At 41.3% G+C, this 142,352-nt stretch overlaps 9 protein-coding genes and 2 long non-coding RNA genes across 12 annotated transcripts; 6 read left to right on the forward strand and 5 right to left on the reverse strand.

The window, feature by feature from the left end:
• Positions 1–793: 793 nt before the first annotated feature.
• LOC112847135 (uncharacterized) lies at positions 794–12,770 on the forward strand. Its single transcript, XR_003220508.1, has 2 exons — positions 794–1,789; positions 10,358–12,770. It is a non-coding gene; the product is annotated as an uncharacterized LOC112847135 (long non-coding RNA).
• cdkn2a/b (cyclin-dependent kinase inhibitor 2A/B (p15, inhibits CDK4)) lies at positions 3,754–6,058 on the forward strand. Its single transcript, XM_003452235.5, has 2 exons — positions 3,754–4,183; positions 5,111–6,058. The coding sequence occupies exons 1-2, from the start codon at positions 4,061–4,063 to the stop codon at positions 5,369–5,371; spliced, it is 384 nt and encodes a 127-aa protein (XP_003452283.1). The 5' UTR covers positions 3,754–4,060; the 3' UTR covers positions 5,372–6,058.
• mtap (methylthioadenosine phosphorylase) lies at positions 6,784–27,237 on the reverse strand. Its single transcript, XM_003452236.5, has 8 exons — positions 27,114–27,237; positions 24,625–24,711; positions 24,390–24,448; positions 23,994–24,161; positions 15,065–15,167; positions 13,219–13,458; positions 8,371–8,493; positions 6,784–7,859 (listed from the first exon to the last, which is right to left on the reverse strand). The coding sequence occupies exons 1-8, from the start codon at positions 27,210–27,212 to the stop codon at positions 7,821–7,823; spliced, it is 918 nt and encodes a 305-aa protein (XP_003452284.2). The 5' UTR covers positions 27,213–27,237; the 3' UTR covers positions 6,784–7,820.
• Positions 27,238–28,879: 1,642 nt separating this feature from the next.
• Positions 28,880–33,933, reverse strand: toporsa (topoisomerase I binding, arginine/serine-rich a). Its single transcript, XM_005457004.3, has 2 exons — positions 33,758–33,933; positions 28,880–32,074 (listed from the first exon to the last, which is right to left on the reverse strand). The coding sequence occupies exon 2, from the start codon at positions 32,069–32,071 to the stop codon at positions 29,663–29,665; it is 2,409 nt and encodes an 802-aa protein (XP_005457061.1). The 5' UTR covers positions 32,072–32,074; positions 33,758–33,933; the 3' UTR covers positions 28,880–29,662.
• A 1,371-nt stretch (positions 33,934–35,304) lies between these two features.
• ndufb6 (NADH:ubiquinone oxidoreductase subunit B) lies at positions 35,305–37,591 on the reverse strand. Its single transcript, XM_003452237.4, has 4 exons — positions 37,311–37,591; positions 35,965–36,057; positions 35,597–35,641; positions 35,305–35,450 (listed from the first exon to the last, which is right to left on the reverse strand). The coding sequence occupies exons 1-4, from the start codon at positions 37,488–37,490 to the stop codon at positions 35,385–35,387; spliced, it is 384 nt and encodes a 127-aa protein (XP_003452285.1). The 5' UTR covers positions 37,491–37,591; the 3' UTR covers positions 35,305–35,384.
• Positions 37,592–39,088: 1,497 nt separating this feature from the next.
• Positions 39,089–49,410, forward strand: LOC100696115 (PRELI domain-containing protein 1, mitochondrial). Its single transcript, XM_005457005.4, has 6 exons — positions 39,089–39,262; positions 40,849–41,055; positions 41,795–42,020; positions 42,848–42,961; positions 43,827–43,905; positions 47,648–49,410. The coding sequence occupies exons 2-6, from the start codon at positions 40,964–40,966 to the stop codon at positions 47,767–47,769; spliced, it is 633 nt and encodes a 210-aa protein (XP_005457062.1). The 5' UTR covers positions 39,089–39,262; positions 40,849–40,963; the 3' UTR covers positions 47,770–49,410.
• Positions 49,411–49,655: 245 nt separating this feature from the next.
• On the reverse strand, positions 49,656–75,220 carry mxd4 (MAX dimerization protein 4). The gene is made up of 6 exons (XM_003452280.4): positions 74,988–75,220; positions 74,228–74,327; positions 70,821–70,850; positions 56,788–56,902; positions 54,505–54,667; positions 49,656–54,085 (listed from the first exon to the last, which is right to left on the reverse strand). Exons 1-6 carry the CDS (start codon positions 75,049–75,051, stop codon positions 53,925–53,927), a joined length of 633 nt encoding a protein of 210 aa, XP_003452328.1. The 5' UTR covers positions 75,052–75,220; the 3' UTR covers positions 49,656–53,924.
• On the reverse strand, positions 58,264–63,248 carry LOC112847044 (uncharacterized). The gene is made up of 2 exons (XR_003220340.1): positions 62,861–63,248; positions 58,264–62,392 (listed from the first exon to the last, which is right to left on the reverse strand). It is a non-coding gene; the product is annotated as an uncharacterized LOC112847044 (long non-coding RNA).
• Positions 75,221–92,904: 17,684 nt separating the features above from the next.
• On the forward strand, positions 92,905–111,411 carry LOC100696643 (proline-, glutamic acid- and leucine-rich protein 1). The gene is made up of 7 exons (XM_025908270.1): positions 92,905–92,977; positions 93,120–93,319; positions 100,578–100,622; positions 100,941–100,979; positions 101,534–101,648; positions 103,179–103,340; positions 105,413–111,411. Exons 2-7 carry the CDS (start codon positions 93,209–93,211, stop codon positions 106,531–106,533), a joined length of 1,593 nt encoding a protein of 530 aa, XP_025764055.1. The 5' UTR covers positions 92,905–92,977; positions 93,120–93,208; the 3' UTR covers positions 106,534–111,411.
• Positions 111,412–113,849: 2,438 nt separating this feature from the next.
• On the forward strand, positions 113,850–131,722 carry pdcd4a (programmed cell death 4a). 2 transcript variants are annotated; one of them, XM_019359966.2, is made up of 12 exons: positions 113,850–114,187; positions 114,257–114,367; positions 119,441–119,743; positions 120,244–120,341; positions 122,648–122,761; positions 123,094–123,315; positions 123,681–123,778; positions 123,869–123,983; positions 127,812–127,919; positions 129,296–129,406; positions 129,519–129,658; positions 130,515–131,722. In XM_019359966.2, the coding sequence occupies exons 2-12, from the start codon at positions 114,331–114,333 to the stop codon at positions 130,564–130,566; spliced, it is 1,398 nt and encodes a 465-aa protein (XP_019215511.1). In that variant the 5' UTR covers positions 113,850–114,187; positions 114,257–114,330; the 3' UTR covers positions 130,567–131,722. The 2 variants fall into 2 exon arrangements, with proteins under 2 accessions (XP_019215511.1, XP_025763457.1); XM_025907672.1 differs by lacking the exons at positions 113,850–114,187; positions 114,257–114,367 and adding an exon at positions 118,278–118,311.
• Positions 131,723–133,136: 1,414 nt separating this feature from the next.
• mogs (mannosyl-oligosaccharide glucosidase) lies at positions 133,137–139,883 on the forward strand. Its single transcript, XM_003452239.5, has 5 exons — positions 133,137–133,294; positions 135,041–135,404; positions 135,862–136,085; positions 136,228–136,421; positions 137,410–139,883. The coding sequence occupies exons 2-5, from the start codon at positions 135,056–135,058 to the stop codon at positions 139,175–139,177; spliced, it is 2,535 nt and encodes an 844-aa protein (XP_003452287.1). The 5' UTR covers positions 133,137–133,294; positions 135,041–135,055; the 3' UTR covers positions 139,178–139,883.
• Positions 139,884–142,352: the final 2,469 nt, after the last annotated feature.

Consider the following 142,352-nt stretch of genomic DNA (forward strand, 5'->3'; position numbering starts at 1 on the left):
CTGGTGCATCAGCCGTTCAGTCACTGTGCCCTTTTCTCAAACCAAACACAGACACATATACACGAGTGCGTGCATACAGGGGACTTCCAGGCCAACACACCGACACCCACACTCAACAGTATTTCAACTAAGCAGTGACACGTTCACTGCAGCCGTATGTCCTTGCTTTTAATCTAAACAGATAACAGACTAAATGATGTGCACTATAATTATTACTGTTTTTTTATAAGAGAGAAGAAAATGCCCTACATACCAAACAGCTGCACAGTCATCCTCGGCAAACTACTACTTTTGAAAAGGAGAAAAAAACCTGCAGCCAACAATTTAAAAAAAGGAAGCTTTTATTCAAATGTTTATGCAAGTTTTTTTTAATTATTATTATTTAAACTAACATGGTAACTGCTAACATGTGCAAAGGTTACAGCTTGGAAAATCCTTGCACATTATTGGAACCTAAGTTAACTTCTTACGCCATTATTGACCTTTCAGGTCTTGTGCAACAGGTCAGCTAGACGTGGCACCTCCGGGTCACAGTCGGTTACACTTCACAGGTTACTGTAATGTGTAAAGTACAGTAAGAAAGATTTGCTGTCATTGGTTGGCTGTATTGCACAAACTAACAACAATTTAAGTCCACTGTGAAGTCAGGCAGGCTCACAAAATGTCAAAACACCCCCAAATTAAAGTGTATGACTTCAGGACTATTATGACTGAATGGTCAGTAGTAACCACGACCATAAAAAAACATGAAACAATTGATTTGACCTTGTCCCTGAGCACAGTTTTGGTAAAGACCCATCAGTTGATTGTCTGTGTGTGTGTGTGAGCTTGATTGAATTCCGACCAATCCTGGAGGAGCAGAAGCCATTGTTGTGAAATGTGGAGGCACGTACAAAGGATGACCTCAGTTCAGCTGACTGAGCTAAAAATTGTCTTTAGGAATTTTTTCATCTATTAGCAGTCTAGTGTTGCCAAAGAATTCCATGTATCTTCACCATGAAATTCCCCATAATCTTAAAGGTCATTAAGAAAAAAATGTGAGGAGAAACTGTGGAAGTCATGACTACATGCATTTAATATTTAAAGAACAGTTCCTTTTTAGAGTGTATCTGGTGCACAGGTTCTACCTACTTTACTCAATGTCACCTCAATTCAGATATCAACCAAATATAGAATTTGCACAGAGAAGGCAAACTTCTGCTTGCAAAGTGTATGAGCCTGTTATAAAAATGAGAACTTTATTTCCTGTAAACCACCCAGCATACAGTGCACAAACATATAGGCAAAACACAACAGCCATGATATCAACAAATATAATAATACTAAAAAAGGCCAGTGTACTACATAAAGAAATCACTTCAATAACTTAATGAAAAAAAAAAGATTTAAAACGGACTCTTGTGGTCAAAAGGTAGGTTACTACTGATACTTTCTTCTCCTGTTCTTGAGAGTGATCCCAGTCTTAGGTGAGAAATTCAAAATTTGGTATTCAATTTAGATGCATTTTATTGCCCTGAGCTCTGCTTTGAAAGACGTCTGGTTTCCTACATGACCACTTCAACTTTCTGTCTTAATTTGAGTATGATGAATCAGCCTGAATGAAGCATTGCTCAACACACTTCATTCAAAGATTGAAACCAGGATCGAGCTGAAACAATCACAACTGTGATACACAATTTGGCAATTCAGTTGCTCTGCACAAGACAAAGACGCCCACACCTCTAATGAGCTCTGTTTTCAGGCTAAAGAAAATATAAACCCGGAAGGGAGACTCTTCAGATGCGATTATGTGAGTATAAAGTCGTGTACACCGCGACAAGGAAGTAAGACATTGGAGCTTAATGGGTTAAGCAGAGGTTTTTCACCCGAAAAGCGAAGTTTAAATCCCGAAAAAAAGCCAAAATACTTGTCTTTACAGATGCCTGAATACTTACGCGCGTTAAATAAAATGCCTTAAAGTAATTCTGTCTTGATTTTTGTCGTTCTATTTCAATCTGAATGCAGCATCGCTCAAAACGATTCATCCAAAGAATGAAATCAGGAACTGCTTACTGCCCACATGTATGCTGACTAGCCATCACCCTAAAACTATTACTAATCATATTACTAATCATACATCAAATCACAAGACTTGCTATGTGTGGCATGCTGCAAAAGCCAGTTTCAAAATGGTTTATTCCTAAGAAACTCAAAATAAGATGATTAATGGCATGACAACAGGCAGCAACACAGACCGCACCTTCCTAGTTCAGACTTCAAAAACCATGGCCATATGCTGTAGGCGTAGAAACTACATTTCAAGTCTAAACCCAGAATTATTTCTGCAAATAATGTGTTTTGGTTTTTTTTCTTTTTACAGAGAGGTGACGCTAACATTTAACATCATTTACAGAGGTCGTTCACATGTTGTTTGTGTTTGCCTCGCCTCCATTATGGCCGTTCATATGCCGATCACAAGGTCAAGATTAAAAGTAAACCTGACCTTGAGGGGCACTGTCGTCTAAGGAAACACCTGCACATTGAGGTTCTCCCCTTTTAAGGAGAAATTTAAGATTATGCAGGTGAGGTGTGTGGTACAGTACCCAGATCTGATTAGAGGTTAGAAAAACGTGGTTAGGTACAATGGACAGTGGCCAGGGGAAGATGTTGGCTGAGGAATACATAATAAAAGATTATAGATTTTGTATTTCTAAGGGGTTAGAGGTTAGACGCCAGAAGGAAGTGGAGAGCAGTGAACAGCAGAGCAGCTTGGTTGAGTGAATGAACGTGACGGAAAGAGGTTATGAAAAAGATTTTGTCATCTGACAGGTAAAACAACCCCAGATGTGGTAAAACTGGTTTAAAAATGAAGAAACACAGCATTGCAGTTTCACTATGACACCAGTTACCATTATGAAAAAAAGAACATTTAAACAATTACTTTTATCTGTTTTAGCTTAGATAATCACATATATCAGACATAAGGAAACCAGTAATGACACAGTTACTGCTGCTAGTCAATTACCATCGAGCTGTGGAGCCTCAAGTCTCCTTTTCTCTGAGTATTATCATCTATTTAATGTTATCTGAACACAGATTTATACCCTAATGAACATAATGTGATATTGAAAACTCTGGCACAGCTATAACATATAGATGGTTAGTCATGTTCTGTTTTTAATGGTCAAATGTGAACTGCACAAAGTAAGTCACAATATTGATTGGATATATTCACAGCCAGCTAGATTGATTTGCTTCTTGACATTACCATATTATAAATAGTCACCCTGAAAAAGCAGTAATTATGCAAAATGTCCCAAATATCTTAAAGTCATTACTACTTTATGTTGTAACTTTACATGTAACTAGCAGCATAGTAGCAGTAATAAATTAACCTGCCCACTCTGTCACTAAATAGAAAATTAAAAAAGTACAATATTTTTACACTGAAATGCTGTGAAAATATAAAGCAGCAGAACACTTACATTTAGCTAACTCGTAGACAAAATTATAAATAGGCCTTCCTCAAGGAGATTCTACAGCACTACTTGATAAAATGCAGCCTATCTAGTTACTTTAATCCGCTGCGTTTTTTAATTAAATCACAAAAAACTCCCCAACAATTCTGTTTAGTCGAGGTTTGTCCCATTTGTCGGTAAAAGCTGATTTCCAGCATCCCCTCACAGTAAAAACATGGTTATGCACCCGGAGCAGGACGTGTTCTTTCAAACGAATTTTCTGAGGCGCATGCGCACAGTCGCACCACTGCAACGGCTCTGCAGTCACCAGCTAGACGGTGACGTCACTCAATTCAATCGCTAGGCAAGCCCGGACACACACCGGCAGGCGATGAGCGGCGTTGCTTGTCCGACCCAGGCAACCGGGGGACCAAAAAAAACTGCTGAGCCGGGGACGGTTGAAGACCACGACGTAGACCACACCAGCGAGGAGCCGGGACTATTCGACGGGGACCGTGTTGCGTTTAAGTGCCGTTTTTTGTTCCTCGTATAAGCATCACCGGGCTACCTGTCAGAGCAGCCTGACACGGAGCTTATCGCAGCAGGTTTTTATAGACGTGACAATGACTCTCCAGGATGAACTGACCACGGCCGCGGCGAAGGGAAACACGGCAGCGGTGAAGGCTCTTCTGGACAGAGGAGCTCAAGTTAACGGGACGAACAGTTTTGGACGAACCGCTCTGCAGGTCAGTGCCGTCAGTAACAGCTCACTTTCTCCCACTTACACGGGTCTCATCAGGCGGGCTAACTCAAAGTTTCCAAATGGCAAACGCAGGCATAAATCCTTATTATTACTATTATTTTTACAACCGAGCTATTAGAGATTTATATTTATACATTTCATTAACAACAACAATAATAATAATAATCTTTAAAAAAGAAAGAAAGAAACGACGGGTCTGAAAGTGACGCGCTTTGTTGTGTTTATGGAAGTCGCGTATTTTTACTGAGAAAAAGCAACAATCCCGGATCCCTTTGGTTTATTGTAAAAGCTGTAACGGCATCAGGCTATAGTGAAATGAAACTATATTATTGTTTCTTGCCTTTGGATTGACCTAAAAAGTTAGGCTGCATTGCAATATATGTGGCACAAAAATACTTTAACAATATAAAGCATCATAGTATATTTTTCCGCTTTCTTTATATATATATACACACACATATATATGTGTATATTTGAATTCATGGCCCACATGTTGCGCTGATCGGTAGTGAAATGCCGCTGTCCTTTCAGTTGTTGCACTACAACAACTACAATAATCCATTCTATCTACATTCTTTGGAGCTTTTTAAAAAACCTGTTGCGTCAGTCACAGCAGGCCTGTTTTGGTTTTGTGTAGAAGACTCGGGTTCAGGTAAAATGAAAGTCAACACTAAAGTCAGCTGCATGATAATAAATACTCGAATAAATAAACACACAGGGTTAAGTGTCTGTGCAAATGGTGCAAAACTAATTAACTGGCGCTGTACTTGTGCTTAATGTGCGCCTATATTAGTGAGTGACGGTGGGCCTACATGAAGTATTTGTGCTTCAGAGTAAAATAATCGGATTCATTTAAATCGGTTAATATGATTCCCGGTCATGTTTTTTGTTTTGGTTTTTTTTTGTGTAGGTAATGATGATGGGGAGCACGTCGGTGGCTCAGCTGTTACTCGAGCATGGAGCGAATCCCAACGTGGGGGACTCAAGCACCGGGGCAAGCCCGCTGCACGACGCTGCTAGGACGGGCTTTGTGGACACCGTGCACCTGTTAGTGCAGCACCACGCAGACCCGCAGGCCAGGGACAAGCTAAACCGTCTGCCTGTCGATTTAGCCAGACAGCACGGCCATGGAGATGTTGTTGATTTCCTGGAGAGTCTGCAAAATCCTTAACGCTGTGATGTCTATTTTTTTTTTTTTTTTTTTTAACTCCTTGCAGCCGGTTCTGAAGGTGGACTTTGCAGAGCAGGGGCCTAAAAAGGCCTTCAGCCGAAATTACACACTTGAAGTTTTGCTGTAAAATGTAATATTACTCTTTATTTATTCACTTTCGGTGTGTATCATTATTTTATTTCTAACGAAATCAGGGTTGTCGATGGGTCTGTGTGTAAAAATGTAGGCCACAAATCGCAACATTTGTTAATTTAAGAATACGTTTTACTTGTTTTGTTTTATTTGTTTGGTTTTTTTTTCCAAGTGTTTATTTTCACTTTTTAAACATTTTTCCTTGTAAATATAATGTACAGTTTTACCCAAATATTATATTGTTTGCATATCAGATATTTAACTAAATAATACAAAAGATATTTTAGAAAGAAATTACAAATTTTGCGAAGTTTGTGAACTTTTTTTTTTTTTTAAATCCAGGATGCACACTACTGAGTCCTAATCTCATTATTACCTGATACTGATATTCTGCACCTTGATGTAAACTGTAACACTGGTTTGTGAAGGCTGGACTGCTGTAGGATGCGTACTGGAGAATTAAAAACAAATGGAAAAATACATGAAAAACGTGACTCTGAACTCAGCAGTTTAATTATCCAAAAGGAGCTTTTGAATAAATTAAACTTTTCTTAAGTTGGGGTAGGATTAGACAAGTTTGTAACCGCTTCGTCCTGCTTCCTTTTCCAGCGTGTAAATTGACGGGTACGGAGTTGTCGGAGGCAACCCGGTGTGCCTGTTCTTTGTTCACCTGCTTTACTTGTGTTGCTTATTTTAATTGCTCTATTTCGAACATGAAAATAAAAAATACAACCATGCGGTTTTTGATAGAGACTGCATACAGCGCATGGTAGGGATTATTATCATGCCAGTATTTATTCAGTGAAGAACTGACACGGTCACTAAGCTCGCCTAAAGGTGCTTTAGTAGTGTTTTGGGTCAGAATTACTTTTATAGTGGTACACTACTAACTCCTCATTAAAAAATTAAAAAAACAAATCTGAAAAGATATTAAAGAAAATAATAAAATGTATAAAGCTGTGTAGGTTCACCTATGATCAAAGGTGTATTCTACAACATACAGAAAGCCACTCCATAGTTCTAGTGTTTGCTTCATTTTTAAATTTTTATAAACGGTAACAATAGTAAACCCTTTCAAATAAGATTTAATTGATCCTGTGTCAGAAAAAAAAGTATCTTTAAGATTAAATCAGTGATTTCCAGCACACTCCTGTTTCAAGAGCAGAAAAAAAAAAAAGACCCTCTAAATTGTTCCCCCTAGGATATGAACACGTGCGGCAAACCAACTGAGAAAATATTCACAGTCCAAGTAACTCAATTAAGCACAAACTCAACTCAGATTAGTCAAAATCTAACTTTTATTGAGACAAGTTATTCATACTACAGAAAACAGGCTGCTGAAGAAGAGGCTACTAAATATGCTGTGCAATGTACGGAGTAAATTCAAGTTAAGAAAATGTAAACAAGAAAAATCTCGAATGACTACAATATGATGCAACATGACAAAATTCCTAGCACATACAAAAATTCCCATTTCAATCCATGCTTGGGGGAAAAACCAAACTTTCAGTATAGCAAATAATTTGGGTGTTTCCCCACCACTATCACCGTTGGTACACGTTTACTGCCGATTTGACAGCTTTTCACTGACTTGGTTAAGTATTTGCAGGTACAGAGCAGCATGCCATTCAAAATGAGATGTTTCTCTAGTCATTAAACAAACAGTCATGAAGTGCACATAAAAATGAAATTATACCGTAAAGATCACAAGAGTGGTCAGAATGAAGTAACATGTAGACGTTCAGTCATTCTCATGCTGACAATAGATTCAAGCTTGAAGAGTAGAAGCCTAAATGCAACTAAGGCAGTAATATAGTATTTATGTGCTAAACTTGCAAAGCTTTAAAAATCATCTTTGTATTACCAGAAACTAAGACACCAGTGGCTTACAACCAGCAAACACATACACAAATGTGTTTCGACCACAAATATAAATCCACAAAATACTGAATACTTAAAACCTTTTATTAGATTTTTTCATTAAATGTTTAGACTCAAACGTGGTAACTGTAACAAACATCCATTTCCTCAACTACAGCTAGAGTGGAAGGGCCCTCCCACCTAACACTGTATGAGAGGAAAACATGCTCCAGACATAAATGAGTGATCTCTGAATCAGAGGGAAGAGTCAACATAAAACACTGAACATCCACCTAAATAAAGACAGAAAAAAAAAAAGTGGATTATTTCATGTGAGGCACTTTGTTGTGATTCACTGATGACGATTGGACGGGCAGGGTTGAGTTTGCGGTCGCTGTTTGACTCCGTGTGGGTGGTTGTCTGGTCTCTTTATCCTTTCTAGTAGTTTCCTCCGCGTTTAGTGCTTCGGTATCATTACAGAAGACTGAGCCATCGACTGGAACAAAGAAAATGTGTTATTACCGAAGTGCGTCACTGACACAGTGCCAAGCAGCCTTTTCTACATTTAGGGAAAGTTGTTATCAACATTGTCTTTAGAAAGTCTTCCTTTTTTATAAAAAGTTAGCACCGTCATTAAAGAAAACCAAGTTTTGAAGAGAAACTAAGAGGAATTTAAGGCACATTCGGTGCAAAAACACTGGAATACCGAGTGTTTTTCAAAATTTTAATTAATACACGTTTATCATGGTGCAAGTACTGCAAGAGATCCAACATAGCACAATGTGTCCTATTGTCTGAGTGAGCCCCCCCTTTTAGAAAATTATCTTGTTAATAGGCTTTTTCCCCAAAAAAAATAGCCATGCACCATCAGGTTTTGTTATTCTTTAAAAATACTGAGAGAAAAAAAAAAGTGAGATCAAAGTTCACGATAACCAGATAGAAGGCAAACAGACCCTCTTTCACAACTTGCGAAATGGAAATGAATCATCATAAAGCTGACAGCTTACTTTCAATGTATTTATTGTCTGAGCCCAGTCCATCTGACTAATCTGGGGTATTGCTGTTAACAGGATACTGCTAGCCTTGTTTGCATTCTCCTTCATTGTCTTCAGTACATTGTCAACACAGACCTAGGACGAGAAGAAGAAAAGAGAAAAATGTACAGCAGCCATTTAAGAGGAATCACTTGCAATGGTGCAAATTTCACTTCCTTTAAAATGTCACAGCCACGCATTTCGAAAATAACCATCTTGGTGTGTATTTTTATTTTGTCTACTCTGAGTGAAGTAAACACTCCTCTGTGAACAATTCATGAAAGCAGACCATGATGTAAAGAGAGGCACCATCTTGTAAAATCAGAGCGGTTATTATGAAAAGATTATGTATACACTTTAAAAGGACAACTGTGTGAACTCAGTTGCCAAGATGTAACGCACATAATGTGGCCTCATCTTTATTCAAGTCACAATTACACAAAAACGGCAATAATTTTACTTTTCATGCCTTTGGTGAACAAACTAGTTCAACATAATGGTGAATAAAATCCACTCAGCTGAAAGATGACACCACCCACTCCTCCCGTAAAAGGCCAGTGCAGTTAATGTAGATGTCTGCTTTTCTCAAGAAAGATACACTTTCATATTCTACATGCAACAACACACAATTTCTTTTGCAGCTATGCATTACAGGTGTAATTTCTAACAATTTGAAAACAAAAACAGATGATCTTTAGTGTGAAAATGCTTTTTGCATTACTAAGGTGGTGTGTGGCTATAATTTACAAGATTATTGTGTGCAGTAGTCAGTCCCCCAATGTGGAACCGGTTTAGTGCATTTCCACAAAGGACTGGAAGTGATGCTAAAAAGCCGGCATCAGTAGGGCAACACAAAATTGCTGAGCTAAGAACCACCAAAACCAGAGCTGTGTGTGTGAGAAATTCACCAATGTCTGGCAAATGGAGCACATGCTTTTCTTCCCTGTAATGTTATCCTTTAAAAATAAATGAATAAAACCCTCAATCTGGCAACAAGGCACAACTGACTGCACCTTCACTGTGCTGGTGGAAAAAAGGTATGTGAATATTATCTTAATAGCACTGGTTTAGTAAAACCATACAAAAATAAATAAATGAATAATATGTGGTGAGGAAAAAAAAGTTCCATTCAAAAAAAAAAAAAAAAAAAAAAAAAAAAAAAAAAAAAAAAAAAACCTTCTAGAGGTAGTAAAAGAAAATCGATTTTCAAATTAGAAAACAGAATTATGTAAAACATTACTTGACATTATTTTAAAAAAAACTGACTCATTTACATGAAATATCACTTCACTTTAAAAAAAAAAAAGAAAAAAAGAATTACAACATATTCATGTGCGAGTGCCACAGAAACATAAAGCTACTGGACAACATAGAGAGCAGATGATTGTGAAAGTATCGGCTTAACCAAATCAGTCACGTCAGGACCTGTGAGTGAGCCACAGCAGTAGGTGGAAAAACAATATTTTGCTCTTTGCACCTGTACTGGGATTGCTGCGTACATTTTACAACAGTCACCTGTGCTCTGAAATTTAGTGACTCATTACATGGTTCAGTTTCGAGCCTACTGAACCATGTATACGACACTAGCAATCACTTTACTCACGTGGCTAATGCAATACAATGGAGGAACTAAAAATCAAAACAGTGCAATAAGCAGTTATACTGCACAAACGTGGAGTTATATTATATATATATATATATATATATATATATATATATATATATATATATATATATATATATATATATATATATATATATATATATATAGTGGATTGATTAGTCCATAATCAATCATTCTGAAATTCACTCAGCCACAACACCAGTGTACATTACAGTAAGTTGCACAACATTACTTCCATCCTGTGTACCTCCTGTAACCTTCATTAACCCTTCCCTTGAGTGCTTGTTTTTATGTCACACTCAATGATTAGGTTCATGTTTTTGTGGTATTTGTCAGGATGAAGACAGTGTAGCTGATGACTCAGTGTGACTCAACCTCCTCTGGCAGGGCTTCCACCGGAGGCTGGCAAACAAGGCGCCTGGTTGGAGAGGGACAAGGAGGGGGGAGGCCAGGAGGTAGTATCAAGCTGCAAGGGAGTGAAGAGGGGGGCGGAAGGATGTGGTGAGCATTCTCTAACAGGAGGGGGAAGAGGTCAGCTGCAGGAACTCGGAAGTGGAGTTGTGAGTTGGGCTGGATCAGTTCTACATAAGCCAGCGCTCGCCCACACGCAGTACATCAACTGCATAATCCAGAGCGCCTGACAGAGGCCAGGTCACTCGGAAGCCATAAGAAGCCACAGATACTTTTGTCTACTTATGGAGCACAGATGTTAAAAACGTCTAACCCATCATTTATAGTGAGAGCGAACAATCTGGTTTAGAAACTCGTTGTGATACAGTAAACTTTAAAACTACAGCCACTACTTAAAATACACTGCTCAAAAAAATGAAAGCAAATTTATCAGATTTCAGTGTGGGGGAAAAAAATAATACTGGACATCTATACTGATATGGACTGGGTAGTGAACGAAAGGATGCCACATAATTTGGAAATGAAAACCATCAACCTACAGAGAGCTGAATTCAAAGGCACCCTGAAGATCAAAGTGAATAAATGAAGCAGCGGACTAGTCCATTTTGCTGACATTTCATTACTGTAATTCACACTGGTACTCAGTTTGTTTGGCCCCCACGTGCTTGTACACATGCCCAGCGATGCTGGACCATGCTCCTAATGGGACAATGGATGGTGACTTGGGGGATCTCCCAGATCAGGACCAGGGCACCACTTGGCTCATGAACAGTCTGAAATGAAACATAATGCCCAAGAGGTGTTCTATTAGATTTTGGTCAGGTGAACGTGGGGGGCCAGTCAATGGTATCAATTCCTACATCCTCCAGGAAGACCGTAGGGTCTGACAGTGGGTCCAAGGATTTCACCCTGATGCCTAATGACAGCAAGGGTGACGTTGTCTAGCTAATCAGAGACATTCACACCAGTGTCCTGCTGGAGGTCACTTTGGAGCTCTGGCAGTGCTCGTCCTGTTCTTCCCTGCACAAATGAGCAGATACTGGTCCTGCTGATGGGTTTGACTTTCTACAGCCCTGTTCAGCTCTCCTCGAGTAACTGCCTGTCTCATCAAATCTCCTCCATACGCTTGAGATTGTGCTCGAAGACACAGCAAACCTTCTAGCAATAGCACGCATCAATGTGCCATCCTGGAGGAGTTGGCCCACCTGTGCAACCTCTTTAGGATCCAGATATCCAGGCCTCATGCTAGCCAAATGCAAAACTAGTGCAAAAACAATCAGAAAAGATGAGGGAAAAAATGTCAGTGGCCTTCACCTGTAAAACCATTCCTGTTTTAGGAGTTGTCTCACTGTTGTCCCTCTAGTGCACCTGTTAATTTCATTAATGCCAAAGCAGCTGAAACCGATAAACAGTGCCCTCTGCTACTTAACTGGCCACATCAATTTTTTTACTTTAATCTTTAATTGAATCGAATGACTAAAATTAAATGGCTTAAAACTAACCCTTTAACTCCAATTAGAAAAAGGCAAGATTAATTTTGTTCCCAGAGGTGAACACAGCAGACGTGGAACATGTTTCTGTAAGAGACGCGTGTTTATTGCTTTGGCATCATAAACATATCAGACTTTGTTATCTCAGAGGTAATCTGGGAGGACTGGATATAATTGCACTACAATTATTTTACTGCGCAATTTGACGCAAGAAGTGGACGTGCGTTTATTGTGTTGCACAAAAGCAACTGAGGAAACCCGTGACCTGGCCAAGACTGCCCTCGCACGGCTTGCCAAGATGGCTTTTGAATGAGATTCTGAAGAGCACCCTAGAGTTAAAAGGTTGTCACTGCTTCTACCTGGTTGGCCAGCCAGCAGGAAAGTTCCCAGAGCTGATGTTGTGGTATAAGGCAGTTTTCTATTTGTTGGCAAATTTTGTCTTCCATTGTAAAGAAACAAAACCATGTCTGCACTGCGTAAAAAGATGCTTTGATAAACAATACTTTGCTTCCTAGTGTCTTCTTTGTTTTGTGTTTTGTTTTTTTAAATGTATCAACATAAGTCATCAGGGCATGTGCTGGATCAGGCTGAATAGGGTGACTGTCGTTTAGGAGGGTTTGAAAGGTAAATTCCTAAACAGTCTACTGCGCTTGTTGACATTTAGTCACAGTATTATGAATCTACATACTTTGAGGTGCGATTTCTGTGTCATTTTTTTAAACTTTGGCATAGGAGAATGAGATCCATATTCCTTAATCCCTAAAAAATAAGTGTATTATTAAGAAATTAATGTTAAAAAGTGAATTTTTTTGTAGGTTTTTAAAAAAAAAAAACAAAAAAAAAAAACAAACAAACTGAGAACTTCACCTGCAAACTCTGCTGATCACAGCTTAGTAAAGATAAAGTAGGGAAGCCAGTTTGAGGATCACAGAACGAACAAATGATGATTAGGCTGCAAATACATTATATGATAAATGCAACCTAATGCCATTAGCTTCATGCTGCCCTTTTCTTTAAAGTTGTGCAATTATCTTCAGGTCTAATATCAAAAAGCTTACACTTATAAAATCAGATATATTCATTCAGCTCTTAAATAACGCTATCTAAATGTCGTATAAAATTAAAATGTTTAGGTTGGTGTTTGTTGTGCAGTGGGCCAGGGAAGCGGCACGATGCGCCGTTAACTGACCCACTTTAACAAGGCATCACCCACTGCCACTGACTCACAAGACAAATAAAAGCTCGAAACATCAAAGTAATAAAAACGACAGTTAGGACCTCTGGCCCGCCACTCACTGCTTCCTCGTGCTCCTTCCAACAGTCGTAGTCTGTTGCCATGGCAATGCTGGCATAGCACAAGCCAGCCTCCTTGGCGAGGACCACCTCTGGCACGGTGGTCATATTGATGACGTCAGCACCCCACTGGCGGAACATCAGGCTCTCTGCCCGCGAAGAAAACCGAGGCCCCTCGATAGTCAGCATGGTCCCTCGCACATGACATTTGACCCCCAGACTCCGCGCCACCTCCACCAAAACCTGCAGGGAATATCACTATCATTCTGGAATAAATCACTACCCGCTAGGCTGGGTTGCAACTGCTTATCTGTATGCCATTTCAGTCTACTGCAGATAAGCAGATATTCATTCTAAACACAGACTCTGAGGGCCCATTATTTTTCTTGACCAGGAGAAGTTTTTCATGTCAATATTGGAAACTTACAGAGAATTATGGTTTTATTCAACCTCGTGCATTCTGTGGCCCGAAAAAAAATAGTAGGTAACCAGCAATCAGACAGTAAAGCCTTTCCATCAGCACACAGCAGCAGATATCCCACGTTAGTCGAGGTTCCCATTTCTGGAAATGATGCGGGGTTAATATTTGTTAGAACGGATACGTTGGTTCAGTCGAGGGTGCTGCCACAGCAGAGCCCGCAGAGGACAGAACACACAACTCACCACCAAATTACCTGTATTACTTTCCCATCCAACAGGACATCGCTTAGACTTGGTGCTAGAGAGCTGGCAGGTTAAAGACCATTTAATGTCCAGTTTGACTGCATCGGATATTTGTGCTCTCATATGCACCTCAGTCATGTAACGTCTAGAAAAGCATCACAAAAAACCTCCTTTATGTTGTCAGACAAAAAGAGCTACAGTGATCTGCATTTAATGCTATCAATACTTACATTGAATAAAAATAATCACTTTAGGAGAATTTAGTATACAGTGGTCCCTCCTTTATCGCGATTCTAAAAATAACCTGCGATAGGTGAAATCCGTGAAGTAGCCAACTTTATTTTTTACAATTATTATAAATATTTTAAGGCTGTAAAACCCCTCACTACACACTTTATACACTTTTCCCCAGACAGGGATGAACATTCTCACATTTTCTCTCTTGTTTAAACACTCAAAGTTCAAACCTTCGTAGAAAAATAAGTCAAGTATTATCAAATGAAACCAAAGATCAGACCCTGTTTTCAGGTCCAGAACATGGGACTAGAGGAGCTGCCAGAGAATTCAACATTAATGAATCAATGGTACGGAAGTGGAGGAAGCAAGAAGAATGAGTTGAGTAAAGTTTGACTTATCTGACTGTTTTGTTTTGCTTAATGCGCCTTATAATCCGGTGTGCCTTAGGGTCTGAAAATTACGGTAACTTCTACCTTCGTTTAGCATGTCCAGAAGACCAACTTTTTGTGCGATGGTTAGCATCTTCCTCTACCACCTGTAGCACCCACAGGTGGTAGCACCTGTGGGTGCTACCACAGGTGCCTTTGACGGTGCAAAACGTTTCGTCGATATTGTTGTGTTTGTTGGGGAGAAAACTTACAAACATACAGTACAGCACTTCAGAGTCTCACTGCTAGTGATTGAAGATTTATGTAAATTTGACAAGCTGAACGCTTTCTGTACTGTACAGGAGACACGGCATGAAGGAGATTGATTGATGGTCGACAGCTGATCAGGACGCAGAACACCATGCACGGTTTAAAATAAATAAATAAAAAAATATCCGCGAAACAGCGAGGCTGCAAAAGGTGAACCGCGTTATAGCAAGGGACCACTGTACAGAGCAAAATTACATGTCAGTTACAAAATAACAAGTTGACATGGGACGCGTTTAGATTTATAGACTTACCTCTCTAGTTTTGTTGCAGAAAGGCTCAGCCATGGGGACGTGACAAACGCCTGGGGGACTGGTGGGCTGACCATCATAGAGTGTTTGAGACCTCTTGGTTGTCCTACCAAACAGAAAAAAAAGCAGATTGGGTTTCCATGACAAAAAAATAAAAACACCTAAATACGTAAGATTAATAACTTTATTTGTTTCTTTTTAATTAGTTTATCTGACCTAAAGTTGAGAAAAAGTGTGAAAAGATATGAGGAGTTACTGCAGAAATACTGGGAATGGCCATCAAAGTCATTCTAGATAACACGTCGACATGAACAAGGTCCTCAAAGATAAATCATTCATTTCATAATCACGACTATTTGGCTGATAGAAATCTGCTCATTTTTGTGGCATGACCAGTTTCACAGCACCCAGGACTATAAACATCAACAGAATGGAAGAAGCCAGGTCTCAAGCTTCGCTATAACAACCGACCTAAAGTTTTCCCTTCTGCTGAGTCAGTGCTGTTGCAAGAGGCAAAGTGCCAGTCTGTGTCCCCATGGTTCTTTATGGCAATAGGTCAGGAGTGCACAAAAGGCTGATTCACTTATCCAAGTGACCTGAAAACATCAGGATTTCTGTGCTCCATGTAGCCTCTTAGCTTCTTTTGTATAAAGTGAATTCTGTGTGGGTGCAGTTTGGACAAAGCCATTTTCTTCACTGTAGAAGAAATTTACTTCATATTACTGATTTACCAAAGTAGCCACTGTTTGCCTTCATGGCCGCTTTGCACTTTTCTTGTACAGCTTGCCAGAAGTGACTTGGTGCACATTCACATGATTTCCTTTTTAACTGTATTCAAAAGCATTAGCTGCATCATGCTGAGGTTCTATACCAAACAGACCCATCTGACTACTTTAGTAATCCAAAAGGTGAAAGATTATGTAAGTGGAAGAAATGTGATGATACATTGATGGTGGCTTCAAGCAGTGGTCCTCCATTATACAGCAATACTCTTGCAATGAAAGATATGGACCAAACAACCAATCAAAAGGTATGCAGCATGAATGACGTGCTCGTCAATGGGACACCAGCACTTGTTTTTAAAATAAGGAGGGGAATTCCAGCCATGCATCAAATCTGATGATTCACGTATCAGCACACACTCCACATTACGCCCTACTCACATTTATCACATCCATGACTCAGTGTGCTTTGCACCTTAAGAGAAATCTCATACTTGAAAAACAGATCATGAAATGGAAGACAGAGTTGCCTCGGCTGCAGATCATTAGTTTTGTTTTCAACATGCATGACTAGAGCTAATGTCAGTGCTTCCCGAGATTTAAGTAGACGCATCAATTGTTTAGAGAAAGCTGTGTGACTGTTTTAACTGTTACACGGAATAATAAGGAAAGACATGTTTGGGACAAGGAACACCAAACCACCATCAGCTTTAAAGAATGAGAAAAAACAAAAAAAAAAAAAACCATTTATGCCTTCTAATACTCATTTTTTTTAAACTCTGTGCATAAATCCAGATGTGTCATTTAATAGTTGTAATGTCTTTTTATATACAGCTGACTCATGGCACAGCTTATTTTTCCTTTTTCTTTTCTTGGGGATTACCAAATCCTAAAATAATTATCTTAGACATCCAAAATATGAATGCCTCTGTCAGAAATCTTTTAAGCTGATGCCCAACCCCATCTCTTACTCATAACCCTGGCAGTGGAAGAATAAAAATCAGTGTTTGAAAAGAGCTCCAGAAATCTGTGTCTCTGCTTAAAGCCATTAAACAATGATGTGCGGGATAAACAAGGAGCTGAGTACAATGCATCAAGTTATCATGGTCTGATCTTTCATTACCATTTTGCACTTCACAATTGCCGTTGTAGAAAATGGCTCACACACCCTGTAATTATCGAACAGTATAATCACTTCAAAACTATACAAAGAATGTTGTTTGATCTCTTTTGTGGGTTCATCACCAGGTTCAAACCAAAGTCCCTACTTGAGTCACAGTTTGAAGAGTGATAACAAAGCAATTTAACCAGTTCCCCTGCACATGAATATTTCCTGTACAAAAAAATCTGAAGTATAAGAATCCGAGAAGATGAAGGGTGTCGGGGCTCCCAATCAAACAGGGTGAGGAGCTCAGTCCTTTGGGATAGTTCTGAGTAATGGGCCCCGAACCCATCAAAAGGAACCAGTTGAGACAGTTCAGGAATATGACTAGGATGTTGCCTGGACACCTCCTAGGTGAGGAGGGTCCAGGGTACAGCCAGGAACAACTGAATAGATTCCATCTCTTTATTAGCTTAGAAATGGCCGAATGTCCGATGGATAGAGATGGATGAGGTGGCCAGACGGAGACAGGTCTGGACATTATTGCTTAGACTGACCCTGCAACCCAGACTCATAAGTGGCCAAAGAACAACAAAAAAATAAATAAAGCAGTAAAGAGTAATTTTAACTTCTTCAGTCATGACACCGATCTTGTGGCCCATTGTTAGGTAATGGTGCTAATTTTGGCCATAATGCAACGGTATTGTTCATGTGGCTGGGAAAACCTGCAGTTAGTTGAAACCAAAAAAAAGTTGCTTGGATGAGTGATGAAACACTTATCCTGCTGAAAACACTGAATCTACATGAACTACATAAACGTTTTTTCCTGGATTATTGAGTGTGCATAAAACAATAAGACGAGCTGCATCCAAAAGCAAAAGAATTTCTTGCAAAGGTTAAACTTAGAACCTGACAGTCTGTCGATGCATTTTAAAAGTACAATTTAGCACAGTGTTAGCCATGATTAGAATCTGACAAAGTAAGCTCTTATGGTGACCATGTGGTTTGCACACAACAAATAAGCAGAGGTGGTGGCATGAAGTAAAGCCTTCAGCAGCTGAGCATGCTGTCACATGCTGTGGGACAAGTCTGTACATGTCCCAACAAGCAACTTCCTCATTTCCGATAAACAGATCTTGTTTGTTCTTGATACTAGTAGTTTATCGACTTCAACAAAACAGGCAAACCCACATGCAAACTCATTCATGTTGAAATTCATAATAGAACACACTGACATAAATTAGGGAAGGCAGACTACAACTTATCTCAATTCAGCCAGATGCATGCCAACTCATGAGTCATAAGGAATCCTTTTTACACCTCTCAATGCACATATTGTGCCATTTAATAAAATCTCTGTCGTCAGCTAACTGAGAGAACAACACTCCCACAAGGTCGTGCTCTTGGTACGCTACAGCAGAAGTATATGCGTGTATGCCTTCAGGTCAGAAACTGCTGACAAGCCATTTTTTCCCTCCATGAAACAGAAAGAAATTATCAAGGATTACCAGCAAGTGTGTTTAAGCAAGAATTCAGTCGCGTGCTACAGTTTTAACCACAGCCATACAATACCAGCGATCACTTGCAAGCCATAACCTTTTATCTACACCCCCCCCAGTTTGTTTTGTCATATATCATCATATCTCAATGCTTGTTTTCCCTCTGCTCTTTCCCTTCACCTTCCAAAAAATATTGTAGAACATGGCAGCCCCTTTCTCCCCACCGTCACTAAGTGCTTCCTAACCAGAGGCTGTTTTCTCTCTCAAGTAGGATTTTTTCCATACAATACAAAATAATGAGCATTAAAGATGAAGCTGTGAATTCTTGTGGATTTTGAGGGATAAAACAAAACTAGACTCAGTTTTTTTGCCATAAGATATCTAGTCTGTTTTAGAAAGTGGTTTGACACTAAATATCAAAGTGCATATATGAGTGTATTCATTTGCATATGTTTACATCTATAAAATCACCAAAATACTGGATCTTTATTAGTTTATTACTTGGAGATTATTTCTTTTAGTCAAGTATTTTCAGTGCAAGGACAGAGACACTTAAAAAGAGTCATCCTTAGGTCAACAAGGTTACTCTTTGAGTCACACTTTGACTCTGTGGACAAGAAGGAAACTGACAGGTTATAAAACCAATTCAACCTGTTCGCCTTGAATATTTACTGCACATACCAGTCTGTCTTTAAAAAGCCAACGATCAGTTTTCAGTCACTTGTCCTGTTACTAATTGTTGAACGGATACTAAACGTTCCTTTCAGTCTGTATATGGAAAAACTACCATCCCAAAACCGGATTGTACACAATTGTACATGATTGTACATTTGCTGCACACAGTGTATTTTTATAGCATTGCGTGTTAAAATATTTTAACAAGCTAACTAATCATACTATATTATCCTTCTCTTACTAAATCTTATCAAACAGATAAGAGGTAATCACTCTGAACCTTGACATATTTTTAAATTGAAAGTATTTATTAGCTGATTAGGACTTCAAAATTTACCAGTCCAGTAGTATTTTTTCCAGCTGTTACCTCTTACAACTAAATGTAAGTTGATCCCTGGTATTCACAGGGGTTAGGGACCACCATAGCTGAAGTCTGAATACTAGTAGTAGTAGTAGTAGTAGTAGTAGAATACATGGCTTACAACTATGTGTGAACACTCATGTGAATAAAATGAAAATAATTAGCAAATATTTTAGATATGCTTTATAAAAAAAGTTTGGATTTTTTGTTTTTTAAAATGGGGAATAGGTGAATATTTTCCACAAATAATTTAGAGTTACATTCCACAAAAACGATCTGCTAACAGGTGAATCGGTGAATACCGAATCAGAAATAGGCGGGGGTCGACTGTATATGGTATGATTCCATCTAAATTCTAGTGCCATCATCACATCAATTATTTCATACTTGTAGTTCCACTAGATGAAAATGGAGACTGCTTTTTATCTGCTCACTGCCAATTTTATGAATCATGCAACTAGAGGACAATGAGGTTTTCTTCCTCCACCTCCCACACGCTTTGTTAACTAAGGATGAATTAACTGAAGAACTATCCCAGAAACCTATTTAGATTTTCTCCATCTCATTGACGAAGTTGGATGCAGATGGAAATCAGCTTATTTTTGTTCTAAACTTGAGTTACAGTTAACATTGAGTCTATGGGGGACTGACTCACTTTTGGAGCCAAGGCCCATTCACACGGCAGGATGCAGCATCTGCTGTGCTAACCGCTAGCTGGAGCAAATTGCCCAAAACTTGTGTTGTACTTGCTGTTGCACTCCGCCAATTTTTTTGCGCCCACTCCACATGTACTAGATGCGCTTCCCTGTCATTTTAAACCCTGCATCTCCCATTCATGAAGAAGAAAGCTTTGGCACTATCCCTACTGAGTCACTCTACAACACTGCTTTCCTCCCAAGCTCCCTATATACATGTAAACTTGTGTCATAAAGTTTGTATCTCTGATACGCTCAGAATGTTTTTTGTTCATTGTGGGTCTGAACTTAGAGCGGTTGTGGATTTAATGCCTAATCCAGCCCTAACTATATTCTTTATCAAAAAACAAAGGTTTTTAGGGCTAATCTTTAAAAGGTAGAGAGGAAATCCATTTCCTGAATCCAAACTAGGAGCTGGTTCCCCAGAAGAGAGGCCTGAAGGAGGATAAGAAAGAAGTTGTAGTTTTTGATAGTCACACCCCGCTGGAACAACTAACTGATGCCTTAGGTCCCCTTGGTAGCCATCTCTCGCTCACTGTTAGGAACCTTGGTGTTTTCCTGGACAGCTCTTTCAAACTCGAGAAACAGATCTCCTCTGTCATAAAAAACAGTTTCTACCAGCTGCGTGAGATATCTAAGGCAAAGCCATACCTCCCTTCGTAGGACCCTGAAAAGCTTATTCACGCTCTTATCACTTCCAAATTAGACTACTGTAATTCCCTGTACTCGGGCCTCCCATCTTCCTCTATTCACCGGCTCCAGTTAGTTTAAAAGGCAGCTGCGCCTCTCTTAACTGGTACTAGAAATTATGCCCACATCACACCAGTTTTAGCCAACCATTGGCTCCCTGTTGAACATCATATCAATTTCAAAATTCTCTTGCTTACCTTTAAAATTTTAAACAATTTGACTTCCAGCTATCTACGCGAACGCCTCCATTTGTATATCCCTAATAAGGCACTTAGATCTTCCAATCAAATGCTCCTGATGCAACCGAGGTCTCGTCTGAAGTCCAGAGGTGATCGGGCCTTTGCTGTTGTAGCTCCCAGACTCTGGAATAACCTCCCTCCTTATATTCGTTCCTCCGAGTCCATCCAGTCTTTTAAATTGCGTCTTAAAACTTATTATTTTAGTCTGGCTTTTGATTCATACTAGTTTAGATTCAAACTAGTATGTTATTTCGTGGCTAGTTATGTTCCCCCCCCCCATATTGTTCATATTGTTTCCTGCCCTCCTTTTAACTGTTACTTTTTATTCTGTCTTATGCTATTGCTCTGACCGACTGTGAGGCACTTTGGTCAACTTTGTTGTATTATTATGTGCTATAGAAATAAATTTTGATTTGAAGCTCTGCCTCCCATTCTACTTTTAGAAACTCTTGGAACCACAAGTAAACCTGCAGTCTGAGAGCAAAGTGCTCTGCTGGGGTAAAACAGTACTACAAGGTCTTTAAGATAAGATGGGGCCTGATTATTCAAGAGTTTGTTTGTGGGGAGAAGGACTTTAAATTTGATTCTGGATTTAACAGGATGCCACTGAAGAAAAGCCAATATGGGAGAAACATGGTCTCCCTTTCTAGTCCCTGTTAATACTCATTCTGCAGCACTTCTGATCAACTGAAGGCTTTACAGAGAGTTTTTAGGACAACATGATAATACTGAGTAATAATAGTAATAGGGCCGAGTACAATTACCTGAGTTTTACCTGTATTTAGATTTAGGAAATTAGAGGTCTTCCAGGGCTCCACATCTCTAAGACATTTCTGCAGTTTAACTAATTGGTGGGTGTCACCTGGCTTCATGGATAGATGAAGCTGGGTTATCATATGCATAAATGAGACTGGTGCCTGAAATATCTGATACTATAAGACTGCGCATTTGTGCTTATCATGAACGTCAGTGAACTCAAACAGGAAATGTCTTTAATGACCGTTATTAGTTTTGTTTAGACAGTGATGGGACAGTCACAAACAGTCCATTTGAGAAGTTCCCCAGGTGCTTGTCACTGTGGTCTGCAGCACTACGAGGACAGCTTCCTATGGTAGACTTTAATGCTCGCTATTGGAAAATTGTAACATTTTGTGCCGTAGGTGGCCACAGCTTAGTGTGGAGACTAGAGACCAAGCCCAAACAGCCAAAGTCATTAATATGTCGTTAGTCATGATTAAACAAATATGAACTCTTTATTTTAATGTAATCAACTGTCTCTTGGTCAGAAGTTTTAAAATTTTACTATCAAAAGAGCGATTTTTGACAAAACAACCCTCAGCATGGAGCTGCAAAACATGTGTGCCTTAGAAGGCTGTATACTCATAAGTATAGGTTATTAATAAGTAAATAATTAAAATCTTTCCAACATGCTTGCTGTAGTTGCATTTTCATTACAGCGATCCAGTGTTTTTGTAGCATCAACGTAATTACAGAACTATTTTTTCTATTTTTTCTTAGTTTTTTAAATTATAAACGGTGTTGTGAGGCAGAAGAAAAATATTTTTAGGGTTAGGCTAATTACCACCATGATGCCTATTTATGTGTGCAAATAAATCAAATTTGAAGTAGTCTACTTTAATTAAAAAAAAAGCAAAGTGGTCCAATTGCTTTAAAAATGGTAAATAAATACATAAAAGATTTTGGAAAAGACCAGTTTTAAAGGCATCAGTACGAGCACTTGTAAATTCATTAGTTTCCTCAGTGACTTACTTTTGAATTTGGAAGCCATAGCAAGCATGAGTCAATTAAAGCAGTGATACATAGAAATAAAAATATTTAAATATGACGATTGTTCATTTCCATCTTCATCCAGTTTTTGCCAAAGCAACAGGGAAATGGGCAAAAGACTCAATAGTTGCTACAGAGCCACAGGCTTGAGAACCCTGAACGGGATACCGTGGATGTGGCTGAAATATAGCATGTTATGTATTTAATTTTGTTTGAGCTGCAAGCTCGAAATTGAAGAAAAACAAATTCAAACACCACTCTCACCATGCTCTAATGTGAACATTATAATGAAGACTTGACTGTAAGACTTGTGACAGACTAGACTAATATTTAACTAGGCTTATCCAGTAACCTGGCAAATGTGTTAATGTGAATAAACATGGTATTCTGCAACAGAATTCAGCAAGCATGAAGTTAATTTAATAATTAGAAAACCTGATCACAGGGATTACCAGTAACAGTAATCCTTGCGATATGTGGGAGAATGCACAACTGACTCACAGGATAACCACTAATAATGACTTCTGACAGAGTCAGTCTAGATATAGGAACAAAAATAAACGTGTAGCAGAAACTGGTCTGTCTATATACTCAAAAAGACAAACCTGTTCTGCTAGTTTAATTCAATCAGTACACAGAAACGATGAATGCGCTGTCACACCATATTAATCCTTTAGACTTCCTTCTTGAGTTATCGCATTCACAAGATTTTCAGAAAACTTCACATCAAACCTGGAGCTGGATGTCGAGGTCATGAGGATTCAAACTCATCTGAGAGTTTTAGTAGATACATCTAGCCACGCAAGAATGCAAGTGTTGGGTTAAGAGTTTAATCTACATGTTTGATCGAATGTCCTGAGTGTGGTGCAGAGCTCCTTTATCATATTTGAATAGTAGAGGTCTTTGTTTATTTTAGAAAAAAACCCAAAAAACAAATATCAAAACTATTTTTTTGGCCATCCCTGTATTGAACTGTTGATCAGCTTCACACTCTTTACAGGAGGTGTTCCTAGGAATTATCACCAAGTTTTTACTCCACCTACAAAAAGACTGACACCGCCTACATTTAATGCTCTACTTTTCCTGAAAGAACACCTAGTTTCATCATGTGTCAGAAAACGTATGTCTGAATCTTAACTTACTAATGGACTCACTACTAACCTGTCAATGAACTGATCTATGATGACGATATCTCCTGGCTGGATCTCTTCCCGGAGAGAGCCACAGGCAGTGGTAACCAGCAGATGTGTACAGCCTTCTTCTCTCAGGGCCCAAATGTTGGCTCGGTAGTTCACATTAGATGGCATTATGGTGTGTTGTCTCCCATGCCTACGAATAGCAAAATTCAACATTTAATGTGTTTAAGAAAGATTAAAAAAAAAAAATGTATATAAATTGTGTGTGTCTGTAAATACATGATTTAATATGCACTTCACTATTACATGAAATAACTAGGACATGCAAATAATACAGTTGTCCACTAGATGGCGCAAATGGAAAGGAAATTTTCACAATTAAAAAAACAAACAAACAAACAAACATAAAAAAAACCATTACCTTGCTAGGAGAACACAGTCCACATTTTTTATTTTCCCCAATATCAGGGCATCTGATGGCTGTTTAAACAAGGACCAGGATAGTTTATATATATATATATATATATATATATACACACACAAACTTCATTGTCAAGACAATACAATATTTCACAATTAAAACAGGGCATAACCCAAATAGAGTCTAATATTTATACTACTTCACCTGGAGAACGAATTCACAAGATACAACTAACCTTCCCATATGGTGTTTCAACATAGCGCTCAGTTCTTCCCTCCAAGATATCTGGATCATCAAGACCTGAACCCCCGATTATTCCAATCTGAAAGATATGAGAAGAGTTCACTATAATTCTGTATTCTATAGAATGAATCTCTTGAAACATGTCTTTTAAGACTTTAAAAAAAAAAAAAAAAAAAAAAAAAATACTACACAAAACGGCCAATTACATATTTACTATCATACATAGAAAGAATGGAAGTACAGATGATATATTGGACAAAGGATGTTGAAAGGAAGACCCCAGAGAAGGTTTATGGATGTAGTAAAAGAATGAAGCAAAAGAAAGAGGGAGCTGCCAACAATAGTGACAAATTTGCCATTTATTAAATGATTTAATTTATACTCAACCTTTCACTATATTTTAATAGGGAAAAAACAACATCCAACAGCTTATTTTGTGGCTCATTTATGATTATTTTGTCTAGAAAATGTTTACATGTAAATAAGTGAAAACATTTTTTTAAAACGCCAGTAACTACATAGTCCAAAACACTCATAGGGTTGAAACAACATCCCTCAAACAGTTTCAACCAAAAACTGAATATACGCTTCATGACTGCTGAGCATGCACCAGTACACTGTCTGAACTAGTGCAGCATCTCCTGCAGCATCAATATTAATGTTGCATATTTGGTGGCTTCACATTTATGATGTGAACCTCCTGTTCCACCTGATCCCAAAGGTACTCTATTGGATTGAGATCAGGTGACTGTGGAGGCTTTTTGAGTTCTCAACGTCATGTTCATGAAACCAGTTTGAGACTATTTGAGCTTCGTGATGTAAGCAGCCATCAGAAGATGGGTACACTCTGGTCATAAAGGGATAGTTTTAGGTCATTGTGGCAGTAAGGACGGACCCGACCACATATTCGCTCTTAAACACACTTTTATTCCGGTTGTCGTTTTCTTTCACACATGGCCGCAGCTTTCCAGCTGTGTCCTACACACAACAACAACAACCAACTCCTCAGGTCCCGGCACGTTTAACAGGGGAGGTGTAATGAGCTGATCGAGCTCAGGTGTGTCTGCCTCCCCCGCAGCCGTGCCATAAACCATGTACGCGATTCACTGCCCTATTGGGCAAAAATTACTTCATTGTGACAACCAATAGTAGGGAGGGGGGGGAGGTGATACATGTTTCGAGTCAAAACTGCTTGGATCATCTATGCATGGATGAAAAAAAACAAAGATATTAAAGAGAAAGTCCATATTTAACAAATCTAGTTAAATCCCTGAAAGTAGTGATGTCTCTTCCAAAGCTCCAGTTCAGTGACATCTACTTGCACCTTGTAGAGAATTTGATTGCCTTACGCTGCTGCCAAGATCAATGCTTTCAAAGTATGGACAGCTACACACATCTCGATGGGTGTGTCTCAGTAGCACTAATTTAACATGAAAACTATAGATACTCATGTAAAAAGTGGTGTTTAAACAATGCTCAGTTAGTACTAAGCAGGCCAAAGTGTGCCAAGAAACTCTCACATTACACCACCAGCAGCAGCCTGAATCCATGCTTTTATGTTGTTTACACCACATTCTCATCCTATCATCTGACTGCTGGAGCAAAAATCAATAGGCAGACCAGGCAACGGTTCTCCAGTTCTCTATGGTTCATTTTGGTGAGCTTGCATTTGAGCAACTGACGCTTTCCCATCAGCTCGAAGTAGATTGGTCTTTCTCCTCTGACCTGTAGCATTAACAAGGCACTTTGTCCCAGAGAAATACTGCTCACTGGATAATTTCTCTTTCTCAGACCACTCTCTATAAACTGTGCAGGAAAATCCCAGTAGACCAATCTGTGTGGCACCAACAACCATGTCACGTTCAAAGTCACTGAAATCCCCTCTCTTCCATATTCTGGTGCTCAAAACATCGATCTGCATCCCTATACGCATGGACTTGCTGCCATGTGATTGCTAACTAGACAGTTGCGTTAATGAGCAGTTGAAAAGCTGCTTGCATAAACACAGCAATCCATTTTATTCCCCACTTCATCTTTCTGATAAGACGTATAGTTATGCAATTTTAACATGTAATTACTTCTGTTATTGAGCTTTTATGACCTGCACAGTTGTCATTTTTTGATAGCCTGCTGACAGCTGTTAACAGTACAGCAGCCGCGTGCACCTACTCTGGCCACGTGCCATGCTAACTGTACCTGATATAATCACTCTTTAGCTTCTTTTAACAGTACGACACTTTAACAGAAATCAGTTCGTTAATTTTAGCTTGTATTATTAAGGCAGGGGGCGTACTTTACAGACTTGTAAAGCTTTGCTAACACGGTGCTAACAGTTAAGGGCTTCTACCTGGCATACTTAACGGCGCCCCAGCTGCCTTTAAGTTACATTTCTCATGGATGTTTTGCCTCTGTCAGCGCGTTCAAACACACAGCATTCAATCACTAAAACTTCTAAAATGATATTAAAGAAAATGTTAATACCTTAATAGGTGCAGCGGACGCCATAACGACAGTTTTTTTGCTGTTAACAGAAGAGCTGGGCAAATTCAGGCTTTTAACATCCGAAAGGAAGCGGGACATCAAATTACTCTTCCTGTTTTGTTTTGTTTTTTCAAAATAAAAGCAAAGCAACGTTTGATTATTTTTATGTATAAAATATCCCTATTATAGTAATGTTTGGTCTGTTCGTGCTGTTTATATATTTAAATGCACAATTAGAAAGAAAACAATTAATGAATTAATCTTGTGATTGTATACAGCAAAACAATTTACATCTTTATATGACCTCGTCAACGGTCCAGTGCAAAATTAAAGGAACAAGTCAGGTATATAATGAAAAATTGGTGTGCAAGATTTTGTTCACTGAGTATACAACCATTTAGTAAAAGTTGATTTCCTCACTTCACTTTCATTTTGGTTTCATGTTTACATATGTTATGGTTTACCTGAATTAGGAAAAATAAGAATTAAGAGAGTGTAGCAGCCAGGTATTGCTAAGCAGACGCAGTTGATTAACTGATCATCAGCAAGTGCGAGTGCCTCAGTTTTTTGATAGTTTGCTGGTCTGGACCATTTAGGTGTATGTTAAAAAAAAATCCCAGTCTTCATAGGAGTGAAGGTCAAAGCCTACCCCCAAGTTCAGAATGTGCAGTGCTCAGAGAGATTATTTAAAAAAATTATCAGCTACATCTCAGACGCTACAGGCCTTAACTGCCATGTTAAAAGTTAAAGTTCGTGACAGTAATATTAGAAAAAGGATGAACAAGTATGGTTTGTTTGGAAGGGTTACCAGGAAAAGGCTTCTTCTCTCTAAAAAAACATTTTAGCATAGTTTAAGTTTGCAATTTTAAAAAACACAACACAACTTCTGGAACAATGTTCTTTGGACAGTTAAGACCAAAGTGGAGATGTCTGACCATAATAATGTACAGCAACCTGTTTAGTGAACTCAAACACGGCATATCAGCACAAACACCTCATACCAAGTGTCAGTGGCGTGGTGTAGGGGGGTAATGATTTGGGCTTGTTCTGCAGCCACAGGACCTGGGCGCCTTGTAGTCATTGAGTTGACCATGAACTCCTCTGCATGCCAAAGTATTCTCAAGTCAAATGTGACCCCATCTGTCCAACAGTTAAAGCCTGAAATTTTGTTGTGAAGCATGCCAGTGAGACCAGCAGCAAATCTACAACAGAACAAAGAGTGGGCTAAAATGATTTGAGAGACTGAGAAAGTCACACAGAAAAAAATTACTCATGGAGTATGCTTAATATTTCCCATGACGGGAGAGTCCTGTGAAACTTTCCTTTTCATACAACTAGTAATATAAATGAATATGAATAACAAGCACCTGACAGAAATGCATAAAATAGTATGCTGGAAAAACTATGATTTTAGAATGCTATTTATCCAACATTAGCTAGTATAGCCACTATATAAAGTAAACTTGACTGCATAATCTTAAGTGTCAAATGATGTAACATCAGCAAGTATATTCAATATTAATTAAATGAGATGTTATCACAAAATCAAATGATTTAATGAAGTGTTGCAGTGTTACTATATATAGCAACTTGGTGATGTCATAACATCTGAACCTTCAGGGGAACAAAGATGTACCTGTGTGCCAGTTCTCATTATCAAACTCCTGATTGTGTGGGAGGAGTTTGGAGGCAAACAAATAGAGATCTCGTCTATTACATAGTAGGACAATTCATTTAACCAACTCCATTTGAAGCTTGAGATGTAATATAGGGATCTTTTGTTTGAATACTTTATTTCTGCTTTGCATTATTTTACAACCCTTTAAAATAACACAAAGCTTAAGTACCTTCATAAAGGTTTTAATTGTTATCATTTTCTGTGGTTTACGGCATGTTTTCAGATTCATTACAAACATTTTACCACAATTTTTTTCTATAAATATAATGTACTTTTAACGTACATTCTCCATTCACATCTTGGACCTGTCATGTTTTACATTGTTTGCTTGAGTTTGAGGCTGTAACATAATACAATAAAAAGGGGAGGAAAATACTGTGACTGTACTTATGTTCATTTTCTCTGACACATAATGAAACTTTACAATTTATTTAGAAATAAAATTCAATACAAATGAAGTTATTTTGAAATCAAAACACTATATTCTTTTGTCTCCAGATTATAGCCGACTGATGGCAGCACAACTTGTAATCAGCATTAACCCTGAGAGACCCTCAGCACATAATACAAGAGTAAGAATTGACTCTTAAAAAACAAAACAACAACAAAAAAAAATCTGACACTCCCAATATTATTCCATTTGTCTTACACATAGTAGCACATATAAAAGCATTGTTTTAAATCAGGCCATGGAGGTCTAAAAAGGTCATCTCTTTTATTATGCATACATCATACCATCATTTTGTCAGTGTCCAATGAAATATCACTGTAGCAAAAATGTGATATGTGCTTTCACAATACTGAACACTGTTGTGATAAAAGAAAAATGGTGGCAGGTGGCAGCAGCTGAGGGTAAAAATCTGAAATAGGATTACAACAGTGCATCTGCAGGGGTAGTGTCTACTGTGTCATCTGTCCTATCGTCTGCGGGCTTATCATTATTAGCATTAGTGGCCTGAGTGATACTGTCATTAGCAAAAGAATCGCTGTCACTATCAATGGTAATGATAGTGGGTGAACGCTTCTCTGTGCGTTCGCTACTCTTGTGCCTTTTGCTTTTCTTCTTGTGTTTCTTTTTCTTTTTATGGTGATGCCTGCCCCGCTCATGTGCCTTTTCCTCATTGAGGAGCTCCACACTGAGACTCCTGCTGGTCTTTCTAGACTTCTCTTTGGATTTTTTACGGTGCTTCTCTTTGCTTTTTTTCTTGTGTTTTCTTAATGCAGAGGAGTCACCATCTGCATAGGAGTTAAATGCTGTGGTACTGGAGGGGTCCTCTAAATGTCTTCTTTTGTACTTCCTCTTCCCACCAGGCTTGTCATGATGAGATTTCCTTCTGGCAGAAGGGGAGCGGCTGCTGGAATAAGTCCTGGATCGAGAGCGCCTCCTGTCCCGTCTCCGCAAGTCCTTGCCGCGGCTACTGGAGCGGGAGCGGAAAACTGAGCATCTGCGGCTGCTGTAATAGTACGAGTGCCTCTGTGTGTAATGGAGCCCGCTATCATTTCTCTCTTGGCTGTAATGGCTATATGACTGGTAGGTGTAATCACTGTCCCTTTTATATCTGTCACACTTGGGGTAGTCTCTGCCATTGGAGTAAGAATAACTTTTTTCAGTGGAATAAGTGCTGACACTGCTGTGGGAGATCACCGGGCTTCTGCTAGAGTGCCTCCGCTCTTTACTTCTTGACCTCCTCTTCCTCCTATAGTGTCTGTCCTTTGATTTGTGCCTCTCCTTAGATCTCTCTTTGCTGTCAAATCTTCTACCCTGACCTTTTCTGTCTGACTTCTTATACGTCTTGCTTGACCTTTCTTTTGAACTTGAGTGGTGACGATCATCTGTGTCTACATTTTCTGATAGTCCAGCCCCACTGCGATCACTGCTATGTAAAGTTGCAGGACTGCAACTGGTGAAGCGAATGTGTTGAGGCTGAAGAGGCACTTCATGAGTATCGTCATCGACAGACCACTCAGAGTCAGAGGAAAGCTGAACCACCTCAGGAGTCCGATCTACTGTTGGTTTAACAAAACCCACGATAACACAGTCATCACTGTCAGAAGATACACACTCTTCATTATTGCGTTTGCCCTGAGTCAGGTCTGTTTGGTTATGAGGACTCATTTGCTCTGGGGAAATCCCAAACTCTTGTGTCTCTTCTTCCAAACTACTGTCAGAGTCTGAGTCCAAGACTGACAGACGCTCTGTCCTGCTCTGCTCTGCTGTTGTAGAATACGATGGCCCAGGTGTCTCATCATCCCACAACGAGAGGCTCAAAGCGGATGTGGAGTCTTCTGGGTGGTTTAACCCTGTAGAGTTGTCTTCATCCTCTGAGATAGCGATTACTGATGAGTTGGAGCTGCTGTCTTCATTTGAGGAAGGCGCCGGACAGTCGTAGACAGCGTGCTGATCATATGCCTCCATGTTGAAGGGGGACTTTGCGAAGCTAATGAACTCGTGCATAAAATGCTCTGTGTGACTGTGGAGGTAGTGCCTGAGCTCTTCCTGAATAGCTCCATCTTCCATGTTATAACGTGTAATGTGTGACATGATAATGTGTTGAACCATGTTGCCCAAAGAGCCATGGGTTCCATATAGCACATTCAGCTCTCTTTTCAACCAGGGGATCAGTCTGTGAAGGCAGGCTGGATTTCTTCGGTAAAACTCAGCTGAGGTGTCTCGGGAGCGGCCACCATCCTGAACATTTCGAACCCTCACCCCCTGTCGATATAGCTCCCGTCTAAAGTTGATCATTTCTTGCTCTCGGACACTGGCCACCGCCCCGCCTTCCCTTGCAGCTCTCCTTTGGGCTGCCAGCCTCATCATCATGCGCCGCATGTAGCGGTCTGGCCGCTGTTGGGAAGAATTTGTTGGGCCTTCAGATATTATACCAATGTCAGGAGCCAGAGACATTCTTCCTCTCATCTGTCGATGGGCTGCGGTGAGAGTTGTGCGGTATCTAAACCGCACTCCCTGAAAATAACCAAAAGAGCCATTGTCCACTGGCTGCAGGTCATACGTCTTGAAGTCTTGCTCTGATTTTATACTGTGGTAAATTGAATTAAACTGCTGTTTACACAGCGGACACTCTGCTTTGTTCTTGGACCACTCGAGAATGCAGCGGAAGCAGAATCTGTGCAGGCAGCGGTCAAGGCGGGAAATGTTGTTGAACGTGTCCAAGCAGATGGGGCACTTGGAGTCGGGTGACACCTCTGCAGATTTTGTTTCGGAGGACCTTTTTCTGCCATTCTTTTGGCTCAGTTGCAGGGCGAGCTTGACTGCTGACATGATCTGACATGATAACAAAAACAAGTTGAAAAATGAAAAATAGTTAAATACATTTAGCCAAAAAAGGCATTCATGGAGTTCTAAACTTTACTATTTTGACTTTATAATTAACACTGTTAGAGCACAAAAGTGTAACTTTTATGCACTTGATTCCACTGTGACTTATACAGATGTTATTGAGTGGCTCACTTTACATTATACATTGATAACATGTTCTGTTGTAGACACTGTGCGACTTCACTTGGTTTCTGTCAGCTTTAACATAGAAAACAATAAAGTTACAAACATATCTTCACACATAGTGTAAACACCTTTTTTCAGCAGCCACAGGAGTTAGCAATGCCACTAATGAAGCTTCTGTTCTAGTTAGGCCAAAGCCTTAATCAGTGTGATCAGTAACATCGTTGTGTACCTGTGGTGCTGGGGTAAAAATCGCTGCACGGAAAAATGTTTATTCAACATACACTTGTTAGCCACTTTTTTTGTTTTTGTTTTTATGTACTGTCTTGTGGAACCCAATACAACTGCCATTCCAGGCAGCCAGCGGTGTCCCTAAACTTCACATTGTCACGATATTGTCAATCACTTACGTGCTTCAGAGATAAAAGAGGTGGTGTTGTAATATTATTTGTTTTCTACTGTTTTATCCTCACATTGGCTAAAACAGGCATTACAAAACACCACATGCATGTCTTCATTAAATGCAGTACATAAACACTTAATTGCGGCCTCAATAACAAGCTAATTAAGTTTTACATCTGTAATTCAGCTTTAATTCACCATAGACCAGAAAACCCGTACTACAAAGCAGGCGTTGAAGATTATCCATGTAACTTCAGAACTAAATCTGGGTTTTCTGTACTACGAAAGCAGTTCACTTCTTTACCAGGGGGAACATCGCCGTAGTAACTTATGCAGCAAACCTAACCAGCTCCAGAGAAAGATCAGAGATCACCTCCTACTGACCAATCCGAAAAATAGTGTCGCTATTTCTGGAAGACTATTCCTCTTGAACTTTGGTGCGTGGAAAGTGGTGGGGTCTACAGTGTTAAAAACATGTAAAGTCTTTGTCTTTCCCTGATGAGCATCAGTAATAAATAACATAAATATAAATATCTCGCTACGGCGAGATACTTCTGTGGGGTCGTGTGAGGGAAGCGATACTGTTAACAGTAATGTTATTACAGTCACCCATTCGGAGCATGTAGCTCACCCATTTATGAGATACATGAGCGATAAAAGACATATTACACCCCCTAAATGTCTTTTTTGGCTATCGCTAATCTCGACAGACATGTCACAGAATAAAATCTATATACTGGAATTACCCTAATAACTGCTGTCTGAAAACTCTTCGTGTTTCTTTCCACGTTTTCCACTTTGTTTCGATTTATCATTTTGTTAGCTTAGCAACTACAACACTTGTGTTTCCTTTTGGAGAAGTTGAACAATATCTAGAAACTGTAACTTAAAAATCATCTTTAGGAGCTGTTACATATATAGTAACAAGCCCTTGGGATATATGGACTGTTACATAAACACTAACGTGACTTAGCAAAACTAGAAGCAGTAGTTTGAGCACACATTAACCAGGTTAGCTCAAGTTAGCAGGCTAGCTACGGACGTTACAAAGCTTGGAACTCTGTGGCTACTCGGGACGTTTGAGAAAAGTTAAGTAATAATTACCTCTGAATCCTTCAGACAGCCACGAATGCGGTGACACCTGATTACTCCTTCCCTTATTGTGGAAATACATTAATTTCTATATGGCCGTCATTCCTGGAGCGGCTGTTGACAGAACTATGAACCCCCTTTTCTTCCATAACAGACCGTGAATTCCATGAGCAACTTCCGCTAACTTCCTTCACAATAAAAGCTACATTTTTATGTTTCGGGCGGGCGGGGATTAGCGCCCTTCATGATAATATCAGGCGCTATCGACATATTAACATTTTTAGGTATATTTTCAGTGTCCTTTGCCTGCAAGCAAAGTTATGTAAAAACATTTCGGAGAGGGGTGACTTTCTTTAAAACTGCAGCAGTGCATGCACTTATGGCATGAATTTAGAAATCCTAGGTTGCTTATTCTTCTTGAGTTATTGCATTCATATGATTTTCAGAAAACTTCACCTGTGATCTTTACCTTGACGTCGAGATTTTTAGTAAATACACTTTTGGTATAAATTTGAAAATCCCAGGTGACATATTTGTCACATTATCATGGTCAAAGGATTTTCAGAAAACTTGACCTCTCACCTTGACCTTTAGAGGAAGGACACAGAGATTCACACTGTTCAAGAATTTTAGGTACCTTGCATCATTTTGAAAATCCTAGGTGATGTCTTCCTCAAATCCTTGTGTTTACAAAGATGAGCGTCCACGCCACCTGCCTGAGCAGTGAAGTGACAACAATAACCTACCAGCCTTTCACAGCAAAGGGATATAACCTCAGTTTCTCCCTTCTGTATTTTACAAAAGGCATTTTTTAAGTGTTCATCTGCACATGGTCATCTTCGCAAAAATGATCTCTAACTCTCATCGAGTTACTGCACAGCCTCCTTTTAAATATATTCTTTACAACTGGCATCGTAAATGGGATTGCTGTTAAGTGTTAAGATCTGGTGACTTTAGCATGTGTTTTAAGTAGTTTTCATACCCAAGCCATTTAGTCACTGCTCTTGCCTTTGGGGGCACATAATCACCCCAAAAGAGACCACTACCATCAGGATACAAACTGTAATGATTTGTGAAGGTCCTTTCTTGTAAGCAGGACCGAAATCCCCCCCGGATAACAGAGGTACATGAAATGAGGAATTTCATCAGCCACATATGTTTTTAATTTTATTGTGATGGTTCCTTCCTGGTCACGTAGTCATCAGTGGTTACCTTGTGATGAATGGAAGCTGGTATAAATCTCAAATTAAAAGCCCACGACCAATCGTGACTATGAACAGATTTTGTCCTCCATAAAAGATATTACTTTTAACATTTTAGGTGCTTCTGTCTGTTGTTGAATGTTGAAGGTGTATACTAGATTGTACTGCTTGAATACTTCACACAGATTAGTCCTCAGGCTCACCTTTCCCAGCCAACAGCATCCCTAAAGCTTTACAATTTTCTTTATGAACTTATGCATCACCTGACAGAAGAGAACAAATCTCTAACTAAAACATTATTTTAAAAACAACTCTACACTATCACTAATTTATTCAGTTAAGTCAAGCTCACACTCATAACTTTTGAGTATTTTAATCACATATACAGAATTTTTGTTACAAGAGAAAGTCAAGGAAAAAGCTGAACTATTTCCTCTTCAATGATGGCCATGGGTCTCTGGGAGATCTGGAACAACTTCGCCCGTCTCCAGGATCGTGTCACCCTAAGCACAAAAAAGTATTAGTTATGGTAAAACAAGCTAACATTCAGTTACATTTATACAAATATATGAAGAATGAATGGGGTATTATGTGAGAAACAAAAAAGTTAACTGTTGGAAGTAATAAATAATAAATGGGTCACACTTACTGGGAACAGCCTGGGTTTCAACTCCACAATGCCATACGGCCTTTGCTGCAGGGAACAATGACACGGAATTTTAATATGCTACCCATTCTGATCGAATCAGTCACATGATCTCCATCTACAAACAAAATCCAAGGTGCAGGGTTCTCTAGTTTGGCCAAGAATAAGTTAATACTGCATGTCTGTAACTTAAAACTGTTTCTTCTTTATGTGCAAGTTACCTTGGTTGCATACTATCAAACAAATTAAATACAATTAAAAAAAAATATATAGCTATCTTCTTGAACTGCGTATTATGGCTCCATCATCCATCTCCTGTTAGTATTTAAAGGCTTAGATGTAAATCAAAATGATCAAATGTGGAAACTTACAGCAACATGGTATTTCACGTAGTAGTGAACAATCCAAGCGGGTATCAGCAGCCGTGTTAATGTGAAAACTCCACCTCTGTACGCTTTGTAGGTCTGCAAGGACACAAACAAATATCAGTAAAAAGAAGAACGTACGGAATCATAACGTTTACAGTGACCGAGTTTTTTCTCTTTCTAAATATGTGTGGAATATGTGATATACGGTTTAGATAAAGGGCCTAAAGATTTTCAGTGTTCTACAGATTATGAAGACTGCAGCCCCACCCCCAACATCCTATCTCCAATATAGCCACTAAGCCATCCTCTGCACACACCCAAACCATCTGAATCTCTCCAAACCGATTAACCTGAGTTGTTTCTATAATGTAATCTGATCTAATCTTGCCCATTCTGGTCACTCTCAACAAATATCTCAGCATCTTCAGCTTGGCCTTCTGTCTTTTTGTCAGTGCCCCCGTCTCCAAACTCTACATCACCTTGTAAACCATCCCTTTTACTCTTTCTGCTATCCCTCTATCACAAACCACCCCTTGCCCCCAGTTATTTAAACTCAATCACCTTCACCATCTTTACTTCTAGCATCTTCACCATTATACCTGCTTTCCTCTCATTCTCACACACACATTTATTCTGTCTTGCTTGATTTTCATTTCTTTTCTTTCCTGTGTAAAGTTCTCTGCAGTGACTACCCTTGTATCAACATTTTCTAAAAGCTAGGGATGCACAGATTTATTCTGCTTTATTCCGCTACGTCTTATGGCCTTCGTCAGGGTCATAACAATGCATAATACAAGCAAGAGTTTTAATAGGATAGGTACGGATTAGTCACTTTTAAAACGTTGTCTGTAAACTTATTGGTGAGTCATTCAAACTATAATTGTTTCCCCCAGCATTAAACTATAGTGCACACTTTAAACTAAGAAGGTATTGTTGAAACAACAGATTTTACAGACACCATGCTTAAAACTTACAATTTGAACATTTATTTTTTTTTTATGTTTGTTTGTTGCTATTCTGTGGCAAGGAAACAAAGAATCCATTACAAAAAATACACTTTAGAGTATTTTCTGCTTAGTTGACGTAGCTTAGTTCTTGTATCTAAGTAAAGATAATCCAAGGAAAACCTTAGATTGTGTCACTGACATAGAAGCTGACAGATGCGATCTGTGTGTGTGTGTGGCATGGAGCCTGCAAAGTAAATGCGGTCAACCACGTTAGCAGTAAACAGCTACCCTGGCCCTTGTCCTTAATGAAACGGTAACAGTAGCAAATAAACCGCTCGGTTTGATTCCAGCTGTAAATGTCATTATTAGCGGTCGTCGGATCAGCTGTGTACGAGAACTCACGTAAACCCTCCACAGGCTCTTGGGCTCCAGAAAACCAGCCCAGAACTTGGCGACAGGGCCAGGCGGTTTAGCTTGTACCACGGGCTCCCTCGGACTGAGCTCCTGGTCCTTTAGCCACTGCCTCCGGAGCTTCGTTATCTGCTCGAAACGGAGCTTTTGGTCTGGTGTGTACCCAGACATCTCTTATTTACTAATATTCAACCTCGAAAGATCTACAATGACACCATGGAGGACACTTCCCTCTGCAGGAAAGTGCACCGACGAAGAAGAAGAGCCGGAAACGGGACACATATCGTTCTGTAGTGTATTATAGCGCGCGCCACCTGCTGCATGAACTGGTTACTGGAGGACCAATGACAGTAGTGAAACAAAACGTTGCACTCAGGTCTAAGTGGAACAATAACGGGATTACACAATAGCAATATATACCGAAATCAGGAATGGATGATAAATTCACAGTATAAATAAAAACATTTTTTTAATGTGTGTGGTGGATACTACAAAGACCCAGGTGTTTTCTCGTGTTTGTTACCTTTGGGTTGGGCCAGCAGAGTCACAGCCTCCAGGAAGAAGTCCCTCAGTCTGGTGGTTCTGCTCTGCAGCCTCTCGCCCAAAGGGAGGGAGACAAACGGTGTGTGTGCTAGGCGAGTAGTGTCTTTTAAGCTTCAGGAGGCTCTTTCCAGCATCTGCTTATGTACATGTCTGTGTTTTTTGGGAGGCTGCTGCCAGGAGTCCTTTGAGGATCTTTCTTAGCTCCATGATCATCTCCTTTGTTTTCCTGACACTGATGCAGAGACTGTAATCCCTGCACCAGCTCTTCTGTCACATTACCTCCTCCTTGCAAATATCTGTGAATAGTTTGATCCAGAAATTGGTTTTGTGGGTGACAAAAGCCTCAAAGTGACCAGAATAGAATGACAACCTGAATTAATGAGATTTTCCATCAACAATTTAAATGTCTGGTACTGTCATGTCTGTAGTTCATCCTGCCCACTAGATGGCAAAATAAAACTCAAGACTGACATGGAGCCTCAGCATTTCAACGGGCCTTTTAAAGGGACAGTGCCGGGTCTTGATTAGGCTACTCCACAGTTCATGTGAGCATTAAAAAAACAATGATTTCTAAAAGTCTGGTTTGCAAACTGGGATGTGAGTTTGAGCAGAGAGAGCTCAACGACACCACAGCCACGTGAAAAAGAAAGTTGTCACAGGACTCTCTGCAGCCGTGTAAATAAAAAACCTAAATGCACTCTTACTGCTTCCATAGGAATTAAGAGAGTAAAGTAGCAGCCAGGTGCTCCTGATGCAATGCATTCACTGATCATCAGCAAGTATAACATCTCCATGAAAGCAGAAGCTTTGGCAGTTTGTTGGTCTAGGACAAATTCAAGGAGTGTGAAATGATATCATGTGCAACCATACATATCCCACTGCAGGGTGGTCTCACAGTGACGTTTAGTCAACAACTGTAAAGACTGTTCACTGGCTTCATCTTCTCACTGTTTTTCTAGAATGAAATAAGTGTCTTTACTACATTGTAATGGATGCAGCTAATGTTTATTTTAGCTGACTGTTTAAATTAGAACACCAGCAGGCACGATGGGAATCTAAATACAAGTATTTCATGAGTACTTTTCTGAAAACTGTAGGTTCCTCGTTAAATATATATTTTTTAACGTTCAAGATTCGGGACTATAGCAATCAGGTCTTTGTATCACACAACAGTCTCCAATGCGTGAAAAGAGAAATGTTTGTGAAAGCTTTTACTTTAAAACGACAACCGGAAGTGGCTTTACAGTCAAACGGGCCGACCTACGACTTGGAGCTGGCTGACCGGGTTCATACGACATTATGAATATAACTAGCTAACGTCAGTTAGTTTGTTGGCTTTAGGCTCAACAAACAGACAACTAATATTTATTAGCTTAGCATTAAAGTAGCAGCAACTACAGGTAAGCTTGCTTATCCTATTTCCGGAATGTTTCACATTTCGGTTAGTGGCCATGTAACGGAACGGGAGGCTACCGAAACTTGAAGTGCGGTATTATTGCTGTGAACCTTCTGTCAAACTCTGAACGCAGTTATCATTAAGCTGTGAAATAACCGGTCTTTTACTTAAGCTCAGTATAACATTTAGAGGTAAATCACTTGAATTATGTGGCTAATTAAGTGGTTTCTGTAAGCTAACTAGGTAGCTCTTAGCTGTCCAGCAAACCAACGGTAACGATAACCAGCCAACCATATGTCAAGGTGACGTGCGTATATTACGTAAGGACTTACGTCATGTTGAGCTATGAAAATGTGAAAAGTCAATAAAAGATAACAAATGGTGGTTTCAAAAATGTTTTATTGGGGCTGTAATTTGACAAAAAGGGATGTTTGGGGGACCCTTCGAAGTCTATACAACCAAATCGAAAAACACGAAGTCACCGGCCACTTTATTAGATACACTTGTTCACATTGTTTTAGCTAATTGACCAATCACATCGCAGCAGCTCGGTGCATTTAGCCCGGCAGGTATGTTCCAGATGACCTGCTGGAGTTTAAGGTGATTTGAATGTGGCGTTGTTGTTGGTACCAGGCAGACTGCTCTAAGCATTCAGAAACTGCTGATCTACTGGGATTCTCCTGCACAGCCATCTGTAGGGTTTATAGAGAATAAGCCAAAAAAAGGGGAAAATATCCAGTGAAGCTGGTTGCAGGTCTGAATGATTGTCAGACAACTTTCAACTGATGGAAAGGCAATAGCAACTCAAATGAACACTGGTTACAATCATGATATGCAAAAGAGCCAACACTACATCAAGCTCTGAAGCAGCAGAACAAGCTGTTACTCCTATCAGCTGAGAACAGGAAACTGAGGCCACAATTCACACATTCTTCCTGAAATTGGACAATAGAAGCTTATAAAAATGCTGCCTGGTCTGATTAGTCTCTATTTCTGAGACATTAGGATCAGAGTTTTTGTGTAAATAACATGAAAGCGTGGATCCATCCTGCTTTGTGTTAATGGTTCAGACTGTTGATGTTGTAATGGTGTTTGAGATACTTTCTTGGCACACTTTGGGCCCCTTATTACCAACTGACCATCGTTTACATGCCACAGCCTACCTGACTATTGGTGCTGACCATGTCCATCCCTTTATGACAACAGTGTACCCATCTTCTGATGGCTGCTTCCAGCAGGATAATGCACCATATCGCAAAGCTCAAATAATCTCAAACTGGTTTCTTAAACATGATGAGTTCCCTGTACTGTAATGGCCTCCACAGGCACCAGCTCACAATCTAAAGGATGATGTGGCGGAAAAGGGATTCACATCAAATCTGCAGCAACTGCGTGATGCTATCATGTTAATATGAACCAAATTCTCTGAGGAATGTTTCCAGCATCTTGTTGAATTAAAGCAGTTCTGAAAGTTAAAGGGGGTGTAGCTAATGAAGTGGCCAGTGAGTGTACGTTATGCAGTAAAATACTCTTTATTCAGCGTTTTTATCTGCGTAACCTTTTTACTCATTGTTCCCTTCACTTTTGCAGGATCACCCCAGACTGTGGATGGAGTCAGCACCAAACTTTTCACTGATTTGTATAATCACAGCGAGGGACCTCAGGGTTTGGGATTCACACCATCCTGCACATCAGCAAGAGAAAAATGGTCAAGTATTTCTGTAGCAGCACCGACATCAGGAGTGCATGGGACCATGTTGTCTCTGCTTTCTGGCAGAGGTACCCAAACCCATTCAGGTACTCCAGCGTTCTCATAATCAGTATTTATCAAAGGTGCTCATTAGAAAACACAAGGGAAGATACCTCTAGTACTTCTTAGGATCGCTAGCAGCATGCGTTCAGATCTCAGTCCTCCTTCAGCTGTCACGTGGAGTGCCATAAAATTTGCTACTAATAATTAAGGTCCCAAAAAGACGAGTCCTTTTTGACTTTGGGGTTACCATTGCTAGCTTTTACTTTTGGTGAACATTCGAATGCTGTGTGATATCTTTTTAATGCTTTCTATTTTCCCGATCTCCTCACTAGTTGGAAAGTAGGAATTACATTAACTTTCCTGAACTGTGGTTTAGAAAATTTAAATAATTATGTAGTGCAATGTTTTAGTGGATTGTTTAATCATTCTCCAAAACTAGGCAGTCCTGCAGGTGATGCGTGTATGTTGTTTCACTTTTGGAGGCTCGCAAGCAAAAATACACCTGTCAGTCTTGAGTGAGATTGAGAACTGAGACAGTGTATCAGAGAAGCAAAACTAAGTTTGGCTGATCGAGGTGAGCAGGTGGTTTATGTGCTTCTTGTTTTTTTGTTTTTTTTTATGCCTGACTTAGACGACATCAGAATATTTTGCTTGCATGTATTTTTTTTCTTTCTTTTGGTGTATATTATGATGGTGCACTGTTTGAATGTACACTAGAAACAGATGAGAAGCCTCACAGTAACCATGTAGGTGATGTGGCTGTGTGTCTTTTGTGTTGCCCAGCACCCATGTTCTCACGGAGGACGTCATGTACCGAGAGGTAACAGCAGACCACCGGCTCCTCTCCAGACGGCTTCTAATGAAGACCAATCGATTGCCTCGCTGGGCGGAGCGGTTCTTCCCCTCCGGCATGTCTCGCTGTGTGTACATCATCGAGGACTCCATCGTGGACCCAGTGAACAAGAGCCTGACCACCTACACCTGGAACCTCAACCACACAACTCTCATGGTGAGGCTTTGTGTTTGTTTTTCCTGCCGTCTACTCGTTGAGCTGTTTCAGAGAGATTCTAATCAACACGCAGCCAGTTTCCTGTGTTTTGCCTTTTTCCAGACAGGTTTTAATCATCATTGCCTTTGTGACCTTGTGTGGTGTAGAGAAATTAAATTTTTCACTTGACTCTGCTTGTTTTTCTGCTGAAGTTGCTGTGAAAGTAGAGATGTGTTGTTTGTTTTTTGTTTTTTTACATGTGAAACTGTGTAGGATTTCTGTCAAAGCTGTCATCTTGCTGCCATGATATAAGGAAAGTAATGTGGTCTGACATCACATCACTGTTGTGGTTACAGGTGTTGTAGAGTACTGTGGGTTGCCAGAGTCTGGCACACACAATAACAGGAATAAAGAAATCAGTTCACACAAGGACAGAGGTCCTTATTTCGCACACGCATTTATATGCACAAATAAATGTTATATTTTTATGATCTTTTCTTAAAACCTTAATTAAAACTGCACTACATTACTGCACAACAGCATGATACTTGATGATGCTTGTGCTTTTAATTTGCTGCAGTCTGAAACATGATGGCTTAATGGGAAAATGTGGAAAACATTTTGAGACATGGTAGCTCTGTGCAGGTGTTGAGACGAAAACAATTCTTCAAATCCTTCAAATGCTTTTGCAGGAAGAAAGATCATCTTTAGTGAAGTTACGTCCCCAGAAATCTTGTTGTCAAGACCACGAGTTACTTAAAATCCCGAAATGATGACTTCCATAGTAAATCTGTTGAGTTGCATCTTAGTCTATTGTAACCTGCTGTCACTTTTCTTTCCCAATCAAGTCTGTTGAGGAGCGTTGTGTTTTCCAAGGCTCAGTGGAGCATCCAGCGACCACACAGCTGAAACGTGAGGCGTGGATATCCTCGAGCATTTATGGCTTCTCCAAACCCATTCAGGTACAGACAGACTCCAGCCAAAACCACTGTATATAAATGTGCCTGAGACCTGCATTCACTCTCATTGCCAGCAGAGGGCAACTCATGTAGCTGCAAGCAGATCTCTATGAGGAAAAAATCAGACTTCTTATTTGATTTAGGAGCTCAGAGTAAGCACTTTCCTCCTACGGTTTTGGACTTGGTTGCTAAATTCAAATCATGATGTTCCTTTTTTAAAAAAGTTATGATCCCGTGTTTAGTAAAATAAACAGTATAAAGATTTATTGTGCAGTTTTCTTAGTTTCTCAGTAAGATCAACTCTTTGCTCAAACCATCCATAAATGTCTAACGTGCTAAATCTGCAAATTCAAAAAAAGAATCCACAAACCACAGAGCGATGTCATGGTTGCTTCTCCCAACTTTTATATACAGACTGTACTCTGGCTGTCCTATGTGTGATATACACGAGACACTAAATGAATTCTTTTCTTTCAGTAAGAGCCCATCTGTCCTTTAGGTAAGTTAGATGTCAATCAGCACAGGAATGGTATGAGTACTCTTAGAAGCATTTATTCGTCTGCTTTTATCTACTCTACAGCGGTTCAGATAGAATAGATGCAATTATTTTCACTCCAGAGGCCGATGTCCTGAATTTTCAGGTCTTTACTTTAGTTTTTGCAGTGCTCATGCTAAAATAAAGTAGTGGGAGAAGTGAAATTGAAGCAAAAAACAAAACAAAAAATAAGTCTGCTTAAAATTGGAATCACTAAATATGAAAGTTGCCGGGCTTGTTTGGATATCCCCAGAGACTTGCAGTGACAAGACGGTGTTGTTTCCCAGACAATCTCCCCTGTGTAAAGCCATTTCCTGTTCTGTCTTCTCACAGGAGTTTGGTTTGGCTCGCTTCAAGAGCAACCAGGTGAAGGCCATGAAGGGGCTGGAATATGCGCTGTCCAACGTGCAGGGTATGTACACTTCATGTGTGTTCCAGCTGAAACGGGGCAGAGAGCAGGAGGAAAAGCAGAGGAAAACAAAACAGCTTATTTTTAACTGTTGCCATTTCTGGAAGGGGGGAAAACTTAAACAGGAAATGGAGCTTTCTTTTTGCCCCAGAAACACAGGAGTGCTGTCATAACAACCTGAAGGGGCTCACCCCTGCCACTCAGGACTCAACACTAAACTTCCCAGGATCCTGAAAACAAATAATGACAAATAGCCTGAAGAAATTTTACTCCTCCACGTGCCATGTGATAAAAGGCGGGGGGATGTGAAACCTTGACAGCTACAGTCACAAATGGCTACAATTTCCTAATTTAGGTTTGGACAGAAATAATTTAGGTAGTCAGTGTTGCATAAAGAGAGTTTAACAGAGTAAATCATAATGAGGGATGTATAAAGAGATGTATTAAAAAAACAACAACAGCTAGAGATGAACCATCTGCATATGAGTCACTTTTTCTAGTGTTGATTTATCAGTTTCTCGTATTGGGTAGGATTTAGTTTAAAATGATAGGACACCAGCTAAACCTGAAAATATTCACATTTGAGTGATTTTCAAAAAGTACTGTAAGTCTGCGCACTGCAAATAACCTCAAATAATTTGCACATTAAGTGTGGAAAGTCAAATTTAACCCCAAAGAATAAGATAATATTTACATTGTTCCAAACTGTGTGTTGTGCTGATGCAGCGTACGCGTGTCTGATTGTTGTGATTCCGTCCTATTGCCCCTTTTGTTGATGCCACTGCAGGAATCGGCATCAGGCTGAGCGTCATGGTAAGTGTGCTAGGACTGAGGCATCCATCTGCCATCCCAGGCGTTGCCCGGGGGTTGTCACATGGTGCTGCACAGAGTAGACAGCTTAGCTGAGGGAGTAACTTTCTACCCTGTCTGAGCAACAGTGATCTAAATAGTAGTTTAGAGTATAGAAGTAGATGTGTTATTTAGTTGATTCTGATGTGATTCTTATTTTAGAACGAATTAAATACGGTTGTGATGTTTTGAGTCATGATCAACCACTGAAGGAATTTCATCAAATTTGGCACAAACCTTCATGTAGAGAACATTATACTCACTGGACTCTTTGTTAGGCAGGCCTGTTCAGATGCTTGTTAATGCAAATATCTAATCAGCCAATCACGTGGAAGCAACTGGGTGCCATTTAGGTATTTAGACCCAGTCAAGATAACCTGCTTAAATTCAAGCTGTGCATCATTATGAGGAGGAATTTAAGTGACTTTATATGTGCCATGGTTGAGGGTGCCAGATGGGCTGGTTTGAGTATTTCAGTAACTGCTGATCTGCTGAGATTTTCTAAACCATTTCTACGTTTACAGAGAATGAAAAGGAGAAAATATCCAGTGAGCTGCAGTTTTGGCTTGTTGGAGCCATAGGATCTGATAGGAAGGCAACAGTAACTCAAATAGTCACTCGTTACAACCAGAGAAGGCATAGGACCATCTCTGAATGCACAACCTTGAAGCAGATAGGTCACAGCAGGTGCAATCTGTCAGCTAAGAACAGGAAACTCAGGCTACAATTTACACAAGCTCACCAAAATTGCACAATAGAATTTGATGTAAACAACACAATGTATCCTTTGGGTCACTTCATACCAACTGTATTAGTTTACACTTCTCCTGCATATTTGGAAGAGAAGTGTAAGAGTGGGGCAGAGGGAAGGTTTTTCAGCCTTATCTTAAGCAAGAGTCGATGTCAGCAAAGCGTTTTTGAGAGCGTTTTTAAGCACTATGGCTCACTCTTCATTTGTACACACACAGCTTCAAAATAACGGTTCAGAGGCATTACCAAAATCACTACAGAGTGGCAAAACTCACTTTTAGAAGGATTTCAGCATATGTTGTATTCTGGTGGTAAACACAATGATCAATCCAATTTTCTAAGTCTAAAAGGTTTGTCCATACCTCGTTCATTTGTGAGGGAAATGTCAGTGTAAATTATGTTTATGTGTTAGTTTGCTATTTAAGAGCACGTGCAGAGAGATGCACTAATGAGGATGTGTTCAGAGGTCGTCGGGTCCTGAGATGTCTAAAGGTAAACAGCTGTATTTGTTTCATAACATAATGAATGAAAATCACCTGAAATGTCGCAGCACAGAAACAGACCGGCGGGTTATTGCCCACCGTGTTTGTAGTCTGCAGGGACTCTTTAGCACTGAGGCAGTGTGGGTAAACCCAGACAATGGGAATGCTGAAATATTTCTGACATTTTGATCACACACAGGGGTGGATTTTTTTTTTTTTTTGTTACATTTTTTTATTAACATGGTTTCAGCAATGCTGGCAGCTAGATAAATAAGTTAAAAATAGATTAATTTTAAAAAATGAAATAATGCAATTAAAATAAATAACTTTAAAAAATTCAAAATAATACAAATAGAATAAAGTCACCTGCACAGCCTGTTCTTGATGTCATCTCTACTCCGCCATCTTGCCTGGCAATGGTGCTTGAGTAGTTTTGGCGTTCAGATGAAAGCAATTGGTTTCCAAGAATTTTTCACAACAACTGTGAACAGAACCAACCCGTTCCTCCGTGTTTCCAGTCTCTCAGTTTCGATCTGTTTCCGCCCTTAGCAAAACTTTCTGGTCGCTCACACTCGATCATCAGAAAAGTGGGTTTGATGGCAGAGGTTAAGATACAATCTTGGAATACAAAACATGTTCTCCTAGACAGTTGGCATGCTTTGGGTGGAGTTTAAGCAGGTATCTGAAAGTACCACACGTCTCCAAAGTTCATATCTTTGCTGATATGAACTTCACTATAGTTTGCTGATTGGATTTTTTTTTCTTTTTAATATTGCTCGCTACATTTAAATCCAATAAGCAATTTTTGCTTTGGTTAAAAAATGCTTCTTTGTAAAAACATGAGAGACTTTAGTTTTTGACCGTAAGAAGTCACTCCCCGCTGTTATTGTCAGCATTCCGACACACAAAGAGCCCTTTCCCTTCGACAGCGCTAACGCACACTCGCAGTTCATATCTGCTTCTCGGTGTAAAAAAATAAAAGTGCAGAATTGAAGGAAACGTTTCTCCTTATCATCTCGTGTTTGAGTGGGGGTGGGGGGGATCACTGTGTCTTGTTGTGACTCAGGTTGTTGTTCTCACACGAGGTTGTGGGGTTCATAGTCAGGGCAGACACAAATAGACTGTGCAGCCCCTGGCGCTGAATCCAGTACGAGGCTGTTCCTAACAGCATACAGATGAGGAGAGTGCACACTGCAGACTTATTCAGTGAAGCCTTTTTATAAAGGTCCTTGTTGATATGTTATTTATTTTTTGTGTGTGTCACCTTACCTTCCTGAAAGACTGTTAGAGAAAAGTCACGATTATGATCTTTAGGTCTGAGTTAGTAACCACACTGAACTGAGTGAGGACTGTCTGGTAAAAGTTAGCAGGTTCACGGAGAGGAGCTCACTTTATCTTCACTGTAGTAAAAGTATCCTCTTTGATTTTTTTGAAGGCGTGTGTTTCTGTGTGCTTGTTTCCTGTGGGTGGCTCCAAAAACAACAACAACTAAAAAAGGCAGCACACTTCTCAAGCTACTAAATCATGAAAGTCACGAGAAAATCTTAGAAGAAATCGGCCACAGAAGTGTCAGTGAGCATCCTGATCTCAGCAAGGAGCCCGCAGTGTTGCTGATGCCTGTCGTCCTCGTTCTCTCCCGCCTCACCCTCGCTCTCTTCCCACAGGAGAGACGCCCCAGCGGCTGCTCAGGGACACAGTGAAGGACGCATCAGAGAAGGCCAAAGAAGCAGCCAAGACGCTGGCTTCAGCTGCTGCCGTCCCACAGAAACCCCGGCAGTTTGTCTGAAAGCACTTTGTGTGTGTGTGTGTGTGTGTGTGTCTGTGTGTGTGTGTGTGTCTGTGTGTGGACTCGGCACGATTGCCTTTGATCATCTCGATCATCTTGAAGTTTTGCTGTATGCTCGCTGTTTACGATTTCTCTTAAAAAGAAACAGCCTGACTCCTCTGTCGGGTTACCTCTGCTGACTGACTTCTACTACTTCTTCTTCTCTTTGCTTTCAGAAAATCTCAGGTGCTCGACCTTCGTGTGAACCCTGCTGCCTTTCAGACCAGCAGCACCTCTCTCTGCTTTAACCGGTCTAGGCCGCTTATTTTCCAAATCTGCTGTCAAAGACGATAATGACGATGTTTTTAATCAGCACGTATGCGTTCTTCTCATTGGCTCTTTCACGTTTATTATATTTATCAACATATCATTTATTATTGAGCTCCAGCTAAAAGCTCAAATTAGACCAAATCACGGTCATGTGACTTTGCAATTTTAATTTAACTTCAGCGGTTAGTTATCAGAGCCGTGTTTGTAGTTGAATGCTTAATTGTACTGAAATGCTTTACGGTTCATTTGTTCAGGTTTGAGACTGCAATAAACTGCAGAGAGTATCTGTTACAGGTGTCGGCACACGGCGTCTGCTGTAATATCGTTCGTATGTTTGGAAAACATATGTTTCTGCCAGCAGGTCTGTACTGATGCACAGATAATCACAAGAAAAAGTTAAGCTAATATTAAAGCTTTAGTAAAGCTTCTTTACTGTTGAAGTTTATTTTATTGTAAACCAGGGGTGTCAAACTCTTTATGTTGTGGCAGCATAGAGAGTAATTTTATCTTAAGTTGGTCGGACCAGTGAAACTACAGCACTGCCTAATAGTCTTAAAAACACACTGCCAATTGTTTCCCCTTTAGATTCAGTGTAAAGAAGTTTAACTACGTGCTTAATCGATGATGTGTTATGAACATGAAGTGCAATTTTAAATATATCTGTTTTTCTGCATTATGAAAAACAAGGACGGCTGTTTGGCTTTCACTTTAAGGAATAATAGCATAAACTGACAGAAAAAGGGTCTTTTTGTTCTGTAATATAACAGAAAATGTTTTTTGTTTTTTTTAAAAAAAAAATTCTGGATTAAAATGAATAAATAAAAGGTCTTTACTGTTAATTTTACAGAATTATTTTATTTATTTTTTGTTTAGGTGTATTATGCTAGGCTGTGCGTGATGTTTTTGTCAGTAATAATAAAATATTAAAACTGACCAAAATTTGTGAAATGTCAAAAATGTACATTTTTCTTCTTTGCAATATTCTAAACCCATCTGCTGGGCCGGATTGGACCCCTTTGGTGGGCCGGTTCTGGCCCCCAGGCTGTATGTTTGACACCCCTGTTGTAAACTGTTTTCAACAACTGCATTCCCTTCAGGATGGAATTGACTGGATTTGTTTTGTTTTTTTGGCTGCAAGATTTTATTTATCATTAAAAATAATTCATGTGATATACGTTTAAGAAGTCTTTAGGATTTCGTGCGACTTTGTAATTCTGTGTTCATGCAGATTTATTTTCACCAGGCTGTAAGGTGTCCATAAATTTCTCTGGCTAAAGATGTTTTGAAGCTCGTCAGTGTTTAAGCTGAGATTTAATAAAAAGTTTGATGAGTTATTTGTTGAGTTATTTCCGCCATCACCCAACGTCTCTTCGCTGTCACACTGACAAAAGATGAACTCTGAACTTTAAACCCCCCGCACAATATTCCAGTTTCACAGCTGCATAAACCAAACAGGAAACCCCGAAACATTTCAACGTCTTTACCTACATTTTCCTTCAGCTTTGTTCAGCTGTAGGTCGTCAGTTTTTATCTGCTACCTTCCCCCAAAAAGCACTGATGACACTGGCACACATGGCTTTATGTATAAAACATTTTAATTATATTACAATGAGAGAATACACAATACCTTAAAGTGTTTGCTAAAGCATAGCCAGCACCAGGTACTCGTGTACGCACGCTCACACGCACAAAAAAAAATGGAACTTATACATCTTCTGAATTACACATCTGCTTAAAAGGAACATATTCACAGGTCTCTGGCACAGAACTCCCCCTCTTCAGCCCAAACAAACCCCCTCATCATCTCCCCCTCAACTAAATCCAAGCCAGTTCAGCCTCTAGCTTCTTTGTGGGCACAAAGAAAAAAAAAGCAACCATAACGTCGTCGTAGGACAAAAAAATTAAGGAGAAGATACAAAATAAATGGCTGAAGTGCAGAAAGCAGGAAGCTGACCTAAAGCCTACAGGTAGTTAAAGCTATCGTATTAATCATGAAAAAGATTAAAAAGTGACTCTTTATTTGGCAGGAATAAGATTTCATGGAAGTCATTCTGTGGGTTTATAGAAGCACCTTTAAAGCAGCAGCAGGCTAAGGGACAGAAAGACGTGTTTCTCACTTCATCTGTGTGCACGTGAGCTGCAGACGCCCCCATACTCCGTCACGCCCACCACCCTCTTTCTTCTCCGCCTGCTGACACCCACCCAAAAAACAAACTTTTGTGCTCTTAGAAATCTCTGTGCAACAGCAGCATGAAAGCAAAAACATCGAATCTTTTCTTGTGTACTTGTTATGACTTTGTTTTGTTTTTTTAAAAAAAATCCCACTTTGATGTTGATGAACATCCCCACCCCAGCACCACCCCACCCTCCTCTGTGTCTTGCCGTTAACCGTTTGCTTCTTCTGTCATGAGAAGGGAAGCGGAACAAGACGGGGAACTTCTTTTTTTTTTTTTAAGTAAGGGCAACTGATTCAACAGTCTTCATTAAGTGGTACAATCTCTTTAAAGAACACCCCACCCCCCCCCAAGGCACATCATTTTAAAATTTTCCCATAAACACGATCCATCCAACATTCAAGCAAAATGTCTGCATGTCCAATCATACACTGCACTGAGTAAACTCTCATATCTATCCCCCCTCTCACCACCTCATCGTCCCGCTCCCTCCCTCTTTTGTTTCTTCTTCTGCTTCTTTTTATGTCAATTATCGCTCTGGGAGGTTCTGTGCAAGAGAATATGCCATTTAGTAATGGTTTACTCAGTTGTTCTTTTGACCGACAAACTGAAAAAAGGACATTTTTGCTACAAACAGTCATGTACAGAGTCTTTGACATGAATGTAAACTCGATGATTAAAAAAAACCCCAAAACAAACAGCTGTTTTTTCTATAGTTACTTTTTTTCCCCTCCTGCAGAGTATGGAGAGAGTGCAGATAGGAGGTAAAAATTAAAAAATATATATAAGAGTTGGTCACCAAAAAAACAAAAACAAAAAACAATGCACCACAGAGTCAAGAGCAAAAACCACCTGCTTGTCTTTAAAAACCCTGGCCCCCGCCCGCCCCACCCTCCCTCAGAAAGCACAAGATGGTAATATTGCTGTGTCTCAAGAGGTCCCCTGATCGATGGGTAACACTTTGTTTGGGACGCACCACCGGGAGCTCGGAGGATAACACCGTTAAGCTGCCATTGATTGGATTATTCTGTTTTTTTATCGCTCCTCTCCCAGTGACTCCCACCGAACAAACACAAAGTCAACATACAACAATAGTAAAATGACAAAAAATCAAAATCAAGATAAACACGCTTCAAGCCCAGAAGTTTTTAACCCCGTCGGTGACCATTCGGGGCGACTGGAAGCTGCCATGGGAGTTCACCAGTGTGTGTGTGTGTGTCTGTGTTTGTTTTTTATCTCCATGACAGAGGCGGCACTGGCAGACAGGCGGGCATCGAGAGGGTGGAGGAGTGCCTGGACAGGGTGTAGTACAACAGAGGCTTCAGTAGGAACTAAGATTAAGGGGGGAGGTGGGGGGATAGTTTTTACTCATTTATGAGGTCTTCTCTCTTCACGCAGCCCTCACGCATGGAAGTGTCTCACGTCGAAATTAAAAAAGGCCCCGCCAGAGGAGGAGGAGGGAGGGATGCAAGCGAGAGGGGGAGAGGACGGGGGAGTGTGACCTGAGTAAGGGCCAAAGAGGAGGAGGAGGATGAGGGAGGTCGAAGGCTTACCAAGGCACAGAATGACAGCAGGAGAGTCACCCAAAGGGAGAGGGGCCAGTGTATCAGCTCCCCTGCTCCCACTCTCCCTTCATCAAGCCTGGCCTCCTGTCTGTCTGGCTGTCACTCATATTTTTATATATATTTATATATATATTTATATATAGATAAGATAGATATACTCACTCTTTTTTGTCTTTTCATTACAAGAGAACATTTAGGAAAATATAATACAAAATTTAATACAAGAAATATAGACTACACTGGCTAAACTCACTTTCAGTGACGAGTAGATTCTTTTGTATGCAAGTATTTCTTTTTCGTTCGAGTCTTTTGTAGTTTTTTTTTTATTTTTTTGGTTGGGGTCAGACCCGTCTTGGTGGCCTGCCCCTTTTTGTGTCTGTGTGTGTGTGTTTTTTTTTTCTTTTTCTTTTTAAAGTGCCAAGCTCTAAAGGACTGCCAGAGACCGGGGCTAAGGATTATTAAACTGTCAGAGAGCGACAGAAGCGCCTCGTTCGTCAACAGTGACTAATGTGCATAAGTTACAGACGGGTTAGAGAACAAGGTTCACCTACATCGGTGTTCAGCTGTGCCCGAAGCTTCGGAAATAAGCGACAGATCAGCCGAGGGGATAAGATTATGAAAGTGATTAGTTTGCTAGGTTAGCTGAAAACGAGTGCCTCTAACGTGAACAAATCACTACAAGCTTGCCCTCCCTCCCCTCCCGGGTGTTTACAGCTTTGACTTGTTTATTGATTTAAAAAGGTTATTTAAAATACCACCGACTTCCGATGGAGAAGGCGACAAGAGCTGCAGAGAAACGCGAGATATGGGTAGATGGCGACGCGCTCACAGAGAAGCATCTGTTAGTGAATGAGATGCAGGTCCGTTAACGGTGAGCGACCAATCCCCATCTAGAAATTAAAAAAAGACAAATAGAAAAAAAAAAGTCTCCCATAAAACCTCATGGTCCGCCAGAATCGATTAAACACTCAGAGGAAGCACCCGCCTCACGTATTTATTGCTACATCAATTAGCTACTGAGAAGGAAACACAAGATTTGAGTCAAATGTAAGGAGTAGCGTTTTAGTTGTGAGGAAACTCCTTTTTTTTCTCATTGTTTGACATAGTAGTCCATCCACACCATAGGGTGGTATAGTGTAGTGGTCAGTAGTGTGGAGTAGTGGTTAGGCGACCCAACCAGAGGGGAGACACGAGGGTTTCTACAGTATCTGTACATCTATTTACATTCTTCCTGCTCTGCTGCAGCTCTCGAACCTTCTCAGGTGGTCTGTGGACACATTTTCAGCCCCGTGTGCAGAGTTGAGTCAGTAAGAAGTTTGGAAATTTAAGGGCTACCTTAATTCACCATTTTGTGGAGAGTTTGATGCGGTGGATAGCCTTCTCGCATGTGCACAGCGACTGTGAAGTCACAGCTATCATAGTCGAGCTTTGTTTGTTCGATGCGCACAAAAGTGAAGCAGATGGTTTCCATACTGCGTGAGCTCGGGCGGTGGCAGCGGATTGAGCACATCCTGCCACCGCCTCCAAATGAGAAACTCTAAGGTTTCGTCATTTTTCACCAATCAGATGTTTCAAGGAACGGACAGGATACCTCCTGCACAATCCTGTTGTGTAAAAGGGAAGAATCTGTATGATGAAAATGACTACTGAAGTTCCCAATGTTGCAAACCGAACTGCTTCATCTGTTATATCACAAACTGTGTGTGCTATTATTGCCACCTAATAATAACTCTCTCCTTTTTACTTTTCTTGAACCAATTAACAGGACAAAGCTGTGCACCTGACCACAGAACTCCCAGATTAAAAACTGCAAACTCTGCTCTGCGCTGTTTGGGCATTAAAAGGGCAGGTGTTTAAGGAGGGGGCGGGGTCAGGCAGGATACAGTAAGGTGAGGTAGGGTCAGTGGTCAGAGAAGGGAGGAAAAGTCAAGAAGTCTTAAGTATGGACAGAACAGGCTCGGGGGTACCGCCATCGTGGTCTTGTGTGGTGTAGGTAGTGGGCGGCGTAGGCGAACACAAAAGGGGGAGATTGGGAGGGAGGGGGATGAGGCGAGGGAAGCGTGGATGGGTGAGGAAGCTGGTTGACAGATGGATGTCCGCCATGGGTCTAACAGTGGTGCGGCTGCAGTCTGTGGGAATGTGTGCCCGTGTAGCTGTTGTCACTGGAGCTGCTCTGGAGGCTGTACTGGTCCTCCTCCTCGCCGTCGCTGATGCTGTCCACGCTGTCTGCCTCGACGGGCGTGAATTCCATCCCCTCGATGTCCACCTCTGCACGCAAGAAGAAGGAAAAAAATCAGCAAGGTTGCTTTTTTAGCGTCGCTCGAAACAGATCAAGAGAGAAGAAACTGTTTATTTCCACACAACCAATACATGGGCATAATTATTAGGGAGCCCGCTGTGCCTGCGGATTAAACCTGGATTTAGGCAGCCATTACCTCTGCGCAAACAGCCAGATCTTTGTGCCTCAGCAGATAATCCCCATCCATTGACAAACAACTGCATGTGTGTTACCTCGTCCAGGATTACCAAATAGACCTCAACAGTTCAAACTAAGCCCCACAGAGACATCTGAGACACAAAGAACCGGCTCATGGAGAGCGTTTACAGTGCACTCTAATAATACGGCACGCAATCCATGTCTAAATGCAATCCAGAAAGGTGTGATTGGCTCTTTAAGGACAGCCTACCTTGCTCTGAGTCGGTGGAGATGGTGGAGCCCATGCTATCGGTGCGAATGCGCTCCACGGATCCGGACACGGAGAGCTGCTCCAGGCGGCGTTTGAGGTAGCGGTGCTCTCTCTGAAGCTGCTCCTTCACATTTAAAGCCTTCCTGTCCTGCTCTTCCAGCTTCTGCACACAAAGCACACACAAAAATGCAGAAAAATTAACGACCATGATCACCAGATCGGACCACCTGCCCGTTTTTGCTGTGCCTTTAAAGTACGCTACTGAAGTGAAGACCTCTAGTATACATATTTTTTTCCTTAGCATACTTAAGACTGTTTTGAAGGTGTCTGTTCTGCAGACATGGATTTTTTTTCATCTGCAACCTCAGTCCATGCCTGTGCAGGGTTCTAGTAATTGTCTTCTCTTTACAGCACACCACATAATACACATGGTTAAACCCACAATCCAGACCAAAAAAGCTTCCTCTGCAGTAAAAGACAACACTTCTTCCTACTGTGACGACCACGGTATTTTCCTATTGTGTCATTGCTGCAGGGTGAAGTATTACTTTTGCTGAAATAGGAATATTAGTTCTTGTTTTTGATCTCATCAAATTAACAGAAAAAATGAAACCAGATTTATCTTCTATCTGCTTTAAATCAGATCTCTGTCAAAGTTACAACACGACATCGAATTTCAACATTTAATTGGGGAAGTAGCCAAATGACTGTGTGAGGTTCACGGGTTTGAAACTAAAAATAAACTTGAACTCAAAGTCAAATTTTGACTCAGAGTGGGGTTCGATTTTTTTTTTTTTGTGCCCTTATTTGTATATGAAAGTTTTCGGTGGTGAATCAAAGCGAACTCGCACATGCGGCCGTTTGTGACACAAGAAGAAACGGGCGCAATGCCGAGAATTAGCGCAGGTCGTCTGAGCAGAGAGGACATGCTTAGTAAACAGGAAACGAAGGGTTAAAACTCGCTACGTCTGGATTTTCCACCAACCACACTGTTGCTGCTTGTAAACAGCAAGATCAGTGCGGCGTGTCCTAAAGTCTACTTATAGCTGGTCTTCTACAGCACGGGTAGAAGCACTGCTGCTACTGTTTTTAAGCTCCGCTCACTGGTTGCTGCTGCAGAGCATTTTTTTAACACGTCACTTGGTGTCTGTGAACTGAAACAGTTTAATGAACCATGGAGGAAAAGTTGGCCAAGCCAAATATTATATACACTATCTAAAGATCAGCAACAAAATCTCCCACATATTTCACTTTGAAGGCTCTGTATTATAGTTTTTTTTCTTCTTTTTTGTTTGATTTTTATTTTCATTGAGCACCGATCCATCCTGATTGAAAGATTAGAAAACAACGACACACTTAAAGTGCAGAAAAAAATTACTTAGAGGAAACAGGAGAAGTGGAGCATGAAGCTGGTACAGAGAAGATTTTTAGATTACTCTGTTTGCTTAGTCTAGAGGTTGTCATGCTTCTTCTGGTATGACCCCATTTCCAAAAGCAAAAAAAAAAGAAGAAAAGTTAAGTCCTCTCACTTGGATCTAATTTTTAATTTTTCTTCTCCTGGGTGTTCACACCCACGCACAGTGGCTCGGTGCCCCTCCAGGGGGGCCCTCCCCACAGTGTGAGCATCAATAGTTTATTCAGAAAATAAAATATAAAGAAAAAAATGCTGTCATCATACTGCGAAAGAGTATTAGGGCCACATTGTGTTATTCATTTTAAGAGTGCCCTCTACGAAATGCCTTGTGAGTTAATGAAATCACACTTGAGTCAGTTTTAGTAACAAGGAAATGATTTCTCTTTTGGCACATAGTGTGGTGACAAATTTAAGAATATTGAAGAGATGGTGCAGAAAGCTGCTTCTAGTCAGAAAGAGAAAAAAAATTTGAAAGAGCTGTTCGGATTCATGCAAAATGAAATAACTGACAATGTACAGATGAGAGGATACCGATGGTTACACCCTCGTGGGGTACAGAGGGGATATGCTGTGTCACAACACACAATAAGACAGCTGATGTTTGATGTTGTTTCACTAACTCATCTACACAAAGCATTTTACAGAGCAGCCCTGGCAGTTTGTTTGACTTGAAACGACAACTTCAATCTCCACTTTTTGACTTTAATCTTAAAAGGAACAATATTTTTTTCTTAAGTGGCCCTAACACTCCATCAGATAAATGCTCGGTGAAAACATTAAACATTAAAACTGTATGCATTACTTAAATCCAACATGCGATGTGCCGTGTGAACACTTGAATGATTCATAAGGTTTGTGCATTTTAGTACCTTGATGTGCATCTTGGCCCTTTTTAGCAAGCTCAGAGTGGTGTGTCTCGTGCTGTCTGGACCCAAAGGCACCAGCTTCTTCAACTGCTCCAAGTAGAGCCGTAGTTTGGCACGTCTGAAAGAACACAAGCACACACAGAAGTGAGTCAGCACACATCCACCGGCAGAAAGTGAGAAAGAACCTCCACAAACAGGGCTTATCTGCATGAGAAACACACACCGATTTTTCTTTTTTACATGTCCTGCTCTCGTGCTCGATAACGAGTGAGCGAATGCTGCGCGATCGTGGCCTGACGCTCTTTTGCACGCTTGGTTTCACTTTGACTTTGGGCTTGACCGTGAGACATTTTCAAAGGGTTGAGGGGTTCAGAGGATCTGTGGTTAGTCATGTTCAAAGCTCCTCATCCACAACAAAGCGCAGGCTGTGCTGTAGTTGCGCAAAATTGACACAGAGAGTCTACATTTACTGTCACTGCTGTGTGTAATGATCTGAGACGAGCTACGTCAAACAGTGATTAGTGAACTAATCAAGAGTTCACGAGCAACTGCAAATATTATAATAAAAATAGTGAGATATACTACGTTAATGATTAGATTGTTAGAAAGCCAGCCACGGTTTATGCATCTTCTTCTTGTAAGCTAACATGTGACACACACACACTTTTGGGATTTTCATGTATTACACAGTGCCCGGCCCTTTTCATTTATGAGGTGATTATTCATTCCCCAAACCTGCTCACAATTTTCTGAACACATGTGCACACGCTCACTAGCGTATGGGCAGAGTGCCACAGTGCTACACGCTGACCTAAATATCACTGCGCATAGTATAGTAGTCCCCATACTTTTCAGCACAGCTGTCTGACCGACATTTTCAAAACCTCGTGTGCGCAAAATGGCAAACCCGCCGTACGCTAAAACCGAGAAAACGTGCAAAAGAAGAGAAAAAAATTAGTCACCAATCAAAACGGCAGCTGTGATAAGCTCGCAGAGTGAAACTGTGAACCCTGCGTCCCTGCCAAAGCCCTGCAGGCCAACAACCCTGCCCTGGACCCTCGAGTAAACAGCGTGGTTTGGATGTTTATATGAGAGACAGTGAAGACAGAGTTAAATTTTTTTATGGATACTGTATGTTATTTAAAGGAAGACCCTATCAGCAAGATCCCCTCTCTGACTTTGCTCCATTCAGATTTGTTCAAAACGGTCTTTGAATCCTCCATTAGTCAAGCTGGTCCATGAACTGTTTCATTCTTCTGAGCTAGCCTTCCCTCCACCACCACCACCACTACTGCCTTTCTCCTGTTCCGTTGAGGAACTCTGAGTATATGGTAAACAAACTCCAACAACACAAGGTCTCCACCAGCCATTGCCGCAGCTTAGATAAACCTAATCAGAGAAATGGGCTCTCTTTGAGTCCACGGTTAGTGCGCAATCATACACAATCTTTACACACGCTGTGTTTTTTTCCCCCGGCTCTTTTTCAGGAAGGGCGTCACCTTCATTTTTCACGCAAAATGAGACCATCTCAGTAGCCACGTCTGTTTCACTTAGACCTCGACCAGAGACATCTTGTTGGCAATAAATCTCACCAGTCTCACTTCATGCACAGGATCGATTTTTAGGGATTTGATTGCACAATTATTAATAAAATAATCTTAAAAACAGTAAGATATGCCTTTAACAAACAATGTGTCATCTCTCTACAGGTGCACATAGGTGTGTGAAAGGGTCATGTGAAAGTGCTCTCAGTCTTTTATTGCCTCCTCTCCCAGGAGGCAAGTCAGCCTAACCCCCCATCCGCTGAACCCCTCCAACTCTCTGCTCCACCCTGCCAACACTAACACACCCTCATCCCACTGGAAAACAAGTGTCTTCTGAGGACAGGGGTGGGGGCCACCTCCAGCTTACCCCATTCGAGCCACATGAAGCACTTGGTCTGCAGCCAGGGGAAGCAGGCAGGGAGGAACAGGGGTTCTGCAGCGAGGGAGGGGGGGTTCGGGGGGGGGGGGGGGGTCCGAGCATGTGGATGACTTTCTCTCTGGTTTGAAAAAAGGACCCTTTGAGTGCAGTGTGCTCAGCTGCACTAGGCAGCGCTCCATAAGCATCATCCAAAGGGTAACTTGAGCCAATGGGCAACCATCTTGCACCTCACCCTACCCCCACCGCTCTCTCGTAGCGAAAAAAAAACAAAAACAAGGCGTTTCCCTGAATACTCTGCCCGACTACCCACCTCAAGAAAACTCTGTTTTTCCGTGTTTTTTCACCAATGTTATTCACCTCGGGCCCTTCATGTATCCTGGCCTCATATTTTACCTGCCACGCAGAAGAGAGAAGAGTGCCCTGGTGCCCTTTGACCACATAAGAAACAAATGAGCAAAGAGTTAAACGCACAAACTCGCCACCAAAGAGAGAAGACCACACCCATGTTTTCTGCAGCTGCAAAAAAGATAAAAAAATAAAGTGAAACGCTGCCAGGACCAAAATGAAAATATTATTTTTTTAAACAGACGTTTTGCTAGGGTTGGCCGATTCGCCAAATATGTGGGCTAACAGCTTCTTAGAAAGGGATTTACGTGTAACATTTTTTCACTTTGCTTTGCTGGTTTAGTCGCCTTCATCCTTTAGAGCAGGGGTGTCAAACATAAGGCCAGGGGGGCAGAATCGGCTCGGGAAAGACTCCAATATGGCCCACTGGACAGGTTTAGAAAACCTGAAGGAGGCCCCTCCCCCTTTTGCCATCCAAGTGTCAGAACACTTTTAATATATGCCCAACTTTAATAGCTAAAAATGAGTAAGAAGAATTTATAGGCCAGAGACAAAATATTTGTTTCCAGAAGCTCTGGCTTACAAAGGTTGTGCTTTCATAATTTGAGCCGATCACATCTGCTATCAAGCAATAATGAGTCAGTCTTTAAGAAGCTTTAGTTTTTATTTGTTCTGCATTCATATGCAATGACTGGTGGAGACAGGTGTCTGTCGGCTGCACCTGAAAAGTTAGTCGTCGCCCCCCTGTGAAAAAGTCAGCCTGTGACAAATTCTTCTAAAATCTGATCTCTGTGGTTAAAAAAAATACTTATCTTAGCAGATCTTCAGTTCATGAAACTGGTGAACAAAAACCCACTTGTTCACTATTTCAGATGAGAAGACTGATACTGCTCTGATATCTGAATACTAACTATGAAGGTGAAACCAGCATATGGTTAGCCTAGCATTACACAAAGGTTAAAATGAGGGGAAACACCTAGCTTTTCCCACACCATCCCCACTAGTTAACCTTACAGTAACAAAAGTGTGCGCTCCGCCCCGGCCAAGAAGAATCAGGCTCTTCCCCCGTGTAAAAACAACATCTCTGTCAACACACGATTAGCTGCATACAATTAAGAGAATTAAACCTGGCACGTGTGTCCCTGACAGCTCCCTCGCATTAGCAGCAGCAGCATGGGTTCTCCCGCCACGAGAAAGTTTTCTTCAGGAGCACACAGCCGATTCGGAGTGGGGCTTAGGACCCCCTCTCACTGTTATTACTTAAACAAGCCCCGGTCACGCGGTGTTTATCAGATTGCCTAAAACCGCTGTGCAAAACATTGCACGAGATGAACGCATATGCTATGTTAATGATGGGAAGCAGACTGCCCCCACCACCGTGCCACATGGTTGTGAATCACTTCAAATTTTCCAATTTGTCTGGTTTGAAAATAGGATAGTCTTTGATTTGGGTTGAGCCAGATTTTGTTTGAAAGGATTGGGGCTTCATTATACAACAATATCAATATTTGCAAGATGTCTCTTTTTGTTTGTTTGTTTTTATAAAAGTTTGCAAATAGAAACTGCTAAAAATGCTAAATCAGACTGCCCCATACTCTTGCCTGCAGTTGAGGATTTAATAGTGAATCTGCTTGATCAACTTGTTTTCTGCCCAGAAATCACCACCTGACTGTTCTCATGTGCTGCCACCACGGGATGATTGTGTCTGATCTCTGGCCTTCCCTCCCCCTCCATCTTTTTTCTCCATCAGCAGCTCAGTGCCAAAACAAAGCACAGACTAAGCCGGGGAGGTGAAAAAAAAAGGAACTTTTGCTCAGAAAGCTGCACGCTGCTGAAACTGGAACAAGCCAAACCGCTGACTTGCGCTCCAAGGTTGTCGGGTACAGATCAGGCCATTCTCACAGACCTCCTCACACTCTGGGCCTTGGAAGGAAAACAATATATCTTGTTTTCCAGCTCGAGTGCATCTGCGGCAGGCTGGGTGTGCACGTTAGGGGTATTGATGTATTGTGCACCAGAGGAAAAAGGTTGCAGTGACCATTTGTGCAGTGTTTTCGCACACACACACTTTCCTGGTGGACACAGTGTCCCTCAGGAGGCTCCATCGGCACACAAAGGGCCTGAGAAGGCGAGCTAGTGCAAACAACAGACCTTCACCCCTCGCTCACTGTACTGTTTAATGAGCTCACTGCAGCCCAGCACATTCCTCCACCCATATGCACAGGACTGAGTGGATTGTCTGGCACGGGGCCAGTCCTACTAAACAGAGGTCAAAGGTCATCAGAAGCGGTGATACAATGCTAGCTCTCACTGCTAGAGCTGCCCCAGTACCCAGAAGCAGAAAATGCAACAACCATGCCTGTTTGTTTATTTTCCTTTTGAGCTGAGCCCACAAGACATCAAGATGAAGAAGAGTTTCTGATCAGCTCAGCTTTAAGCAGGCACAGAATTACAATTATTCAATCTCAAGATGCATCTGAGAGGATCTAAAAACTGTGTTCTTGAGGAATTGTTATTCTTATCGTTTTATTCATTACTCTTACAGCAAAGCTTAAAAAACAAGGCTAAGACCATGTTTTTTACCATAGCTGTGCATGCACACGCTTGTGGCTTTATTACTGATATTTTGTACATGTCCACCTCGGGTTTTTGTTATGGTCCCTGGTCGGTGACCCAGTGTTTTTGGTTTTTGTACTTTTTACTTTTGATTTCATCATGGATTGTGACTGTGGTTTGGTTTCTGTCCTAGTGTTTCTAGCTCCCTAGTTTCGTGGTGCTTCCCGAGTTCTGATTTTTAGGTTTTGTTATTTGACTTCCCAGTGTTAATTCTGTGCTCCCTCTGTTCTGTGCCATCCCTGCCTGTGTATCCCCCCTAGTGTAGTCAGGTCTCTGTGTAAAGCCCGCGTCTCTGAGTCTGTGCCTTCGCTTGTGTTTTGAGTTTCCTGTTTTATTGTGAAAGTCTGTGTCTTATGCCAGTGTGTTCAGTTTGCGTTTCCCCTGTCTCGTCTTGTCGATCACAATCAGCTGTGCCTCCCTGCTGTGTGTAGTCTCCTCGTTCCCTTCTGAGTATTTATAGTGTGTGTTTGCTCATGTTCATCGCTAGTCCATCTGTGTTTCTTCCCTGCGTTTTCTCCCAGAGTCGCCCGTTCAGGTTCGTTTGTTAGTCATTTCCAGTTTAGGTCACCTTTAGGTTTTGTTTTGCTCACTGTGTTTCTGTTTGCACCACCGGTGTGTGTAAATAAAGCTCGCTCCCATCCAAGCCAGTGCCAGCATCTGGGTCCTCTTTCACACCCTCCACACGTCTGCCGCCGCTGCCGTGACAGTTTTACTTCCAAATAACCTGCAGTAGTTAGTTTGGGTTATCATGTGATTACATTTGTTTTTAAATGTGTTTCTTTAACCTGAAGGTTTGCTTAAAACCCATGTGACTCTCTGACTGCTTGTTTGATTATATGACATAACCACAGACTGCATATAAAAGATGGACATAGGCACCGTAATGTCATATATTCAAGTCACATTTTAAAGCCACTTTTAACCTTTTGGCTGCTTGTGTTTTTTTGTTTTTTTTTTCCCCCAGATCCAGAAGTGCTAAGTATCACACAGACTCTGAAACCCAGTAGTAAGTACAATTAACCACAGCAGAGCTTGTTATTAGTCAGAAAACAGCACCATAAACACGGTCGACAGGTTGCAGCTCAGAGAATTTGCAGCGAAGCACGAGCAGTCTAGTCGCCATAAACTTGACATTCAAAGTGACCACGCCCCCTTTTATTGCATGACTTTAAAGTTATAAAAAATGTACTACCTGTACAGTTCCCATCCATGCAGCCATAGAAACCAAAACTATTTTTTGTTGTTAGCTATAAACATGGCAATTTCTGCTATAGGTTTATATCAGGCTGAATATATCTTCAGGAGTGAGAGAGCAGGGAAGTTTGAGTTGGTGAGAGACCCTGCCCAGTGGCCTGCCGACAGAAACAAAAAACACACCCAGCCTTTCAGCGGCCCTTTATTAGTCTCACTGTCACCCTGCAGGCCTGCCCCGTAAGTGTTCCCATTTAACAGCGATCGCACGAAAAACAAGACGGCAGAAAAATAAGACGCGCTCATGTGAAACTGACAGAGTGGTTCACCACGCTGCCCACGCCAGTGAGAAGAAAGGCGCGCACCGAGGCGCCAGGAGACACAAGAAGTCTTTACCTCGCACATATGAAATGTCAGTCGTCTGGGACGAGTTGTTTGTTTTCTGTCATCGGGGACGCCACACCCACACGCCCACTGTGTGCAGTGACAACTCTGTAAGGTGAGACAGACGGATACAAGTCCCCCATAAACACATTCTCCTGACGGCAGGAACATGGAGCTCGCTCTCACATGACTCTGCTCTCACACGCGAGGAGCAAACAGAAACCTGAACACACACACGATTGCAGCAAAGCAGGCAGAGGGAGGTTACTTCACTTATCGGTGAATTACTCTAAAGGAAAAGCTCAGCATGCTTTTCTGGTGATTAAACAACAGGAAAGAGTAGAAGCAGTGTGTTGCTCACTCACTGTAGTACAATTTCCACAAAACAAACTGGAATTTCCACGGGGCATGCTTGGGAATGCCAAGTAATTAGATTCATTTGATTGTTTTCGTGTACTCAAACAATCCCCCCTGTGCGAGCGAGGATCATTACAAAATCCCTTTCTCAGCACAGCCAGCTTACTGCGGTGTTAACAGAGAAACAGATGTCAAACAGATTTTAAAGGGGAGAGCGTGCGAGCGAAACAGAGATGGCGGGGGCTTAAAAATAGAGGAAGGTTTTTTTCTCTGCACATCCCATTTCAATGCCAACGTCAGATGACAGACCTGGACATTAATTGCCTGTCGCTGCGTGCCATGAAAAGTACATCTCGCAAATCTTGGGACAGACTAGCAGAGACAAGTTCAGCAAGCACCATAAACACGTTCCCCTGACATGGGGCGCTCTGGTTTTATAATGATCCTTGTCAATGATTAACATGCAGGAATCTAGTGGCATGAGAGAGGATTCCTGGCTCCACGTTGACTGTAAAAGTTGGACTTGTTTACATCTGAAGGAGGGTTTTAGAGCAGTGGGGTGGGGTCCTGTATGAAGGTCTGGGCCTGCCTACGAAAAAATCCTGAGGGGTCAGGAAAAGAGGAAAGAAGAGATTTCCACTACTTTCCACGGCTACGTTGCTTCTCCAAGGAGCTGCTTTAGAGCTCGCTTACCAACAGGTTTAAAACTACTGCTGGACAAAAGTGCAAAACCAGAATGCCTGCAGCTGTAATCTTATCTATCAGTGCATAATCATACAAACATTCACTTGGGGCTCACTTGTGCCAAAAAAGCAGACAGCGCCGAATGTGAAGCATTCTACTAATACTCGGCCTGCTAGTTCTGTGACCCCAACCTGCCATCCATCTTCAAACTTTCCCCCTAAGCCGCCTCTCTTATTTAACTCTGCATTCCAGTGTATGTGTGTATGCTCCGCTGACCTGAATTTCAGGGTGCCTGGCTGACACACATAACAGCCACGTCCTACACTGCCTCAAGTTCCTCCCTTCAGCAACACTCAAGAATGTCTTTGTCTCCTCCTCCTCCACCTCCTCCTCCTCAGCCGTGGCCGAACCATGAATGGTTCAGTCATCGCACTTCTGTCTCTAGTTGCGTCTTTCTTTAATTGCTCTCTTTTTCCTATCCTGGAAACCCCAAAGCTATTCACACACCTTGTTAAAGTGCATCCTACACTGCTGTTTTTTTATGAGCACCGACTGTTTTGTGCCAACGAGCCGAGTTTACTGCGGAGAACGCAGCAGCAGTAACACCTGAGCTGGAACGAGAACATTCTTGTGTAAATGTAGGTCTGCGGCGGCCTGAAATATTTGCATTATGTGTAAAAATACCCCCCACCCCCCACCCACCCGCCAGAGCAGATCGTCCATGGGCTTTACACAAATCGGGTTTGACCCGAGAGAAATGATGAACTTCTTAAAGCTGGGTGACCTCAGGGTGGAGAAATTCCACATGGGAGCACTGCTGCTGACGTCCAGCTGTGGCCTGTTTGTTACCCTTTAGTCACACACAGCTCAGCTACAAACCCAGACTGTCCTGTGCCTAGATAAGTAAACACACACACACACACACACACACACACACACACACACACACACACACACACACACACACCCCCGTTTGGACAAACCTTTTCTTTTACACGCCAACATGGCCACATGTATTAGGAGAAAGCATCAGCTAAGCCAAACTTTACTCTCTTTAGCTATGTTTTTCCAGGTAACGACGCAAACTAATAAGGACTAGGTTTGTTACATTTTCATTGTAGGTTGACAGATATATAGGATGTTTTTAATTAGAGTTATCCAACATGATTTTAGTGCCATTAGACAAAAATCCATTATGGAATTTTTAATCCAAGACAGAACTAGACCTTGTTTAGGCTCTAAAAAGTCAAATGTTACCACTGACTTATTTTTAGCGTACACACATACGTCTGAGGAGTATTCCCCAGCAGTTGTGTATTCCTTTACCTCTAAGCTCACTGTTGAAGCTGGGAGTGGCGTCACTCCCAAGTTGATTGCGTTCCAGCATTCATAGTAGTGGTCGGAAAAGCGAGGAAAAACTGGATTTGTTTTTGCTCATACATAAAGTAGAGCCATTCATGCATCTCTAGCGACATAATGCAATCCCTGTTTTTTTAAAAACACCTCTGTAGCACGTTCGTGGACAGAGCCCCGTCCCTGCTCAGTGCATGCTTTTTTGAGCGTGTCACAAACACTCAACAGTGTGTTTGTGACATTTGCAGACTGCAAGTTTTACAGTTTTACTACTGTTTACATGCTCTGTCACCATCTTGGATTGTGATGTCATTGGTGGGGCTTTTCTGACTTTCCCAGTTGAAAATTCCAACTTGGAAGTCGTGATTTCTGATTTCCCACTTCAAATGGAACGCAGCATTAGATCAGAGAGAGGAGAACTGCACGATGAGGCCTGTCAAAGTTCAAAATAAGCGTCTTTTCCCCCTCCAGTCTTTGCTTGTCTAGATTTTATTTTTATTCCCACTGCATCTTTAACTCAACCCAGATTGTTCTCTTTTGTCTGCAAACATTTTTGTGTGTGTGTGTGGGGTTTTTTTTTTTTTTTACACTTTTCAGTTTTATGTCACTTTAAAAATGTCACCTTGAATTTTTTCTGCAATTTTAAAATCAAAACTATCAACTACAATAATGTAAAAATAATTTCCGGCCTTTAAACTATTACAGATAATAAAAGAAAAACTTAGTTATCCATATAGTCGACTATATGTAGTTGACTCTATCTGCACTGGCTGATTCAACCTCATGAGAAATTACAACAGGCTTGCTCTACAAGTTCTGTAATTAGACTGCGTACAGGACATCATTAACTACAATGCTGTGAGCTGAAAGCCAAATGCCTCCACGATGCCAACAAAGAGGGGAATTTAACTGGCATTGTGACAGCAGGGAACTAAAGTGCACATGCAGTCACATGTGAGGACGTCACACCAAAACCAAAACTGGAAGGAAAAAAAGAAAACTTTTCAAACTTTAATTACGTAGCAGCCCCTGAGATGCAAACATGACATTTAACTTAAAAAGATAAAAATAAAAAATAAGCAGAACAAGCAGGATATACAGCAGCCCTTAAAGGCAGCTTTGCACATTTAAAGGATAAACTTAGGTATAAAATCGAAGTGACGACAAAGATTTATACCTCAAAACAGGAGAAATGGGAACAGATGAGTTTTATCACTAAGAAAAAAAGAGTGCAAAGGAAGAGAGCCCTGCCCCTCCTTCTCTTCCTCGCTGCCTCAAGTTTCTGCTGACTCAGGGGCTTTTAGTAGGGCCGAAAAGGAGAGCGAGAATAAGGAGAAGGAAGAGAAAAAAAAGATAACAGAAAAGACAGATGTGGACTCTGGAAAGTGGGGGTGGGGCAAAGAAAAGATGTCAAGGAGGTGAAGTAACAGGGTCGTGGATGGGCATCCCTCCCACCAACACGCTGCCATAACTCAAAGAAGTGCTCAAAGAGGTGCTGCCCGGCCGGCATAGACACACATAGGTGCGCTTCACTCGAGGAAAAAAGGAGCTGCTCACTGCCAAAAAAAAGTGATTCATTCACAGCTGGGAGTAGAAGACACATGGAGAATAAGTTTAATTAGAGAGAAGACTAGACCATGACAAATGGAGCGCTTGCTCCCGTGTCCATGAAGTGCATGTAAATTTAAAGCTGAGTGCAATGGGTGCTCCACAGTTGCTGCACATTGTCTGCAGTGTGATACAGAGCGTAGTGTAAGAGGATACTGTTTGTCGAAATCAGCCTGCAAACTCGTAAGCTTCGCTGCGATCTCGAAAAACTGAAACTGAGAGCACCTGAGAGCCAAAATGGGTGGGGATAAAAATAGAACTCTAAATATTTCTTTTTCAATCGAGGCGAGCATGGCAAACATACCAGACGGCCTAGATTACGCAGACTGGACTTGGGTTTCCTGTAAACAGGTGATATGTGGGAAAGTAAAACATCTAGTTTCGTAATTTCTTGGCGTTGCTCGAAAAGGAAACTTGAGCTGTCATAAGTGTGATCAAAAGCGGTTAAAGTCAGAAATGGGAAGGAAGCAATGCTCGTGGAGAACAAACACACTGCACTTAAGTTTCACATAGACTACGAGCTGATGCTCTGCAGGTCCGGGCTGAGCCGAAGCACTGACGAGGGAAGGGAAAAAAAATAACAAAAAGCAGCACAGTCATTCAGGAGACGGTCTAGAGAGAGCTGTCACAGCTAAAAATCAGGCTGCAGCAGATAAGTGTCAGGACAGCCAACTCTGTGGGACTCCACACCCACCTGGCAGCTGACTGTCTCTGATAATGGGACACAAATATATGCAGGGTGTCTCCGGAGTGGCTGCCAAAGACACCTAGCACGCAAGAAGTCAGCGAACGGTATCCAGAGAGCCAAAAAGTTCCAACTTAATCAGCTTCATATAACAGTAGCAATGAATAGTTGATTAATCATTTAGCTGCTTATTCAGCAAATGTATCGATTAGCCACACCGTTTCTGTCTTGGTCGCATGTGGAAAGTTTGGTATCTTTGTTGACAAACAGTTCTAAAAAAAATTTCTTTTTTAAAGTAATCAATCAATAAATAAAAAAAACAAAACAAATAATAACCAAACAAAAAAAATATCTTAAAAGACGATGAAAACAACCTTCCAAACACACAGTACACTGCACACCAGTTTATGGGCTGCAATGAAATAAGAAAGCATGAAAACTGGTGCAATTCACCAGTTTGTTTGACATCAGGTCTTTCCCAATTTCAATCAACATTTTCCAAAGTTTTATCTCCTTTATTTTAACATCTTTTGTTAATGAAACAAAATAATTTCATAGTTTTTTGTCAATTGCTCAAAGTTAAAAACTGCATACTAAAGTGTTCCCTTATTTAATAAAATCTGGTTAGAGGACATTCTCATGCAAGAAAACGTGATTTTGGTACTATTACATGCAATGCCTTTCGGCCTCTAAAGCAGACGTTCATCCGCCACCTTATCTACCTCGTGAATGTATAGTACAAGGATTGCTCTGTGCAGCAGCGGGGGGAAACAAAAAAACAACACACGAAGAAACAAAGACAGTGAGTCAGGGCTCAAACAGCAGCCACCTCCCTGGAGTAGCGTCCAAGGGCGTGTGGGAGGTACAGATTTCTGAGGCGATACTGCAGATCAAACAGGGCTGATGCTTTAAGCAGATGCCCCTGAACTGGTCATACATTCATTAAACTGGTTGAACAGGACACCTAAAGACTTTTGGTTTTCTTATGAATCAGAAGTTAAAAATTCCTTTGTTGAGCGTGTCCGTTAAAGCTCTTCTCTTTATCTTTTTAAGCTACAAATCAAATGCGAGAAGTTCGTCAAAAAGGTTCATTGCAAGTTTCATATTCTAGGTAATCTGACTCTGAGGCCAGCGGCTGAATATTCAAGGCTTCAGATATCTAGGATAAGGCGTCTCGGTCCATCTGTCGGTGTGGAAGAGGAAGTCTTAAAAATTCAAAAGTAAATTTGCACATGAATAATGTAAAAAGCTAAATCTTCATTGGATGATAGCTACTGGTTATCAGATATAGACTTTCCGTGTGACTGCAACAAAAGCCTGATCACGATCGTTAACGTGGTCAAATGGCATGCCAGATTCTTGATAGTCATATGCAAATGCCCGTTTACAAGTTTGAGGAAAACAAGTTGCTCATTTTGTGCCGCCATTAGCTTTAAAAAGACAATCAAAAGGTACTTGAGCAAAAATTGCCTCATTTGAGAAACTCAGAAGTCTCTTTTTTTTGTCAGTTATAAAAAACTATTAGTAGTTTCAATGCTACGTATTAGTCACACGACGGTCACTAGTACAACAGGCATGGCTGTGCCAAGAGGCAGAGTCTGAGCCTTGTTAACACCTGTATAGTGGCTGACCATGTAATTTGTGGCCACGCTTTCAGACGGGGGTTTGACTCAGGGTGGACCGCGTGGCGAAACCTCGTGACCGTGCAGCCCTGTCATTTCAAATAAGAGGGTGGAGATGTTTCCACACAAACGGGCATGGTGAACGCAAAAACAGGAAAAAACATAAGGCATGAAATTATACAGAATAACTCCTTGCTTGTCACAGGTGATGACGCAATGTGACGGCGTGTTTGAACGCAACTTTATTCTTCAAAGGGCTTCATCTTCTTTTCCTTCCATCATGGAATCAGTGACATGTCTGTCATGAAAACTCCACTTTTTCAGAAACTCGTGGCTGCGGTGATGAGAAAGGAAGTGAGTAAACTCTTTACTGGCACCCACTTTTGTCAGTTTGACTGGACGTCACAGGCGCTTGGTAACCAGCCACACCCATCGTCGGACATGAGGTAACTGCTGTGTCTCAACACCTGCAGTGTAATCAGCCGGAGCCTTCCTGTGCCTCGCAGGTCAGGGAGGAATATGTCCCGGCTTGTTTTTCCCTCTGCCACGCACATCCATTACTCACTCCCGGCCATGTGACTGGCCTTCATCGTGGGTGACAGCATGTGTCATGCTCGCTCACACACGCAAACACTCACACACCCTTTTCAGCCACTGCTCACATGCTGATAGTCACATCAGCTGTTTCCTTATTCCTGTCTGCAAGGCAATTTTTAAGGAATCTACTCTGAAGCAGCAAGGCCTTTTTGATATCAAAGAGACGTTTGCTTCCTGACAAGATACTCTTAAGGCTGTGAAGTAAAAAAAAAAACCCACACGCACAAGCAAACCATGAGCTGTGACTCTGTGCCTCCAGAAAGGAGAAAAAGCTCGATTTCAGTGCTGAATGATAGGTGAAGTCCAGATTTACCACTCTTCTTTTCAGAGTGTCAGTCTGGGCAGGATTATCACCCAGGATTCCCTTTCCTTACAAGGACACGAGTTTCATCCATGAAACGGAGACAGATCTAATCAGCGTGAAGGTGCTCTTTGAAATCAGCTTATTATCCGTTTTTCAGGCACAAGGAATTAATTGATTAAATCTTTGGCTCTTTGAAAACGACCCTTGATCCGATCTGTCATACCAGTATTTCTGATTCGGAGGAAAATATCTGACAGCCCCCCCATGAAACTCTTCAATTACCACCTATGTCAGGAACTAAAAGACACACACACTCAACATACAATCAAACATGGGGAAGGTCGAAGAAGGTCAGATGTCATCTTACCTGTGTTTCTCCAGCTCATTGTGCGACGATCTGAAACGACAAAGATGAGTGTCAGGGCAGGAAGAGCCAAAATACTACAAAAAAAAATCATCTGACATGAGATCAGATTCAGTGTAATAGCGAGAGGCTTAGTTAGTACACGTTTTGATCAGAGAGCAAGGCAGATGAAAGCAATTTTGGCAAATATGTTAAGTAACAGATCTGAGAAACAATCAGAGAAGCGTGCGTCAAGAGATCAAAGAGAAGCCTAGATTCGTCTCTATTTTCTTGCTCTTCTGCCTTCCGGTGGCTGTAGACCTTTTGAATGTGAATGCTGCTGTACAATAAGAAATAAATGCAGTATTTTAATGCTTAAAACAGGACAAATTTGTTGTCTATGGATACCGGTCTGGTGGATTAAGGGCACAGACATGCAAAGGCTGGGCAATGTGTGATAAACAACTTCTAAAATCTTTTCCCATTTCTGTGGGACATCTGTCAGAGAGCATGCACACGAGGGCAAAAATGGCCCAGAGAGAGTTAGAGAGAGAGCTGTATCTGTGACACCGCCTGCCTGCCCCCCCTCTACACATATACAAACAGTATGCACGCACCACCACCGCTGCCGCTGCTGCTCAGCGTGGACACGGGATGAAAACACTCTCAGACGTCTGGAGGCCCGGACGCCACAGAATTCATCAGTGTGTGGGCTATTCCGAGGAGAGCCCCTATTATGACACACAGCCGGGAGCAGCGAGGGCACTGTGGTCCATCTGAAACAGGCCCTCTGTTCATGAGACCGTCATGGATACCACGGCAATAAAAACAAAAACAGCAACAACAAAAGGGACAGACTGACAACAAGCCTTTTCAGATTTTCCACTGTTTGAGGAGCCCTTGTGCTCACGAAGCACTGGTTCCCACAGCTGTGCACCACGACGCCGTCCTCTACACCAAAACGGGTTACAGCTGACCGTGCGACTGCTGTAATGTGGCGTCTGCACAAAATCATCCCGAAAGACAACACAGGATGTCGGGCGGACGATCTGAGAGGCCGACAAAGAGCCATCGTGGAGGAAGTTGTGCTATTCAAACCTGCACAAATCAGGGAAATGTCCCAGTCAAAGCACAAGGCACGACCAGGAAATCATTCCGAGGAAGGGAATGTTCACAGACCTGTAACTACAGCAGGTTAACCCACACCTTTACATGTTATGTAAAACCACAGGGTGGCATGAGGAGGACTTTTACATGTCATAAAATCATCCCCTAACGATCAGAGGCATTTAAAATAAGCTTTTTATCACCTTTTTATGAGATACAAATGGCCTAAAGGCAAGCTGGGAGGACTCAAAAAGTTTTCTTACATTCAAATCAAGGAATTAGAGGAGGAAAACAAAGTCAGCTGACCTAAATTTTCACATATGGTGTGACAGAGAGATGAAGCAGGGTAATAACAGCCTTCAAGTAAACACTTTAAAATGCATTATCCGTGTTAGGTTGCAGATGTGACATTAAACATTACTGCTTTGTTCTGATTTTATAACTAGCAGCCTGCATCAGCTCCTGTCCACACTTGAGGAAAAAAACAGAAGAAGCTGAGGGCGAGTATAAAAAGCGAAATGGGGAGACGGGGGTGGGGGATGTGCCCCAAGCTCTGTCACGAGAAAAAGTATGGAAACGCAGGCCTGGTTGCATGAAGCCCAGCGAGTGGTCTGGTGTTTGTCACAGGGCGTAGATGCCCGCCTTATTCAGGCACCGCACCCACCTGCCACATCCACACCACACCCCTTCACTCACTCACACGGGTGCATACAAAATATAATGCACGTTAACTTAACTGGATTAGAGGAATGTGGAAGGTGCTGCTTTCACATTTCTGCCAAACGACTGCAAGTATCACTTTCATATCAGAACACCCACACATTGTAAACAGGAGTGGAAGTTAACAGAGACAATGGGAATGCAGCCACACTAAAAGTCTGATACTGATGTCAAGAATGCATTCAATACACCTTTCTTATTTTGTTTATTTGATTTGATGATTGTTTATTTTCCTATGTTTTACTCATTTCTGTGCCAGTTAAATGAAAATATTATGAAGTATCATCTGCAATGATCTGAAGCCTTTTCGCTTTTTATCTTAAGAGGTTTATCTAAAGAGATGTCTTTTCAACAGTCAGCTGACGCAAAACTGGCGTGACACGGGAGACAAAAACCGGCAACTGGCGTCAGCAATTGCCACCTTATTTGCTGATTCCGATGCTCTGTGTCACCCTTCGTAATGACACTACTTTCTAGCATGCATCTATGCGCACTGTCGTAACCATCAGACTCACTGCCGAGCCATTTCCACACTTTGTTTCCCTAAACTATTATTAGTCAATGCTTTTTTTTCTTTTTTTATCTTTCACTTTATTAAATCAGATCGTAATGCGTTAGTCTTCTCAGGAACAGAACTAGATTGATACACACGCAAATTCCCAGAGAGTTTCAACAATAGTCTGTTTACTGTAAATGAAACAGAAGGGCAACCAAATTTGCATGTAGCCTAGAAAGTAAGCTTCTCCATGCCTGGTGGGGATAAAAAAAACAAAGCCAAACACTAAATGGATCCAGCCTCTGAAATGTGAGGATTTCCTGCTTTTCTTTGTCACATGGCCTACTGTTAGTTAAAAGTTTGGGAGGTTTTTTTTGTTTGTTTGTTTGTTTTGCTTTTAGGAATCAAACATAAGCCTGAACAGGTGTTTTAACTTCATAGGTTACACATTCCACAGCTACACATTAATAGCCGTGATTGTTTTTAAATGACCTTTATTCAGCCAATGGCACTGGTCTGAGAAGAAGAGCACAGACAAACCGAAACTGAAAGCTACGCCGTGCACTTATGTAATATATTTCGCTTTATCTTCTTACACAGCTGCACAATAACGGGGTTAAACTCGGTGGGAGCAACTCAATCCTTCAGACAACACCAGTAATGAACTCTGGGTGTGCTGGGCTGAGGTTCCCCTTCCTTTCCAAATTGCAATTTACTTCCATCAGAAGCACGAAAGCTTAAACGCAACAACCACATAAAAACACACACACACATTTCTTTAAAAGTTTCACACAATTCCAGAGGTTGGATGCAATCGTGTGAGACAAGATGCAGAAACGAAAGGTTATAGGCGTATGCGGTGCTTTCTCTCCTCTCAGCGTTAGGTGTGAGTGAAACAGAGAACAGTGCGAGCAGCAGGATTGACAGTGTACGCGTGGCACTGTTTACTGGAGAGCCCAAAACAGAAAGCCCAGCCCAGGCAGCAGACAGAAGAGTGAGACAGCGTGTGTGTGTGTGTGTGTGAGAGAGAGAGAGTGTGTGTGTTTTTATAAGCTGGCATGGAGTCAGAAATAAAGCTGGGGGGGAAAGGAGCAAGGATTATATTTACCTATTATTCTGAGTTTTTTTGGAAATTGGCGAGGCTTTCGTTTTCTTTCGGGAAAACTCGGCGCTGTACGGTAAAACCGAGGCATACCCGTGCTCTGCTTCTGTAAACACAGAAAGCAAAATGAGTGTTACATTTAAGCTTGGTCTGCAAGGATGGCAAAGCAAATAAACAAAAAACAATTACAATCATAATAATAATAGATGACAGTGAGTCATTTTGGAGAAATGTTTGAGGCGTGAAATATCAACCGGGGACTCAATTCAAGAGGAACAACACGTAATAAATCATTAATAAGATCGATTCAAGTGCATCCTTTTTTTTTCTTTCTTTCTTTTTTTTTTTTAGCACCGAGGTCTATATTTAGGATATAGACACCGCTGCATAACGATTTCTGTCCTATATTTTCAATGTCAGGCTTGTTTACTCATTTTCTTACATCCAAACCCAAAGGAAAAACACTCGATTGTGACTACACACAGGCGGAAATAATGCTAACATATTTTATAAAAACGACACACTATAAATTAAGCATTTACACCTATCACTGTCTAGCATACAGGCTCCCTGGGTCCAGCTTGCACCCATCGCCTGGTCTATGTCCCATTGTCTGTAAAGTGACATCATACCTGCACTATGGCAGTGCACGTCAAAACGTAACAAATGATTAAAAAAATGAAGTTAGCTGCCGTCCCAATCCACCATTCACGACATAATTAGTGGCGTAGAAATGCTGACAACTTGTCAGTTTAGCTTGAAATACCTCTGTCTCTTCTTTCCAAGTACTCTGCAGCCTCCAGCAGAATTAACAACGAGTTCAGCTCCATCTTGTTGTTGTCTCGTTATTTTAAAAAAATAGAAACTATTTACAGAAATGTACAAGTCATAAAATGAATGGAATGAAAACGTTAAAAAAAAATGTTTCAGAGCGGTATGTCTGCGCGGCTACGTTCACTTCTGAGTCTTTGGTGACTCCAAACTACATATCAACAGCAGCTAACTAAAACTCACTGAAATGACTGATGGAACAGCTGGCCAATAGGAAAACCGTATAGGCAAACGTGTGGCATTCGTCTCAACCAATAATTCGGCGGAAAACTATAAGGTGCGACGCTATTGGATGAGCGGAGTTAAAGCGAGCAGAGACATGCCCTAGCAACAAGCCTGAGCCGTCCGCCTTCTCCGTCCTTGATTGGGTTGACGCGGAAAAAGAGCCCTCTGATTGGCTGAAAGGAAATCTTGGGCGTGTGCTACCCTTGAACTTGGGATGTTGTTTTGGTTGCCAAATTTAATAACTTCTCAAAAGTATGCGTTTGGGCTTGGACCTTAGCGTAAACTGCCCCCATCGGTCTGTCAGTCAACAGGTCTATTTTTTTTGTCTTCCTTTAAATATACGTCAGCAATTTCACGTATGCGTGTGTGACATGAGAAATTTTTTCAGTATTTGTGTTCATTTCCTGGCCAAGTCATTGTGAAAGTCTTTTATGAGTCTGCAGAAAGTATGCAGGCTTAGTGGTGCAAAAGATATAAGATGAACTACTTTTCTTGTCTGGTATTTTGAGGAAAATAAAGATAGTTCCTTTGAAATTCTCTCAACTCGTTTTTAGAAAGCAGTTTAACCCCCCCCCCAAAACATCCACCTTGAGGTTTAAAAAAAAAGTCTCTGGTTTTGTCCAGTCCAAGTCCTAATCAACCCTGAGTCCTCAAACTAAAATAAAATAAAAATCAGCTAATATAACGCTGTTAAAATACATTTTCCCCTTTTTTTCCCTAAAGGTTTAAGGTCATGACTCATCACTCAGCATAGTCCAAATCGTGTGACTCCAGTTTTTCAGGTCTTACCTCTGATAGCAGCTATTTCTGTCTGCAGCACCTTTAATTTAATTTCATCTGCAAAATCATATCAGAAGCAAAGCCCAGTGTATATTAATTTTCAGCTGTGTAGGCTTGCAGCTGAACCTTGCGTGTTGCAATTGCTGGAGTAATAGGGGGGATGCCTGCAGATGCTTCGCATGGCTGGCAGTTTATGTTTCTAGCAGTCAGATACTAGAATGTTGGGAGTGCTTTCTGAAGAAATACCATTGAGGGGGAAGTGACTTTCGGTGTGGATGATGAGGAAAAGGCACTTGAGAACCACAAACATTGTTCTTGTTGTACTTTATTGGTACTATGTGTTTCACAGGGTCCTTGTGGGGCTTAAACTGCAGGCAGTATATCATGAATTGCAAGGTTTAATACAGTACACATTAAGTCTGTGACAGTCAGCAAGTTTACAAGTGCGATGTGCAAAGAAAAAAAAGAAAACAGCTAAAATGTGTGAAGCTGTGTACAGTTGCCACAAGCAGCCAAACCAACTCAAATGGAAATACATTACCATCTTTATAAAAGCACACCGCAAACAGGCTAAATTTTGAATGTCATCTTTATAAGCATTATGTTATATTAACTGTAATGTCACTGCTATCAGCTGGAGAATTTTCAGTCCACTTAAAACTGTACAAGTTGTTCAGGATGCGGGTGAGTTTAGATCGTTTGACATTTTGAAAAAAAAAATGGTTTCAGAATTTGGTTCAGTCAGCTCAAGCCATGCAGAAACCACAGTCAGGTGCGAATCAAGCTGTATATGAATTTATGGACATCCAAAGCTTTTATTTCCTGTGTTTTGCATGACTTAATATTGAGTGTCAGCTTGAACTCTTGTTTTTGCGTAATAATGCAAGTTTTTGGCCCCTAAAATAAATAAATGCATTGAGAAATGTAACAGGCAGGATTGCATGAATGCTTTCCATGCTTTGTTTTTCCTTTTAATACACATTTATGAGGCATGCCTGCTTGTCAGCAAGCAGATTTCTCCTCCCGTGCAATTATTTACATACAGATCAGAAAAAAGGAAGAATTTGCTTTTTTCTGTCTGTGTTTCCTTTGAATTTAGACAATACCAAGGAGGCCTGAGAATATCCGTGCTCGAAGAGCACAGTAAACAGAGACGAAATTAGCCTCGCGGCGTTTGGGTACAGTCATAGTGAGAATATAACCCATCACACATAGAATGCAAGTGTTTCACAACAGCTCAGTTGCTGCATTTTCTCCGGCCGGGCCTGATGCTGCATTTGGACTACATCTCATGACTATTTCTTGGGTAATTACAGAGACGTTAGGCAACTTGAACACTTCTTATCATAGGCCCACATGTGCATTTGATGCACTGTGCCACTGAAACCTGCATAATCTTGTTGCTGGTTTCTGATCGCAGAAGGCCACAAGCTTACGGAGACACAGTGGGTGTGTTTGCCTCCTCTGGGTTTTGTTGTATGAGCATTTGTTTGACCTCAAGGGGAGGTCAGCACTATAAAACAAATGCCTACAAGTAAACTGACCTTGATCCTGCAAAGATCCTTTATGCAAGCATGCATTCATCATCTTGTGCATGTTATCACTTCTGTTTCCTCTCTTAGTCGAGTGCACTTAAGTAGAAAGATGTGGCTTTTGGGCTGCTGTAATTATTCAGTGGCATAGTTTGACAACCCATTCGGTTGCAGTGGAAAATTCAGCCAAAACATGTTTCACAAAGAAGTTTGCATGGTTGGTAAGTCCTACTGAGTAGATGCAAAGGGAAAGACAGCAAATTTCTTGTGCAGAATAAAAAATGTGTGCTTAGAATTTTAAATTATTTTAGTTTAAAATAAAACCGGAAAGACTTTGTCATGTAGGCATCTCCAGAGTATTTTTACAGACATAAACTAGACATTAAAAAGAAATACAGCGTGGCCAAATCAGACACCAGGCTCACACATTTTATATACCTGAACTTAAATTTCAAAGTGATGACTGGTCAACCTCTCAAGCGTTCATTACAGTGCAGAAGTCCAACAATCCCTTTGCATCATATGAGTAGAAATAGCCTTTGTCCCTCCTGCTGCATACGCCTATTTATAGACTTATCATCTGCATGCTCTATGATCACAGCAGCCCAGGCCTTGCATTGCTCATTGCTTCAGGCCTGTCGTACAAATGACAATTCTCTCCACTTGCTCTTTCTTTCCACACCCCCTCATCCATCATTCCATCATAGTCAAATGCCTCAACGCTATAGCCCCATCTGGCCTCAGACCAATGGCATTTGTGCTGCAAATTAATAGCACTGAACTGTGAATAAGAGCATTATGACTATTTGTGAAATTTAGGTCATAAAGTCAACTGAGGAAGAGACTTTATTTTTGGCTTTTTTAATAGTGGTTGCATTAAACTAATGTTAGGGGGGTTTATTTACTGTATGTTAATGTAAGAATATGATCAGAAACTGTATATGCCAGTATTTTTTGCATTTGTTTGTGATTTTAATGTTGTTGTTTTTTTTAAAAATTGTGTTTATTTAATATATAAATATCTTTGAATAAAATGAAACTACGTGCTTCTTCATTTTGGGCTTTGAAGTTGTTTCTCTTCTCCTTGTTTGGAATATTATTTTTACTAGTACAGAACTGCTTGGCTTGGTTGTGCTGTTGTGAAACTGATATACTTACTTTTCTCAGTGTGAATAAGACAAACAAATAAACAAATGAAAACTGGGGAAAACAGGGGTGCTAAAAATCGCCCATTTAGCCTGTTGTTAGGTAGTTGCTAGGCCTGCACAATTAAACTTTAGTGGATATAAATGAGACGCTATTGTCATGAACTGAAAACTGACATAATGCTTTTATAAGGTGTCACAGGTGCATAAATGCTAAAAACAGGTATTTTTGCCGGTTGCTAGGTTTTTTTCTAGGTAACATTGTCACAACATAATGTCTGATATAGATAAGAACCCTCAGAAGCCTAAGGATATATCTGTGTGCCTAGTTTGGTTGCTCAACTCCCGATGATCTAGGAGGAGTTCATGGACAAAGAAACAAACACAGGCATTTCGTGTACTTCGTGTAAGATAATCATGCTACACCAAGACCCAAATCTGCAGAAACCTTCCACATACAGTTATTGAAAACCAAAAGCAAAGGCTTAACTGTGATGACAAGAAATCAAAGAAGGTGAAGATTCAGTGAAATGAAAATGCAAGGTTTCAATTTTAATCAACGTTTTCCATTTTTAGTCACCACTGACAAAGAAAATATCGAAAACACTTTTTTAGGCAACCAGCTTCAAAGTGATAATCCCCTAATCACAGAGATGTTCACAGGAAACAGCCTAAAACGCCTCCATTAAGTGACTGAATTTGGGGTTACTTCTTTTTTTCTTTTACATGAGACTTCTACGCTAGTCTCACAACACTTACAGTTGTTCCCATGAGTCATAAAGATGTTTTCAGTAATTAATAATCTGAAGCAGCCGAGGCAGCAAACAGCAAAGACGTGGCAAGAAATGACAAGACATTTCAATTTCATTTACTTGGTTATCATTTGATCTTTAACTATAACCATGTTCCAGGACGGTGTTATTTCAGTAAATATATATTCGTCTAATTTAATGCCCAAAAAGTTTGAGCTCAAATAAGGTGGTGGGTTGGTAATAAAACACCTCTATCTGGGCTTTACCAGCCCTGCAGCCAGGCTGCAGTGTACTCGTGGGGCTTCAGTGTGATTGTAAATCAGGAACGCTAATGAGCGACAAGGGGAGAGGGATTTGCAGACTTAGGGAGTTGTTTATCTTGTTGACACTGATTGTTTACGGGCTACCTTCCTTCCGTCTCATCCCTCCTCCCATCCTCTGGGCCAAAGTTCCTCAGCATGGTCTGCGTTCTGCCATTTTTGCACCACGAAGTAAAAATCAAGCCGTAAAGACGAATCCAAGAGCGCACAGAGTTAAAGCTGAGATCTAAAAATTCAGTGTTCATGCTCATGCATGTAGGTAAATTTCTTTTTTCACTATGAGCAAGCTCTGATTGGTCTCGAGCAACACCTCATATTCACATGAGTGAAAAAGTACCAACGCCTCATGTGACTTCACACATGCTATTGAAAATTAACCACTCAGTATTAGCGTGATACAGCGCACCACATGTTTTGTGTAGTAGACGCTGACACAAACAGTCTTAGTCATTGAAATTGCACGTTCCTTCGTCTATCCTGATGTGTTTTCCAAAGAGTCCTGTGTGTCATAGGTGTTGATGCAGTAAAGAAATACCAATGAATTAACTGTCTGGAAATGTTCCTGAGGGCGAGGTGGGGTGTGTCCACAACAGGTAATAAGTCTGCCCAACTACTGTGCTGCAAGCCACACATCAGATTGCATCATGTAATATTATTTACTTATTTACTGTACTTATCAGTGTTTAATTAGAACTGTTAAAGAGTGCTAAAAAAAACCCAGGTGAAAACGAGTTTTCTATTTTAACATTTTACCGTAAAGGACAACAAAGAAGGTGTGCTGAGAACTGTTGCGTCACATCGTTGTGCTTTTAAAAGGCAGGACGCTGTCATGGTGAAGCTTGTAGTTCGTCGCACAACAAAACCTCTGAGCTCAAGTCTCATCTCGGGCCCGACTCGAAGCCTTTGATGTTGGCAGGCTTCCAACCATCAGAGGTCTTTCTTTCTGTCAGATGTGTTGGGCAGTCCCAGACACAAAATGCCACTCCTCGTCGCTCCCTTTATTTCTGTTCAAAGTGGTGTGTTGGTTTTGCCTTTTGTCTCTCGGCCCTGTCTCCAGGTCGAGACAATGTCACGTGACTCAGATCCTATCACCATGAAGTTGTTTGACGTCCTCCCAGGTCATAATCTGTGTGTAGGTACAATCTACATGCTCTATACTATTAATCAGCCACGCCTCTCTTCTGTAGATGGTATCTACCGTCCATCCATTCTTTTTGTTATCTAATTGGGTTTTTTAAAGACATTTCCCTTCCACAATCATCACTTTTAATCTTTTTGTCTTGCAACATTTCTGATGACTTAAGAAGGCCATCATTTTTTTTTTTCTGTTTTGTAAGGTCAGTATTCGCCTTGTCAGCGTCACAGTCCGAGCGCACAGTCAATGTGCTGGGTGTCACGTCTCTTTGAATAACGTCTGTGCTAATCTCAGGATGACACTGATATGATATGATGTACACATGCTCACAGATTGGATGAATTCAGGGCCTATATAGTTTAAAAACATGTTCTTAACAGATGATGAAACAGCTTTGGAACTTCTGATGTGATGTGAGCCTTGTTTTTTTTGTTTTTGTTTTTTTAAATAGGGGGTTTTATTATTTTGGAGGCCACTGCTCTTTAGGTCTTCTGTTAGTGACTTTGTCGGGTTTATTCGTGCACACCGAGGCCACAAAAAAACCAAACATTTTTTCCCCTCCTCTCCAGTCCCATGTCCCTCCATACAGTATGCCCAGCTTTCTCCATCTGTGCAGCTCCTCCCACGGAGCTGACTTCTGTCAACACAACGAGAGGCTGAAAGGTGACAAACTGTTCAGCTATCCTTTGCCGTTCCAAATCTTCTGGTCCGACCTCTTTTCTTGTGGAACTAGCGGTGGACTCTGGACCATTTTCTGTGTCTGGCTCTTCTCACTTGGACTCCCTCCCAGTTCCTGGGTTCCTCTGCCTACCTGGCATGTGGTAGAGCGACTGTCACATCCTCCTTCCCCTCCTGGGCACTGTGCTGTCCTGACAGCACCATGTTGCTGTGGCATATGTCCTCCATGCGTCCTCCACGATCTCATGCAGTGTTAAAACCTGAGTGCGTGGCACTGCTGCATCCATAATGTGCCATGTAGGATGTGTAAATCATGATAGATTTTCTGCTTGATTCACTTTTATTAAATATTTATGTTCATGCTGGAGTGGTTTAGTAGTGAGGGGGGAAAAAGTCCCACCAGGCGGAAACACAGACAACAGCATGACCCATACAGCTACAGAAAGTCAAGGAAGCCTGGAGGGGGGCAGGCTCAAATAAAACAACCATATCGGTGACCATGGCAACTGGCGAACTTAAGCTAATTCATACACTCAAACAGCTCCAACAGCAAACATCCTTCCTATAAATATGCAAACCAGGCCAATCTTCTCCTGTGGGTGGGCAACACAGACATATGGTGACAGACCACCCACCAGTGGATGTGATTTTCTCCTCATAATGGCTGAATATCAGCAAATGAAAGCGCTCTGTTTCTGAAACAAAAAGAAAAACCGAGGCTCCTGTCTTACAGTTCAGAAGCGAGTTTGATATCCTGCCGAGGTTCCCTGTCAGGATGTCTGGATTTGCAGATCCCTGCTGTGCCATTGCGTCTAACCTCTGGACTTGTTGTGACTTGTGACTGTGCACTTCCGTGTATTCACTGGAAGTGAGACACCCAGCCCCTGTCGGCTTGAAAGGCAGCTTTGAAGATTTGTAGTTTTTGATTGTAGAAAACATCAACATCAATCAGCCTGAGAGTGAAATACTCGAGTACTTAGACATTCTTAACTATTACGGTTAATTTTTTCCTGCATGTGTAGCAGCTAACCTATGAAACCATCAATCAGGAAAAACTTGCTTTGTCAGAAATGAAAAAAAAAATATTAATAAACCCACCAACAACTGTGTCTGGTAACTGTCAAACAGACAGTACATCTCATTTATTTTAGCTGAACACAGGCCAGAAGTAAAACCACACACAAATTTGTAGTTTAATGGGAAGCACCTATTTATGTTTTCGAATTTTATGCTAATTGCACATTCATGCAGAGCTGGAAAAGGTAAAAATAAATTTCCCAACTGGGAAAACACCCTTGCAAGCCAGGACAACTATTCAGAAACTATGGAAATTTCAGACTTTTAGGCACCTGATTTGCAAAGTAATATTTTACTGGAAACACCTGCCGATGTGTTCTTTAAAAAGCGACCCATCTTCATGTTGTTTCCACAATCCAATTCAAGGTCAGATGAACACACAGAAGTCTGCAGAACAACTTCCCAATGCGGAAATTAGGACCATCCCAGAGCATGTGACGACAGCGTCAGGGCTCCATATCTCACGCACTTACCCGAGAGTTTCCAATCTAATATTCAGCAGAAACATTTTTAACCACTTCTGCACTTTAATTTACTTTTTACTACTCCTGCTAAATGATGGCGTGACCCAGAACAAATATCACATAGTGCACAAATGAGGGACACCATATATTTTGGTTGGAGGATCAGTTTCTCAGCTGGGCTCTGCCAATCTTTAAAAAATGCACACGTGCCGTACCAGTGATAAGTTGTGTGTGTGTGTCAGTGTGCGTCTGTACTGTTGTTACTGACATGCCCATCTTAAGCTTTTCATTAGCTAGCTCACAAGTGTTCAAAAGGGCGCGGCAGGGACAATTGTCAGAGACAGCACGCCGCTATGATGACTACATCACTCGAGGTCATACATACCGTACAATTTGAGCTTCTGTGACTGATTGCATCTGAGCCTTTGTATATGCTCTTTGTTTGCTTGCACGCACATTTGCTTTGAGTGTGCTACATGTAAATCTATGTTTGGGTGTCTGCATGCATTTGTTTTTTTCCCCATCTGACATGTTGGGCACGCAGCTGCAAGGTACAGGGTTTGGCTCGTATCCGGTGCTCAGACAGCACTAGAAGGAGGGCTGTTTGATAGTTTGGATGTGCAAGGAGTGATCACATGCTGTAGTTTTTCCCTGCGCTCCTCCCACACAACAACACTAGTGTATTTAGGGGTTTTACACATGGCTTTGTGACAGGAGAAAGATAATTATTGTATATATAGACTGGCACTGGCAATAAGGGCTGTTCTGGAGGGGCATCCAGGGCTGATCTAGACATGCCAGTACTGGTGTCATTTTCAGACCCCCCCCAATTCCCAGTTAATTCATGCTACACATTAGTTACAGCACAAGGAGGGAAACATTCTGCAGTTGAGCAATGGTTTCATTCGAACACAATAGACAGAACCACAGACATGCCAGACTATTTTTAAGGGCTCAGAGGAAAGAGGAAAAAAAGGGGGGGGCAAGGAACCACCATGGGTGCTTTATGAACAAAAGAGCAGCAAATTAAACATGCTAACAGATTTTTATTGTTTTTGCATGCATAGAGACCGATAGGACAGCACTAACCGGCTAGATTTGTTTACATGTCATTGTAGAGGAGCTGACCAAAGCCAAAGTGGCTGATTCATCTTTTTTTCTCTCTCTGTCTAGGGGGGTGAAAGTAGAACGAAGTGTAGGAGTTTCAGAGCAGAGGGTGTTCAAAAACAGCAAAGCTTTTCTCTGCACCGTTTCTCTGCAATGGCCTCAGTGGAGAAAATGGCCCACAAACACACAGCTGTTTCTAATCGGTAACTCAGCACCGATGGCTGACCTACATTCTGGTGCTTGCACATCTTTGAACCCGTGGCCCTGCCAGACTCAGCCATGGGGGGAAGGTAGAGGGAGAAAAACAAGAGGGAGGAGACACTGGAATCAAGAGGGGTAAAAGAAACAGTAAGGGGGGGGGGCATGAGTGTGTGAGAGAGAGAGAGAGAGACAGAAAAGCAGAATTCAGCTATAGGTTTGACAGGTTGCATGGCATGTCAGACAACAGACTTGTGTGAGCACTTGCAAATTTTTCCATTGCTGCTCCAAGCATATGTGCACATCTTTGGACAACCTTGCTACTGGAAAAAGAAAACTTTTTAAAATCGCCATTCTTACAGTGGACCGCCAGGGATCCCCTGGTAATCACCCCTGGCAAAGTTCATAGAAACTGAGTTTCTCTGAGTCACAGAAAGAGAGAGAGAGTGTCAGTGGAGTTGGGTTTGTTGTATGGGAGAAAAAAAAAGACAGGAAAGAAGGGAGTGGGGAGGGGGGGCTTGTGCAGCAAAAAAGCTGCAAAAACAAAAACCGTTAACTTTAACATTTACACACACTCTGCTTTGGAGAGAGGAAGGAACTGGAAGTGGGTCACTGTGTCTCAGGACTCCAGAAGAGAGGAAAAAAGAAAAATAGAGAGCAGGGGAGAAGGGAAAACTGAGAGACAGAGAGAGTCAGTTGAGGCCAGCCAAGAATCCAAAGGACTCAAATGTGCAGCAACAAATCCACACAAGGAGCAGAAAGAGGGCAAAACCAGATACCACATTGCTTGAGTCTTGTTTTAAGAAAACAACAACACAAAAGCTAAAAATTAAAAGGTGTTTGCAAAAGTATTTCTCACAAGCATTTCTTTCACATTGTGGCACTTAAAGCAGGTGTGGCATAAAAAAAAGAGTGCAAGTGGAAAAGAGGCTTCATGTTTCAGTATCAGACAGTTCTTTTTTTATGCATACCATATTGACAGTTTCTCACCAGAAAACAGTTTGTTTTTGTCCCCAGAAACTGCAGCGATGCGGGCTGCAGAACAGAAAAAGAAAAAAGAAAAAAAAGGATGTTTGTGTGCTGCAGCAGCGTGGTGCCTATCAAAGTGTGGCTGCAGTAGTTGGACTGTAATTAGTCAGCCCTCCACTGTCAGCAAAAAAAAAAAAAAAAAAAAGCATTCACACGGGGAAAGCAGACACATTGCAGACATGCACTAGGAACTGGCTTTTCTACTTTTGTGAAGAGTTTCCTCTGCTAACTGGGTTACAGGAGTCAGTAGGGTGACCGAGTTTGGTTCACTTGTTGTGCTCCTGTTGTGCTCGTATGGTCCTCTGGGTTCCTCTTGTTTTGGAGCCAAGCTGAAACAAAAGCCTTGTGTCAGCAGCAGAAGCGGCACTAAACACTGAAAGTCACCACGGTCCTGCAGAAGGAGGGGCGGCGGGGGAACTGCGTTAATATGGGGGAACCTTGTTTGTTGTTTTTTAAAAAACTCAACCATTTCACTTTGTGGTTTTCTCTAATTATCTGACCCCAATGTTTTATTCCCCCTCAGATTTTGCAGAATAATCTATATAAATCTATTTCTAGTCCTGTTGCAGGCCAAAGATGAACTTTCTGTGGATGTGATTCTCATTTCACTTTGATCTGTTTTTCTCTTGCTCGACTGAACAGACCAGTGTTGTTTGCATCACTGCTGTGCACACAATTACAAGTAAACTCAAATAAAAAAGTGTTAATGCCAAATGAAGTATAAACTGAAACCCATATTACTGCTCACACTGTACGTATGTACATTTGTTGTTGTCGTATTAACATGATCAAAACCTCCGTGGCCGAGGTACAGAATCAAAACGCCATGAGCTTATTTCACGATGTACCTGGCTCAGCAGGTTATCTTTTTAAGCCTGCAGCAAACAAAAATAATTCAGTGGATTATGATACGCTGCTCTGCTATGCAGCTGCACGCTTCAGACTGCAGAGCGAGGTAACCCGATCAAGTCTTCTCATATGATGTTTTGGTTGTCTCACTCAACACCACGATAATCATGTTTGATAGCATGCCCCTTGCATGTGTATGTGTCAAGGTCTCTACTACCCTCATTAAGTTAACTATGGTTGAATTGCCAGGACTTGTCATGGAGCTCCGTTTGGCCTGTGGTTCCACTGTGTATGCGTGCATGCGCGCGTGTGTGTATGTGTGCGCATGCGCTCGAGGAGGTGGGGTCTGTCAGTTCAATCTGCTGTCAACGAGAGGAACAGAGTACGAGTATGGGTGCTAAACAGCCTGTCAGTCACATGTGTTTTTCCCCCTCCTCTTTGTGTTTGTTCCAGCATTAGAGAGCCATGAATCATGTTTGCCCTCAGACTGCCCGCAATGAAACAATACTTTCATCACAAAATACAAAGAAACAGTGCTGTGGAGAAAAATCTAATGTTTCAGTGAAGCATTTGCCCCAAAGAGCTCCTCAATTCACAGCGCCAAGGTGTGGCCTTTTCCAAGAAACAGTAATTTCAACTCTCAAATCTCAAAGAAATACAATACTGCAAACCGAATGTCAGTCTCATAAGAGAGATAACACAAAAAGAAACAATGAGAGTGTAAAAGCACTAAATCCAATTGTGTGTGTGCGTGTGTGTATATTGACAAGTATTGAGTTTTTGTATGTTGGTGAAGGGTTGTGCTGCCGCAGAACATAATGACAAATGTTTGCTCCCGGATTAGAGTTGTGATCCTTCTACAAACATCAGAGGAACACTATTCTGCGTGCGTCTCTGTGTAGTTGTTTGACAGCTGTAGTATATTAGCACAGGCACAGCTGATTTACAATGGCTCTGACAACACACTGCCATCATACTTCAAACAAAGAGCCCAAAGACGCAGATCCAGTGACTCTTGTGTTTCTTAACCAGGGACAGCTGGAGGAGGATCTTCCAAAGGCCTCATGCTAAATGTCATGTATGGCCACCAACTGACTGATGAGACAAGAAATTAGAAATTGCCCAAGAGCTGCTTGTACAAACGGCCAATAAATCTTAAAGCGCCTTAATGTATCGAGTCTTGCAGTTGATATAACATGAGTTAAGCATTGAAAAATTCTTCAATCTTAAAATCAACGCAGGTAACAAAACAAAACTGTCAAATCTGGATCTCCAAAATCCCTTCCTGTTTAATCCACACTGATAAACTACATCATTAAAACCACCTGCCTATTGTTGTCTTGGTCCTCCTCATGCTGCCATCCACGCAACGGTCTCTGGCACTATGACATCAGCCTTTCATCTTTTGGGTGTTGTGGGTCTGTGTTACATGGACTTTAGCTCACTTACAAAAACCCCTAACATTTGTTCCAAAAGAGTGTTTTATATAAACAAATTCATTGACTAACACGTTTAGGAGTGCTTAGGGAAGAGACAGCTATACACTATGATCACTACAGTAAGAAGATAGTTGAGTGTCCAACGTGCAGCTCAGTGGTTTGGTGATTAACAAGAAGGTCCTGGGGTTGAATCCACTGGCCAGCTGAGGCATTGCTGTGTGGAGTTTGCAAGCTCTCCCCATGTCTCTCTCAGTTCTCTCTAGGTACTCTGGCTTCCTCCCACAGTCCAAAGAAATGCATGTTTGGTTAATTTTGTTATTCTAAATTGGCCGTGGGTGTAACTGTGAGCATGAATGGTTGTATATAGGTTCTTTTTAGACAAATTTTTAAGGGGCATGAACACATCGTTTGTGCACGGGACTGAGCTTCGACCTTTGCAAGTGACAACTCCACCGAGCCGAATGAAGTTTTAAACTGAGCGCAGTGGGCTGACAGTTCTGTCTGCTATCAGGCAAACACTGGATTAGTTATATTCTCTACTATATTTACTTATGCGTTTCTATATTCTTAAACTCTGATTGGTCCTTTAAAATATACCATACAAGAGAATAGATTAAATAAAAAAAATCTCAATGTCAATAAATCCCCTTCAGATCAGCTGATTTGAAAGATATCAGTCTAGGACTATGCTGCAATTTATTCATGGGGTATTTAAAATCACAACAAAAGAGGCTGTTGACTCAAACAGAAACAATCAATTTGATGTTACAGTACGGAATTTTATCAATTATTTTAATCTGCAGACCACTCATTAGACGTCTGAGTGAATTAAGAACCTGTGGTTTTTGTATGCTTTAAAATAGCAGGTCAAACGCAGTGCAACAACAGGGCCTTTAGAAACCAGTAAAGCATTGCAAGGAGATCTGCAGGTTAGCAGCTTTCTCAAAATTCAAGCATTAACATCTGATATGTACATGATCAAAGGCGCACAAAGAGAAAAGGTTATAAAGTTATAAGTTATATGTCATGCAGTGCTCCTTCACTGCTTGGAAATATGGCTGATACTAATGCTAAGCGTATGGAATTTCGCTCTCCCCTTCAGGGGCCCATCAGGGACCCACTGTGCACTGTGCTGTCATTTACAGTGGCATTTTTAAATGTCACATGACCACGAGGCACAGGATGTGAATTGACAGTGTGGTGTGTGCAGACAGATGCATGCTGTTTTTCCAGTGCCAGACCACTTTGCATTTCCTGGCATTAGCAAATTATTAAGCTTTGGTGACATCTTCCTTTGGGCTTTCTGTTGGAGATTTATAGAGAAAGGGGAAGTTACAAGTTGCATGACTTGTGCATTTTCCTGGTCTGCTGTCCGGAGTGACACCAGTGTCAAGCCCTACGAGCACCTATCGTTTGATAGGTTTAAAAATGACAGCATGCATAGATACAGGAAACAGTCTTCACAGTAATATAATCGTTTTATTGATAACTGTGTCAAAGTCTGCAATATGAACTCTCAAGTTTAGTCCGTGTCTGCACTTAATCACACACTTAAGTTGTCCTTTTATTGCATTACTATCCTGTTTGCTTCACACGACTGTGGAACTACAATTTAATCAGATATAAGATGGGTGAAATTCAATATTTATTTTTTTATATTTCATATCTGAATCATTAAAAAGGATAGGAATTAAGAGTCAAAGGAGCAGCCAGGTGCTGCAAATCAAATGCACTTGATTAACTTGATTACAATCAGCAAGTGTGACTGCCTTTGTAAAAGCAAAGGTTTTGACAGTCTGCTGGTCTGAACCATTCAGGTGCCAAAATCTTCTCAGGAGTGGACGTCCAAGCAAAGGTTAGACCGTGCAATGCTCAGAGAAACTCCAGAAACCCCAAAGTGACATCTCAGACTCTACAGGCCTCAGCTAGCATGGTAAATTTTAAAGTTCATGACAGCACAATCAGAAAAAGACTGAACAGATGGGTTTCTAGAAGAAAGTCATTTCTCTCTACAAAAGAACATGGTAGCATGTCTTAGGTTTACAAAGTTGATTCATCTAGAAATCTTGATCAGTGTCCTTTGGACATAATGCACAACTCCATGTTTGATGAAAAAGCAAACAAAGCATATGAGCACAAACACATCATGTCATCTATTAAGCATGGCGGTGGAAGGGTGATGATTTGGGCTTCCTGGAAAGCAGAAAACAAGTCACTCTTAAATCATGCCTGTAGAAAAATGATTTGCTGGAACTTTGCTGAGTACCTATTGGCTCAGGAATCAGAGGCCAAACAGCCTCTGATAAAAATCTGCCCTAAACTGAAGCTAAATGCAAAATTACTATTTTTAAATGCATATATGTCAAAATAAGGCTGGCATGTATGTTGTTTGTGCAGTACCTACTTCCCCTCTCTGGATTTAAAAAGAAAACACTCTGACGTGAGACTGCGAGGAAGAAGAGGAAGACGTGTGCTGCATGGTCACGTCTCAGACAGTTAGCGTGAAATTTATGTAACCTGGAAATTTCATGAGCTACAGAGAAGTTACAAAGCAATTAGTCGGAGTAATTATTACATAAAACACTAACCTCACTGTGGAAAAACACAAAACGTGAAATGAGTTTCATTTTGAGTTTCCTCCAAATTATATTGCACAGTTTGACTCACAAATCAGTCGAGGGATATAAAAGTTCATGATGAAATGTGCAAATTCTAAACAGAAACTGGACCGTTTCTTATATGCAAAAGCATATTGTTTTTTTGTGACGTGTGCATGTGTGTGTATGTGTGTGTATGGGCATTCATGTGCATAAAATGGATTGGAGGAAGTGTATTTTTGTCACAAACAAGTTGACCAATCGTATTCTCTTTAGTGCTCTGTAAATTACAGTAAACCTGGGTACAGTGCCACAGTTGAGCTGGTATGAGGTGACAGTAAAAAAAAGAAGGAAGGAAAGAAATTATTTGTCTTGGCTCGCGTGTGTGGAGCTGCAAACAATTTCAAACTTTGCATACTCACCGAAACCGAGAAATGTTAAAGTTCATTTGTGACACCGTCTCGCTAAAAGACAATTAACACGTGTGCCTTTACAAATAAAGTAGATAACACACCCTTATAATGAGTGCCATCCATAATCCAGGCTAATTTACTGGGCTTACCCTAAACAGATGAATCAAAACCAGTGTGTAAGCGCTAAAACATGTATTACACAGTGAGGGATTTCAACCACAGATATGAAACGTGGAAAAAACTATAGGTGTGGCAACAAAAGCAGCTTAGAGAGTCCTTTTTTTTCCCTTTTGTTTGAAGTGGCTTAAACACACCTACAGAAGAGAACATAAAGCAGAGGCTGTGCGTCACAATGAATAAAAGACAAAAACGACTAAATGACTTCCTTAACTACAAATGTATACATCTGTAACCACCCTCGTTTTGCTCACTTTGAGCTTAAGTGTTGCTTTCCACAACAGGTCATTGAACCCAGGAGGAAAAAAAAAAAGCCTCCAAAAGCAAAAGCATGTTGTCTGCTGCCCTCTTGTGGTGGACTGCTGGATATGTCTCTACCCAGGTTGTTTTTTGGCAGCACAATTGAGAAAAGGATTTGGTATTTGGGTTTTAGGACAGAATATGCATTAAGTCATACAAACCAATAGAAACAAAACAAAACAAATGCTGACAAATGCGAAAAAATATAGATGATTTCTATTTAACAATTTTTAGAATTTTGCTCACTTAAAAAAAATCCCACATTTCCCTGGCATATATGTTTTTTCAAAGCTCAGATGTGCTCAGATGTTGGCCTACTTCACTAAAATGTATTTCCCACTGCAATTGGACTGCAAGATTTGAGGTTCCATACAACCACATCCACTGGCACCATAAACGGGTAGATGCAACAACAAAATAACTGAAACATTGCCCAAGCAGTGCAAATAGTAACAACTTGGACAAAGTTACCATGTAACAAAGGCATAACGACTGATGGAGGAGCCAAAGTGTAGTTAAGCTAAAGTGAACACGTCTAATCCCCTGACCTCTGACTTTGGTTCTCAGTGAAGACATTACAGTTAGAAAAAGGCCTAAATTAGATATCTGAAATTCATTTTCAAAAGCCAGCATATAACAATTTCAGTATCGAGCCTTGCAGCACTTCAAATAAAGTAAACTTCAACAATATTTGATTCAAAATGTAATTTTTCTCCAATTATTCTGGCCTTTTGTATTCAGCTAATTTCAAGCTTTCCATGTTCATTCTTCTTCTATCCATTGTTGGTACAGTTTCCATTCTGCTCCACTTCAAGGCTAAAGCTGTACGCAGAAAAGTTTTGCGTGTATGACAATCCACTGAGTTCTTCTCTCACGTGCATATTAGTACACACAAATGTTCACACTGCTTTTTCTTCAGGAAACGCATTCTCTATTCTATAAGGTGGCAGTAAAGCCCGCCCCCCCCAAAAAAAATAAATCTGCCCCGGGGCCTAGACCTGACTTGTTACGCCCATGTAACAAACACAGCATAAACGGCGAGGTCAGCTAACATCAATTCTTCAATTTACTTACTTTACGTGGTTGCCTGCGCGCGCCCACACCTGAAAAAAGACATTAAAATTAATAAATAAATCGATCTATCAATCAATCAATGTCACAGTCCTTCAGCAGCGGTCCTTTCCGCTCGTGCTGCACACCAGCAGCCTCCTCGTGGCAACAGGGGGCATTCTGATTGGCTGGGACTTAGCAAGCAATTTAGCCCTAGGAGGCCGTCACAGTTGTTTGTGGCTAACAATTACAGCATCAAAGTAGTTCTATAGTAAATAAATGTTCTGAAATGTTGCGATGCATGCAGTTTATTTGGAAGTTACATTATTGAATAATGTTAAATATAACTGAAGACTTAACTCGCATCTGATACAAGCAGGTGTGCTGCAAAAGTTTTACAAAAGTTGAGCTCTTTAGAAAATTATTTTCATAATTTCAATACTAATTTGTTAATATTAATATAAACTAACTAGATTCAGACATTTATTTTTGCCTCAGAAAAAATCATAGCGGGGCAAAGCTCTTATATTTTTGCCACTCTTTATTTCGCTGTGATTATATTTGTGTTTAATAGAGCAACACCGTGTGGACCCTGACAGCAGCCTCTCTGAGGCTGTTGCTGGGAGCTCCGGCCAATCAAAGCATACAGCGCTCCCGTGTAAGTACTGTGGTGGCTGGGGGTGAAAAAAAAAGCATGACATCACGCTCGGCTCCGTCCGTCTCTACGAGTGAAACATCTTTCTTCTACTACAGCAAACAACAGGAGCCGACTGAGCCGTCTGTGTTGTGAATTTGCGCAGGTCCAGCCGTAAAATACACCGAGAGTGCGGCCCCGGTACACCGGAGCGTGCAGCGGAGACGGGGAGGGGCATCAGCCCGTTTGGGGGGAATGGCGGATGGGGAGGCTGTCTTGTCTGTGGAGTGGGACAGTGGTGATGAGGGTTTAGCCATGGATCCAGAGAAAACGCTGACTTTCTGCCACGGGCTGCAGACTATGGAGGTAATGCACTGCACAGCTTTACCTTTGATGCGCACGCAGCTGTCAGCAGCTGTTCTGCAGAGCAACATGCTTCCCTCGGCCTGTGTGGTTGTTGACAAACAGCAGTGACCTCGACATATTATTATTATTTTTTATTTTATTTTATTTTTTTTACCTTTTTGTCATTACATCTGTGACATACACGAGACAGCACGTGTATTTGTGCACCACTGCAGTCAGTGAGTTTAGGTCTCTGTTATATTTTATAATTAATTATTTTTAACATTGGGAAGGCTGTGTGTTAGTCTGTGGTCAATGCAAAATATTTTTAAGTTTGAGTTGTAGACGTGATCGTGTACAACAGAATATCTTAGACATAACAGGATTGGTTTGCAAATCCTTTAAAAATAAAGCAAAGATTCTCGGTTTATATTAATTCAAGCTCGGAGACACTAAATTAATGAATCGTTGGTTATGAGTTGCTGTATTTCAGTTTGAGATTGTAGTTTTCAAGTCTTGTGGACAAGTGAATTCCTTGTTTATCAATGTGGCTTAAAAACCTTGTGCAATTGTCAAACAAGAGCTATTTAATGGACGTCACCTTGTGAATCTTGGCTGTTAAGAAGAAGAACATTATTCTACTGAACTGGGGAAGTGGTTTGTTCAATGACTGTGTTGTTCCCTGCTTTGAGTGTGTTATCTAAAAGTATTCAGTGAATACAACTCCAATTCTTAAAGAATTGGGACACTGTAAAATGCAGATCTCATAATCCTATATTTTATTTGCAGCAGAACATATAAAACATATGAATTGTTTAAACTGAGACATTTTACTTTATCACGAAAATTTTTTAGCTCATTCTGAATTTAAGGCAGCAGCACATCTCAAAGCGGAAAAGTGAGTAACAAAAAGCTGTGGTATGTATGTGGTGCTAAAAAAGAAAGAGCTGGAAGAATATTTTCCAAATAATTTGGTTAACTGGAAACAGGTCAGTAACATAATTGGGTATAAAAAGAGCATCTTAGGGAGGCAGGGAGAGGTTCACCAGTATGCGGAAAACTGTCTACAAGTTGCAGAACTATTTCAGAATAATGTTCTTCAATGTAAAATTGAAAAGACTTTGATTATCTCATCATATACAATCCATAGTATCATCAAGACTCTGAAAATCTGGAGAAATCTCTGTGTGCAGTGAACAAGGCCAAAAAGCTCACGATCTTCCAGTCCTCAAGTGGCACTGCATTTAAAAACAGGAATGATTCTGTCATTGAAATCACAGCAGGGGCTCATGAACGCTTCCAGAAATTCTGGTGAACACAATTCACCATGAGATCCACAAAGGCACGTTAAAACTCTATCAAGCACAAACAAAGCCAGACGTGAACATGAGCCAGAACGTCCGTCTTTCTCTGGGCCAAAGCTTTTTGACTGCGGCGAATTAAAAAAAAAACTGTTCTGTGGTCAGAGAAATTAAAGTTTTAGACTAATTTTTGGAAAATAAGGACACCACGTCCTCCGGACTAAAGATGAAAAGGAGCATCCAGCTTGTTATCAATGCTCAGTTCAAAAGTCAGCATCTCTGATGGCATGCACCTGTAGACTTGGCAGCTTTCAAATCTGGAAAGACTCAATCAGTGCTGAAAGATTTTAGCATTAATGGTGGAGCAACATGTGCTCCCATCCAGAAGATGCATTTTTCAGGGAAGGCCTTCCATATTTCAGCAAGACAATGCTAAACTGCATCTATGATGTAGCATGGCTTCATAATTGAAGAGCCCAGGTGCTGAACTGGCCTGCCTACAGTGCAATTTTATGAGATTTGCAATCATTGATTTTATTTTTATGTAAATTTTACTCAATATCCCAACTTTTTTTTTTTTTTTACAATTAGGGCGTTACATAGCTTAATCCACTGTAATAAAAGCACTCACAAGAACTTATTGTCAATTACTCATCATAATATGTAAGCTGAAATGCAAACTGTTGATGTTGAAAAGTTTGTGTAAGATTACAATTTAAATAGAAGTTCATAGAAAACAAAATTAAGGAAACCTTAAAGCAATCATTTAGATTGAGTTTATTTTTAACTTAACTCATGTTAATGTTCAATGTTAAATGATAAGAGTAGTTGGAAAATTTTATTAAGACAACCTTTCAAATGTTAAACTGAAATTTGTTCTGGAAATGTTGCTTAATGTAAAAAAAAATAAAAAAATCCATCCGTTGCAGTGACCCTAGGGAAACAAGAGAAAGTACCTGCTATGCCGTTGAGAGTGACTTGCAACTTGCTGGAAACATAAAAGTTTGTCTTTGACCTCTGGCTGGATATTATTTTAAATGTCACCCACACATTGCGGTTTCATGATATGGATACGTTTCCCCCTCTTCACCAGCTGTTGAGTTTCTCGCAGGCAGGTCATAATGTTGTTTTGTTTGCTAGAGTCTTCTGATTAATTGCTGATTGCTGTTGTTACTGTGTGGTTTATTTCAGATGCAGATTGATTGGGTGTCTCTGTTCAGTTGCTAAACAGGGCTCCATTTAGGTTGTTTGCATTTGTGATGGTTGACAGTGTCAGAAATTATTCACAGAGTATTTGCTGTAGCAATGCAGTGACTCTCAAACTGCTGAGGCATGAATAACTAAGGGAAATGAAAGTGAACGAAAATGACTTTTTGAGGGTAAAATAAAGAAGATTTGCTGATGCTACTGCATTGACCTTTAAACTAAAATTCAGCTTGGTCTGTTTTTACTGTTCATGAGAAAATATAAGGTGTGGAGCATTTTAAGGCTCTGAAGTGGAATGTGCTAGAGAAATAGTAGAGTGTTTTACACAGTGGTTATTTTGGGCTTCCAGTTGCTGATAATTATTTCCTTAGGTGGGGTCACAAGAGGTCACTCTGAGGAGGGGTCTCTCAGAGGTCATTTACCGGAGTCACTCAGTGGTGGTGTATAGTGTAGCGACTCAGACACATAATCTTTTTTCTGTATTTGTGGATAATGGGTCTCACTGTGACTCACTGGAGTCCCAACGCTTTAGAACTGGCTTTTGTACCCTTTCCAGACTGATAGATGTCACTGACTTTGTTTCTCAGCTGTTCTCGAGTTTTTTTTGGATTGTGGCGTGATGTGTTGCTTTTTGAGATCTTTTAACCTGCTTCACTTTATCAGACAGGCTCTGTTTAAGGGATTTCTTGATTCAACAGGTCCACCAGTAATCAGGCCAGAGTGTGGCAAATAAAACTGAGCTCATGTGGTCAGTGTGGTTCATTCATGATTTAACAAGGGGGGCAATTACTTTTTCACATAGGGCCAGGTAGGTTTGGACAAATCATCATTTAAAAACATCTGAAACATGCAAGTGTAACAAATATGGAAGAAAAAAAAAGAAATAAGAAATCACAGCACTTTACCTGCCCTATTTTCAGAGAGGGAAAAACTTAGAGTGCAGTGCACATGAATGGGTTGTGTTTGTATAAATGTGTCCTGTTGTCATATTGGACGGTGGTTTCGCGTGTTGACCTGTTTTGTTGCACTCTGTTCTCCTTGGTTGGGCTTGTTGCAGTAAATATTTCTATATAACACTTGAGCCTCCTCAATGTTCTTCCTGCTCAAGGAACTTGGTCTGTTTACATTTTAAACATTGGGGAACTGGTTGACTTTGCTAAAAAAGAAAACTTTGAAAGTAAAATGATGCCATTGCATATTAATTTTGTTTTTGTTTTTTTATTGTTAGTTTTTTACTATTCTTTTGTTTTTTGTAAGCAAAGTTATGGAGACTTGTCAGGACCCTTGGGTGGAAATCATTTGTGGTTAGTCTGCGGTATCTGAGGAAGCCTGAATGACTTCTCGTCACACTTGTATGCATATCCTGTGCCGTGTGGTGGGCTTACCTCTCAGGAAGTACATAGGAACTCAACCTGATGGTATTTATGACAGAACATTTCCTGTCGTGACTCTCATGTTTTCCATCAGTATAGGCCCAGTCCCCAGATGTTGTTATATTTGCAACAGTAGGTAATATATCCCAATATTTGTCAATTTACAGAAGGATCTTTACTGTATTTGTCCAGAATTCATTTTAAAATCTTTCTTTTTAAAAACAAAATCTGGTCAGGCCCTATTATATCTTTAAAACTCCATAGTTTCATATTATCCTAACAGAGTACTTTGTTCTCAAACTGTAGGCTTACTTTTGGTTTCTACAGTTTCTAAAAGCAGAATGGGAGGCAGAGCCTTCAGCTATCAGTTTGTGGAACCAGCTCCCAGTTTGGATTTGGTGATGAGATGTCCCTCAACAATCTCATAGTTAAGCTCCAAAGGTGTAAGCCTAAATTATAAAAGGGAGCAAAGAGAGACGGGACACACGACATATGCCACTACTGCATGTCAGAAACTATTGTCTGCTGTCTCCCATAGTTTATTGCCATGTTTTTAATTTGTGGTTCCCCTATACTTCCCTTCATTTTCCTTTGTGCTTCCTCTTACTTCCACGTGGTAGATGGCTGCCCCTCATTGAGGCTGCTTCTGCTGGAGAATTCATCCTGTTAAAACAGCAGTTCTTCCTTCCCACTGTCACCAAATGCTTGCTTACAAGGGATTGTGTGATTGGGGTTCTCTTACTAACAATGTAGGGTCTTTAACTTATAATATAACGCATCCTGAGACAACTGTTACTGTAAACTGGTGCTGCATAGATAAAACTGAAATTAAAAATGGAATTGATATTGAAGTTTGGAGGGAAAGATTTTGCCTGGTTGCTACATCAAGATTTGATTCCAGGAAGTGCTTTTATGGAAATTTTAACATTTCGTCTCTGTCTAATAGACTTTAATTTGTTCACGTAAATGAGGAGTCCTCTCCACACATCAGGGTTAATTATGGAGTTCCACTTGGTTCTGTGCAAGGTCCAATTCTCTTTACATTATGCATGCTTCCCTTAGGCAGTATCATTTGAGGGCATAGCATACACTTTCATTGTTATGTAGATGACATCCAGCTTTATCTATCCATGAAGCTTGATAACAAACGCCAATTAGTCAAACTGCAGTATTGTTTCAAAGACACTGAGGCCACTGGCTGACCCCTAATTTCCTGCTTCTAAAGTCAGTCATTGTACTCGGTTCTAGAAATCTTAGAAACATGGTGTCTAACCAGATGCTTACTCTGGATGGCCTCCAGGAACACTAAGGAATCTTAGAGTTTATTCATTTATTTTTGCATTTCCATTGCATTTCCACATTATCTCTAAAATGAGAAACATCCTGTCTCAGAGTGACACTGAAACACTAGATCATGCATTTAATACTTCTAGGCTGGACTAATGTAATTCATTATTATTATCAGGTTGCCCTAAACTCACTGAAAAGCCTTCAGTTTATCCAAAATGCTGCAGCAAGACTACTGACAGAGACTAGAAAGAGGAAGCATATTAGTTTCTCTTCAGTGGCTTCCTTTTGACTGCAGGCTTACTTGTAGTTCATAGTATATTTAAAAGTATAATGGGAGGCAGAGCCTTCAGTCTTCAGCCTTCTCTTCTGTGGAACCAGCTCCCAATTTGGATTCAGGAGACAGACACCCTCTCTAATTTTAAGATTAGGCTTAAACCTTCCCTGTTTGATAAAGTATATAGTTAGGGCTGGATCAGGTGACCCTGAATCCTCCTTTAGTTATGCTGCAACAAGCCTAGGCTGCTGGGGTGCTTCCCATGATTCCCATCTGCACTGTTTCTTTTTTACTTACCTTTTTTCACTCACTCACACTCACACTGTTTATACAGCACTCTGCATTTACTTTAGATTATTAATTAGTTATTATTAATCTCTGGCTCTCTTCCACAGTGTGTCTTTTCTCCTCTATCCCTCCCGTCACCCCCAGGAAGAAACCTTGTTTCAGGAAGAAACCTTATTTCTTCCTGCTAAAAAGGCAGTTTTCCTTTCCACTGTCACTGAGTTCTTGCTTATAGAGGGTTTTCTAATTGTTGGGAGTATTCTCTCTATTCTCTCTATTGTAGGGTCTATACTTAACAACATAATACAACATAGGGTCTTTAAGGTGACTGCTGTTGTGATTTGGTACTATATGAATAAAACTGAATTGAAAAGCAATTTTCCATAAAAGCATCTCGAGGAAAGCGGTTGTAATCATAGACACATATTTCTACCTATAACTGCACCAGTTTCTGATGAGAAAAATGTGAGTTATGCATCCTTTCCTGTGTCTACTACAATGGCAGGTACTTATCTGGAGCCTGTCTGTCCTTGTCAGGTTGATACTCTTCCACTAATGTCACATAATGTTTTGTGATGCAATGTTAAATGCCCTGTGAATGCATCAGGTGTTACAAGTGTATACTATACAGTACTGCAGAGTTGTGTGGGATATATTATACTGAAAAACAGTAAATATAAGTGTCTCTTGGCTAAATGCGCTTCACTGTCAGAGCAGCATGTGGAGTTGGATCATTTATGAAAGTTTGGGTCACTGACATAAATAGAGAGCAGAGGTGATTCTCATACTCAGAATAGTTGTACAGACATGTGCACATTGTACACACACAAAGTATGCAGACTATGACCAGCATTGTTTCTTATGCTAAACACGTAACCAGCAGATATTTAACAAAATGGGTCTCGTTTACCAGGCTGGAGGTTTGGGTGTGCAACAAAGCCTCAGCTGTGCCACCACATTGTTTCTACAGTGGCCTCACATCCAGAACACACACTGACACGCATGTACACACACACACACACACACACACACACACACACAGGCGTTTTGTCCTTTTACTCTCAGCAGGCCTGCATGACATTTACAGAAGCATAAGTGTACATTTAGTATCACACTGTTAGGGTTTTGGGGCAGTGGGACATTTTTTTTCTGTAATTTTGTGTCTGTACACCCTCGCAGTGAATTTTAAGTCAAACAATCAAAATGTGAGTGAAGTTGAGCTTTGAGAATACACGTGAGGTGCTTTTCTGATGTTTTATGACTCTAACAGTTAACTAACAGATTAATGAGTAATGAAAATAATTGGTAGTTACAGGCATGTGTTTGAAAGAGGGAGCACACAGGGAACAGTTGTATGAACGACCTTCCCTTCTTTCTTCTCGAAAGGTCAGTAGTAGCCACCAGCTTAATACTGGAAAATGGGTCTTTAGTGGCCAATTTTATATGCTTGAATTACTGTAATAACAACACATGATATCTTTTGTTGCTTTTTTTCCCTTTACTTTTTTTAAGCTTCATTTTAACTGTTTTCTCTTTCTGCCTTTTGCTAGATGACTATGTCCCTGCAAGGGCTGGATGTAACCGAAGAAGCTACGGTAGGGAGTTCAACCTTTAACCACAACTAAATATTGTCCACACGGGTAAAAAGGCCTCAGAGCCTTTTCCTCAGTGGTTGCTATAGTAATGCATAATTATTTGTTAGCACTTGGGTCTTGTGTGGTAACTATGCACATGACAGATTTAGCAACCTCTCCTCAGTGCTTTATTAGTATGGTTTATGGCTTTGCTCAAGTGCCTGAGCTCATTGAGGTTGTTATACTGTAAAAGCTTTGAAATTTGCTGGCTTTTTATGATGTGTACATTTTTAATGTTTTGGTTTTCACTTGCTTTAGTTTCTTCCCTTTTCACTATAGGTGCCTGTGAAAGAGATCGAAATGAGCACAATCAATAAGGTGGGAGGCTTTTTAAAACATTTTTTAAATACTTTTTTACCCGCAGCTGCCATTAAATATGCACTCATATAAAAAATAAGATTACAGATGCAATAACTGTTTATTTCATTGTTAACAGAAAAGTATCAGAGATTTAATATGAAACTACTATGATAATTTTCACCCGATGATGCTTTTAATAACTCTGTTTTATTTCTAGGGTTTCAGGTACACATACAAATCTGTGTGTATCAGTAGTTTAAAGTTTGGTTAAACTTACTGTGTGCTTCATTAGAAAACAACAGAAAGACAAAGACAGTGGGGGAAGAAATTGATAGAGCATAGGAATACCATATTATGTGTGGAGATGTGTTATTTATACAGGGAAACTAAATAGATTTATTGTAATTTTACTATTTTGTCAGTGAAGTTGCTTTTTTTTGCTGGTCAGAGTTTCCACAGTCTGTGGATTTTGGATTTTGGGCATCTTGGTGGTGCAGCGATTAGCACTGGGCTCCACCTTCCTACAATATTTCCACTGTGGTTACACTGCGATGTGGTGTTTTATCTATTAGATGGCGAGGCATCCAAAGTACTGTCCTGGAGTGAACAACAGTCCAGGTTACCTGTGTGAAACGGGACATTGCTGCGGGGAGACGGGCTGCTGCACCTACTACTATGAACTCTGGTGTGAGTCAACTGACCGCTTCTTCTCTGCTGTGCTACTGAGGAAAGGGTTCTGATTTAATGGCGGTGTTTATCGTTCATTACTTAGCCCTGCTGGGAAACAGTCAAGGTGTCCTGTTATGCTCACCTGCAGCTCTAAAGTTCTGGTCTCATAATCCACTAATGTTGTTGCCTCCGCCAAGGAGCGTTTGGTAGCTGTCATTCTTTCTGTCTGCAAACGTTAAAAAGCTTTGAATGAATTCTGATAAAACATCGTAGGCGTGTAGAGCGGGGTCATGTTAACGATCCATTAAAATTTGGCTCACATTCAACTCAGTTTTATTTATGTAACGCCAAATCACAACATGACCCTATAATAATAATAATAAACACTCAGACAACCCCAGATGACCAAGTACTTGGTGACAGTTCAGAGGAAAAACTACCTTTTAACAGGAAGAACCAGGAAGAAATCTCTGGTTTCTTTTATTAGACCCATTAAAACACCACCAAGGCTTTCAATGTCAACTTAATGATTTAATGGTCGAAAACTGACAAAAAACATTCTAACCTAGAAACTATGATGCTTACAAATTAGATGTGTACTGTGAAAATATAGAAAATACCATATAAAGACTTAAACTGCCATGTCACATTTGACCTCTACTTTAAATTCAGTGGATTGATCTGAAGGCCAAAGTGTTTTTATTGACAGCATATGGACGTATAGGGAATGATATATGGAGATTCTAAATATTACGTTACTTTGGACCTCTGACCTCTCCTTTAAGTTCAAACAAGGTCAAATTTCATAAAATGGTTTTTAGCTTTAAATTTTGTTAATATTGGCTACCTGTAGGAGATGATACTGGCATATTCAGATTCAAAATATCACATTATAGTTTGCATCCAGATTTTATGTCATATTTGACCTCTGACCTCACTTTGATGTTACGCATCTTCCTTTCTTGGTGGAGGTTTGCGCTCTTGGAGTTTTTCTAGTTCTTACATGGTTTAGTTTAAAATAATCCTTAATGTTTAAGTTCAGTAAGGAAGCTCTGTAATCTATCATCTGTTGTCTCGGGGGTTCGGCTGCTCTCTGGTCTTTACATCGCTCCCACTTTCCCAACCCTCAGTCTTCATCTTCACAACCACCAGCATCTAGACTCTGGGTGTTCCTGTCCTAAATCCTATCTGATGGGTCATCAGTCACCAAATACATTAATTCCTCCATAAATCGTGTTCAGTTCTTCCAAATGATCTTTCCTTATTGAAATGTGCCTTGCTGCGGTGCTTTTATGTGTCCTTCCCCCGTCTTTAAGACAGCTGTTTTATGATTGGCTTGCTTGCACAAACAGAAAATTTAAATAGTGTGTGTGCTGGGCTGTTGGTTACCTGATGCGCCTGAACGCTCAATGAGTCCTTTGAAAAAAAGCAAAACTTGTGTGTAAGCAGAGTAGATCTGAGATGAAATTCAGATAACAGACCTGAAGGTTACATTTTGTTTGGGTTTTTTCTTTATCACGATGGCCACTCATTTCCTGTTTTCTACAGGGTTCTGGCTCTTGTGGACGGTGCTGATTCTCTTCAGCTGTTTCTGTGCTTACCGCCACCGCCGGGCCAAGCTGAGAATTCAACAGCAGCAGAGGCAGAGAGAAATCAATCTGATCGCTTACAACGGCGCTTGCAACTATCCTTCATCAATGCTGGACCTCAGTATGTTCGCTTCATTTTAAATCACACATGCTGTAGCTTTTGAATACTAAATGAAATCAATTCCACAGACTTTGCATGCGTTATGATTTCCTTGCACTGCGTTTTCTGAGGAAACAGAAATATGCCTACATTTAGATACTTCTAAATACGTCTGTTAACAGGCATCATATGGAAGTAATAAAGCAGTAAATGTGAAGCGTGTTTTGTTAAATGAACTGAGTTTTTGTTTTTAATTGAGGAAAGAGGCTCGTGCTTTTAATGTAACAGCGAGTAAAAATCCTCATATAGAAGCTTTTGGTGTGCACATCAGTCTGCAAATCACCAGTGTGTGATGCAGCGCAAAAGCCAGCCAAAGGCACAGACTGAGACTCAGAGCAAAGATGCATTTGAGGACAACCAGATTTTCCAATATTTTCAATGTTTGTTATCTAAATTCTATTATCGGCAAATATCTCTTAAGTCTACCGCAGATTTACTCCATTAGGGATGCTTTCTGTCTTTTTGCCTGTGGTGAAAAACTCTGTGTGGACTGTGATCGACTGGCAGCTTCTTGTAAACCTAGTGAAACGTATTTGCGTTGTTATTAAACCGTGATCACTCAAAGAATGCACACAGTTAAAAATCCACAAAAATAAGTTTTTTGCATGTTAATCTAGAAGTTTTGAAATTTTAGGAAACAAATAAGGTGGTTTTTGCACATCTAGTTTTATTTAACTACAATAAAAATAAAAACTAGACTTTTGGAAGGAAAAAAATGAAACAATTTTGTGAACTAAAATAAAAAAAAATGGAGAGCAAACATCCTTAGTTTTAGTATCTGTTAAAAGATATTATTACAGCTTGCCTGAGGAGGCTTTGATGGACATGTATTAGAAAATACAAAACTTTGATAACTCTGATATAGCAACAGAAATGAAATACCAACCAAATAAGAAACACAGGAGCTAGAAAACTTTCAAGGGAAACCGTGAGGTACAGCAGCAGACAATAAGGAAGACTGAACTATTTATAAACTGTGAGTTAATTAGGGAAGTGAAAGACGGGTGGAGAACGAGCACTACTGAAAGTAATAGGGGAAAAAAATCACATCAAGACTCAAGAAACAACTAACTATGGAAGGAAAATGGAAATACATGGTCCCTCGCTATAACGCGGTTCACCTTTCGCGACCTCGCTGTTTTGCAGATTTTTTTGTGTGCAATTTTGCATGCTTTTTTTGTGTGTTCTGCGTCCTGATTGGCTGTAGACCATTGTCAGTTAATCTCCTCCGTGCCGTGTCTCCTGTACAGTACAGGATGCGTTCAGCTTGTCAAATTTGCATAAATCTTCGATTGCTACCAGTTAGACTCTGAAGTGCTGCACTGTATGTTTGTAAGTTTTCTCTCCAACAAACAGCAATGTCAACGAAACCTTTTGCGCCATCAAAGGGAACCGCGGGTGCCTTTGGTTTCATTCTGTAATAGTGCATTTATTTTTCTACGAAGGTTTGAACTTTGAGTGTTTAAACAAGAGAGAAAAATGTGGAAAAAAAACATCTATAATAATTGTAGAAAAATAAAGTTGGCTACTCCCGCGATAAACGAGGGACCACTGTAACCCAAAAGAAAATTACTTAAAACAGAGACAAGAAGATTCAAACCCAAGCCGTTAATCTAAAACACAAAAACTAAAAGGCTTCACGAGAACAAGAATTAAGTAAAACCAGAGTAATCAGTAATATCACTCTATAGAATAATAAAGAATTCAAGCAGGAACCCAAAACTTGAAAAAATACAGACATCACATGCTAGAATAGCAGAAACACCTTCAGACGGAAATTGGGAAGCAAAAATTCACAGATTCCAAAAATAACACAAAACCAAAGGAGCGTGACGCCAGCAGGTTCACACCCATAACCGTCTCACCGTGAAGCTCCCTCACCGCCCTGACATGTGGGAGGAGTAAGCTTCGACTACAAATGAGCTCGCCACACCACACCAATGAGGCATAACCCCATGAGAAAGCTAACTGACATGTAACACTAGTCTGCGTACCCGGAGCTGAAGCCTAAAAGTGTGTTTCTTTCGTCACAGGTTTTCTGGCTTCCTTCAAGTTGCCCTCTTACGAGGAGGTTGTTGCGCAGCCCAGCACCCCTCCTCCGCCTTACAGCTCCATCTTTGCGCTGCAGGGAGGTGCCGCAGCAGGTCCTAGCTCCTCTTACCCCCATCATCACCACCACCGTCACCCCTGCCCTCCCTACTTGGGCCCCGGCCCCAGCGGTCTGACCTCCTCACAGAGCTCTGATAACTACACCAGCTGCTCCTGTGAGTCTTGCTCCCTCACCTCCCCATCCAGCACCTCCTTCTCTGTCCAGGTGACGGATGAGACATACGACAGCAGCCACATGTCCACACCCAGTGAAGCAGGAGGAGATTTGGCCGTGGTGCCAAGGGTCGGGGTCCCCTTCACGCTGATGCCATCGCCACCCTTGCAGGTTCCACCTGATGTTATACCTGCGGTCACTCCGGATGTCATTCCGGTGCAGAGATGTTCCTCTAACGGCAGTGAAGGAGTCTCGCCTCCCTCTCATCCACTTTCTCTCACTTTGCACTCCCGTCCTTCGCACTCCTCTCGCCTCCCGCTCTCTCCCCTCTCGCTGTTATCTTCCATTCCCGCTGGTCAAGTCCACCCTCTCGTCCCATCGGACCCGCTCGGAGCCATGGCTCTTCAGAGAGCAAAAGAAGAGACGTCACCTCATGATCCAAACGCTAGGCCCCTGTACTCAGCTCCTAAGCAGGCTCTCCTCTTATCAAACGTGGCTGTTTCTGTGCACTGCGGCGGCAAGGAGGAGCAAAAAAGGGAAAAAGAAGAAGAGGAGGAGGACGACGAAGACGAGGATGAGGAGGACCACTTCCGGCATCGACGGCTGACGGGTGACTCGGGCATTGAGGTGTGCCGCTGCCACGTGAAAAGAGGGCAACAAGAGGATGAGGAACCAAAGAAGGGGGGCTTCGATAAGGGAGGGAAAGATGTCGTGAAGGAAGGGGAGAAGGCAGATGTGCTGCAGGACGCCGTGGACTGTTCCCAGCAAAAGAAGGTCGCCGCGCAGTCGTCCAGCACGGGCGACTGCGCGGAGCAGCGCGGCCATGTCTCTTCCCCTTCTAGCATCATCATTAACAGAAGTGAGGCTATCATCACTGTGGAGTCCTTGTAAGTAAACAGCCATGGAAAGAAGGAAAAGTGGGATAGCATTCGTAACCGGATGAGTGACGAATTAAAGGAAAAAAAGAAAGCGATCGGTCTTAGGAAAGATTTGGGCTATCAGAACAGATTCACTGCATCTTAGTGTTGGTTCTACAAATCTCTGTAAATCTACTGAAGGGATGGCACACTATTTTTTGTCCTTTTTTTCTTCTTTTTTTTCTGTAAAAAAAAAAAGAAAAGACATTTGGATGATGGTTGTAGAAAGTCTCCAAAATCTTCCATTAGTGTCTAACTGAGCTGAGATCAGGTGACTGCAAAGGCATTAGCAAAATTATTGACATGATTTTCATACTCATCCTACCGCCCAGTGACCTCTGATGGACCGCTCTGTGGACGGGGACAACCCTGGAAGAGACTACTACGTTAATAAGACAAGTGAACTATACCAACAGCTTCTGGGTTTTCCTTTAATTTGTCATCCGCCTGTCGATGAAGACTTAAGAAGTGAAAAATGTGATCACTGAAGAAAAGTCTTGGAGAGCTTACAGAAATGTCTGCAAGCCATCAGATGGGATGAGTAACATTTTTAGGAGGGGGTCTCTGTATTTTATTTTGGGAACCCCAGACCTCAAAGTTCTCATGATTTATAAGAGATGATTTGGGTTTGTTGTGGAGGACGAGGTGTTGTTTTCTTAAAATGCAAATGGCTCAAAATCCTTAAAAAAAAATTCCCCTTTCTGCATCGTTTTCTTGCTAGAGCCACTATGATAAAATGTTTTCCCTGCAGATGAGGGGAAAAATACCTGACATCCTAGACTTTTTTTTTTTTTTCCGTGTTGCTCCGTACGAAGCATCGAAGCAGCATTTTGAAATGGAGCTCGTATCACCGGCTGCCAGCCTGTGGATATAAAATATTCTGACTTTTGTCAAATCCACACATTTTAAACTAAAAAATTGGTCATCTTTTTAGGCATTTAAACATTGAAGGACCTTTTCTTTTTTATTGGAGCCCACTTCCCTTATCATAGATTGATTGATTCAGTGGGTCAGTGTTTTATACCTTGTGTCTTATGTTGCCTCCTTCTTAAAGATTTTTAAAAAAGGGGGGCGGGTACAAACTTTAATTAAATGTGCAGGTGGCAAAGCTTTACTATGATATTGTAGTTATACATTATAGTTTCAGACTGTTACATCAGTATACTGTATACTTAGCCAGCTGTTTGTCTTTGGGTTCAGTGCAGTTTTAACGTACTCCTGCCTTTTGCAAGGCAATATCACTCTGAATCCTCGTGTTGAGTTTTTTACTAGGCGCACACTTTAAGCCTAAACTGATAATGAATGTAAAAGGTTATGCATTGCAACAAAAAAACGCACTCAAAGCTGTTTTTTGAGGATTTTTTATAGCATGATGCTCGACTGAAAGCTTTTTTTTTGTTTTTTGTTTTTTTTTTTTAACAAAAAGAAAAAAATAACAGAGTTTTGCCAGCGTGGCAATCCAGTCTGTAGGCGTGTGCTTCGAGAAGTCACTTTGGGAAGAAGTGCCCATTGTGATGACTGTTTGTGTCGAGTGATGCTTGTTAAATATCAAAGGCGTAAATGTACGAAGTGAGCATCTGAAGTCACAGAACAGAATCTCCTTTATTTTAAATACCGCTGTGGCGAAACGCGACTTCGCAGAGTCAGACTGTTTTTCTCTAAATGCCTCCTGGTTGATGACTAGTTGACATCCAGAGCAAGGCCAGGGATTACGTTAGCCTGCCATGCTCACCTGGCGGGGGATAGCACACACGTTCTCTCTCGTAGTAAACTGTCAGTACAACAATGTGCTCAAAAAGAAACAGAGAGTGTCTCACAACACAATTTGTACATGTTTGTCTTGGCGTAGTTGTTATTATGAGACAAGGGTCTCGGTAGTTCACTGACTGGAGGCCACTTTTTCCGTGTCCCTAGTTGTTTAATGCCTAAGGGCAAAGCTTTTAACTCTTAGTAGTGTGGAGAGAAATCTAATTTAGCACAGTTCACTCTTAAAAAGAACAAGTCACATTTGCTATTTTGAACATTAAGATGTGAGTTTGCATGGAAGTTTAAGTGGCAGTTTGCTTTCTGATGATCTTGTGATGAACATCTTCAAAGCACCTGTGCAGCGATTCACTGATGGCCTGACAAAGATGGTTCATCCTCTGGACATATTGGCAAAAAAGCCTTTTTGGAGCCTTGCGTTTCTTGTCATTTTCATTAGTTTTAAGTAACGTGTGTTGTTGATCAGTGGTGCCTAGTTGAAAAAGGATTTTTCTGTTAGGAATCCGTAGTTTCCCAGCTAATATCTGAGCGTGTGTGTGTGTGTGTGTGTGTGTGGATTATGAATAGCTGTAAATCAAATGGCGAAAATATTTTCTAAGAGTACTTAGCAGTCTCTTTTTAAAATTCTCATATTACATGTGAGACTTGCAAAAATAGTATTTAGCAATAGTATTCACACTTTTTTTTTTCCTTATTCTGGTTTATGCTGGCTGACAGGAAATGAGATGAACTGAAATGACATTTACCTCTTTATGACTCATCTGCTAGCTGTGCTGGGCAAAGGCCCTCGATTGTACAAACACAGCAGTTTAAAAAAAAATGCCTTTGGCGTAAGTGCAAACTTAGATCATCGGGTTGTATTTTAAAGCCCCAGTGTGTGTCTTGCATGTTACTGACCTTAAACTTTAGTGTTTCGTATTGATTTTTTTTTTTAAGCTCATCTGGCTAAAGGTTCAGTGCGCTTACGCCATGGCGAGGCGTCCGTCGTCCGTTTGTCCCACCGCAATTCACAAGAATCCGTACTCCTCCCTGAGTACTGGTCGGATTTTAATGACTAATCACTACCTGATGTGTCTGCACCCACACTGCTCAAGGTCAAGGCTATACAAGTCATTTTTACAAGAATGGCTACTCCTCCTGGAGTATTGGTCTGACTTTAGTGAAGCAAGGCTAGATAATCCTGGATACGACTGTTTGCGAGCCTCCTTGACTTCTCCCTCGACTTTAATTCTCATTCTTTTGTGCACAGCTTTCTTTCTGTACTTCACACATTACAACAACCTTTGAACTGTGATGGATCATGAAGCAAATGAGCTGTAATGTCACTGACGCTCTGGTTAGTGAGTGTTTAGTTTTTTACATTTTATTGTAGATTTTAATTAGGATAATCGTCTTAAGGGGCATCATTCTGTTTTAGATTTTACACTTAGAAAAGAGGCCAAAAAACACAATTTTTACATGGCATCCTCTTGATATTAGTTTAGCAAGTATCCATCCACTTTCTTCCGCTTATCCAGCTAAGCCTCCTCCACGGAGGCTTAGCTGGAGCCTATGCCAGTTGCCATAGAGCAGGAGGTGGGGTACACTCTGGACAGGTTGCCAGTCTCATATTCATATGAATGGGCAATTTAGGATGTTTGGAGTCTGGGAGTAAGTCAGAAAGACCAGGGAAAACATGCAAACTCCCAGAAACACTTCATGGATTTGAACCCAAAACCTTCTTGCTGTGAGGCAACAGGTTCAACCACTGCACTACCAGCATAGAAGCTGTTAACAAAAACACAAAGTTAGCATCTGGATCTATCGGATACTAGCTGAGGTGGTTCAGGCATCCAATTAGAATGCCTCCTGGGGGAGATTTTCTGGGCATGCCCTATCAGAAAGAGGCCCCAGGGTAGGCCCAGGTCACGCCGGAGACATTAGGTCCCTCAGCACTGCCTGGGAATGCCTCGGTGCTTTCCCCGAATGAGCTGAAGGAGGTGGCTGGGGAGAGGGAGGTTTGGGATTCCCTTTTGATCCAGCCCCAGATGAGCTGGTGGAAAGCGGATGGATGGATGTTTAATTTCTATGACTGAAACTGAACAAGATGGTGAAACATAGGAGTCACACACTGGGGCTTATTGTATCCCGACTCCTGCTTTCGTTTGACGTCAGTGTAAATAGAACCAGTTTGATTTGTCTTGCCTTGTCAGAAGCCAATTTGTGTGGAGAAAAAGCCCCAGATTTTACCTTTGTTACCACTCTTTGGCCAAGGCCTGATATAAGACTGTTACCTCGCTCGAGTTTTGACTGTAAAGGACTGTTCACTTCTCCTTCTGAAGATAGTATTTACTCTATATTTGTACTGATTTTATTTTGTAATGCCAAAAGTTAAAGAATTGAATAAAAAAACAAAAAAAAACTCACATTGGTACAGCCGTTGAACCACTTTGCCAGGAAAACAAAAAACAAAACATCCAATCCTTTTGATTCAGGATAACTCAAGACTGTCTCCTTCTACTCCTGCAGCTACGAGACAGCAGCATATATAGCAGTGTGTATATGTGACTGTACATGGAATAGTTCAGATTAATATTACTACAACATGTGGTGTACTTTGAAGGTATCTTTGTGCAATTCTACCTGCGGCTCTTCAGCGTGTCGTACGTATGTGTGAGAGAGTAACCGTGCCGTTTTCTTGTTAAAAATCACTGTCGCTTATTGTGAGGATAATGTTGAGTATAATGTTAACATAATAACTGTCGATTTAAAAAAAAAAAAGCCAAAACTTTTTCGTGTCATCATGGATATCAAGTTGATTTTGTATCTTGGTGTAAAGCAGATTCAGAGATTTCCGATGCATACTGAGTGAGATGCTCTCACGTTTGTTGTGTCTGTTTGGTTGCACACATTATGTTTTCTTTGCTCTGTTTGTTTGGGGGTTTTTTTGCTTTGGTTTTTTTTTTTTTTTTTAGAAGGTGGGGTTGTTTTTAGATTTCTTCCATCTCACCGATCATCACTGAGATTCTGCCATATTGGACGCAGACATCTGCTTAACTCTGAACAGAAAACTGTGGATTTTGTGTCAAAATAAATGTGCTACCAAATACATGTGTGTACTTCTGCTTCACATTATACGCGCCTTTAGTTCTCACATATTCTGCTGTGAAACACACCCGATCTGACGCCTGACTAAACTCCTACTCGTGAGTATCTGTCGCCGTGAATGACTAAGAATAAATCAGGCTGTCGGCTCCGACTCGGAGAAGTTTTTGACTTTTCCGAAGTTTGATATCTGTGTCCTCGCCTCGCTGACAATGCGACGGTGATGATCACAGCACAAAGTATGAGAGGCTGAGAAGTGACTTTTGTACTCATCCTCTATACTCTAATCAGCCACTTTATTAGGTACACCTTGCTAGTACTGAGTTAGACCTATTTCAAACTTCACAGCTGCTTTAATTCTTTATGGCATAGATTTAATGAGGTTTGGTGTATTATGCATTCAGAAACGAGTGGTTGTTTTAGTTACCAAAGCCGTCCACTCTCGGCCACTCTCCTCTAACAACTGTAATCAACGATGCATTTTCATGCAGAGAACTGCCTCTCACTGGACATTTTCTCTTTTTCAGACAATTCTCTGTAAACCCTAGAGATGGTTGTATGTGAAAATCCCAGCAGATTAGCAGTTTCTGATTTACTCAGCTGTCTGACACCAACAATAATACCACATTAAAATACACTTAAATCACATTTCTTCCTCATTCTGATGCTCAGTTTGAATTCCACCAGGTCAACTTGACCATATTATTTCAACCTATTTTCTTGCTGGAGAAAGAGAGGCTATCGACCTGTCATAGAATCAAAGACAGGGTATACCCTGGCCAGGTCGTCAGTCTGTCACAGGGCTAAAACATCTCTATGTTTGTGCTCACCTTCACACCTGTGGCCAGTTTAGAATCTGTAGTTAACCTAATCTCAACCTAATCTTTCTTCCTCCCACAGTCCAAGTAGCTGGAGAGAATCCACATAGAAAGGCCCCTATTAACAAGCAAGCAGCTGTACCCAATGAAGTGGCCAATGAGTGTATTTTCTAGCTTATACAAGTTTTGAGCCTCATGTTACCTTTGAAAAGGGACACGTCTCCAGTACTGAGCTTCACTTCAGTGCCCTGACTCAAAACAACAATAATACTCTTATTTCACAAACTCACACACACGCTCAGAGTAACCGAATCGCTCAAATCTGCAGTCACAATCTATAGTCATACATTCCGAAGTTAATATGCATTTAACAAAATGCCTACAGCATTAACTGAAGAAAACATGGATAAACCGGTTTATTAATGGCCTGATGGTATCAGTGTGTACCACCCACATTCAACGACACGTGAAGGAGGACCCACTATCACCGTGGGGAGAAAGAAAATGAAGAAAATGTGCACCGTGATCCAACATTTGGCTAAGCCAGTGAGTAAACAGGCAGGCCATTATAGTGAAAGAATAGTGTGACAGTGACAAATACTACGGGCCCATGTAATCAAACATGCTTTAACGCCACCTAGCGGTGAGATTTCAGATGACATAAATAGGTGCTTAAATGTGGATTATCACGTTTTATCTATTTATAGCAAGTTAATCAATAGAGTAAGGAGTCACAGAGCAACTTGCATGTAATCAGATACAGACCAGGGGTGCATAAAGCCTCAAAATCAACAAATATAAATAAACATATTAATTGTAACAGTAGTAAAATTCACAAGGATTGTGACAGTAAATGCAAAAGAAGCTAGAACAAGGCTGATCCAAACATTTGCACCACTAACATCTGTTCTTCAATCAGTCAGTGGCCCCTGCAGTAATGTGACTGAAGATTCTGCATTTCAAAGAAAACCACTTTAAGTACTCATATCAGGGACAAACAGACACTGTGTGATGGACGGTTTCATAAATCTTTATTGGTCTTAAATAATTAAATATATGTGTAACAACAAAAAGATGAGCAGGCCTATATATAAAAGGATATAGCGCATCAAAAGGCAAGTAAACACACACAAACTACCCCATAGCCCTACTTTAAAAGTATAATAATTAAAACAAAACCGATCGTTCATGCATCGAAAAAAACAAAAACATGACAAAACATGATGAAACTCTGCTGGGTGGTAATCGTGTTGAGTAGAAGTGGGTGGAACAATACAAATATGTTAGTATTGATACCAACACTGGAATTGATATCAGAGCTACCACTTTGTTTCTATCCTCTGAGTTCAGCATGTAGAGTTCATCGTAGTGATTTAGTTGTCATTAAAATGTGTGAATTTTCAGAGTGACACACTGCTCTCACGCTGCCTTTACGGGTTAAAAATATCGCTATCAGTATCGGTATCAGCAGTTCTGGCCCTGTAGTTACTTGGTATCGGATCGATATCAAAAAGCAGTACTGTTTGGGTATTTTCCGTCGGAGACGTGCAGACGTTTGCTGCTCTGTGATTGGTCGCTAGGGATTAGCACCCACCCCCTGCGCTGACCACTCCCCGTCCGCGCTTTCGACACGTGACTCCTCTCGCGTCGCTCCTGCAAAGTTAAAAACAGACTTTGTTTATCTTGCAGGCTGTTTGATGAAATGCTCTTCAACTAGTTCAGCAGCTTCCTTCCCCCCCTCACAGCTTGATTGTTTTTTTTTTTTTTAATTTTACACCCCAGCTGTGCACGCGGACAAGAGGACTGAACTCCATCTCGCGCCTTCACTCATTTTTACAGCTTCTTTGACATTCATCTTTTTTTTACCCCTCTCTCTAAGCTAAGCACGAAAAAGACACTCCAGCTTTGCCCACCATCTCTCGTGTCCGTAAAACTCGCAGTAAACGAGGCTGCTGTGCAGAGGTTTGACCTGCAGGACTGTTATTTAATTTTTTTTTAAATTATTTTATTTTAGTGGGGGCTCTCTTGCAGCTAACGGCAGCTCGACGGGAGGAGGAGTGCACCGCCAGGGGTTTTTAATCGAGCATTTGAAGAGAGAGAGCGCCATGGCGACCGACATGGACACCGCTCCTCAGGCCGACGGTGAGTGGATGAATCCAGCCTCGCTGCGAAGCCTTGGAGAAGCAGCCACACAGACGGGGCCTCCTCGCCCGATCCATTGTCCCTCCTCGCATGGGACTGTCTGCAGCGCCAGCCATGCTCCCACCACCATGTGCTCCGTTTAAAAAACCAGACACGCACACACAGAGAGGCGGTGGTGGGTGCAAAATATTTAAAAAAAAAAAATCTGTGCACGGTAGCGCAGATTTGCGCTTTCGACACGTTTTCGACTCGCACCAAACCCCATTTGTATTTTTACTGTTTTTTTTTTCTTTTCTAAGCTTGCTGTTGGTCTGCTTTTACATTTAACCCTTTCGCGCTTTTGATTGGACGAGATCGTGCTTACTTCCGCTTTTGCGAGTCGTCGTTGAGACTTTTCCTTATAGTCCATTTTCGATGCCAAGGAAGCGCGCACACACAAAAACGAACAAAGAAAGGAGTTTGTGTTTAAGCTGACGTTGTTTGAAAGACACGATTCCTCCGTCTGTGCGTGCGCGTGGCACCATGTCACCCTGCGTGTGTTAAAAGCTGTGCAGATGGCATTAAACCTCAATATCCTGCACCGAGTCATATGTTAAGATCCGGGCTTGCGGAAGATATCACCGTGTTTGATCATAGATAGACATCAAACCGAGGTTGCTTGTTTGTTTTTTGCGTTCTTGGGTTATATGAGCGATGGTTTTGATGATTATTGCGCTCTATTTGTTGTTGTTGTTGTTGTTTTATGGTACCATGACCCACATGGTTTCGACGGTGATGTGGAAATGTGCAGCCCACTCCTGAATACGAGCCAACAGGGAAGCCTTATATAAGCTCTGCGTTGCAGTGCATTTAAATGTTACATAAGAAATGTATTGTTAGCGTCACGGTTGTATGGATCACACTTACCATAATCTCCCATTGGTTTGTGTTTGCCTGAAAACGCCCTGCAGCTGCCTGTCCCGAGGTTATATCTGTGCAGACTACATATATATATCTGTGACACCCCACATGGTGCATTATTGGTATGTCATAGTAGTGAGAGCATGTGTGCACGGATGGGCTTTTCTGCATGAACTCCCTTGAAGGTCAAGCCTCCATTGATGAGGTTGCGACAGACACCGTCAAAGACTCTATTGTCTGGCCTGGAAAACAAGAAGGAGAACGGCTCCTCGTTAGATCGTGGATCAGTCTGAGCTCACACAGGAGTGGGTGTAAAGTCTTATTAATCCGCCCAGATGATCAGACCTTTAGGCCGTTTCTGTCAGTTCTGCAACAAGTTGCTGCTGTTAGGTGTTAATTAAGGTGTAGTAAAATGAATTATTAGTGGCTGAAGTGATTGCTTCGCACTGCCAGAACATCCCATTTACAGAGTTTAAATGGGAACTTCTGCAACAGAACAAACCTCTCCTCGCTTTCAAAACAGTGCCAAGTGCAAAAGTATTTGACCCTGGAAATCGTTTTGGAGCTTCTTGCAGCTTTTATTCTTATTACACCAACACAATCAACTAATGACAGCACAGCGTTTGTATTTATCCTCCTCTTTATGGTCATCTGGCGTGGATTTAAAAAGGCTTCTGTAAAAAAAAAAAACTTGGTCTAAAAATTAGACCCTGCCCTTGTGAGCAGGATGTTTCCCCACAGTGTGGGAGCAGGTCTGTGATCTCTTCAGAGAGGGAACATGTGTATAAATGTGCATTAAGGGCATCATGGCCATAAACATCACGTTGGGCCTCTTCGTGGCCGCTCTTCTTTTGTTACCTCTTGTCTCACATTTGTGAAAAACATGTTTGCACACACCGTCCGCTGGCATTCAGGCCCTTTAGTTCGTAAGCAGAGCAAACCGCCCGTGCTTAACAACACACGAGTGATTGGCTGATGATAACAAAACGAGCCATCAGCCTCTTGACTGTTTATCAGAGTAGCTCTAATCTTTTGTGAGCACTTTATCATTGTCGTTGTTGTTCTGCAACCAGCAAACGTTTCGAGCATAAAAAATAAAAACAAGGACTGTGCACTTTTTTTCTTCCCTTTTTTTTTTTGTTGTTGCAGATTATATGGCCTGCTTCTGAGCCCGCTGTAGTTGTATATTTAAGCGCAAATCACCGGCCAAGTGCCTGGAACATGTTTTTAAGGAAAAATTCAGTCGGGGTTTCCTTTCATTAAACTGAAATGACAGTTAAACCTCAAAGACATCCACACCCTACCCCCTCTTTTATCATGGTGCAGATGCTTGTTTGGCCCCAAAGGACATCCCACTCACATTTGCTTGAGTTAATGGAGAAAGATGTCTTTAAATATTTACAGCTACTCTTGATTTTAACCCTCTGAAACTGAGAGTAGTAGTTTGTGCTGTACATATTTACCTTTTGTGAAGCCCTCATATGTGCAGACTACACCTGAGTGTGAGTATTTGTTAGAGGGTAGGGTGTGTCAGCTAAAGCTTTTTTTGAGAGTGAACATGTTAAATATATCCGTCATCTACACATCACTGGCTTTGAATACGTCATAAGACGTGCAGACATTGTGCTTTGACTAAAAAGAACTTGCTGTACTTGCTGCATACTTGCATACATCTAACTTCATACTTGGGCAGCACATGTGCTATATTTACAGCTTTGATAAACTAGGTGCGTCCCTTTGGAGGAATGTGAAAACTCTGCTCCAGTGACCTTCTTCTCATTCATGCACGCCTCGGTCGTGCAGATACTTAAAACTGAACTGGGCCGATCATGTTCTCTGCCAGTGAATAGCTCCCATACGTGATGCAGGGCAGAGGTCCTGTGCTGGCCTGCGTCTGCCTGTATCTGTATGTGTGTTAAGTGGGTGGGAGGGGGAGGTTTCCATTGGGTGCTCTAGTAGGTGTGCAGTCTTGGTGTTAAAGACTAGAGTGCAATTTGTTGCTGCAGTTTTACAGGACTGCAACGGTGACACGCAGGCCTGTTTTAAGAAGACAGCCACGTGGTCTTTGTAGAGTCTAAAAGTTAGCAGGCTTGGTTGGATTTGCTTACACTTGCTTATGCAACTCTTGTCTTGGCAAACGGCTTTTTTTCTTTTTTTCCTCTGTGCCTTCTCATTTTTCTGCTCCTTTCCAGTTGGTCAGTTGTGTGTTTGGCACTTTGCGATTGGGTAGTTCCTAATTTACTGCCCCGACAGGCCCTTGTAGCCTGTGCTGGGGAGGGAGGAGGAGGAACCAAAGGAGGAGGTGACACATGGTCGGTTGTTTACAGATTTTGGAAGGCCAGGGTGTGGTGCTACTTTTACTTCAACAGGTTAAATCAGGATGGTGTCCTCCTTCCTTTTCTTTGTTACTGACTTTACTGTGAACTCTGCAGATGTGTTGTTTTGTAGTAATATCATTTAAAAAGAAAAAAGAAAGGCAGGAAACCACAAGTTACAGTTGGTTCTCCTTTTTTTCCCTTTTTTTTGGATACTTATCTGTTACTGCGACTCCCTGTGTGTGTTTTCAGCTTGTCCTTATAATCTATATGGCCGTAACTCCACAAACTTCCTTTTGGAGCCATGCATTGGGGTGCTGAGTATTAATTTCACCCTCAGGCATTCCTCCTGCTGCTTTCCTTCACTCCTACAGTGCTGTCATGTGATCACTCATGGACCCAGCCATGCCATATGTAGTCAAGTCCACTCTAGCTACACCCCACAGATCGCGAGAAGATAGAGGAGTTAAAAAACCAAAAAAAACTGGTGTCAGCATTTCTACAGCATGTGTTCTCCTTTGCCCGCTCCCTCCTCCCTCCCCCCTCCCATGCCTGCATCGCAGCTCCAGTCACACTTGCTGGTTTGTTGTTTGTTTCACCATGCTTGCAAGAAGCTAACTTTAGGTTAATTTTTCGAAACGTTCCCTTTTTTTTTTCCTCCACACACCCATAGAAGAGAAGCGTATTAAAATACCGACTCAATCCACCTTATGTCTTCTGATATTGCTGGTGAGTGTCACAAAACCATGCGTGTGAGTAAGTTTGCACTGCAGACTTCCTGAATAATGTTTTGTCTGTTTTGTGACCTTTGGTTTGCTGTGCAAAACGCTGCCCTCACACATGCAGGTGGACAGAAAGCCAGTGTATTAGCTGAAGGGTTAAAGGAGTTTGCTTGTGCAGTTTGCAGAGGGCGCACTTGATTGTTTGCAAATGCAAGCAGAATTAAGACTGCAAGTTGGCCCGTAAACCTTCGATATGTAATGTTTCGCTATAGTCATGCAGCTGTTTTTATGCAGAAAAAGTCACAGAGCGAGATGTCTTGCACAACACCGATAGGTTAAATGTTGCCATGTCCTCTTGCCAGAGTGAGTCTTGGCTTTGTAAACATCCCCGGGAAATACAGTCACCATTAACTGCTCAGGCTTGCAGCCAAACTTGGCTTTAGTAACAGAGCTGCACCTTTTAAACTCACTTTTTAAATTGTATTTATGTTTTTTTGCGTGTTTCACTCAGACTTTAGCAGTTTTTCTGAAAGTTACTTACCCCAGAAATCAGTCCACTGCTGTAGGTGATTTGAGTCGTCTGTGTTATTGTATAGAAAACTAGTGCTGGGTTTTTTTTTTAGACTCATGTGTTGTTACTAAATAGTAGGTTAATGTTTACCTTTTACTGTGGCTTCCGTTCTTGTCAGTGTGTCCTTCGTTTTTTTGCAGTCATCACACACCCCTTATGGTCTACACTGGTGAACACACTGAGTGTTGATGTTTTTTTTTAAAAAAGAAAAAAGGTCAACAAGAAAGGGATTCATTTTTTTTAAAGTCGCTCAAATAATATTTAAAGTTCACAGAAATTCACTGTGAGAAACCATTTTTAAAGGCGACGTTGATAGACGATGTAGCCACCAATCAGAAAACTCCCTTTGAACAGGAAGAAACCTCCAGCAGAACCAGCCTCAGGGAAGGGCAGCCATCTGCTGCGACCGGTTGGGGTTAGGGGAGGGAGACGGGACAAAGGCATACTATGAAAAACTATATATTTATTGTCTGCATACTTGTGGCCATTCTGTGTACTTTTATAAGGCTGTCGGTCACAGTGTAGACCAGTTCATTAACAAACAAATCCACTCTTCTCACTACAGGGATCTTTGGTCCTGGTGGCACCATGGCAGAGGCTAACCATCCATACAGCGATGACGACGACGTGCTGAATGAGGTCGAGGTGAACGGCAACTGGACGCCCCAAGAAAAGGCGCTCCATGAGGCTCGTCTGAAAGCTAAAGCCAAACGTCGCCTGCGCAAATCCTCGTCTCGCAACTCCACCAGCGAGTCTTTCTCAGAGTCGGGAGAAGTGGTGGGTGGTGACCCGCACAGCCCGAAAGGCAAAGTCAACACCAATGACCGGAAATCCAGGACCGGCAAAGGCAGAGGCCTGCCCAAAAAAGGTATAATTTGCAGTCTGCTGCGATTTTCAGCCCTTTTTCCATTAGTTTCTACTTGGATCGGCTCAACGCAACTCAAGGGGCTGTTATAGCAACACAACAGAACGTCCAGTGACATCATTTGCTTGCGACACGAATGCTACAACAAAGGTGGACATTGAGGTGATTGCATACCTGCTCCTCACTCTGTGGCATTTTGTCAGACTCGAGGACCACAGTGTTGTTTCTGTGCAGCCATTTCCCCTCGATGCTGGGTTTCAAAAATGACATCACTTTTTCAGGTCGCCTCAGATTGCTTGGAATCTCACCCGAGTAGGTACTTAAAAAGTACTCGGTACCAGGTAAAACCCTAAAAACCATGTTGAGTCGTGCCGAGTAGATACTAATGGAAAAGGGTTATTAGGGATGTACCTTCTTTTAGGGGTGTCCGATATAACGATATATATCGGATGACGATATGAAAACGTCTATAGTTTCATATTATGCTGACTCTCTGTGTTCAGGTGGGGCAGGTGGTAAAGGAGTTTGGGGAGCTGCTGGGATGGTTTACGAAGATGAGGAGCCCGACATACACGACCCCAACTATGATGAATCTTCTCAGGTGAGGCTGCTGGGGGGGTGGGGTTGTTTTGTCTTTTAACACTTCAGATTATCTGCTAGCAGGTTTGTTTTATATCTAAGTCCTTTGCTTTCAAATACTGGCATCCAGCAGTCAGTGCATTGGATGGCACCCTTTATCTCTTTATGTCCACGTTCTGATACTGAACTGCTGATGAAATGCGTTGTAATCCATCTTCCATGCTACGCAGAAACACTGGAAATGTTGACAGTAGGATTTCCCGGGAAATACAAGACTGTTTTCATATCAAAAATATTAACAAGCTTTGTTTGAAACCCGTTAAAAAAATTGGTCTGCTAGCACGATTCTTAAATCCAGATGGCTCCGTCCCATTGCAGTCAACACTATTTGCAATCTTTAACCCCGTTATCATCCATGTGACGCCGAAAGCCGAGTTTGTTTGTCTCCTGCTGCACTTGCGACTGAATGCGGACTGGGAACGGCGCTTCTGTCTGTTAAATGCTGATAACAGTTTGGAAATGGCTCAGAAAAGCCGGTGTGATTTCGGCCTTGACTGGAACACGAAGGTGGTGTAAAGATATCGACTGTTAAAAGGGAACTGGGACAGAGTGGTAGAGAAAAATAGACGAGACATGTGCAGACTGTGGCCTTTGAATCAGGCTGCACGGATCACCTGATAAAGGAGTTGCCCAGAAATGGGAACTGTAACACGCTGGAATGCCTCTTTCCTCTTCTTTGACTAATTCTTTTTAGGAGATGGTTTTTCCTTGAAGTAACTCAAATAATTAAGAGGACTTGTAGAAATGAATACGTTACCCCGCACTGAGATTATAATTTATGCTCCAGGTTGTGCAAAACCTCAGCTGAACGTTAGTTTACTCATATCCTTGGAATTCGTAAATATAAGTGTTGAGACAGAAGTTTAGGTTACACTAAAGCTCACTGGTAGCCCGTTTTCAGTCAGTGTTATGTTTACACCTCTTCTGTGGAATTTTTGGTATGCCCAAAAAGGAAAAGTTTTCAATAGAAGAACTGAAAGGTCAAAATGGTTGAGAGACTTTCAAAGGTAACAACTTCTGGTTTCTTTGGGCAGAAACACAAACTCAGTATGAGTCTTGCACAGCTCTCTGGGGATCTGGTGGATGTTCAGAGCTTTAATAAAGGAAAGAAAAGCACCTCAAGAATGAATATGGATGCTCTTGTGAAAACTCCAGTGAAAAATATCTTGTATATCACGCAGTTATACTAACTTGGCTCATACAGTACAGTGCAAAAGCCTCGAGTCACCCCTCATTTCTTCGTATTTTAGAAGAATTTTCTTTAAGCTACTTAACACTGACCTACGACTCATTCAAGCATAAAAAAGCCACCTAATTCAAGGATGAACCAGTGTTGTCTACACATAACAAAAACAATTCAAGCATTTTGTTGAGTCCACACAGTGTGTTCCCTTTTCTTGAGTTCAATCTATAAGAACACTAAAGATAACAGGCTGACTGTCATAAAGATGAATTTTTGGACCAATAAGGTAATTTCCTAAGAGCTATTAGGCTTAAAACTTAAACTTAAAACTTAAAATATCTACAGCAGATGAAAGTATATTAAAGCCTGACACCTTGGACATCAGAAATGGTCTCAGTGGAAGGGTAACTCTCAAGAAGGCTGAGGAATACCAAGTTACACAAGAAATGGGCTGAAAATCAGTTTTAACGGGTCTTATGGAGTGATGAATCCAAACTTAAAACTTTTAGTTCAAATCAATGCCACTATGTACAGAGGAGGTCAGGAGAGAGGCACAACAGTGAGTGTATACAGCCATCAGTAAAACATGGGAGATTCAATAACATCTGGAAAGCATCCAAGAGAACGGGGTTTAAAAAAAAAAAAAAAAAGGCAGCCAGCATCCAAAGAAGAGCTTTGAATGTCCTTCCAGGATCTTGGGAACTGTTCCTGAAGACTACTTAAAGAAATTACAGCGAAGCTTGCCTCAGAAGAATAAAGGTGTCCGTTCTGAATTTTGACTCTTAAGCTCATTAGAATTATACAAACTCTGTTATTGACTGTTTTACCGTGTACAGAATGTTTGCACGTTTCAGTAAACCACTGCACCTATTTCCCCATTTTCCTAGCAAAGTATAAAGAAATGAGGGGTGGCTCAAGACTTTTGCACAGTACTGTAAGTTGAACTGACTGTGTATTTTAGAATTGTTGAAAATACTTCATATAATCCTGAAACAAAGCTGATGAGAAATTCAATAATGAACGTGCATCCGCTCTGCTGTGCGTGCTTGTTTCTGACTGACGCCGTGTGTGTTTTTTTTACACAGGGGGACACGGTCTACGAGACGGTCGTGCCCGAGATAGACGAGAAGGAACTTGAGAAAATGGTGAACCCGATTGTACAGGAGTACTTTGAGCACGGGGACACAAAAGAGGTTCAGGTAAATAATTATAATAAAGCTTTTGAACTCTGTGCATGCTGACCAAGAGTGAGCAGGTTTAAAGAAAAAAGCTGGATGACTGAAGTAATGTGGAGCTTTTAACCTCAGGTTTATTGGGCTGTATTCACTCTAAGCACGGGTGCCAAGCACACGAAGGCTCTCCCTCTCTCAGTGGCCTCCACTCGCACTGTGCTTTGATTGTCTGGGCCTGATTAGGCTTCGGTTTGTGTCTCTCGCTTTTGAAAAGCACAATGTGTTTGTGTTTTGGGGTCATTTTTGAAAATGCTTAAACTGTAGAAACTAAATGCAGTTCTCCCTCCGAACCCTATCAGATGCTGTTAAAGGAGCTCAATTTGGGCCAGCACAAGTACGAGTTCTCCTCTCTGGCTGTGTCCCTGTCCCTCGAAGGCAAGGCGAGCCACAGAGAACTGACCTCCCGCCTGCTGTCTGATCTGTCGGGGAAGATGCTGTCGCAAAGTGAGATGGGGCGAGCTTTTGACAAGATGCTTAAAGAGCTCCCGGACCTCATCCTGGACACACCGGATGCCCCGCAGGTAGAGCTGATGCATGATGGGAAGAAGCAGTCACAGATATGCTACCAAATCTAACTGTGTGCTTCAGAGGGTGGAGAGGCACTGCAGGGTTTAACAGGCTTAAAAGATCAACCGTGGTTAAGTGTAAACCACTCCTTTTTATCCCAAAGGTGCACACAAATCCTCTTCAAATATTACACATGCTCTTTGTATCTTTCCTCTATTACTAGGCAGCAAAATGTTGCATACTAGATCGCCACCTTCAGCAGTGAAGAGGCCTAATAAATTTAAGAGCTAAAACTAAATAATAAAACAAATGTTAGTCGGGCATGTTTGTTACGCTGGCTTCACTTGGTTTGCTTAATCTTTTCTCCTGTTTCTTGCAGATGTTAGGCCAGTTTATAGCCAGAGCCATCGCAGACCACGTCCTCCCCATGTCATTCCTGGACTGCTACAAGGGCAAGGTGGACTGTGAGCATGCCAGGTGAAAGCCGCAGTTCAACGCGTTGTAAGAAAGGCTGTATTGTGCCCCTGCCACCCTTCCCCTCCACCTAACTGTGATCCTTTTCTTTAGAGTGGCTTTAGACCGCGCTGCAGTGCTGCTGTCCATGAAGAGGGAGATGGTTCGCCTGGACAACGTGTGGGGTGTAGGTGGAGGTCTGAGACCTGTCAAACATCTCATCAAAGAGGTAAGCCCCACCCCATTCAGAAACCGATAAGTCGCTCGCTTGTGATATCATAGTGAATCTCTCACAAGTGTGTACCCACATTATGTAATGTAAACAGGGCGAAAATGGTGCATGCTGGGTAGAGAGCCACAGTCTAGCTGCTGTGTCAGCAAAGATTTTTCTCCCCTGAGAAGTGAGAATTTCCCCAAAAAAAAGAAAATAAAAAAAAAAAGAGGGCATGGGAGGGGCAGACATAAACAAACACACACTCACAGGCGAGTCTCTTTCTGCCAAATCAATACAATAAACAGTGTGTGAGAATATAAACATGATTTAATTTAAATCACCTTATAAGCGTCATCATATTTTAAAAAACCCAATGTGTCCTGCAATAACATAATAAATAAATGATTAAAATTAAGGCAGTCTCAATTGATTCCTCTCCTTGTGTCTTGATCCCTCCCACTAAAGGTGTGAGGAGAGGAGGCGAGGGAAAGACACAAGGAGACAGGATTTGACGCAACAGGCAAGCCTTCTCTCTCCTCTGCTTGTGTGATGCCCATTATGAACTGAGACACGCTTTAACGTGGCGTACTGAAATTGGTTTCTAGGTCGCAGGCCGGAGGATGGAGGACAGGATTAGTGCAAAGTGTACTGTGCAACTTCATGTACTTAGGTCCATATGTTTCTGGACAGTGATGACATTTTTGCGTCCGTACAAGCAAACATATTGATTAATTTTTTAATTATTATTTTTTTTAAATAAAAAGTTGTGACTGAAATTTTCTCCTTTTTAAATTATGGGGTTTAAAAAACTGTATTAATTGCTTAAAAATTGGGTTTTGTTGTCACCCTGCCAGGTGGGCAGGGGCAATGGACACGTACGTTTGTGAATGCAATAACGCGAGAGCGATGCGATGTAGGAGTTTTGAAATGATACCATAGGTTCATCTACTTCAAATCTCGGGACAAGTTTGAATCTTACTGACCTGGACCTAAGGATCAGGGGTCAGAGGTAAAGTTTTATGAAAATCTACTGAATTTGATAACTTGACAACAAGGCGACATAGGATTTTGAAATTGATACCATAGCTGTGTCTGCTGGGAGGCTGAGGGCCAGCACTTGTGGTCGCCAGTATTTTTATGCACAATGACCTGCTTTTTTCCAGAAGCTCCAAATCAATTCAGCTGACTGATGAGCAATTTCATGGCCAGGTGAGGCCTATTCTCTTATTTAATGGCAGCTGATCCATCTGGAGATCATCACATAAGAGGTTAATTGAAAATGTTAGATTTCTGTTTTATAGCTTGGCACTTTAATTTTAAATATGAGGCTTGAGGAGATCTCAGTGCAGTAGAGGCAGTGTATCATTAGGCTGAAAAACTAAAATAAACCAGTTGGAGAGAACAAAAACTTCAGGAGTGACCAGATCAGCAATCTGCTGCATTCTCAACAACACCAAAAAAAGACCACAGACAGTTTCTGTGAGTTTCACTCAAGAACAAGAAGTGCAGATTAAGACTTTGGGGGGGAAATGATTTGGACTGATGATTAACTAAAGTGCGCTTAGAGAAGAGAAACGACTCATAATCCAAAACATACATGATGATCATCGTGGAGGCAGCATTACAACACAGGTGCGTATGCAGCCGGCCCACTAGTGTTTATTGATGATGTGGCTGCTGATAGAAGTAGCAGGATGGACTGAAGTCGACGGGGCTATGCTCTCTGTTCAGATTCGGCCAAATTCTGCAAAACCAATTGGACAACGCTTCACAGTGCAAGTAGATAATGAGTCAAAGCCCTGCAAAAGCAACTCTAGATTTTCTCGAGGCAGAGAAATTAGATACTCAGGGGCCAAGTCAGTCACCTGATCTCAACCCAGTAGAGCGTGATTTTTAGTTGGTAAAGACAAAACTGAAGGCAGAAAAACCCACAAACACGCAGCGACTGAAGGCAGAGCATCTCAAGGGAGGAGACGCAGCATTTGGCTTCCAGACTTTAGGCAGTCAAATGCACTGCAAAGGATTTTTCATCCAAATATGAAAACAGTCTTTATGTTTAAAATTGTTAGTTTGTCCAATTATGTTTAAGCCTCTGAAAATGGAGGGCTGTGTATAAAAATGGCTGTAATTGTTAGACAGTTAACACAATACTCTTGTTAAACCCCTTGAATTAAAGCTGAAAGTCTGCACTTCAGTCACAATTTACTTTTTTTTTTTTTTAAACTTATTTTTTATTGAAAATGGCTTAATAAGTAATCATTTGTGTGTGCGCTTGTGTTGATGGGCTCTGCGACTCGTTCTTTTGTTTCTCTGGTTTGTTTTTGTTTACAATCACTCTTCAGTAATCTGGGATTTTGTTGCCGTGTGAATGTGGGTGTGGACAATGTGGGAGTTCCACTTAAGGAAAACAAACCCAAACTGTAAGTTGTGCAACATTCAAAGAGTGTGAGTGAGAGCGGTGTGTCAGCCTCGGTAGCTTTCAGACCCATCGCTGAATTGGATCCAAAGTTGACTCAGAAGCGTTGGTCATGCTCAGTGTTTTGAGCATCTTGGATCAATCACGCGCTGCAATCGAATGACTAATTGTTCCATAAATAGGTTGAAGTAAAACCATGCTTGCTGATGTACGTGCAGATCTGCAGTGAGAGTGACATAACCAAGCCTGCTATAAAAACGGAGACTGAAAATTCAAGCAGAAGTCCAAACAAAGAAATGTTTTTCTTTCTGTCGGGAACGTTAAACATTTCATGATAGGTTTTATTTCCCAGATGGAGGTTGGGTTATTCCTGGAGTAATGGCTAGATGAAAATATTTCATAGGCAGGTGCTTTAAATGTTGTCTGGTTATGTGCAGATTCTTTAATTTTGCAGTAAAAAAAGGAGAAAAAAGAAAATGAACAATTTGATAGCAAGCCTTCCTCATGCAGCTCTTTCTCTCCTCTCTTCTGATCTCCTCCCACCATCATGTGCCTTGATGTGCTTCACATGTGTGATTTCTGGCTCCACATTGCATTTGAACATTTTTTGTTGTTGTTCTTTATACTCAAATCGCTCACCTGAGCTGGTCTAAAAGGATCTGTGATTGGCCAGAGTCTCCCATCATGAGTGGATGTTTTTTAAATCAGCAAGCCTAAAAGAAATGGTAAATGGCCTGTATTTATATAGCGCCTTTCTGGTCCCTAAGGACCCCAAAGCGCTTTACATATCCAGTCATTCACCCATTCACACACACATTCACACACTGGTGATGGCAAGCTACGTTGTAACCACAGCCACCCTGGGGCGCACTGACAGAGGCGAGGCTGCCGGACACTGGCGCCACCGGGCCCTCTGACCACCACCAGTAGGCAACGGGTGAAGTGTCTTGCCCAAGGACACAACGACCGAGACTGTCCAAGCCGGGGCTCGAACCGGTAACCTTCCGATTACAAGGCGAACTCCCAACTCTTGAGCCACAATCGCCCTAAAAGAAGGTACAGGGCTCCAGTTAGCCGTTTCCCTGCTTATGAATTTTCTGTGCATTGATGCCAGAAGACATGTTTTCATACTGCAGCTTCTAATAGAAAAGGTTTTCTTACATTTCTGTATACTCTCACCCATGTTTATTATACATAAACATGGGTGAGAGTAAGCACTGGGATAATTCAGTGTAGAACACTGTATGGATGGCTCTTTACCCTTTATGCCTACTCTGAATTAAATGTGTTAAATGTGGGTTAGTTAATCTTGATGGGTGTTTGACCTGCAGCTCAACTGATGCGGCAGCAATGCATCAGTTCAGTCTTCAGCTGTGTTTGATACCCTTGCCACACACTGCTAACGCGGCTGTTTGTGTTTGTTTCAGATGAATCTTCTGCTCAAGGAGTATCTGATATCAGGAGACGTGTCGGAGGCGGAGCACTGTCTGCGGGACCTGGAAGTGCCTCATTTCCACCATGAGCTGGTCTACGAGGTATCCACGGCTTTTTATTTGTACAAGTCAAGTGAGGTCAAACAAAGTAGAAGGTTTATTTTTTTTCTACTTGTTCTTCACACATAACAGGATAGGAATTAAAATCTGTAAACTGAGCTTTTTTTTTTTTTTTTTAAGTGTTTTCTCTCTCTGGTGTCTAGTCAAGTAAACTGAAGAGCAACACTGGGAAGAAAAAAAAATAAAAAACTGATTGGTGACAGTCATTTCTGCTTTCTGCCAAGGACACTGTGTGTTTGGCAGTGATTGTCTCTTATTTGCAGTACATGTATTTGCTAAGCTCACTTCAAATCAGTCAAACCAAAATGTGTCCTTGTGTAAGTATAAACAGATTACTGGTTACCAAATTTCAAACGTGCACACAGTTGACAAGCTCAGTCTTGGATGGCAAGTTTTTCTGTTCCATATTAGACCGAGTGCAAACAGATGCACGCTTAGTGCACGTATGGCAGCGGTGATAATTCTGCTTCCTTGTGTGACCTTGTGGGTTCCTGCTAAGATTTGCACAATGTTATGCAGCTAATTGCAGTACAGCCAGTTTTACTTTTCGGGCACGCAGACTTCAAAAACGTATTTTTCACACAGTCCACACAGGCAAATACAACTGACAAGAGCACTGCCGTGGTAGTTTTACCTCCCCTTGTCCTGTCTCATGTTAGTCTGACAGTGGCCTCAGCTGTAGGCTGAAACACTTCCAAAATGCTGTAAAATGTTCAGCTCAGAACACTCTTCAACAATATGGAGAAACTCCAACAAGTAGATGACCCTGTATAAGCATGCATGTGGTGAAAGTGGGAAGAAAAAAACTCCCTTTTAAAAGGAAAGAACCTTTGGCAAGACTAGTAGGGGGTGAAGGAGGGAGACGGGCCCAAAGACACACTGTGGAAGAGAGCCAGAGATTAATTATAATTCATGATTAAAGGTGGAGTAGTGTATAAACACAGAGAGAATGAAAAGGTGAGTGGAAAAAGAAACACCAAGAGCATCATGGGAAGCCTTCAGCAGCCTAGACCTGTTGAAGCATAACTAAGGGAGGATTCAGGGTCACCTGCTACAGCCCTAACTATATTCTTTATACTCTTTATCAAAAAGAAAAGCTTTAAGCTTAATCTTAAAAGTAAACAGGGTGTCTGTCTCCCATTTCCAAACTGGGAGCTGGTTCCTGAAAGCTGAAGGCTCTTTCTCCCATTCTACTACTAAAAATCCTGGGAACCACAAGCAAGGCAGCAGTCTGAGAGTGAACTGCTGTATTGAAGTGATACGGTACTGTGAGGTCTTTAAGATAAGATGGGATCTGGTTATTCAAGACCTTGTTTGTGAGGATTTTAAGTTCCATTTCTGAATTCATTTTTTTCCAGGCTGTAGTGATGGTGCTGGAGTCTAAAGGTGACACTGCCACTCATATGATGATGAAGCTCCTGCAGTCCTTCTGGAAAACGGGCCTCATCACTGTTGATCAGATGAACAGGGTTAGTCTCCTTTTTTTCCTTTTTCTTTTTTTTTTCCTACCATTTTATGCACTGTATCACTTTAGTATTGTTACTTATACGTTTTTTTTGTTTTGTTTTTTTTCTCCTGCAGGGTTTCCAGCGCGTCTATGATGAGCTCCCTGAAATCAGCCTAGATGTGCCACATGCCCACTCTATCATGGAGACTTTTGTGGACCTCTGCTATCAGGAGTCTGTCATCACCAAACAGCTGAGGGATGCCTGTCCCTCCAGGTGAATTGGGGTTTATTGTCTAATGATTTCAGGTCTGTTCCACTGAAAGTTTCAGAAAGAATCAGGAAAATAATACGTCTTGTCCCCGTTGACAATAAAGGCGTCACAAGTGAAGGTGTAATTCCACATTTATCCATACCAAAACAAAATGATCAAACATAAGTCCCTTTAAATGAGCTGGTACTTGTATAGTGCTTTTCTACTCTTATTTAAGCACTCAAAGTGCTCTCTCACTACAAGCCTCATTTACACCAGTGCCTTTTTCTACTTTAAAGTGCTTTTAACTCATAGAGTGATGTCACTCACAGTTCCAACAGCAGACTCGTGTGCTCATGCAATGTCTTTCATGTGTTAAGGATAGACTAGAACATGCCTTTAAACCCGTCAAACAGTGCTGGCTGTCAGTTGGTGGACCAACTACAACTTCCAAAGAACACATATCGCACATTTTCATGCTCTGATGTTACAGGTTGTCCACACTGGATGGGATGACCTCCTTCTCATTTTCTAAACATGGCTATTATTTCGCATGACAAGTGATGCAATCAGGGGGAGTAGGACACTAGTCTTACTTAAACACAAATCTGTCAGTATTTTCTGGCTTCCTGATCTTGCTCCAGGTTAAGATGCAAATCTTTAAAAATGAGTCACACATGCACTGTTACATTTTCAGTAAAGGCCTGGTGATTTCTTGACTTCACTGCACTTTTTGGACAGCGGTGTTTTACTCCTGAGACGATTTGCTGTTGTTTTGTTCTCAGTGAGAAAATGTGAAACATGCCATGTCTTTTATCTGTGATTCTGTGAGCTGCGTACCAACACTAAAACATTTCTCTATCTTGACTTTCTCCACTAGAGGGCGGAAGCGTTTTGTCAGCGAAGGAGATGGAGGGATGATCAAGAACTAATCTGCAGGAGGAAGAGGGGGCATCAGCAGCAGCAGCAGCAGGAAGAGGAGGGGGTGTCTACTGGTTCTTACACCCTGTTTCTGCTCCAGCATGTTTCCCTGAAACCGGACATGCCTGCGGTCTAATGTTTCCTTGTTCCTCTCCTGGTAATGTTTATGTCATCAGTCAAAACCAGCGTTTTTTGACGTTTGGTGGAAGTAAACCGAAAAGTGCGGCCTGGGTTCAGTTCCCATCATCTTGTTCATCACTGCTTTTTTTTTTCTTTCTTTCTTTTTTTTTTTTTCTTTTGACCTGTTTGTGAAGAATATTCTCTGAGGGTTCATGTGACACTTTTGCCTCAGTCTTTGTACCTGTTTGTCAAGAATAACACAAGTCAGAGCTGCAGAGGGACAGGGGGACAGGCTGGGTTACGTGGGAGATTAATTGGTTTTATTTGTCTCTTGCTTAATTTCACCTGTTACCGTGTCTTTATTTTTTATTTTGTTTTCGGTCACATAATGTGCTATAAATGGAAACGCGCACTCAGAGGGACAGAGCATACCGTATTCAGCGAGCACTTAGTAATTTAGCTGAGCAGCAAGGATCTAAAACTCTTCGGCTTCTGTCCTTATTTCGAGGATGCCATTTTTCGTACCTCTTGTTTAAGTTGTTCATTAATGTTTTATGAACGGTGATGATTTTTTTTTTCTCCTCCTTGAATTTTGGGCTTTGAAGCCAAATGTTTACTTTTGTAAAGCACCAGTGAAAGCAAAAGGTGTTTTGGGCACTATTTGGGTGTTTATCTGAAACTTGCATCAGGGCAAATACACTTCAGAAGCCATTTCTGAAAATGAAGATTAATTGGGGTTAATGTGATTTCAAAATAAATAAATGAGCAATATTTTGAGCACTCTGCTTGCAGTTAACTCATGTATTTACAGCCACGTGGTCAGCAGTTGATTCTGGACAGGGTAGCCTTCGGTGTGGAGAGCCGCTCTAGACGGCGTCTTCTGGTAATTGTCTTTAATGGATTATGTTTAATGCATGTGTAAAGACAACCCCAGCTTTTCTTGGAAAACGGTCATTGAGACTTTTTCTGCCCCTGTCTTACAGTTTTACATGTTGACCAAAGTTATAATAAATATATTTCATTCATTAAAAAAAGTAACAAATTGAAGTTTCTGTGTTTTGTTGTTCACGCGAGCAGCGCGGGTGGATAAGTAAGGTTGGAAAACCAGAAATATACAGTCACGTGAAAAGGAAATGACACCATCTTTTACTTAAATTACTTAAAGCTCAGATGAACAACATAATGCGTCTTCTAATTATTTTACAAAAACTATGCCAAAGTGCAGAAGTAGTTTGTTTAAAACTTAAACACGATTAAGGATGTACTTATTTTTGTGGAATAAACTGATAATCAGCAATTGTGATTTGGTACATTCAGGTGAGTTTACAGGATTAAAAACATCAAAAATCATAGAAAAGTGCCTGTTGCTGCCCATCAGTCTGGGAAGATTTATAATGCCATTTCTAAACAATTTGAATCCATAATTCTGAAGTCTGAGGAAAAAAAATATTTACCAGTGGAAAACATTTAAGACAGTTACTGATCTTCCCAAGAGTAGACGTTCCAGGAAATTCACCACCAGATCACACAAGTCTCTTTCTTAAAAAGAACATGGCAGCACAGGATAAACTTTATCTGAAGAAACCACAGGACTTCTGGAACAATGTCCTTTCCACAGAGGAGATCAGAGTGGAGATGTCCTGCCATGAAGCACAGCACCACATTTGGTGAAAACCTAAGATGGCAACTTGGTAGAAAAATCTCATGCCAACTGCCAAGCATGTTGGTGGGAGAGTCATGTGTGCTTGTTTTGCAGCCATGGAGCCGTGGCACCTTTCAGTCACTGAGTTGATCATGAACTCCTCTGTATACCAAAATATTCTGTCCCAAAACTACAGCTTGGTTCAAATTAACTTCATGGAACAGGACAATAATCTCAAACACAGCAAATCTACAACCGGCCAAGAATCCAGTCTGACCCGGTCAGAGTCCAGACCTCAACCTGACTGAAAAAATGTGACAAGACCTTAAGGGAGCTGTGCATAAAGAAATGCCTGCAAACCTTAATGAAGTAAAGCAGAGTGAGAAAAACCCTCCAAAATGATGTGCTGCTAAAGTTAAGCTGAAAACAATTCAAGTTACTGCTGCTAGAAGGTTGTTCTACAAGCTACTGAATCACGGGGTCCACTCATTTAACACACACTGATTTAATCAGCGTTTATTAAAATCTTTGATTAAAACCTGTAACCAAGAGGCTGGGCCCTGAGGTTTGGACTGGTTTCCTTTCAAGACTCTGGCCTTTTAAGGACATTTGTAGCTCTGGTTTAACCTAGCATAGCTTTACTATTCCTACAGTATACATAAATTGGTTGAGATAAATGTGGGTTAAATTAATTCGCGGTATATAAAATATACCAAAATATACCATATACAGTTCATGTAGAAACGGCCTTCTAAGCGTTAGTTTTACATTTATCCTAATTATAAATATTATTATTTATCATTATTATTATTATTTGATCGTTTTTGAGGGGCAAGCGGTAAATCAGTGGATGACATCATCGGCGTGCGGTAGGGAGCGCATAGACACGTCAGTGGAAGCGAGCAGTAACCAGGAAGTGGCTAGCAAGCTTAGCCAAGTACGGATAATGATCGGCTGAGACTCTGGTGTTTGGACAGGTCGGTAACGGTTTGCTCAATGAACATGTAGCTAGAAGTGATAAGTGAATCCGTATTTAATCGCCTGCAGGCTAACTAAGGCCGAAATATACCGCGACAGACAGCTGTTAGTCCTACCAACTCACGTTAGCATTGAGGCAACTAGCGAGTAGCGTGCAGCCTGCAGGCGACGTTGCATTGCTGGGGTGTAGGGGCGAGGAACTAGTTCACCGTGTTAAACAGGTGTCGGGAAATGGCTGCTGAAATCGAGACCTCTGCGTGTGAATAGGATACATTTATAAAAATGCTTTATAAAGTCGACATTTCCGGCTCCTGTACACAATGCAAGGTTAACAAGCAAGACTGCGTTTTTATGCTCGAGACTACGTGAACCTGCACAGTTCCTTCAGGACTGACAAGTTTAATAAGGATGCATTTTATTAGATTAATGTTATCCCGGTTATTCCCGGGTTATATGCTTTAGTCCCCGTCACGAGTCCTGCCTCTTCGGTCTGATTTGAAACCAGCTCTTCAGAGCTGGTTTCAGATGCAAAGGCATCACTGCCACACAATAAGTTGACCACACAACGATACTATTGCAGTAGAAACGTTTTTTTTAATATACTTGCTATATTGCAAGACTACAATTTCTTCTCATCTCGGGGTCTCCAACACATATTAGCTGCCTCTGTCTACACCCTATCATAGACATGCACGAACCTTCTCTGTGGTCTTCCACTTCTCCCCGCTTGGCAGCAGCATATTCAGCATCCACTATCCCTCCTCTGCACACGTCCTAATCGTCTCAGCCTTGGCTCTTTAACTTTGTCTCCAAAGCACTTGACCTGATGCTTCCTGCTCACATAATACTTCAACCTTCCTTCTCTTCTTCTGTCAGTCATTTATGACAGCTGTGGCTACTGGCACCCTGTTGGCACCAATAGCATCAGAGCCTGTCATTGATAACCCTGGTCTTGACTGATCCGGTATGGTAGTCTCATTTTTGATGATCTGCATGCTTGATTTGCCCATGATTTTACACTGGATACCCTTCTGAAGTGTCCAGGCTTGGAACCAGCACTAGGAGTACACTGGCTTGGCAGGAAGTAGTGAGCCTTGTATTTGAATGGGAAGGGCTTCACATTCTAGTAAAAATATACATTTTGGCACCATCTGTCCATCCATTTTCTTAACCACTTAAGAGCCACAGGGAGACTGGTGTCAGCTGGGACAGACAGTGCAAAATTTTGCACCGCTAATCTATGATTTATCGGTATTGCGGTTTAGAATGGCCAATAAATGAAAATTAAAAAAAAATAAAGCCAGGAGTAACGACCTTTCACCATGCTACTAGTATTGACGTTGCATAATTTCAGAAGTCTGCATACTCTGCAACTATCATGTTGGCAACACATGTTTGGAACTTCAAACACGAGACTCAGCTGATCCACCAGAGTCAGGCAGAGCGTAAACAAGTAAATAAGCCCACCAAATTTTAGGAATATCTGTTTATGTTTTGTGTGTCTGAAAGAAAACGAATATCGTCCGACATATCAGAATATTGAATTTTTAAATCAATATTCTGCTGCAGGCACTAAACCCCCAAAACCAACAATGATACTAACATATTAACATATGTCACTCTTTTCTACATACAACTTTACTTGATGTTAAACTTTGAAATTGATTTATTTATCCCATAATATTTATCAATGATGAGAATCAGCATGATAAATCTTAACTCTGTCTTTCTCGTCTTTTTCCTAGCTTCTGTAGGGTAGGATGGGCAGGCAGAGGAAGAGGGTGGTGACAGGTGAAGCTGCTCCACCTCCACGAAAAGATGAGAAGCCCTCTGCATTTCACCGCAAGGACAAGAAAAAGAAAGTCAATATTGGGAAAATGTTCATTAACATCTCAATTGGTCTCTGCATATTCAGCCTCATCTGGTTCTTTTATGCCATCTACATGAGATCCAGCCTGGCTAAAAGGGTGGTGACTCTGCATCCGTCTCCTCACGTCCTAGATGCCAATAGCACTGATGCCAAGGTTTCCCCAGAGAGGTTCTGGGGGTCATACAGGCCTCAGGTCTACTTTGGCATGAAAACAAGGAGTCCCAGGTCTATTGTGACAGGTATGCTCACACATTTAGAGTCCGGCTCAGGCTAAACACTTGTGTCATTAAATGTTTTAAGGAAAAACAGTGACTTATTGTATTTTAAACATCAGAATATTTAATAATGAATATCTAAATAGAAACAATATAGCAATGTGGCCACTTGTTGAGGTTAGTGTTTCCCAAAATGACATGTTATAAAAACATATTTGTCTTTGTGATTTTATTGTTCGTTCAACTCTGGTGAAAGACTTGTGAGACTGTGAAAAATACTTTTTTAACCTTTCAAACCCCACAAATGCTTCCCAAAATTACAGCACTTTAATTAATATTATTGATAATTAGTTGACAGGACTACTTACAGTACATTTTGAGGTACTATTTGCAGATTGCCACATAATCCTGAGCATAATTTGTACATGTTTATTGCTTTCAACTGAATTTTTTTTTTCCGTTTATGTGTAAATCTTGTCAGGGATGATGTGGATGCGTCAGTTTTCTGACTTGGACATGAACCTCAGGCACACTTGTGAGCAGGGCGATCGCCTTCAAGGCTACGGCTGGCTCATGCACGATGGCCTCACCTTTGGCGTCCAAGAAATCCGAGACAACGATTTCACGCTGACCACCGAGTTTGTTAAGAGGATGGGAGGGGATCATGGAGGAGACTGGACGTGGAGGGTCACAGCCAAACAGCATGTGAGTAATAACTTTGCACGGCCGCAGCTGTGATCTTACGTGATCAAAAGCAGCTGATAATATTCTGCCATCTAAGTTTATATATTTTAAATGTATTTATGTTCTTCCACTGGTGATTTTTATGTTGTTCTTCAACCACCAGAGCTCTGCCCCCCAGGCACCAGTCATCTCCCTGATGTTTTACGCAGCAGCAGACGCGCAGGGCTCGCTGCAGGCTCACGTAGAGGAGAGGAATCGCCTCGCTTCCATCACCGGTTTCTCAGAGGAGCTCGGAAACTTTAAGATCACCTTCCGAAAACCTGTCACTGGGGAGTTGTCCAGTGCTAAATACGCCACGTGAGTGTATGAGTCCAAACATGAATAGGAAAAATAGTACACTAAATACAAAGGCAAAGAAGTTGGAGAGAACATACTTTTAAGAAGCTGCTCAGAATTATCCGGGTTAAGGATATGCATCAAACAACAGTGGTCTAAGCTTTAATAAATATAGTACAGCTGCCAAAAAATCCACTTATCAGTCAGTGATGTAAGGTAAACCTCGATAGGACGGTGAAAATATCCACTCGTGTAGTAGCCAGGAGTCCTAAGTCAGCAAACACAAATGAATTTCTAGTAGAGAATCATGACTTGAATGAGCCATAACATTTTAATTATATTGCACCGTCTTGGATGGTGTTTTGTGATTTAGAGTGATCCTAATTATTACTAGAGTACCTAAAAAAGAAAAAAAAATCTAACCACTAGATGTCAGCAGATGAAGATTTTCAGACTTGATGATACAAGTTTTCTCAACATTGTGACATTTATTTTAGACGAATATGTACAAAACATTTTACAACCAGTACAAAAATAAAAGAAAAAAGCTAATGTACTGCTGAAACAACAGATGATATTAGTGCAGTGAAGGTGTTGTTCACATCAGGAAAAAACTGTTGTTGCTTTTTATTGAGTGGATGAGGACTATGCTAGCTTTCTGCTAGCAGCATTTACAGGGAGAAGGAGTATTTTGCACTTTGAAGAGGGCCAGAGAAGACCAGCATAGCAAAATAGCAAGGTACAGTATGCACGGATAGAAATGATAAGAATTGTATATGAAATGTTCCAGTGAATAACTGTGGGAAGGGGCATGATGGAGTTTTATTGTGACCATCTGTTCAAACGCTGAGTCATTAGTACAGCAGGAGATATCAGACGTTAAGCTACAGTGTGCTAAGTTCAGCTAAGGTTGCTTAATAGTTGTAGCTGAATATAAAATACATTGTGGGGTTTATTTAACTCATTTGGCACTACACGGCAGTTAATGCTAGCTTCTTGTCTTTTTCAGCTATAACTACCTTCAGACTGTGTCTCCTGGTCTGGAGAAGCTGACTGACATTGTGAAGTACAGTCTGAACCGCAGGTTTGTGTATAGCCCTCCGTCCGGCGAGAAGAGGCATTACATCGGTGTAGACACCTACAAACCCCCCCACCACCAAAACCAGCAGAAACCTGACCCGAGGAAGGAAAGCGACTTTGTGGTTTACCAGGTGACTGTTCAGACACCTTTCCAGATTGAGGTTCTGTTTGAATCTGGAAGCTTTCACGATCGCCCCAACCAGCTGGTGGGCTCCATCATGACTCAAGAGTTGGAGAAGAGGAAAGCGGAGTTTGATGCAAAGTTTGAGAAAACTTTTGGCCTTGAGAAGAAAGGTTTTAGCCAGGCATATATAAAATTCGGCAAGGCAGCACTCAGCAACATGCTGGGTGGAATGGGCTACTTCTTTGGGCAGTCGGTAGTACAGTCGGTCTACAATGAATACCCTCTCCTTTATCCCGAAGGTGCTTTATTCACTGCTGTTCCATCACGCTCATTCTTTCCCAGAGGATTCCTTTGGGATGAGGGCTTTCACCAGCTGCTGTTGAGTAAGTGGGAACCCCAGGTGACGAGGGAAGTCATTGCCCACTGGATAGACCTGATGAATATGGAGGGCTGGATCCCCCGTGAGCAGATTCTTGGAGATGAGGCTCACAGCAAAGTCCCAACTGAATTTATTGTTCAACGAAACGAGAACGCCAACCCCCCTACGCTTTTCTTAGCGCTTCAGGAACTTATTGAACAACTCTCATCCAATCCAGACAAGGCAGCATCTCAACCAACCTTGCCTTTCCTCCGACGGCTCTTCCCCAGGCTCAAAACCTGGTATGAATGGTACAACACCACACAGACGGGGCCCCTACCCAATTCTTACCGCTGGCGTGGACGTGACAAGGACACCAATTTGTTCCTCAATCCCAAGACCTTGACCTCTGGGCTGGATGACTACCCACGGGCCTCACACCCCTCAGCAGATGAGCGTCACATTGACTTGCACTGCTGGATGGCGTTGTCCTCAGGCATCATGGCTAAAGTAGCTCAGCTTCTGGGCGAGCCCCACGAGGACTACCAGCTCTCACACAAAGTGCTCAGTGACAACAACCTGCTCAGTGAGCTCCACTGGTCAGAACAACACCGTGCTTTCAGTGACTTTGGCAACCACACAGAGGATGTATCCTTGCAGAGGGAGAAGGTGTACGTACCTCCAGGGCAGCCTCGTCATCAGTTCCCCGTAGCGCGTCTCGTTCGCTCTGTCCGCAGGGCCCCCAAAGCACAGTATGTTAATGCTTTGGGTTATGTTAGCTTGTTCCCCTTCTTACTGCAGATTCTCCAGCCCGAATCACCCAAGCTGGAGCACATTTTCCGGGATATGAGAGACTCCAATAAGCTGTGGACACCCTACGGCCTGCGATCGCTCTCCAAGTCTGATCCACTGTACATGAAGCGAAATACAGAACACGATGCCCCCTACTGGAGAGGACCCATCTGGATTAACATCAACTACTTGGCAGTCAGAGCGCTCCACTACTACAGCCACACAGAAGGGCCGTACCAAGAGAAGGCAGCTGTTCTATATGAGGAACTCAGGACTAACATTATCAATAATGTTTATAGACAATATGTTGAAGCAGGGTATATTTGGGAGCAGTACAATGACAGCACCGGCAGGGGGCAGGGAAGCCACCCCTTCACCGGCTGGTCATCTCTGACCCTATTAATGATGGCTGAACAGTATTGATGCTGTTGATTTTTATCTCATATCTTTTAAGATACTGGCCTTCATTTATCTGGATGTGACTGAAACAGCATTGTGCAGTAAAGAGTAGCGACACAGTCTGGTTCACTATGCCAACGAGATCCAAAATTAGAAATTGGCATCTGCGGTCACACTGTCTTGTTGAACCTTTGATCAGAATTAAGTGTTTTCACACAAGTATTTTTTGAAGGGCAGTTTTAAACAAGCCTAAGTGCAGCTACACTGTCTTTGCCAAGTATTTGGAGCCAAGCTCCCTCTAGTGCTTCAGATGCATTTAACTTAATTGTCTACACCTTCACTGGTCCAGCCTTTAGTACGGAAAAAGAAAACGGACATCCATGTTTTTTTTTCTTAGGGAGGATTCATGTTTTAACAGCAGTGGGGAGGACAATTTTTAAACGGACAGCTGTTTGCTAAAAAAAATGTTTCCTGGAAAAGTTCTACGAGTCGTACTTTCACTTGACAAATAAGGGCCATTATCTGTAACTGTGCCATTTTCTCTTTAATCTATCATGTCTTTGATTCTCTGTCTTAATGATTGATTATTTTGATGTTTAATTGTTTAATCAGTCTTTTGGGGGGAAAAAAAAGTTACATTCAGTCTTTTTCAGCATTTTTTGTTGCCTGTGGTTTGACTGGCAGGGAATACAGCAGAGACTGTGACAAAAAATAAATGGTTTAAATATTTTTTTGTCAGAGTGTGCTTTATTTTGAAAATACTGGTGTGTTTGCAATATTGGAAACAGTTATTTATTTATTTTTATTTGCTAAGCTTTTAACTGCAATTTCTGCTTAACATCCAACAAAAAGAAAATTACCCTGTTATGGTTGAAACACTGGTGGTGTTATGTCTGTCACTACAAATACACAAATGGGGCAAAAACATTAAAACCATTGACAGCTAAAAGCGATCATTTTATCACAATGAGACATCCTGCTGGGATACAGTAAATCCTGGTATTCCTGTGGATCTTACTTTATCTACAACATTTAGGTCAGTAGTTAAAGTACACCCTGTCATGGCAGCAGGCCGGTATGCCCTACTACCCCACAAAACCCTCAGAGCTCAGTACAAGTAAGAAGCCATAAGTTGGGCCTAAGCTATCCTGATCCACAGTGGCCCGTCCCCACAGCCTACAGGACCCAAACTATCTTTTGCCAGTTTCCCACAACCAGACATCAGGCAGGTTAGATCAGGAAGGATCTACATAATGTTATACAGGTGGTTTTAATATCATGGCTGGCTGGATATATATAGTAGTTTGTGTAAAAAATACACACACACACACAGTTCATTTTTTATTCAAGTATAATCTTAGATTAGTAAAGTTGTTCTTATTGGCAGCAGATGAAATCCCACCACGAGCCTTTTTATCTTCTAAGCTCCAGATCTTTATAATATCTTTGATAATATCGCCCACCCTCTAGGAGTGGATATTATCCCAAAAAACACGATTAAGCCTGAGATCTAAGTGTTAATATTTAATGAATATTACACAGTACCACAGAGAGGCTAAGTGTGATTTTCATCCTCAATGTACAGCTTACACGGAAGGCTATCCACTCTTCCAGTTATTGACATAAACTTGTATTGCAGGTACTTCCTGTCATTGTCAGTCAAAGCCGACAGTAGCTTCAACACGCTGTGACCTTATACAGCAGCCGGTCCTTTTTCTTTTGTGAGATGGCGCAGTCGAAGGCCTTTTGCTGACGTCAATTTTTTCCCTGTTTTTTTTATTTTTTTTATTTTTTGCATGGTTTCCATGGAGCACAGTTGTTGTGAGGGCTTGGTGCTTAATTAGCCAAGATCAAAGGCATAGAGGAGACGTACATGGCAAATTCTTTTCACTCCTTGACATATGTTGCCATACATTCACGCACGGAGGCAAAGAGTGGCAATGTTCTTATTAATACTTTGACACCAGATATATAAAACGCTGGCGCTGAGAGCACTGATACCGGCTCTCAGTGTGTGTGCAATGACCACTGGGTTGCAGCCTCTACACTTTTATGAATCCTTTGAATGGACTAGATGTGCGGTTGTATAGTTGAAGGCTTAGCATGGTGCTTTAAGGTTGCAGGGCTAAAAATAGTGCCTCTATCAGTTAGCAGAGCGGCAGATAGACTGAGAAGCTGCAGACTGGTAGTCCTGCTGAATGTAGTAAAAGCTACAGTATTAGTATCCATTTTCCCCCTCGATCTTGTCACCGACAAGAAGTTTAAGCCTGCGCGCGGCTGCAGAAAGGCTTAAAATTCACATTTTACAATTTTTCACCTCTCGAAACTCTTACTTGACTGAATCGTTGCTGGGTATAGATCACAAAAAAGCCGGTGTATGATTTATCAATGTGAAATAATTGGCTCCGGGTTCAGTTGCAGAAGACGCAAGCTCGTCGTTTGACCCCTTGACCTGCTAACGTCAAAGCAGAGTATCAAGGGATTTTGGACACAGACGAGCCACATCATCTGCCTTTTTGCTGCTTCTCTCAGAGGAAATGGATTCCACATCCCCTCAATGCAACTACAGTCGAAAATGCATTTATTTCTTTGAAGAGTGCGGACAATCTGTGTGACTAAAGCACTCACTGCGCAATCCATCCCCCTCACCCAGGACCCTTTTTTCACAGTGAGATGGGATAATAGCCAAACAGCATCAGAGCTAACTAATGTGACTGCATAATAAACAGATGAGTCAGGGAGTATTCATTTGCATATCATCCCAACCTTATCAGAGCTTCTATACAGTGAATATTTTGTGATTGCCTGCTGCCGGTGATTCGGCTGAGTGAGTGCGGTGAATACAGTGTCCAAAATGCAGCAGCTCTGTGGGGAAAAGGGCTTTTTTCTTTTCTTTTCTTCCTGTGATGGAGATCATTATACATGTACAGAGTAATTATAAAGTTGTCTAATAGCACCCCCTCCCACCACCCCAGCACACACATAGACACACACATACATGCACACACACAGCAGTGACTCCTGTATTGAATGTAATTACTGGGAAGGTATGCTAGAGGGAGCTAATTAATAAGGCATTTGTGAGTGGAAAAGTGGCTTTTTGAATACAGCTTAGCTATCATTTTACTTACAATGGAGAGCTACTTAGAATTAAAGCAGTATAAGTGGATAATTATGCTAATGGATCAATTTGGATTTA

Source organism: Oreochromis niloticus, linkage group LG6 (genome assembly GCF_001858045.2).
Source record: "Oreochromis niloticus isolate F11D_XX linkage group LG6, O_niloticus_UMD_NMBU, whole genome shotgun sequence".
NCBI classification, from domain to species: domain Eukaryota; kingdom Metazoa; phylum Chordata; class Actinopteri; order Cichliformes; family Cichlidae; genus Oreochromis; species Oreochromis niloticus.

Bases quoted from the DNA above. Each gene is read 5' to 3' on its own strand.
- mogs (XM_003452239.5), top strand. From the start codon at position 135,056: ATGGGCAGGCAGAGGAAGAGGGTGGTGACAGGTGAAGCTGCTCCACCT. The intron at 135,405-135,861 runs GTATGCTCACAC...AAATCTTGTCAG, and splicing joins TCCCAGGTCTATTGTGACAG to GGATGATGTGGATGCGTCAG. The intron at 136,422-137,409 runs GTGAGTGTATGA...TGTCTTTTTCAG, and splicing joins TCCAGTGCTAAATACGCCAC to CTATAACTACCTTCAGACTG.
- LOC100696643 (XM_025908270.1), top strand. From the start codon at position 93,209: ATGGCGGATGGGGAGGCTGTCTTGTCTGTGGAGTGGGACAGTGGTGAT. The intron at 93,320-100,577 runs GTAATGCACTGC...GCCTTTTGCTAG, and splicing joins ACGGGCTGCAGACTATGGAG to ATGACTATGTCCCTGCAAGG. The intron at 101,649-103,178 runs GTGAGTCAACTG...TGTTTTCTACAG, and splicing joins CTACTACTATGAACTCTGGT to GGTTCTGGCTCTTGTGGACG.
- LOC100696115 (XM_005457005.4), top strand. From the start codon at position 40,964: ATGGTCAAGTATTTCTGTAGCAGCACCGACATCAGGAGTGCATGGGAC. The intron at 42,021-42,847 runs GTGAGGCTTTGT...TTCCCAATCAAG, and splicing joins TCAACCACACAACTCTCATG to TCTGTTGAGGAGCGTTGTGT. The intron at 43,906-47,647 runs GTATGTACACTT...CTCTTCCCACAG, and splicing joins TGCGCTGTCCAACGTGCAGG to GAGAGACGCCCCAGCGGCTG.
- mtap (XM_003452236.5), bottom strand. From the start codon at position 27,212: ATGTCCCGCTTCCTTTCGGATGTTAAAAGCCTGAATTTGCCCAGCTCT. The intron at 24,162-24,389 runs GTAATGGTTTTT...TGCTATTCGTAG, and splicing joins GACTGTGTTCTCCTAGCAAG to GCATGGGAGACAACACACCA. The intron at 8,494-13,218 runs GTGAGTGGCGGG...TTCTCGTCCTAG, and splicing joins GGAAGGAGCACGAGGAAGCA to GTCTGTGTTGACAATGTACT.
- mxd4 (XM_003452280.4), bottom strand. From the start codon at position 75,051: ATGGAGCTGAACTCGTTGTTAATTCTGCTGGAGGCTGCAGAGTACTTG. The intron at 70,851-74,227 runs GTAAATATAATC...TTGTCGTTTCAG, and splicing joins AAAAAAACTCAGAATAATAG to ATCGTCGCACAATGAGCTGG. The intron at 54,086-54,504 runs GTAGGCTGTCCT...TCTTGCGTGCAG, and splicing joins CTCCACCGACTCAGAGCAAG to AGGTGGACATCGAGGGGATG.
- pdcd4a (XM_019359966.2), top strand. From the start codon at position 114,331: ATGGCGACCGACATGGACACCGCTCCTCAGGCCGACG. The intron at 114,368-119,440 runs GTGAGTGGATGA...TTCTCACTACAG, and splicing joins CACCGCTCCTCAGGCCGACG to GGATCTTTGGTCCTGGTGGC. The intron at 120,342-122,647 runs GTGAGGCTGCTG...TTTTTTACACAG, and splicing joins ACTATGATGAATCTTCTCAG to GGGGACACGGTCTACGAGAC.
- ndufb6 (XM_003452237.4), bottom strand. From the start codon at position 37,490: ATGTCTGGGTACACACCAGACCAAAAGCTCCGTTTCGAGCAGATAACG. The intron at 35,642-35,964 runs GTAAGTTTCCAC...TGTTCCCTGCAG, and splicing joins ACGTGAAATACCATGTTGCT to CAAAGGCCGTATGGCATTGT. The intron at 35,451-35,596 runs GTAAGTGTGACC...TTTTGTGCTTAG, and splicing joins TGAAACCCAGGCTGTTCCCA to GGTGACACGATCCTGGAGAC.
- toporsa (XM_005457004.3), bottom strand. From the start codon at position 32,071: ATGTCAGCAGTCAAGCTCGCCCTGCAACTGAGCCAAAAGAATGGCAGA.
- cdkn2a/b (XM_003452235.5), top strand. From the start codon at position 4,061: ATGACTCTCCAGGATGAACTGACCACGGCCGCGGCGAAGGGAAACACG. The intron at 4,184-5,110 runs GTCAGTGCCGTC...TTTTTTGTGTAG, and splicing joins TTGGACGAACCGCTCTGCAG to GTAATGATGATGGGGAGCAC.